The sequence below is a fragment of the Acartia tonsa genome, chromosome 10 (genome assembly GCF_053477335.1).
Source record: "Acartia tonsa isolate MP-2025a chromosome 10, ASM5347733v1, whole genome shotgun sequence".
NCBI lineage: Eukaryota > Metazoa > Arthropoda > Copepoda > Calanoida > Acartiidae > Acartia > Acartia tonsa.
Window position 1 is genome coordinate 49804162 of NC_137269.1, and position 144179 is coordinate 49948340.

The following is a 144179-nucleotide window of genomic DNA, read 5'->3' on the forward strand; positions in this document are numbered from 1 at the left end:
GAAAAGTGCCCTAAGTCCCAAGCAGTGAATTGTGCTAAGTGTTAGAACTCTAACATAAGGCCTAAGCTCAATTCATGCTAAGTACTAAGGGTCCTAAATTTAAACTACAATGCATGCCAAACAACTAAGTCATTACCTTTTAAAGCCAGAAGAGAAGTTGATGGTAGGAGAGTCAATAACTAACTAACTTATTTTAAGAGGTACATGCTATAACATCAGCTTTGAACCAGGATCTTAGTGTTTGTCTGTGCAATTAAATGTCTGTATGTTAATTTGTGACGTAAATCAGACATGGTTGTAGGCATACATATTTGTACTGATTGGTTACATGGTTACTTTAACAATAAACATAATGTCTTTAATAAACATATAATATTATCAAATCACATACAAATTACCATGAATAGGCTAGCATTACTCATATATGGTGTTATATAGGTAGAGATAGGCCTATGAATGCATAAAAGGATACAAATAATGCCTTGGGCCTATCTAAAGTAATTGTGTCTTGTGCCTGAATGCTACTTGATAATTGCAGGGGCACATCAATCAAATATTTAGATTCTACTCTATATAGTGTTAACTTTATATCAAGCATAGATAGATAGTCCGGATGCGAAGCATTTCTGTAAAAGTCTTATATGTACGTTCAAAGAATTTGAAAATTGAGGATCGCATCTCCATTACTCTACCTTAAGAGATATGACACTCTCTATTTCCTCTCAGAAACCTTTTTTTAATAAAAAGTGTAAACAAAATTAGTTGAAAACTTCTTTCTTATTGATATCTATACTCTGTGCATTTTTGTGGGCGTTATCCTCTTAGAAATTTTTTTTTCAATTTTTTTCAATTTTGTACCCCCCCCCCCCCCCCCGACTACCGACGAACAACTATTTTAGGTTAGGTTAGGTTTTAGGCTAGGGAGCCGAGCGCTGCGGCTAGGCAGGCAAGGGGGCCGAGCGCTGCGGCTAGGGAGCCGAGCGCTGCAGCCAGAGTTCATAGCTCGCTGTCGGGGGGGGGGGGGGGGGGGTACTCAAATTTCCAATATTGGAAAAAAAATTTCTAAGAGGATAATACCTTTTTGTGTTTTTTATATATTCATCTGAAAATAATATATTTACATTAGACAAATATTTTATTTACACTACAAGATAAATGATTTGTATTTCAAATTGGAAAACATCAAAATTACTTATGTAAAAAAAACATTTAAACAGCAAGTTGTAAGTGAAATAAAATGGAGACAGATTTAATGTGGAGATCCTGTAAAACCAAGTGTAAAGTAAGTATATCTAATTTAGAAACAAAATAAAAAAAATAAATATTCACATATTAATGGAAATAAACACAAAAGCTTGGACGTTGTTTTGATTTGTGACAAAAATTAATAAAATTTTTAAGATGAAAAATAAGATTTAGATTTTTATATGAATTGAGCATTAATCCTGTCTCTGTATATAAACATTTGTATCTTATGATAATTAAAGGTTTATATTTCTATTTTATGATGAACAATATCAATATCATCAATTGGTAGTGCGAATGGGGCGTTTGTCCAATAATATGGTATGGAGACCGCTCTTCTATGAGTACTACTAAAAACCTACTTTTACTGCAATACACATAAACATTCTCATCGTCGGTTCGTCTATTTAGAATGCTTATCCCTCTATTCCCACAAGTATAATACGAATTTGGTTGAGCTGGTGGAAGCTCAACAAAAGACCCACGAGAAGTATTATATTGCTTTAATCTAAGAATAAATGGTTGGTTTTGATATTCGATCGGAATTATATAAATATATTAAGTATTAAGGAAGGAAAATGTTTTTATAAAGTGTATTTATATTACAAGTGAATGAGTTAAGTATGAAAATATTTACAGGATAAGTGTTAAAATCATAAGTAGTGTAGGACAGAAAAGTGCCCCAAGTCCCAAGCATTGAATTGTGCTAAGTGTTAGGATTCTAACATTAGGCCTAAGCTCAATTCATGCTAAGTACTAAGGGTCCTAAATTTAAACTACAATGCATGCCAAACAACTAAGTCATTACCTTTTAAAGCCAGAAGAGAACTTGATGGTAGGAGAGTCAATAAATAACTAACTTATTTTAAGAGATACATGCTATAACATCAGCTTATAATAAGGATCTTAGTGTTTGTCTGTTCAATAAAGTGTCTGTATGTTAACTTGTGACGTAAATCAGGCATGGTTGTAGGCATACATACTTGTACTAATTGGTTACATGATTACTTTAACAATAAACTAAATGTCTTTAATAAACATATAATATTAAGGAATCACATTCAATTTACCATGAATAGGCTAGCGTTACCTATATATGGTGTTATATTGGTAAAGGTAGGCCTATGAATACATAAAAGGATACAAATAATGCCTTGGGCCTAGCTAAAGTAATTGTGTCTCGTGCCTGAATGTTACTTGATAATTACAGAGTAACGTCAATCAAATATTTAGATTCTACTCTTATATAGTGTTAACTTTATATTGAACATAGATAGATAATCTGGGTGCGAAGCATTTCTGTAAAAGTCTTATATGTACGTTCAAAGAATTTGAAAATTGGGGATCGCATCTCCACAATTCTATCTTTATCATAATTCTGTTGACAAGAAAGAGGATCTTCTATTTCATGTTTAATATTTTCTTTAATATTGTCAGCTCTCATCTGGATAGAGAGAGGATCTTCATCAAATATTTCTTCTTCTTTAATTTCTTCCTTGATAAAAACTTCTTCACATTTCATTAAACTTATAGATACAGAAGTTGGAACTGTATTAATACAGCTTTTCATCATTTCTAAACGTCCAGGGAATAACTTTTTATGAATTCTTTTATGTCTACTCAGACCACTATTCTGATAAAATGTCATTTCACATTGATCAGACGAATATGGTTTATCTCCAGTATGAATTCTTTTGTGTCTAATCAAAGCACTAGAAAGACTTTTCACATTGATCACATGAGTAAGGTTTCTCTCCAGTATGAATCCTTTTATGGACAGTCAAGTTACCGTTTTTTGTAAAAGTCTTTTCACATTGATCACAAGAGTATAGTTTCTCACCTGTATGGATTCTTTTGTGTTCAGTCAATGTACTACTAGTTGTAAATGTCTTCCCACATTAGTCACATGAGTATGGTGTCTCTCCTGAATGGATTCTTTCATGAAAGATCAACTTATCTTTCCGTGCAAATGTCTTTTCACATTGATCACATGAATATGGTTTCTCTCCAGTATGAACCCTCATGAACTACCAAGTTATGTCTCCTTGTAAAATTCTTGTAACAAATATCACATGTAATCATGCTGGTATTTCCTCTCTCAATCTCCTGAAATATTAGTTTTGTTAATAAAAACACAAAATTGGTTTTCCGATATTTTTAAATAAACACAGCATTCAGGTTCAAACTGAAACAAGGATGACAGCTTCCATAGAAGCAAAGCAAGAAAAAACAGCCTGTCAGACAACCAAAGATAATTATAAAAATTATATTCAAGCTAAATAATTTTATGTACAGACAAATGTAAGAAAGGTTGGCTATTAAAAATTGTAAAAAGAAAGTAATAAACAAGGATGACAACATTAATAAAAATGAAGCTGACAAACATACAGTGACAGCATTTATATAAATTGTGTACAGAAGTTAATATGGTTTTATAACCCAACCAACCCCGCCCCCTAGTTTTAGTTTTTATAATTGATGTTTATAATAATATTAAACAACCCCTCCTATTGTTCTAAAAAATCAATGAAAAATCTAGTTAGAATCTAATATTTTTAAAGTTTGGGGTAAGCACCCCTTTACCCTCATCCCTGGACGTGTATGATTTATTGCGGTAAATAAAAGTAATACATTCAAATAAAACTGGAAATAAATTTTGAATAAAAACAGTGATGACAACATCTAAAACAGCCAATCTTAAGGGATAAGACTAGACAATGGCCAATAAATTTATGTACATTCCCTATGATGATGCACATAATTACTCCTGTTGTAGATTAAAATTAGTGGTTGAAACGATTTAACACTCAACTTAATGTATCAACCAATCAAAATTCACCAGTGTCCCCAAAATTGTTAAGCAAACAAATAAGAAAACGTTATTATAAAACTTTGGGGACCTCAAAGAAAAATTTGCAATCTATCTTTGATAAAAGATGAGAAGATGCACATTTCTTATAAAAATTTGAATCATAGCAGTACATACAGACCATCACATCAAGTGATATATAATAGAGTAGGTGCGATATTCGGAAATGGCCAGCAAATTATTTACAAAATAAGGATGACAAAATTCATAAAAGCGAAGCTCTGAAACAATAGGACAAACGAATTGAATAACTAAAATATAAATGTTTAAGTCTAAAAAAAATTTATAAGTAAATTTGTTAAGAATTATAGGATACTGTTTTAAGGATATTCTTACATTTTTAGACCTTGATCATAGAGATGCTTCCTTAAAATATTGTACCTTGTTGTAATAGGACTAAGTATTCCAAAAATCAGATGAATAGAATAATTATAACACATAAAAAATTAGTTGTTAAAAAAGTTAAAAATCAACACAACTTAACTAAACGGACGGACATTCTAGAAACTATTATATAGTTGCTAAGCTTTCTAAATTGTACCTAACTGTTATAGGAATCATCATGCAATGTTTGAAAATTATAGGTCAATTCTAACATGTCCAAGTTTGTTAACGAAAAGAGCTGACTGTTACGGACGAACGGGTCGATTATAAATATAGATAAACCCTATTGCGACTTTCAATTAAGTCTTTGAATATTAGCCAATACCATCGGAAATAATAACACAGCTAAGTTGCTATAAAAGAGGAAATAGACATTTGCTATCAGAATAAATATGTCCCCACCACTTGAACCAGAAAGTTACCAGTTATACATCTTAACATATACATTTATTGATCAGATAACAATTCTTAGCCTAACTATATTTGTAGGGAAGAACAAAAAATACCTTATAATATAACGTAGTTCTGTATAATGGATTTCTCTCTGTGATCACTATGAATGTTAGTTACTGACTGACAATGATACAATTATCAACCTAAATCATAAACAATAGTTATATTTATTAAAATTAAAGCGCAACAAAATCTCCGCCTATTTACATAATTCTGATGCTCATCAAGGCTCCTCCTACTTATAATCAGAAGATGAGGTAGGAAATGTTTCTGTAAAGGAGGATCATACTGAATACAGATTCTGGCGGGAATTATCATCATATTGTAAATCTGTCCACGTCGTTTTTTCATGTAAAACAAAAAACCGTTAGTAAAAGTTGATTTATCTTATATGCCTGTCTTGTTTTTACAAAATCAGTTTAACAACCAATTTAGCCTAATTGTTTGACATTTATTATAATTCAAAATTATGATGCAATCATTTTCTGAACACAAATTAGACGTAAAACAAAATCTGCCTAATAAAAGGTTATTTTTTTTTGTTTATCTTCGCGGCTAACCACTATTTGACATATTTGAGAAGAAAAAAACTGTAAAGGTTCACTACTCCAAGTAAAATTCGGCATATGCACTTCATGCAACTATCTCTTTGAAAAAAAACTTTTAAAAGAGAAAATTGTGACTACAATCATATTGTGCACAGAGGTTCAAATGGCTTATACATACAACCTCCAACGCTTTAAATTAAATAGATACCCAAGGACGTCCAGGGGGGGGGGAGTTGTGATTACCCCCCGCAAACGAATTTGGGGGCACCCCCAAAATTATTTTTATTTTACCCCCACCCCCCATGTAAAATTTACCCCTTTCTTACCCCAACCATTTAAACAATTTTTTTTTGGGGGGGGGGGTAAATACCACCCCCCAAAATAAATAATCCTTAACAAAAAATTTTTGGCGCGCTTCACACGCATTTTTACTACTAAATATTTAATAGTTTTTCATAATTAGGTAGGTACCTTTTTACATTATTAAATTACCCCCCCAAAAAACTTTAACCCGGAGGTAAATAATTTTTTTTTTGGTGGGGGGGAATTTACCCCTGCCAACAGATTTCAGGTAGGGGTAATTACCCCCCCCAAGCAAATTTAACCCCCAGGGGGGATAAAAAAAAATGCGCCATTTTACCCCCCCCCCACCAAAAAAAAAAAACAAATTACCCCCCTTGCTTGGACGCCCCTGTAGATACCTTGTGATACAAAGTAGATCTGTTTAATGGATTTCTCTCTGTTTGCTGACTGACAATGATTCAATTATTAACCTAAAACATAAACAATAGTTAACTCACAGAAAATAGTAGTAAAACCACAGAAAATAAAAAAAGGGATCAATGTTTTCCGCGTATTTTTCGTAAAGTTGTATGCTCTAAGACTTTAAAACAGGAGTAAAACTATAAAATTTTGGCATGACAGTTGCTCTAATATTGTACAATAAAGAACTGTGAAGACGCCTCCGAAAACCGGTATATCACGCAATTTAGATTTTTCTCGACAAATAAAAAAAAATTGAATTATAAAAGACAATCATACTATTTTCTAATAAAGTTGACCTTTTATTTGCTCTGGACACTTTTTTGGATTTTAATATTAAAAAACATGTCACAACTCTACCAAAAAATGTAAGGTGAAAATATTATATGGATGCTTGTCTCAAATGATAACAAATTTGGCGGTTTTTTTTCACCCCATTAAAGCAACTGCCATGCCAAATTTTAGAGTTCTACTCCTATTTTAAAGTCTTAAATCACTCGCCTTAATGGAAAATACGCGAAAATAATGACCTCCTTTGTTATGATAATGTATATTAATATAATATATCATCTCCAACAGGATGAGTGTAAACTTAGTTTGAAAACCAATGCAAACAATGAAATTAAAGTACCTTTCATGAGTTTATTCCACAATCAAAATTCCTTTGCAGATTTCTCTTTGTTCACTGTAAATGTTCGTTGCTGACATTAATACAATTATCAACCTAAAATACAAACAATATTTTAACTCTTGTTTCTGAATATTTAGCTAAACAAAATCTCCCATTTACTCAACGCGGACGTCTCCTACTAATACCTAATCAGAAATTTATTCTGGCGGGAAATTATTTTTTATCTTTATGAAAAAACATAGAATACAAAAAGACCATATCTATCGTACCTACATACTTAAGTTGGGTTAGGTAATGTTAAGTAGCCCCGCAGGGTTAGGGCCTCGCGATTTATAGATGCTGTTATCCTTGAATTTATTCTATATTTAATTTAGGCCTTTTGTAGGATTAGGTCTTTTGTAAAATTAGGTCTTTTGTGGTGTCAGTATATTTTAGCAACTTTGCAACAAATACAATTTTGTTAACACTTATACTATAAATATTCTGCTTATTAAGTTCTTACAAGTGTTAATGTTAATTTGTACAATTAACTGATTTTAGAACTTTGTTTTATGGATGTTTTCAGCCTTGTTATATGATGTTTACAATAAAAGAAAGAATATTAAAAAAGATTGTCACATTATTTACATGGATACTAATATCCATTTGTCACATTACTAGAACCAGCCATTTAAATCCTATGAGGAGGAGCCTTCAGTATAAATAATTAATAACCTGTGTATTTAGAAACCATATTAATAGGAAACTTGTTTTCTTTGTAACATTGCTATATATACTTGGTGCATTTTTATATATTATAAATATTTATCTGAAAATAATATATTTACATTTGATAAATATTCTATTCACACAGAAACCAATAAATTAATGATTGTCATTATGCTTAAAAACATCAAAATTATTTAAAGAAAATTAAAGTAAAATAAATCATTGTAAAAAGTAAGTTGTAAGCAAAATAAGAAGGAAGATTAAGAGCTTATGTAAGCGAATTCACATATCAATGGAAATTAAAACAAAACTCAGATTTTTTATATATTTGTCCAAAAGTTATTTGTCTTTGAACAGCATTTGATAAATGATAACAGTTTTAACAGTAAGATTATATAATAGAGCATTAAGGATGTCTATCTTGATAAACATTTTGCATCCTATGACAATTAAATGTTTATATTTCTATTTTATGATGAACAATATCAATAGTATCAATTCTATCTTCATCATAATTCTGTTGACAAGAAAGAGGATCTTCTATTTCTTGTTTAATATTTTCCTCAATATTGTCAGCTCTCATCTGGATAGAGAGAGGATCTTCTACAAATACTTCTTCTTTAATTTCTTCCTTGATATAAACTTCTTCACATTCAATGAAATTGATTGATACAGAAGTTGGAACTGTATTAATACGTCTTTTTATCATTTTTAAATGTTTAACAGATTTTTTGTGTTTTGATAAATCTGAACTAGAGGTATAATGTTTGTCACAAAGTTCACATGAGTATGGTTTCTCACTTGTATGAACTCTTTTATGGAGAGTTAATTCACCACTTTGTTTGAATGTCTTTTCACATTGATCACATGAGAAAGGCTTCTCACCTGTATGGACTCTTTTATGTTTAGTCAAATCACTATTACTAGAAAATGTCTTTCCACATTGATCACATGAGTATGGCTTCTCACCAGTATGAATTCTCTTGTGATAGATCAAAGAAGTATTCTGAGAAAAATATTTTTCACATTGATCACATTTGTATGGTTTCTCTCCTGAATGGATTCTTTTGTGCATAGTCAAACTACTACTAGTTGTAAATGTCTTTTCACATTGATCACATGAGAAAGGCTTTTCACCTGTATGGACTCTTTTATGTTTAGTCAAATCACTATTACTAGAAAATGTCTTTTCACATTGATCACAAGAGTATGGTTTCTCTCCTGTATGAACCCTCCTATGAACAACCAAAGAAGAATTCTGTGTAAAATTCTTGTTACAAATATCACAGGTCTTCATGGTGGTATATCCTCTCTCAATCTCCTGAAATATTATTTTTATTAATAAAAACACAAAATATTGCTTTTCCAATATTTTCAAATAATCACAACATTCAGGAAAAAACTGAAACAAGGATAACATCTTCCATAGAAGCAAAGCAAGAAAAAACAGCCTGTCAAACAAGCAATAAAAAAATTGTAAAAGTTATATTCAAGTTGTTTTCAATAAAGCTAAACAATTTTGAAAGGACAAACTACCTTTCTAGCAACAATTTTACAGATACTTTACTTTCTTAGTTGTACCCTAGTGTTAAAGGAATCATCAAGACAATTGTGACATGCCTAAATTTATAATAAGAGCTACTGTTATATGTATATACAGACAAATGTAAGAAAGCTTTGCTTTTAAAATTGTAGAAAAAAAAGTAATAAACACGAATAATAACATTTATAAATTACAAAGCTGACAAACATGGAATTTATATTTGTGTACAGAGTTCACAGTTTTAGTTTTTATAATTATTTTTTAAAATATTTAGCAACTCCTTCTACTTTTATTGTTCTGATTCAATGATAAATGGGCGGAGTTAGAATTTAATATTTGAGGCAGGGGAGTAAAATGGGAGATTTCAAAGTTTGAGGTCTATGATTTAAGACGTCTATGATTTAAGGCGGTAAATATAAATAAATACATTAACACAGAACTAAAAAAAATTTATACAAGAAAAACATTGATGACAACATCTATAAAAGCAAAGCTCAAATTAACTAGACTAGCAGAAAAATCCAGGAATCTAAAGGGATAAGACAATAGCCAATAAATTGATGTACATTCCCTTTGATGATGCACATAATTACCCGTTCAGTGGATTAAAATTAGTGGTTGAAGCAATTGAACACTTAACTTAACCCTTAACGGTCGGGGGGGGGGGGGCGTTCGCCCCCCCATCCGGTTTTTTCTATCTCATTTTCTGTGTGTGAAAGATAATGAGCCCAAACTGCTTGACTTTTTAAGTGATGAAATGAGACATAACAGAGAGTTGAAATTTTTTGAATATCTCCATCTTGGCGGGCACAGGATGCCAGCAAACCTGTCATGGTCATCCAGGTAAAGAGCAAAAATATTTTTTTGACTAAAACAAAGCATTTTATCTTACCAAAATACTAAAATATCCTCTAGTAGTACATCCTCATATTAAATACAGGTGTTCAAGTCAATTTTAGGTTCCAGGTATGATCCTGCAGGTCCTAATCCTCCAGGTCTCCAGAAATCTTTAAAAGGCTCCTGTGGCCGCAATTTTTGACTTAGAGACTTCAAATTTCAAACTTAAGCTTTTCTTATATGTCTACATAGCGTAATAAAATTTCATAAAGATCCGCCGCCGTTTTCCCGCCGACCGCCGACTGCGGCGGCTGGCAGCTGCCAAGTACAGCTGCGGCCGCTGAAATTTATATTTTGATATTTCAAATATAAAATTTACATAAAGATAAACATTTTCTGCAAAAAAAATTTTATTCTAGCTTCAAAAATCAAAAACTACAGCCGTTTGAAATTTTTAAGTAAAAAAGGACCTAAAAACAAAGGTTGTTAAATAAAAGGGTGAAGGAAGCGAAAATTGACCTTGACTTACTTAAGGTCGGAAAGGCCCCCCCCCCCCCCGACTGATTAAGGTGCGGCAAGGGGCCCGACTGTAAGGGGTTAATAAATCAACCAATCAAAATTTACTAGTGTCCCCAAAGTTGTTAAGCAAACGAATAAGAAAACGTAAATTATAAAACTTTGGGGACCTCTGAGAAAAATCTGCAATCTATCTTTGATAAGAGCTAAGGATAGGTATATTTCTTATAAAAATTTAAAACAGAGTAGTACAGACGAATACAGACCAATACATCAAGTGATATATAGAGTAGGTGCTAAATTAGGAAATTGACAGCAAGTTATTTACAAAACAAGTATGACAACATCAATAAAAGCGAAGCTCTTAAACGGTAGGACAAATGCACTTTAACACATTAAGAATGTAAGAATATAAATGTATAAGTCTAAACAAAATTGTAATTAAATTTGTTACAAAGCAGCATAATTACAAGATAAGAACTTGATACTAGAGATGATTCTAAAATGACAATATGAATGAAAAGAGCAAACCATGGACTGGCCCTATCTATAGAAAAGCTTCGCTTCTAAGAATCAGCATTGAATTGCATAAGAGAATGGGTTTGAGATAGATGCTCAAACTTGATTATAGAGATACTTCGCTCATAATATTGTAATTTGTTGTCCTAGGAATCAGTATTCCAAAATTCAGATGTATACAACATAAATTTTTTATGTCAGAAAGATTAAAATCATAATGTTTTAAATGGACGTACAGACATTCTGGTAATGATTATACAGTTGCTACGCTACAGGAATACCCATACAATGTTTGAAATTAAAGGGCAATTTTAACGTGTAGAAATTAACGAAAAAAGCTGATCGTTACGGATGGACGGGCCGACCATAAATATAGAAAATCTTCGCAGTTAAATAATAAATATATAAATACCTTATAATAAAAATAAGATCTGTAAAATGGTTTCTCTCTGTTCACAGTGAAAGTTAGTTGCTGACTGACAATGATACTTTTGTCAACCTAAATCATAAACATTATCTAACCCTTGTTATATTATACTAAATCTCCGCCCATTTACTCAAATATGATGCTCAATGCGCGAACTCCTCCCACTTCACATGAGAAACTGGACAAGCAATTATTTTTGTTAAAAGGTTGTAATGTTATCTTATAATGATTAAAGATTCTGGCGGCAAATTATTATCTATCATGCATTATTTGATGATATACATTTTTAAAATATAAATATGTTATTTTGTCAACATGTAATATAAATGTAATTTAGTGGCTCAAACAGAATAAATGTGATCTTAATACGGACAGACGGTCAAAATTGGAGAAAGGCCTTGCACATAAAATATGATATGAAATTAAATTACCTTTCATGAGCTTATTCCAGAATCAAAATTCCTCTGTGGATTTTACTCTGTTTTCTGGAAATGTTAGTTGCTGACTGACATTTATTCAATTATAAACCTAAATCATAAACAATAAATCTCCGCCCATTTACTTAATCAAGATGCTCAACGCGGACTCCTTCCTTTTTCAATCAGAAACTGTACTAGCAAATGTTTTTTTTATAAAGGGTGTGGAGTTATTTTAAAGAAAATTCGGGCGGCAAATTATTGTTTAGATAAATGAGAAACTTGAAAAGATTTGGATTAATAAAAGTGAAATGAAAAATTGTCATCTAAATTGAATGGATATTATAAGTAAGTTTGTTAAGAAGTAAACCCCCCCCCCCCCCAAAAAAAAAGGACTTTATAATGTTTGGAATTAGATTTTATTAACCCTCCCCAAACTAAACCCTTTATAACCCCTAAAACCTCTTCTCACTATGGTTTAAAGCCCTTGGTTTTACAAATAAGGTACAGCTTACCCGAGGGGTAAAACTTTTTGATGCGTCATTTAACCAAATAATGATAACCTCCCCCCACCAAAAAAAAGGCTTGGAGCTCATATTCCTTATAAATATATTTATACTCAAAGATCTTGCAAACAGCTACAATAATCAGAAAAATTTAGCGTTGGCCACAAATAAGAAAATAACACTTTTAAGGGAGTTGTTACTCTACCTAGGAGATATGACCATCTTTATTTTCTCTCGGGGTAAAGCCTTTAGTAATAATAAAGTGAATAACCTATGTGTTTGTAAACAAAATTTGTAGAAAACTTCTTTCCTATTGACATCTATACTCTGTGCATTTTTATTTGTTATAAATTAATCTGAAAATAATATATTTACATTAGACAATCATTTTATTTACACTACAAGATAAATAAACAAATTAATTATTTTCTTTATACTGGAAAACAATAATATCATTCATGTAAAGAATCATTTATAAACATTAAAATATAATGGAGACAGGATTAATGTGGAGATACTGTAAATTAAAGTGTGAAGTAATACATTTTGAAAAATTAATAAAAAGTGCAACAAATAAAGATAAAATGCAGATTTTTAAGGTGAAAAGTAAGATTTATATTTTTATATGAATTGAGCGTTAATCTTGTCTCTTGTATTCTATAACAATCAAAGGTTCATACAGGGTGCGCCACATAAATCCGGACTTTTTCTTATTTTTAAACAAATGAACATAAAATCGTCAATTTTTTAGATTTTATTGAATTTTAAAAACTGGAAAGCAAACTAGGTATATGACTATAAGATTATTCAATAAAATCGCCGCCAGCCTCAATCATCGCCTCTACCCGCCCCCTGAACCGCCCGCCGACCCTGGTCACCATGTCCCTGTTCAAGCAGGCGAAGTTCTCCATGGTAGGAGCAGTAAGGTAGGTCTTCTTGGTATGGGCGCGTCTATTGGTTCATGCTTTAATGACGCTCTAGGCTCAAAAGTCCCTTGGATTAAGATCGGGGCTGCTGGGAGGCCACATATCCTTAAGGAGTGAGTAACAGCAAGATCCAAATTAACCCATCTTTAAAGCTACTCTTTGACACGGCGGCTCTCATTTGGGCCACAGTTAAGCTAGAACAACGTTTTATACCTTTTTAAAAATGGCATGAAGATTAAGATAGGGTTATCAGCGCAATAAATAGTCTAAAACGAGTTTCAAGGTTCCATATGGGCCCCTGAAGTCAAGAACCGAGAAATTTTCAAGATTTTTGACGTTTTTGACATCTTAAAATCTATCACGATCCACTTTGTCGGAGTACTACAGCTAATTCAGCTGGGATAGAGGGCTCTAGTCTTTTCTAGTGTTTTCACTAGGTATCTGATAGTATCTCCAGCAAGTTTCATTAGTCCATCTCACCTACAGATGGGCTGAGGTCAGATTTAGTAGGCCCAAGTCATAAATCCACGGTAATTTATCTGCGCAATTCGAATCTGCCTTGTTGAATATGTGCGCGACCAGCTCGGCGTTCACGTCCTCCATCGTCCAAAGATTTTCATGGGCAAAAATGTCATTACCTAAGCTTTTTATAGTGGGGTCAAACGTCCTGATTGGTCAAGTAGTTTTGGCTCTATGGCCGTTTTAAAAAAGTCCGGATTTATGTGGCGCACCCTGTATTTCTATTTTATGATGAACAAAATCAATAGTATCAATTCTATCTTCATCATAATTCTGTTCACAAGAAAGAGGATCTTCTATTTCATGTTTAATATTTTCATCAATATTGTCCGCTCTCATCTGGATAGAGAGAGGATCTTTATCAAATATTTCTTCTTCTTTAATTTCTTCCTTGATATAAACTTCTTCACATTTAATGAAACTAATAGATACAGACGGTTGAACTGTATTATTACAGCTATTCATCATTACTAAATGTCCAGGAGATTTTTTATGTTTTGATAACTGTGAACTAGAGATATAATGTTTGTCACAAAGTTTACATGAGTATGGCTTCTCACCAGTATGGAATCTTTTGTGTAAAGTCAAGTGACTACCAGTTGCAAAGGTCTTTTCACATTGATCACATGAGAATGGCTTCTCACCCGAATGGGCCCTTTTGTGCGGAGTCAAATGGCTAGTTTGAGAAAATGTCTTTTCATATTTCTCTCCTGTATGAACCCTCATATGAACAACCAAGTTAGAGTTCTGTTTAAAATTATTGTTGCAAATGTCACATTGATAAAAGCGAAGCTTATAAACATGGAGATTCAGTATTTATATTGTGTACAGAGGTTGATATGGTTTTATAACCAAACCATCCCCCCACCCCGGTTTAATTATTATAATTATTTTTTATAATATTTAGCAACTCCTCCTACTATTATTGTTCTAATTCAATGGTAAATGGGCGGAGTTAGAATTTAATATTTGAGGCATTGGACTAAAATGATAGATTTCAAAGTTTGGGGTAAGCACCCCTTTACCCCCATCCCAGGACGTATATGATTAAGTATATATGTTAGGGCGGTAAATATAAATAATACATTTACATGGAACTGGAAATAAATTGATATTATACAAAAAAAACATTGATGCCAACATCTACAAAAGCCAAGCTCAAATAAACCAGACTAGCATAAAAATCCAGGAATCTAAAGGGATAAGACAATGGCCAATAAATTGATGTGCATTCTATTATGCACATAATTACCCCTTCTGTAGATCAAAATTAGTGGTTGAAACGATTGAACACTCAACTTAATTAATCAATCAATAAAAATTAACTATTGTCCCCAAAGTTGTTAAGCAAACAAATAAGAAAACGTTCTTATAATGTTTGTGGACCCCTGAAAAAAACCGGCAATCTATTTTTAATAAAAGCTGAGGAAAGGTATATTCCTTATAAAAATTTGAAACAGGGCAGTACAGACAGACCAACACATCAAGTTATATATAAAGTAGGTGCGATATTCGGAAATGGTCGGCAAATCATTTACAAAATAAGGATGATAACATTCATAACGGCGAAGCTCTGAAATGAACATTAACACATTAAGAATGAGACGCTTTCTTCTAACACTGTACTTAGTTGTAATAGGAATCAGTATTCCAAAAATCAGATGTATAGGATAATTATAACACATAAATCTTTTAAATGATTATATAGTTGCTATGCTTTCTGAATCGTACCTCGTACAGGAATATCCATACCAAGTTTGAAATTAAAAGGACTATTCTAACATGACTAAATTGACGAAAACAGCTTACCATTCCGGGCAGAGGTATGGACGGACCGACCCTAATTATAGAAAAGCTTCGCTTTTAAACATCAGCATTGAATAAGTCTTGAATAATGAAAAAGCACAAAATTATAAATATAAATATAAAAGTCGATCTGTATAATGGATTTCTCTCTGTTCACTGTAAAAAATAGTTGCTGACTGACAATGATACTTTTGTAAACCTAAATCATAAACAATAGTTAACTCTTGCTCTATAAATAATAAAGCCTCACAAAATCTCCGCCCATTTACCTAAATATGATGCTCAATGCGCGGACTCCTCCCACTTTTTATCAGAAACTGAACAAGAAAATATGATGTGATGTTATTTTAAATAAAGATAATGTCGGGAAAAGGGAGGGAAGAGACATTGAGCTGGTTATTACGATAGTCCTCAAAGTTTTATAATTACGTTTTCTTATGCTTTTGACCAAAAACTTTGGGGACTATAAATGCATTCCGATTGGTGTGTATAAAAGTTGAGTGTCCGAACGTTTTAACCAAAAATTGATATCTAAAGAAGGGGTAATTTTGTGTATTAACATTTGGGATGTACATCAAATTATCGCACAAAGGTTATTAGAAGTGTATAAACTGACAGATAACAATATTGTAGATTTGCTTCGCACATAAAATATGATATGAAATGAAAGCAAGATACCTTTACATGAATTTATAAAGCTATTTTATAACAAGGATGACAAAATCAATAAAAGCGAAACTATGAAACGTTGGACAAACCAAATTGAGTAACAGAAAAAAAATGTATAAAAGTCGAAACAAAAATATATAAGTTAGTAAAACCTTGTATAAGAGCAGTTTGACCGCCTTGGATATTTTATACTTAATTAAGCTTCATATTGATGGGAATGTTGACAAGAAGTTTCAGCCTTTATAGGAGACAAGAAATTCACGTTTCCTCAAAACGCTTCAGACGGACATACGGACAATTCGAATTATAATTAATGATTTGTCTTTATACTGGATAACAATACAATCATTTATCTAAACATCAAGTTGTAATTCAAATTAAATGGAGACAGGATTAATGTGGAGATCCTGTAAAACCAAGAGTAAAGTAAGTATACTTAGAATTTAGAAACAGCTTAGAAAAATTAAATATTAACATATTAATTGAAATAAACAAAAAGCTTGAAAGTTGATTAGATGTTTGACAAAAATCATCAAAATAAAGATTCAGTATCAATTCTATCTTCATCATAATTTTATTCACAAGAAAGAGGATCTTCTATTTCATGTTTAATATTTTCTTAAATATTGTCAGCTCTCATCTGGATAGAGAGAGGATCTTCATCAAATATTTCTTCTTTAACATCAACTTCTTCACATTTAATTAAACTAATAGATACAGAGGATGGAACTGTATTATTACAGCTTTTCATCACTTCTAAATGTCCAGGAGATTTATTATGTCTTGTTAACAAAGAACTAGAGCGATAATGTTTGTCACAAAGTTCACATGAGTATGGTTTCACACAAGTATGAATTCTTTTATGGGCAGTCAAAGTACTAATTTGAGAAAATGTCTTTTCACATTCATCACATGAGTATGGTTTCTCACCTGAATGGATCCTTTTGTGTACAGTTAATTCACTACTTTGTCTGAATGCCTTTTCACATTGATCACATGAGAAAGGCTTCTCACCAGTATGGATCCTTTTGTGTTGAATAAAAGCACTTTTATCAGAGAAAGTCTTTCCACATAGATCACATGAGAATGGTTTCTCTCCAGTATGAGTTCTTTTATGATTAGTCAAAATACTATTCTGAGCAAATGTCTTTTCACATTGATCACATGAGTAAGGTTTCTCGCCAGTGTGGGTTCGTTTGTGTCTATTCAAAACACCATTCTCAGAGAAAGACTTTTCACATTGATCACATGAGTATGGCTTCTCTCTCGTATGAACCCTCATATGAACAACCAATTTAGATTTCTGTTTAAAATTCGTGTTACAAATATCACAGGTATTCATCCTGGTATATCCTCTCTCAATCTCCTAAATAAATTGAGATATTGAAACAAATAAAAATTGTAGCAATCAAAAACTACAACAAAGATAATAATTTCATAGAAGCAAAGCAAGAAAAAAAATAGACGGCCAAACAAACAATAAAAAGTGTAAAAGTCATATCTAATTCTGATATGCCTTAATTTACTATAAGAGCTATTGTTATAGACATACAGACAAAAGTAGAAGGAAAGTAATAAACAAGGATGTTAACATTTATAAAAGCAAAGCTGACAAACAGAGGTTGATTGGTCTTATTATCCCCCCCCCCCCATCTTTAGGTTATACAACTTAACCTCTCCCCCCATCCCCCAGTTTTCATTTATACTGTTTAAAGGACATACTTACAATTTTAGGACTTGATTATAGAGATTCTTCCTTATAACATTGTACTTTGTTGTAATAGGAATCAGTATTCCAAAAATTCAGATGTATAGGACAATCATATCACATAAAAATATGTTTTGAAAAAGGTTAAAAATGAACTTGTGGAAATTCTGGTATCGATTATATTATCATTATCTGGTTATTATTGCTATGCTTTCTAAATTGTACCTAACTACTAAGGTATCACCATGAATAGTTTGAATTCTATAGGACAATTCTAACATTACTAAATTATAGAAAAGAATTGAATAGCATTAGAAAGTGAATTTTAAGATATATTGTCTATCGCCACAAAAAAAATCTGCAATAAATTTATCTTTTAGAAATTTAGAATACCCCAGAGCATTACCAACAGACCAAAGGGCCATGTAAATTATATATTTGATGCTCATTGAAACAGGGAATCATTCTTTACAAAAACAACAGTCTATATTGAATTGTATCTGAGAAATTCACATTTCCCCCCACTCCATTTTTATCTAACAGAAAGATGGACGAAAAGACGTTGAAATTAAGTTATTGAGTAATTAGCTTGGTAGACTAAAAATCAAATAAGGCATAAATTGTTAAAAAGGGATATATTTTTTGCAATATTTGATAATAGTTTAACTAATGCAGAGTTTCATATAAAATAGTAAAAGAATAGAGGGGGCAAGGGTTAAATAAATATAAGTTTTATTTTTAGGGCGGGAACCCATGCTGACTCTCAATTGGGACTTTAAAAATGAATCTGAAATCTGAAAACAGCTAAGTCGCCACAAAAGAGGAGAAATCAATTTGCTATCAGAATAAAGAGGTGCCAACCAATGGGTTATACATCTATACTTATATACAATTGAAGATCAGATAACAGATCTAACTCTAACTATTTTTGAAGTAAAGCAATATATAAATACCTTATAATATAAAGTAGATCTGTAAGATGGATTTCTCTCTGGTCAATGTTAATGTTAGTTACTGACTGACAATGATACTTATGTCAACCTAAATCATAAAAAATAGTTAACTCATGTTTTGATAAAATCAAAGTGCAACACAATTTCCGCCTATTTATTTAAAAATGATGCTCAACATGGAATCCTCCCACTTTTAATCAAAAACTGGACAAGCTATTTTTTTGTTAAAAGGTTGTTATGTAATTTAAAAATGAATAAAGATTCTGGCGACAAATTATTATTGATTATTCAGTATTACATGAAGCTACTCTATAATTCCAAATGTCCGTCTGTTTAGATAGAAAATTGGCAAGAAACATATGTAAAATTATGAAGGTATAAATGCTTGTGTTAGATGTATTTATGGCAGTTACTTTAAGCATGACTGTATTTTTTGGCATAAATTTTAACATTTTGACAAAAAAAAACCATCTAGCTGTATTTTACTGGTTGTAGAAGCGACATCATATAAGATTTGTGAAAGGTGGTGGCTCAAACAGGACAAATGTAACGTAGTCTGTACGTACAAACTAACGGACAACAATATTGTAGATTTGCTTTGCAATTAAAACTTAGTAAAAGAAATTAAAGTACCTTTCATGAGTTTATTCCACAATCAAAATTCCTCTGCAGATTTCTCTCTGTTCACTGTGAATGATAATTGCTAACTGACATTGATTCTATTATCAACCTAAAAAATAAACAATAGTAAGCTCTCGTTTTATAGAAATAATGCAAAACTAAATCTCCGCCAATTTACTTAAATATGATGCTCAACATAGACTCCTCCTACTTATGATTAGAAGCTGAGCTAGGAAATGTTTCATTGAAGGGGGATTATAATAAATAAATTCTGGCGGCAATTATTATCATATTATAGATCTGTATATTTGTTAGATAAGTTCTACCAAATGTTGTAAATAATTCTGTAAAACCCCTCCCCCCCCTCAGCTCTACCTAAAAGGCTTTGCTTACGTCCCTCTTATTTTTTCATCATTTGGAACCATTAAATTCAGTGATCCTCCTTCATTACTAAATGTTGGAACAAAGTCTTTTTTTTATGGGTCAATAAAGAAATTGAAACAAAAAAAGGAAGCCGCCTGACTGCCGGCAAAAAAAATCCACCCGAAAGATAAAAATTAAAAAAGAATAACAGGGTCTCAAATGCTTCCAGGCCAATTCGACTATTTCAGCGAGAGTAGCAAAATTAGTTTCCCAATTACCTCTAAAATTAAGGGAGCAGCATCACAAATAAAATTGCTGGTATATCATGTTAGTAAACATAAAATTCTCTCTCTCTTATTATTTGTATAATGAATATAAAGCAGACAGCCATACTTGAGTATATTTGACCAGTCTGTAAAGAGTTTGTTTGTATAAGAAAACAGGATTGACGGATAGAACCTAGTAGTAGAGTATATACGCTTATAAAAACAAAAACCTTTAATTCTTAATTTGAATTGAAAACCTCTTCATCATTGAAATCTATACTGTGTTCATTTTCTTGTTAAATAATATTCTGAAAATAAAATATTTACATTGGGCAGATAATTTTATTTACACAAACAAAATAATGTTAAAGTATGAACAAAAATTAATTGAGGCCATGAAAAATAACATGATATAAGTATTTGTATCCTATGACAATTAAATGTTTATATTTCTATTTTATGATGAAGAATATCAATATCATCAATTATATCTTCATCATAATTCTGTTGACAAGAAAGAGGATCTTCTATTTCTTGTTTAATATTTTCTTCAATATTGTCAGCTCTCGTCTGGATAGAGAGAGGATCCTCTTCAAATATTTCTTCTTCTTTAATTTCTTCCTTGATATAAACTTCTTCACATTTAATGAAACTAATAGATACAGAAGGTGGGACTGTATCATTACAGCTATTCATCATTTCTAAATGTTTAACAGATTTTTTATGTTTTGATAACTCTGAACTAGAGGTATAATGTTTGTCACAGTGTTTACATGAGTATGGCTTCTCACCTGTATGGATCCTTTCATGGACAGCCAATTCCCAACCAGATTTAAATGTCTTTTCACATTGATCACATGAGTATGGCTTTTCGCCAATATGGAATCTTTTGTGTCGAGTCAATTTACTACTAGTTGCAAAGGTCTTTCCACATTCATCACATGAGTATGGCTTCTCTCCAGTATGATGGATCCTTTTGTGTTTAGTCAATTCATTACTTTGTCTGAATGTCTTTTCACATTGATTACATGAGTATGGCTTCTCGCCAGTATGAATTCTTTTATGAACAGTCAAATCATTACTTTGTCTGAATGTCTTTTCACATTGATCACATGAGTATGGCTTCTCGCCAGTATGAATTCTTTTATGAACAGTCAAATCACTATTTAGAGAAAATGATTTTTCACATTGATCACACGAGTATGGCTTCTCACCAGTATGGGTCCTTTTGTGTTTATTCAAATTACTACCTTCTTTGAATGTCTTTTCACATTGATCACATGAGAATGGCTTTTCACCTGTATGAATTCTTTTGTGTACAGTCAAACTACTACTATTGGTGAAAGACTTTCCACATTGATCACATGAGTATGGTTTATCACCAGTATGGATCCTTTTGTGTCTAGTCAAATTACTATTATTAGTGAAAAACTTTTCACATTGATCACATGAGAATGGCCTTTCTCCCGTATGAACCCTCATATGAACAACCAATTTAGATTTCTGTGTAAAATTCTTGTTACAAATATCACAGGTATTAATGATGATATATCCTCTTTCAATCTCCTGAAATATCATTTTTATTAATAAAAACACAAAATTTTGTTTTTCCAATATTTTCAAATAAACAGAACATTCAGGTAAAACTGAAACAAGAAGAAAGCAAGAAAAATTGTAAATAATGAATCATAGGAACAATTCTGATATGCCTAAATTTACGATAAGAGCTATTGTTATAGACGTACAGATAAATGTAAGAAAGCTTTGCTTTTAAAAAGAGAAAATTGTAGAAATAAATTATCAAACAAGGATGACAACATTTATAAAAGCAAAGCTGACAAACATGGAATGACAGCATTTATATTGTGTGCAGAGGTTGGTATGTTTTATAACACAACCATCCCACCATCCCAGTTTTAGTTTATTATTCATAGAATATTTATCAACTCCTCCTACTTAAATTGTTCTTAATTAATGATAAATGGGCGGAGCAATAATAATATTTGAGGCAGGGGGGGAGTAAAATGAGGGATTTCAAAGTTTGGGGTAAACACCCCTTTACCCCCATCCCAGGACGTATATGAGTAAGGGCGGTAACCTAGAACGTCTTTGATTTAAGGCGGTAAATATAAATAATACATTTACATAGAACTGGAAAAAAAAATTCATACAATAAAAATATTGTTAACAAGCTCAAATAAACCAGACTAGCAGAAAAATATCCAGGTATCTAAAGGGATAAGACAATGGCCAATAAATTGATGTACATTCCCTATGATGATGCACGTAATTACCCACTCTGTAGATCAAAATTAGTGGTTGAAACGATTGAACACTCAACTTAATGAATCAACCAATCAAAATTCACTAATGTCCCCAAAGTTGTTAAGCAAACGAATAAGAAAACGTTATTATAAAACTTTAGGGATCACTGAGAAAAATCTGCAAACTATTTTTGATAAAAGCTGAGGAAAGGCATATTTCTTATAAAAATTTTAAACAGAGCAGTAAAGACAGACCAACACATCAAGTGAAATATATTGAGTAGGTGCGAAATTAGGAAATTGACAGCAAATTTTTACAAACATTAATAAAACAAAAATGACAACATTCATAACAGCAAACCTCTTAAAATGGTAGATCAAATGATCATTAACATTTGTAGAGTGTCAGAACTGAATAAGCTGATTATAAAAGTATGTGTCTAAACAAAATTGTAATTAAATTTGTTGCAAACGCTGCTTAATAAGATAAAAATTTAATTATAGAAATGATGCCTTGTAAATGTATACCTTAATGTAATAGGAATAAGTATTAAAAAAATGAGATGAATATGATAATTATAACACATAAAAAATTTTTGTCAGAGGGTTAAAGATCAACATGTTTCAAATGGACGTACAGAAATTCTGGTAATGATTATACAGTTACTACGCTTTACCTAACTACTACTGGAATAACAATATAAGTTTGAGATTGAAAGGACAATTCTAACATGACTAAAATAATGAAAAGATCTTACAATTTTGGACAGAGGTACGGACGGACTGACCTTAAACATAAGCATTGAATAGCATAAGAGAATGAGTCTGGAGTTATAACATAAATAATATATAAATACCTTATAATAGAAATTGATTTCTCTCTGTTCACTATGAATGTTAGTTGTTTACTGACTATGATTCAATTATCAACCTAAATCATAAACAATAGTTATATTTATAAAAATTAGCTAAATCTCCGCCCATTTACTTAAATATGATGCTCAATGCGCGGACTCCTCCCACTTTTAATTAGAAACTGAACAAGCAAATATGATATGATGTTATTTTAAATAAAGATAATTGCGGGAAAAGGGAGGGAGGAGACATTGAGCTGATTATTACACCAGTCCTAGAGGTTTTATAATTATGTTTTATTATTCGTTTGACCAACAACTTTGGGGACTATAAATGCATTCCAATTGGTTGGTATTCTAAGTTGAGTGTCCAAACGTTTCAACCAAAAATTTATATCTACAGAAGGAGTAATTTTGTGTATTAATTTTATACATGTACATTTTTATCGGACATTGTTTTATCCTTTTAGATCCCTGATTTGAAATGTATAAACTGACAGATAGCAAAATTGTAGATTTGCTTTCCATATAAAATATGATATTAAATTAAAACAAGATACCCTTACATAAATTTTCGAGGTAAGGTACATGAATTTATAAAAAGGATGACAACATCCATGAAAGCGAAGCTCTGAAATGGAAGGACAAACGAACATTAATCAGTATTCTAAAAATCCAATCGGATAAGGGGGGGGGGTTAATGCAACCATCTCGTAATCAGTGATTAAATGGCACTTAGAATTCGAATTTCGATCTGAAATTTTGCATGAGTAATCCTTGGAAGGTCTATTTTCCCTAAATCGAACAAAAAGGTGGAAAAGTAACGGCTGGCAGCTCAGCCGTTTAGCCATTTTTTGCCTATTTTCAGGGTAAATTCATCATTAATTACGTAGGAATCAACTTTTAAAAACATATTTTGGGTTTAATTCATGGTAAATAATAGCAATAATTTTTTTTTAAAAATTTCTAGTACCAGCTGCTAAACGGCTAGAACCTGCTGAAAACGGCTGGGAGCTGCCAAGAGTATGAAGGGTAGATATGAGTTGTGAGGTGTCTAGGGGTAGGTTTTTATGGCTGCTGAGCTCAAAAATACTTCCAAAAATATTGGCGGCCCATCCATATGGGAGCTGGGTAACAGCTGCAGCTCAGCTGGGAGCAGCCAAGAGTAGAATGAGTAGATAGGGCTTGTGACGTGTCTAGGGGTAGGTTTTTAAGGTGCTCAGCTCAAAAATACTACCAAAAATAGTGGCGGCCCATCCATATGGCAGCTGGGTAACAGCTGCAGCTCAGCTGGGAGCGGCCAAGAGTAGAATGAGTAGATAGGGCTTGTGACGTGTCTAGGGGAAGGTTTTTGTGGGTGATAAGCTCAAAAATACTACCAAAAATAGTGGCGGCCCATCCATATGGCAACTGGGTAACAGCCAGCCGCTACTTTTCCAACTTTTTGTTCGATTTAGGGAAAATAGACCTACCAAGGATTACTCATGCAAAATTTCAGATCGAAATTCGAATTCTAAGTGCCACTTAATCACTGATTACGAGATGGTTGCATTAAACCCCCCCCCCTTTATATCACATACAATTTTGTTGTTAAAAAAATTTAAAAATCAACACATGTTTGAAATGGAGTACATTCTGGTAACAATTATAGAGTTGCTACGCTTTCTAAATCGTACCAGGAATCACCATGCAAAATTTTAAATCGATTGTAAAATTCTAACTTATTTAAATTTAAAAAAAGAGGTAACTGTTTGGGATGGACGGACGGACAGACTCTAATTATAAAAAGCTTGTATTTTAGTTATATAATGACGACACAATTTTATAAAATTTATTTTTTACTTTAATGTGTTGTTCTATAGGTATATAAGTGCCCATAAAATATAAAATAGCCTAAAAAGTTCCATAGACTATAAATAAACATTTAGCCAATTTCTAACCCATTAACTTAAGAGTGTCCAAATACCTGTTTTTATTTGTGATATTCTTATTATTCCATGGTATCTTTCATTTTCATGTTCTGAAAATAAATAATAATCAAGAAATAAAAAACTAACAAGAATTACAGATTTACACAGAGAGATAACTTTAAAATTCTTATAAAATCAATTAAAAAATGTAGAAGAAATAGAATGAAAAAAGTTCTTGTTTACATAAAAAAGTAAAAAATAAATTAGTAGGTAGGTAATATCATCTTTTTATATACAGCTATTTAATTTAGGTACTGAAAATTGAGCTTTCTTTTTTTAGATAAAAATATTATTATCTTAGAGTTAAGCATATTCAATTTAATCTTTCACAATGTCAATAGTCTTTATATAATTCTCAAAAGAACTCTGATCACAAGAAAGAGAATTATTATCCTGACTTTCTTCTTCTTCTATTTCCTGTTTTATAGTTTCTTCAATATTCTCAGCCTCCATATTGATAAAGAGAGGATCCTCATCAAGAGTTTCTTCTTCTTTTATCTCTAGTTTAATATCAGCTTCGCCACAATCAACAAAACTGGTAGAAGCAGAAAGTGAATCTGTATTCTTAGTAGATTCTAACTTCTTGAGATGTCCAGCGGATTTATAATGATTTGTTAAGCTTGAATTGAAGGAAAAAGATTTTAGGCATAATTCACAAGAGTATGGCTTCTCTCCTGTGTGGATTCTCTTATGATCAGCTAATGAACTTTGTTGTGAGAATGCCTTCTGAATGGCTTCTGACCAGTATGGATCCTTTTGTGCTTAGTCAAAGCACTATTGTCAGAAAAAACCTTTTCACATTGATCACATGAGTATGGCTTCTCGCCTGTATGAACTCTTTTACGTTTAGTCAAGTGACTGCTAGTTGTAAATGTCTTTTCACATTGATCACATGAGTATGGCTTCTCACCAATATGTACCCTCCTATGAACCAGCAAATTAGATTTCTGTGTAAAATTCTTGTTACAAATATCACAGGTATTCATGGTGGTATATCCTCTCTCAATCTACTAAAACACAAATTTTGTTTTTCCAATATTTTCCAATAAACACAACATTCAGGTTAAACCTGAAACAAGGATAACAACTTCCATATAAACAAACAAAGAGTCGTATCTGAATTGTTGTCAATAAAAAATAATTTTTAAAGAACAAACAACTTTTTTAGCAACAATTTTATTCATCCTTTACTTATTGTTAAAGGAATCATCAGAACAATTCTGACATGACTTTTCTCTTTAAAATTCTTATTACAAATATGACAGGTATTCATGCTGGTATATCCTCTCTCAATCTTCTAAAATATTATTTTTATTAATAAAAACACAAAATATTGTTTTTCCACAACACAACACTCAGGTTAAAACTGAAACAAGGATGACAACTTTCTTAGAAGCAAAGCAAGAAAAATTGTAAAAGTCGTATCCAAGATGTTGTCAATAAAGATAAATAATTTTTAAAGGACAAATGATCTTTCTAGCAACAATTTTACAGATCCTTTACTCATTGTTTAAAAAATCATCAGAACAATTCTGACATGCCTAAATTTACGATAAGAGCTCCTGTTATAGACGTACAGACAAATGTAAGAAGTTTTTTACTTTTAAAAAGAGAAAATTGTAGAAAGAAAGTAATAAACAAAAATGATAACATTTATTAAAGTGAAGCTAACAAACATGGAATGACAGCATTTATATTGTGTACAGAAGTTAATATGGTTTTATAACCCACACACCCCCTCCCCCCTTCCCAGATTTAGTTATTATAATTATTGTTTATAATAATTGTTCTAAATCAATGATAAATGGGCGGAGTTAGAATTTGATATTTGAGGCAGGGGAGTAAAATGAGGGATTTAAAAGTTTGGGGTAAGCACCTCTTTACCCCCATCCCAGGAAGTATATGAGTTAGAGTGGTAAATATAAATAATACATTCACATAAAACTGGAAATAAATTGTAATTATAGAAGAAAAACATTCATGACAATATCTTTAAAAGCCAAGCTCAAATAAACCAGACTAGCAGAAAAATCCAGGTTTCTAAAAGGATGAGACAATGTCCAATAAATTGATGTAAATTCCCTATGATGACGCACATATTCACCCCTTCTGTAGATTAAAATTTGTGGTTGAAACGGTTGAACACTTAACTTAATGAATCAGCCAACCAAAATTCAGTAGTGTCCCCAAAGTTGTTATGCAAACGAATAAGAAAACGTTATTATAAAACTTTGGGGACCACTGAAAAAAATCTGCAATCTATCTTTGATAAAAGCTGAGGAAAGGCTTATTTCTTATAAAATTTGAAGCAGGGCAGTACAGACAGACCAACATATCAAGTGATATATAGAGTAGGTGTGATATTCGGAAATTGAGTGAAATTTTTTTTTGAAAAACAAGAATGCCAACATTTATAATTCGAAGCTCTGGAACAGTAGGACAAACGAACTGAATAACTATAAATTTTTATGTCTAAGGAAAATTATATGTAAATTATAAGCTGCATAATTACAAGATAAGAACTTGATGATAGAGATGACTCCTTATAATATTGTACCTTAGTTGTAATAGGAATCAGTATTCCGAAAATCAGATGAATAAGATAATTATAACACATAAAATTTTTTTGTCAGAAAGGTTCAAATCTACATTTTTTAAATAGACGTACATACGCTCTGGAAATGACTATACAGTTGCTACGCTTCCTAAATTGTACCTAACTGTTATAGGAATCATCATGCAAAGTTTGAAATCGATAAGACAATCCTAACATGTCGAAATTAATGGAAAGAGTTGACCGTTACAGATGGTCAGACCGTAATAATAGAAAATCTTCGCAGTTAAATATATAAAATAAAGTAGATCTGTAAGATGGATTTTTCTCTGTTCACTGTGAATGTAAGTTGCTGACTGACATTGATTCTATTATCAATCTAACATTAAAACAATAGTTAACTTTTGTTTAATATTAAAACCTCACAAAATCTCCGCCCATTTACTTAATAAAGATGCTCAAATCAGACTCCTCCCTTTTTCAATCAGAAACTGGACAAACAAATGTTATTTATAAAGGATGTGGAGTTATTTTAAAGAAAATTCTGGCGGCAAATTATTGTTTAGATAAATGAGAAAAGATTTGGATTAATAAAAGTGATATTAAAATTGTCATCTAAATTGAATGGAAATTATAAGTATGTTTATTCAGGAGTAAAATGTATTAGCGCTTAACTTCTAACTATGGTTAAAAGCCCTTGGTTTTTACAAATAAGGTACAGCTTACCCGAGGGGTAAAACTTTCAGATGCGTCATTTAACCAAATAATGATAAAATAACCACCCCTCCGTCCAAAAAAAGGCTTGAAGCTCCTTGACAAGCATATCACTTTTTATTATCTGCGAATATTTACAGATCTTTCTTTATAAATATAAATATACTCAAAGATCTTGCAAACAGCTACAATTATCAGAAAATTTTTGCATTGGTCACAAATAAGAAAATAACACCATTAAGGGAGTTGTCACTCTACCTAAGAGATATGACCCTCTTTATTTCCTCTCGGGGTAAAACCTTTAGTAATAATAAAGTGAATAACCTGTGTGTTTATAAACAAAATTTGTATAAAACTTCTTTCTTATTGATATCTATACTCTGTGCATTTTTGTGTTTGTTATAAATTAATCTGAAAATAACATATTTACATTAGACAATTATTTTTTTTACACTACAAGATAAATGATAAATGATTTTCTTTATACTGGAAAACAACAAAATTACTTATGTAAAAAAAACATTTAAATAGCAAGTTGTAAGTGAAATAAAATGGAGACAGATTTAATGTGGAGATCCTGTAAAACCAAGTGTAAAGTAAGTATATTTAATTTAGAAACAAAATAGAAAAATTAAATATTCACATATTAATGTAAAACACAAAAGCTTGGACGTTGTTTCGATTTGTGACAAAAATTAATAAAATGCAGATTTTTAAGATGAAAAATAAGATTTAGATTTTTATATGAATTGAGCATTAATCCTGTCTCTGTATATAAACATTTGTATCTTATGACAATTAAAGGTTTATATTTCTATTTTATGATGAACAATATCAATATCATCAATTCTATCTTCATCATAATTCTGTTGACAAGAAAGAGGATCTTCTATTTCATGTTTTATATTTTCTTTAATATTGTCAGCTCTCATCTGGATAGAGAGAGGATCTTCATCAAATATTTCTTCTTCTTTAATTTCTTCCTTGATATAAACTTCTTCACATTTAATTAAACTAATAGATACAGAAGGTTGAACTGTATTATTACAGCTTTTCGTCATTTCTAAATGTCCTAGGGATTTTTTATGTTTTGATAACTGTGAACTAGAGATATAATGTTTGTCACAAAGTTTACATGAGAATGGTTTCTCATCAGTATGGATCCGTTTGTGTTTAGTTAAATCACCATTGTGAGAAAATGTCTTTTTACATTGATCACATGAGTATGGCTTCTCACCTGTATGGATCCTTTTATGGACAGTCAAGTTGCTACTAGTTGTAAAAGTCTTCCCACATTGGTCACATGAGTATGGTGTCTCTCCTGAATGGATTCTTTCATGAAAGATCAACTTATCTTTCCGTGCAAATGTCTTTTCACATTGATCACATGAATATGGTTTCTCTCCAGTATGAACCCTCATATGAACTACCAAGTTATGTCTCCTTGTAAAATTCTTGTAACAAATATCACATGTAATCATGCTGGTATTTCCTCTCTCAATCTCCTGAAATATTAGTTTTGTTAATAAAAACACAAAATTGGTTTTCCGATATTTTTAAATAAACACAGCATTCAGGTTCAAACTGAAACAAGGATGACAGCTTCCATAGAAGCAAAGCAAGAAAAAACAGCCTGTCAGACAACCAATGAAAATTATAAAAATTATATTCAAGCTAAATAATTCTATGTACAGACAAATGTAAGAAAGGTTGGCTATTAAAAATTGTAAAAAGAAAGTAATAAACAGGGATGAAAACATTTATAAAAATGAAGCTGACAAACATGGAGTGACAGCATTTATATAAATTGTGTACAGAAGTTTATATGGTTTTATAATCCAACCAACCCCGCTCCCTAGTTTTAGTTTTTATAATTGATGTTTATAATAATATTAAACAACCCCTCCTACTACTATTGTTCTAAAAAATCAATGAAAAATGGGCGGAGTTAGAATCTAATATTTTTAAAGTTTGGGGTAAGCACCCCTTTACCCCCATCCCTGGACGTGTATGAGTTATTTATTATTATTATAGCATTTCTCCGGTATGAATCATTTTATGTATTTTTAAATCACTATTTGTACGGAAAGCTTTCTCACATTTATCACAAGAGTATGACCTATGGGTCCTCTTATGACTAGTTAAAGCACTTTGTTTTGAGAAAGCCTTATTACATGTATTACAAGAGTATGGCTTCTCTCCCGTATGAATTCTCTTGTGTATTGTTAAGTCACCATTTTGTGTATATGTCTTTTCACATACATTACACTTATATGGCCTTTCACCTGTATGAATTCTTATGTGTCTTGTCAAATCGCTCTTTTGAGAGAATTCCTTGCAGCATATATGACACTTGTTCATGATGGATTCCTTAATTGTTCTTGCACCTGGAATATAAACAATATTTAATGTAATGGTTGAATAGAAATTATTGATTTTTGATCTTATTATTTCATTTTTAAAGCTACTCTATAATTAGGATTTCCGTACATCAGTCACTATGTAGGAATAATTATTAGATGTACTCTATATCCCTCTATCTCCTCTCTCTCTTTAATTATGTGGAAGCGCCCATTTATATGCAATATACATGACACACACAAAATAATATCTTAGCAATCCATATAAACTATGATAACAATCATGCTTTTAAAAATGTTTTTGCGTGTTGGGTTTTGTTATGGACAAAATTATCCTTGTACATGTTAAAAACTAACTTACTTTGATTCTGAACTCAAAATTTAAGTTTTATTTCTCTTTTTTTCAATTGACTTCAGCTTTGTAATCTACAGTCTTATCTATTATTCTGTCTGAAAAAAATTATATCATTATTATTTTACAAATTACACAAGTCTAATAAAGAAAGGGGTAGTTGTGAAAATAGTTGAATTTGTTATTTCTATCTAGGTAGCTAATCTGGAGATAAATAGACCAATATTCTACCTAAGTAAGAATCCATCCATAGACTAGATATAAGAAGAAAACGTTATAATAGACCAAGTAGAGAGGCCTCTTCTAGATGTTGTAATAGACCAAGAAATATATATCTAATGAAAATGATGTTGTCCAACTGGATGAATGATTACACTTGAATTTAGTGAACCACATATTTTTTCCCGTTTAATAGTTTACATTACATTTATATATATTTGAAAGGATTAAAATTTTCTACCCATATTCTACAAAAACATTTAAAAGATTCACTACTATAAGTAACGCATTTAATGCACTATGTGAAGAAAAGAACTTGTGAAATAAAAAAAAAAGAATTAAAGATGGTATATAAGAATTGTTGTCATCAAACTTAGAAATAAAATGTTTTTCTCAAAAAGTAGTCTTAGTATTTACAAAAATAGACTTGGTGAACAAAGTCATCTCATACCATTTTTTAAACAGTTAAATTAGGTAGTCACGGGATTCCTCCCCACGGAATTCCTCCCACTGGATTCCTCTCAATGGGATCCCTCCCACGGTATTCCTCCCAAAAGGGACTACTCCCACACGGGATTCCTCCCAACCGGGATCCCTCCCACGGGATTCCTCCCAAACGGGATACCTCCCACGGTATTCCTCCCACACGGGATCCCTCCCACGGTATTCCTCCCACACGTGATACCTCCCACGGTATTCCTCCCACACGGGATCCCTCCCACGGAATTCCTCCCACACGGGATACCTCCCACGGTATTCCTCCCACACGGGATACCTCCCACGGTATTCCTCCCACACGGGATCCCTCCCACGGAATTCCTCCCACACGGGATACCTCCCACGGTATTCCTCCCACACGGGATACCTCCCACGGTATTCCTCCCACACGGGATACCTCCCACGGTATTCCTCCCACGGTATTCCTCCCACACGGGATACCTCCCATGGTATTCCTCCCACACGGGATCCCTCTTATGGGCAGTTAACTCATATCTTCTCCTGAAAGCCTTATTACATGTATCACATTTGAATGGCTTCTCTCCTGTATGAATTCTCACATGTCTTGTCATGTCGCATCTTCTAGAGAATTTCTTATAGCAGATATGACACTTGTCATGTCAAATACTGATTTTAGTGTAAGGTACGTCTGTCCTTATGTAGGTAAACGTATTCCAGATGTACTTTATGAAAACTCTCCTCTGACATGTAATTCTAACCCCACTTTCTTTTCTATCCACACATATAAACATGACTATAGTATTAATACTTTTGATGTGTTATCAAATGTCCATCTTCAGCTTTTATTTATAATACATATTACAGAAAACAACAATCATAAACCCCAACTGTTTAAATAATAAGTTGATTACAGAAAACCAATTAACTTTTATGACGGACAGATAGACATTCTACATCTTTAATATTAATATTCTAAAGATTCTGCTACATAATATTTGTAATATAGAAAACTAACTTACTGCACTTTGTTAAACTCAAACTCTTCATATGCTTTTTCTTTTTATAATATTCAGTCTGAAAATAATTATAATAATCATTTTACAAGTAACACAATTCTATTAATGAGATTTGATTAATTGAATGTAAGAAAATGAGAAATAATAAAAATTAGAGAAGGTAGACATACCTTGCTCAATAGGATAGAAAAAAATGTATAAATAGAAACAATTTCTATACAATTTAGTTGATATTTCCTCAATTTTTAAATTTTATATTTATTAGTATTCCTCAAACTTAGGTTGGTTAAATTGGATATGTACAAGGTATTCCCAAAGGGTTAGAGCAACTCAGATTTATGTTTAAATAATAAACAATAAAGCTAACATAGTAGGTATATAAGATACTACCTATTTACACATTTATACAAATAACATTTTTTTCAAAGATTTATGATTTTTTCTTTAAAATTGATTTTAGAGAAGCAATATTATTTACACATATTATCAAATCTTAAATATGAACAAATATTTGATAAAGTACTTACTAAACGACGTTTACAACAAATTCGCAATTTAGGTTTATTAATTTATCAAACTTTTTTTTTCTACTTAAACAAATTCTTCACTCTCAATTCCTTCTTCCTCCTTTATTTCCTCTTTTATAATTACTTCCACACTCTCAGCCTCAATCTTTATAGATACAGGATCCTCATCAAGAGTTTCTTCTTCTTTTATATCAAGTTTTATATCAGCTTCCCCACAATCAACAAAACTGGTAGAAGCAGAAGGTGGAACTGAGTTTTTAGTAGTTACGAAGTTCTTGTGATGTCCAGCTGATTTGCTTTGCTGTGACAACTCTAAACTTGAGTAATAAGGTTTCTGGCATAAAACACTCCTTCTATGGTTAGATAAATAACCTCGTGTAGAGAAAGCCATGTCACATGTATCACAGGAGTATGGATTCTCTCCTGTATGGAATCTCTTATGTTCAGTTAATTCCGTTTGATATAGGAAAGATTTTTCACATGTATCACAAGAGTATGACTTCTCTCCTGTATGCATCCTTTTATGTAATGTAAAATCTTTACTGTCACGGAAAGTCTTTCCACACGTATCACAAGAGTATCGATTTTCCCCTTTATGGATATTCTTATGCTCAGTTAAATGACCTTGTTGAGAGAAAGTCTTGTCACATGTATCACATTTGAATGGCTTTTCTCTTGTATGGATTCTCTTATGTCTCGTTAAATTACTTTTGTCAAAGAATGCCTTTTCACAAATATCACATTTAAAAGGCTTCTCCTGTATGAATTCTCATATGTACTGTTAAATAGTCCTTTGTAGAGAATTTCTTGCAGCAGATATGACACTTGTTCATGATAGTTTATTAATTGTCCTTGCACCTGGAATAAATAATGTTTATTGTAAAACTAGTGTAGTTTTAAAGATAATAATTCCAATTATTTATCATTATTTTTGAAGCATTTCATTTTTATGAATTTAAGATTTATTTAACCATTACCGTTACCATTATTTCCGTACATCAAAAATTTAAAACATGTTGATTTTTAACTGTTCGTCTGATTTTTTTCTGATTCCTAGGACAACGAGGTAGATTGTTGTAAGCAAAGCATCCTAATTATCAAAGGGGCATCGTAGCTCAGTGGTAACGTTGGTGATGAGAGTTAAAGTTCTAGTCCCCGTGTGGCAACTCGAATTTCTCAGTTGAATACATTCACGCAACTTCCCCTGGTTGTGTAAGAAGGGGATTATTGAGTAAGTTTGGATACTCAATAGTCACGTACATAATATCAGTACTACCCTTATCCCAAGCTCCTCTGGGGAGAGCGTTATTCATTACGGTGACTTAATTTGGGACACCTGCCCTACTTGGAGAGGGTGAGGTAATAATGAGTAGCTCTCATGAGATAGCGGGTCAAGTCATAATATGCTTGAACGTGGAGCTTGATAGCCCTAGTGGCTATACAAAAGTGTCTCAGCCTACTCCATGACTACTTAGGTCCAAACCCTAAGAAACTATGGCTAATCAATCAATCAATTTTCAATACCTAAAAATGTAAACTGTATCATCTATTCAAGAAATTTTGCTTCAAATTTACAAACAATTTTGATTAGATGTGTAAATTTACATTCTGCTTAATAAGTTTTCACTCTCAACTGGTGTTAATGTTTTAATGTCCAACAATCTGATATTAAATTGAATAGCTTTTATGGATGTTTAAAAACTTGTTTTTATATACAGAGTGAGTCAAATAAAACTGAGTTTTCCAATTTTCAGAAACAACCAGAAGGAATACAGAAAAAATAATTATATGTCCTTCTTCTCTGTACAAAAGCACATCAAACTTGTAAAAGGTGTCTTTTATTATCTCTAAAAATGCGGCCTCTATGATAGGTGTATGGTGTCAAAAAATGCATTGTGTGAAAAATGTTTATTAAGAAAAATTAAAATAACTCATCTATTTTGTATAAAAAAGATCGTAGAATTTCAATATTAATTTCGAAAAAAGGTCTAAGAAAAGTACCTAAATGAGTTTTAATGGTGAAATGCTTTTTGGCTCCTTACAAAATCATTTTTAGAATACTGCAATTTGTCATTTTTTCACATTTCATTTTTGATGAAAATGTTTTTTTTTAAATACCCTATTTTGATTATTAAGTTATTATGACGGACTATAAAATATAAGCATAATTTGTCAAAAGGGGGCGGGAATTTGAAGATTAAATCAGGTCATCATCTGATAATCTGATTTATACTGTGAAAATTTTATTTAAATAAATTGTATTTTAAAGATGTTAAATATTTAGAATCTGTTGAATAAAAACTTTAATGAATAAAGAATATGTGTGGTCATCTGCAGACTGGCCAGCCAATTTTGAAAATAAAAAACGTACATAACGTACACAAAAAAAATACGTTACGTACATAAAAAAAAGTAAAAAAATGTACAAAAACGTACATTCCTAATAAAAATAAGTTAAATAATTTCCTAGTTACCTATTATCAATACATTTAAGTCTACTAGCAGCTACCTGTAAAGGAGAACCATAGCGAACTGACAGACACAAGATATCCTCTTACTCTATTTAAAAGAACTAGCGTCTACGCTCCTAAAGGCCTCTAGGGGCACTTGAGGAGGGGAGAGTTGAATTCAATAAAAAAAAACCTGGATGACAACATACATAAGTAGCGAAGCTCAAAAGTTATTTATAGACATCTGGAAAAAAATTAACTTAAAATCAGTGAGCAATTAAAATTCATTTTTGGGGGGAGGAGGTAGTTTTTTTTCTAAAGTCAATTTCTCTTGGGAGGGTGGATGGTGACACTCTTCCCCAAAATAGTTATAAAACTTCCAAAAACCTATGAGAAGCTATCCTGTTAAGGAGAACCATATCGGTTCTGTGGTTAGCGAGATTCTTTGGTACAAACAAACAGACATCCTGTTATTATGTACAAAGTATATCCTATTATAAGGACCAGCGACTACGCCCTTAGAGGCCTCTAGAGGAACTTGATTAGGGGGGGGGGAGTTGAATTAAAAACCCATTTTTTTTATTTAAAAATAAAAAGTAAAAAACAAGGATGACAACATCCTTAAGTAGCGAAGCTCAAAAGTTATGAATGGAAATCTGGGAACTATATAAACTATAGAGTAGTGTCGTAAAAAATAAGCATTTAACTTATTTAAATAAATCACAAAACCTTTTAAAAATATATAATAACGTGAAAATCTAGAAATAAATTCAGCCCCCCAACCAATAAGCAAATCTCAATGAAATTTAGTGGAAGTATTAAGAATAAAAACTAATACAATCCCTGAAAATTACAACCGTCTAACAGGAATATGAGTAGAGAAAATCACAAAAACCTATACATCTAGGAATCGATCTAGCACTGCAACAAATAGACAAAACTTAAAGAAACTTTTTGAAAATATGTAGAATGTGAATTTATTTATTCCCTGAAAATTTCAGCCGTCTATCTTGAATAGAAGTCGAAAAAACCATGAAAAAAAGAAAATCTAGGAATAGATCTTCTAGCACCCCAACCAAAAGGCAAATCTCAATGAAAATATGTAGAATGTGAACTTATTCAATCAAATAACAAGAGCCGAGAAAATCACGTTTCTCCGATAGCATAACGGACTGACAAAGTGATTATAGAGTAGCTTCGCTAATAAATTTTTTAGTGGGGGAGGGGGGAGTAGACCACCCCCATTTCTGATTTCAATTTTAAAAAGAAAGAGAAAATAGGGGAAGGGTGGTGATTTTTTTCTAAGAGTAATTTCTCTTGGGAGGGTGGTTGTACCCTCTCCCAGGACCTATGAGAAGCTACCCTGTAAAGGAGAACCATATCTGTTTAGCGGTTAGCGAGAACCTTCGGTACAAATAAACTGACAGAGAGACATACATCCTGTTATTACGTACTAAGTATATTCTATTAAATAAAGTAGTAAGTTTTTTGTCTGATGCTTAAGATTTTCATAACTACTTCATACAGTTACCGAGATGGTTTTAGGCTATTTTTCTACCATTTTGAATACAGGTTCTTGAAGGGATATGGAAGGACAGAGAAAATAGCCTACAACCTCACAATGATCATGTCGGTTCAGCAGTTAGCGAGATTCTTCGTTACAGAAAAAAAGGATTTATAGGATAAATATATAATAGGATATAGGGTTATTTTGTCTATTGCTAAAGATCTCAGAAAATACTAGTCTTTGATACAAAGTAAATCAGTGCCTGTCTGTCTAAAGCTTAAGATCTTGGTACCACTGAACAGATTGGGTTCTAATCATCAGGGAATATATCTACTGGTCCTGTGGTAGTTTTAGGCTATTTTCTTAGAGTGTGGGAAACCCACCCTCCAAAAAAAATCAACCACCCCTCAATTTATTTTTATAAACTAATGCAAATCAGCGGGGTGGGGGAACCCCCACCGCACCCTGGGGCGAAGACTAAATGAAAAAAATAATCACAATCTTTTTTTATATTTTTTTTTGGACAAATTTCCAATAAACGATTCTATAAAAGAGGGGACGAAGCCTCTAGAGGCTAGGGGCGACGCCTCTATTCCTAGTAGAAAGTAAAAAGCTTTAAGTGTCCCTCCCCCAAAGAAAAAAAAAGCAAAAAACCATCACAGGACTATTAGGTATATTCCATGAAGAGTAGAGCCCAATAGGTTCAGTGGTTACTGAGATATTAAGCTTCTGATATACAGACGGACAGACATCATTCTACTTTGTATTATAGATAATATACTATTTTTGTAATACTTTTTGTACAAATACAAATAAATATACAAATACTTTTATACTTATATTTGATTCTTATTCTTTAAAAACTGAAGATACCAAAAATTAAGACTTCTTAATCCTAAACTGAGCACCATATGATATCTCGGAAAATTTACCCAAGTATATAAAGAATTTGAAAAAAATTATCGTAAAATCTATTAAAGGGGTAGTTGCATGAAATGCATTTAAACTTGAATTTAGTCAACTGCATATCTCTTTCTGTTCAATAGTTTAAACTAAATCTATAGGACATATATTTTAAATCCATAAATTTAAACTGTAAGTTTTAATAACATATATGCATAATTTACCTACATATTTTTGTTCTATGAAAATTTAAGATAATATTGAATTTATTTAATATAATACACCTATAGTTTTTGTTAAAATTTTCGTACAAAACATACAAATTACTTTTCTGCTAATATTTGATTCTTATTATTTTTAAAAAAACGTAAAACGTACAAAAATACAAATTTCAAAATACGTTACGTACACATATCAAAATAACGTCCAGAACGTACACAGATTCGATGCGTAACGTACAAAACGTACAAAACGTACAAAACGTACACTCTGGCCAGTCTGCATCTGTTTAGAATGGCAGAAATATTTTATTAGAAATAAATCTACTCAAAAAATACAAAATAATAGACGAAAAAGTCATCACACACACTTTTTGAAATCTTTATGCTCTAAAAAGCGCCGTTGTTTTCAGAAATATTCAAAAACATCTTTTCTAAGTTTAATGTATATTTTTATAGAGAACAAGAACCTATAATTGTTTTTTCCATATTCCTATTGGTTGTATCAGAAAATCGGAAAACTCAGTTTTTCTGACTCACCCTGTATAAAAAACTAACTTACTTTCTTTATCTTTATGTTTCTTCTGACTTTAGTTTTATAATCTTGAGTTTTATTTCATTTTACATTCAGTCTGAAAATAAATTAAATGAGTTATATATTCTTTATTTATATGAAATAGTCAGTTTCGAAAACGCACAATTCAAAGGTTATTTGATGAGTATAAACTGACAGATAACAATATTGTAGATTTGCTTTGCACATAAAATATTATATGAAATTAAAACAAGATACAAATTACATGAATTTTCGAGGTAAGGTACATAAATTTATAAAGAAAAATAATAATAAGGATTACAACATCCATGAAAGCAAAGGTTTGAAATAGGAGGACAAACGAACATTAATCAGTATTCCAAAAATCCAATCGGATAATTATATCATGAATTGAGTACATTCTGGTAACAATTATAGAGTTGCTATGATTTCTAAATCACCATGCAAAATTTGAAATCGATAGTACAATTCTAACCTGTTTAAATCTTAAAAAAGAGGCAAATGTTTGGGATGGACGGACGGACAGACCCTAATCATAAAAAGCTTTGTTTTTAAAAAGAGATATATTTTATATTTTAGTTCGATAATAACAACACAATTTTATAAATTTTATTTTTCACTTTAAGGTGTTGTTCTTTAGGTATATAAGTGCCCAAAAAATATAAAATAGCCTAAAACCTTCCATAGACAATTAATAAACATTAAGCCAATTTGGCGTTATCCTCTTAGAAATTTTTTTTTCAAATTTAGGTTAGGTTAGATTTTAGGCTAGGGAGCCGAGCGCTGTGGCTAGGCAGGCAAGGGGGCCGGGCGCTGCGGATAGGCAAGCAAGGGGGCCGGGCGCTGCGGCTAGGCAGGCAAGGGGGCCGGGCGCTGCGGCTAGGCAGGCAAGGGGGCCGGGAGCTGCGGCTAGGCAGGCAAGGGGGCCGGGCGCTGCGGCTAGGCAGGCAAGGGGGCCGAGCGCTGCGGCTAGGCAGGCTAGGGATCCGAGCGCTGCGGCCAGAGTTCATAGTTCGCTGTCGGGAAAGGGGGGGGGGAGGGACTCAAATTTTCAAAATTGAAAAAAAAATTCTAAGAGGATAATACCACCAATTTCTAACCCATTAACTGAAGAGTGTCCAAATACCTGTTTTAATTGTGATATTTCTATTATTCCATGTAATCAATTTTCATTTTCATGTTCTGAAAATATGAAAAATAATCAAAAATAAAAGAATGATATGTACAGAAAACAATCAAGAATTACAAAACTGTGTAAAAAAAAGTGTAGAGTGACAAAAGTCTTGTTTATATAATAAAGAAAAAATAATATAGTAGGTATGTAATACATTGTCTTTATATACAGGGTGTTTTTTTTTAATAAGACAAAAGTATTGCTTAATATAACCCGCTTGTTATTGACAGAATTTATAATCTATATCTCAATTTCTTCATTGGGTTGGGGAGTTTTGTATAAGAAAAAAATACTTGGCGATTTTTAACAAATTATGCCTTAAAAACCGGTTTTTCCAAAGTATCTATTTTTGGTAGATTTTTGGATCATGACCAATTTAAAGGGTGTGCTAAAATGCGTATATTTTTTAAATTCAAATTGCGCGGCTTGTGTTAATAGTAGAAAAATGTTATGCATATCGTTAGAATCGTCATAAACTCTAGTTTTTGGGTGTTTAAAAAATATTCCTGTGCTACATATAGTTTTGGAGCTACGTGGTAAAATGTCCCAACTTACTTAAAACTTTTCAACCTTTCTCACATTTTCCAACGTAGCTTCTATACTACAAATAGCATGAATATGACAACTAGAGTTCATGACAATTCTAACGGTATGCGTAACATTTTTCTACTATTAAGATAAGCCGCGCAATTTGATTTTTAAAAATGCACACATGTTAGCACACCCTTTAAATTGGTCATGATCCAAAAATCTTCTAAAATTAGGTACTTTGGTAAAACCGGTTTTTAAGGCATAATTTGTTGAAAATCGCCAAGTATTTTTTTCTTATACAAAACTCCCCAACCCAATGAAGAAATTGAGATATAGATTATTAATTTCTGTCAATGGCAAGTGGGTTATATTAAGTAATACTTTTGTCTTATTAAAAAAAAACACCCTGTATATATCAATTTAATTTAATGAAAATTGATCTTTCTTATCAAATGATATTCTGTAAAAAATCAAAACATTCATAGAGTTAATCATATTCAATTATATTATTTACACAATCCTCATCAGGATTCTGTTCACAAAAAAGACTTTCTTCTTTTTCTATTTCCTGTTTTATAATTTCTTCAAGATTCTCAGTCTCCATGTTGACAGAGAGAGGATCCTCATCAAGAGTTTCTTCTTCTTTTATTTCTAGTTTTACATCAGATTCACCACAATCAACAAAACTGGTAGAGGCAGAAGGTGACACTGCATTCTTAGTAGATTCTACCTTTTGGAGATGTTCAGCTGATTTATTATGTGTTGCAAGGTTTGAACTAGAGTAAAAAGATTTCTGGCATAATTCACAAGAGTATGGTTTCTCTCCTGTATGGATTCTCTTATGATCAACTAATGAACTTTGTTGTGAGAAAGTCTTTTCACATGTATCACAAGAGTATGGCTTTTCACCTGTATGAATCCTCTTATGTTGAGCTAATGCGTCTTGTCGCGAGAATGCCTTATCACATGTATCACAAGAGTATGGTTTCTCTCCTGTATGGATCCTCTTGTGCACAGTTAAATGACCACTCGTAAGGAAAGCTTTTTCACATGTATCACAAGAGTATTGTTTATCGCCTGTATGACTCCTCTTATGTTCAGCCAAACCACTTTGTCGTGAGAAAGCCTTATTACATGTATCACAAGAGTATGGCTTTTCTCCTGTATGGATCCTCTTATGGACAATTAATTCACCTTTTGTACGGAAAGCTTTTATACATGTATCACAAGAGTATGGCTTCTCTCCAGTATGGATCATTCTGTGTCTTTTTAATTTACTACAGTCTGAAAATGCCTTTTCACAAAAATCACATTTGAATGGTCTCACACCATGTATTGTTTTATGTCGGTTAAAGCTATCAATTTGTGAGAATGTCATGGGACATGATTCACATTTGAATTGTTTTTCTTTTGTATGTTGAGTATCCATATTTATCAGTTGCACCTAAAACAAATCAAAATTATATACGGACAATAAAGGATTAAAAATATCCATTTATTTAAAATATAACATAAATCAATATGTGAGTCAAATTTTCATAAAATAATAAAAATTCCTGATAGGTTTACATGAAATAAAAAATAGTAAGCGATTAAAAAATTTATGATATAATGCGAGGAGTATCCCTATTAAAGGGCGAATATAGGTTCGATATGATATGAGCTTATATGAAAGGTGCCATTTCATACTTTTAGAATATCTATGCCAAATTTAAAAATTCAAAAAAATCCTTAAGTAGATTTTGCAATTTTCTGTTTCAATTGAACATATGATAAATGAGATTGCCGACAAACCGTTTATTTTAGCCCTTTACAAGACTTTTTTTTTGACTACTTTACTTATGTTCATTTAATTAATACATTTGCATGCATCTTTTAAGATCATAAAATCATTAATTTTCGTAATTTTAAATGTAATTATTTTAATTACAAATAAGCGTACGTAGGTGTGACGTCATTGACACGTCACACATTCCACTTTGATAAATATTCATTACTAAACGTATTTTTAATGCAATTATCTACCCCTGTGCGTATATGTCAGCTGATTTTAATAACAAACACCCTTTCTAAAGTACGTAGTATTTCATAACAAGTGGTTTCGGCAGGATATTGAACAATTATTTTGAAAATTATTTACTCTTTATTATTGAACTATTATGCTTTCATGATTACGTTTGGACCAGTAGGCTAAACTTTATAGATGTGTAGACTGTAGAATAACCATAATTATAGAAAAGCATTGTTTTTATTAACCTCATATTTCTATTTACATACCTTATTTTGAATCTACCTAAGTTTTTATTTTTACGGGAATTGTTGTGTAAGGAGCTTTACCACTTCAACCTCCCCTTTCTCTTTTTTGATTAACCTTCTCCCTGTCTCACTCTATTGTGGATTAGCTGTCTGGGATACATCTAATTTTTGCTACTCTCTTTTTGATAATTTTGTTCTAATCGTAGTATACTTTTTTATTATTTTTTACCAACTAAATATTTTTTCCAGCAATTTCATGTTCTTGTCAGTAAAACACACTCTGAATCTGACACCCGTCTACACCCTGCTCGATTTTGGTTTAAGGGGAATGACAAATGCTGTGCACGCAACTGAAAAAATGTTTCCTTTAAATATTACTCAATATGTTTGTCCATCTTATTTGATCTTTGCTTTCATGGATATTCTCATTCTTGTGAAGTTGGCTGAGACCTCAAAAGTTTAAAAGACTTAATTAAAGAATATTTTTTTTTAATTTCAGGTGAAAATGTTTAAAGTGGATGAAGTCTAAAAAACCAGATAAATAAAGTTCAACAATTTACAGATAAATACAGGTAAAAATAAGGGAGTTTTTTTTTGAGTAGCGAAGCTACTCTATGATTCACTTTGTCCATGCGTCAGTCTGAGACGCAATGAGGAAAATTTGATTTTTTCGGCTGCTATTTAAGCTATTCCTATTAGGGTTGGGCTGAATACTTTTTTGCTGGATACCGGATACCGGAAAACCGGTATCCGGATTGTTTCAATATCCGGTATCCAGCCGGATATCTGGCCAATGCTTGATATCCGGCTAATTACAAGACATCCGGCCGGATATCCGTTATCCGGATAGTTTCAATATCAGGTAACTGGCCGGATATCGAAAACGGCCGGATATCCGGCCCAACCCTAATTCCTATGTATGACAAAGGCACATCTAGTCTTAATTTTTTTGCCTGTCTGTCTGTCGGTCATGAATTAGAAGACATAAAACTTTTTAAAAGATAGACAGCTGAAATTTTCAGTGAAGATTCATATGACATGCAATTCTAGTCTTTACACAGACATAAACCTTATTTTTTAAAGGTTTCATGATATTCTTTTAATTTTAATATATTCTCTTTCTGTCCCTTTTTTCCCTTGCTATGGCATAATTTCGCTCGTAATTTCAAGAATTAAAGATAATTTGACTCTTAAGTATGTATGCTAGACGGTTGACATATAGGAAGGTGAATCCACCCCTCTGACAATAAACTAACACCACCATTGTTGCCTGTATTATACTTCACTCAATTTGGGTTTAAGGGGGTATCTGTGCATGTCACTAATTTTTTTATTTTGAAGAAATTTCATATTTTTCAGGAAAGTTATACCATGAAGTGTCACTGAAGAAATTTAGGAAGACAAACATACATACACAGATCCTGTTACTTTTGTATAATGATAAAAATAGTATAATAAGGGTAGAAATTCTCAATCCACAGTTTTTTTTAAAAGCAAAGCTTTCCTATAATTAGGGTAGGTCTGTCCGTCCGTGACGTATAGCTTTTTTCGTTAATTTAGGCACGTTAGAATTCTCCTATCGATTTCAAATTTGGCATGGTGATCCCTGTAGTAGTCAGATACTATCAGAAAGCGTGGCAACTCTATAATCATTACCAGAATGTCCGTACGTCCATTTTCAACATGTTCTTCTTTTCACTTTTTTAACAACAAATTTTTATATGATCTAATTATCCGATTGATCTGATTTTTGGTATACTGATTCCTGGGACAAGTACAATATTATATATAAGTTTATAATATTAATGAAGTCCTTAAAATGTAAGTATGTACTTAAACATTAGTTGCTTTTGTGGAGAGCAGTAAGGAGCTGCCTTTTCCCGCCGAAATTTTTTCCCCCTGTTCTTGCCATAATAGACAATTTTCAAACATCTGTTATAAAACTTTTTTTTCATAAAAATTTCCCTTATTTTTTCACTTGACACTTGTAAGATTTTACAATTGCAATTTTTAAAAGCGAAGCTTTTCTATAATTAGTGTCGGTCCGTCCGTCCGTCCGTCCGTAACGGATAGCTTTTTTCGTTAATTTAGGCATGTTAGAATTGTCCTATCGATTTCAAATTTTGCATGGTGATTCCTGTAGTAGTTAGGTACGATTTAAAAAGCATAGCAACTCTATAATCACTACCAAAATGTACGTACGTCCATTTTAAACAAGTTGATTTTTTTACTTTTTTAAAAAGCTTTTTTCGTTAATTTAGGCATGTTAGAATTGTCCTATCGATTTCAAATTTTGCACGGTGATTCCTTTAATTGTAAGGTACGAGTTAGAAAGCGTAGGAACTCTATAATCATTACCAAAATGTCCGTAAGTATATTTTAAACATGATGATTTTTTTACTTTTTTAACATCAAATTTTTATGTGATCTAATTATCCGATTGATCTGATTTTTGGTATATTGATTCCTGGGACAACAAAGTATAATGTAATAAACGAAGCAACTCTATAATCAAGTCCTTAAAATGTAAGTATGTCCATAAACATTATCCTGTTCAAGAAGTTTTTAACAAATTTACTCACAATTTTGCTTTGACTTTTATACATTTATATTAGGATTATTCTGTTCTGAAACTATACAAGTGTTAACGTCCGTTTGTCCTACCGTTTCAGTGCTTCGCTTTTATGGATGTTGTCATCCTTGTTTTAATATTGACATGTTTGAAATATTACCAGTGTCACGTAAAAATGTAAGGGAAATTTTTATGAGAAAAAAGTTTATCTCTGATGATCTAGAACTGTATAATTTGGCGAAAAAAGTAAAAAAATAATTCGGCGGGAAACGGGGGTTTTCAGCGGGAGCGGCTGTTCTGCCGCCGTTTCTTCACAGTTCCATATTGTTCTCACAAAAGCAACTGCTGTGCCGAATTTTAGAGATGTAACTCTTTTATGGGCTAAGATCATGTGCGTTTTACTTTTGGTTTCAAAAAGTGGCTCATCCGCCTACCCCCTTTACAATTTTGCTTCGATTCTTATACATTTATATTCTGATTATTCAGTTCTGACACTCTACAAGTGTTAATGCCCTTTTGTCCTACAGTTTCAGAGCTTCGCTTTTATGGATGTTGTTCTTTCTATTTTTATGTCGCTAGTTAATAGAATAAATATTATCCGTAAAATTTTTATTTTCTTTAAAAATAAGGCGGGGGGGGGGGGTTAATGACATTTAAACTTAAACTGTGAGCATAATTGTCTAAATATTGAGCTAGACACTTGAAAATGGTACATAAGCATAGTCCCATAGATACTACATCTAAATGAAAAAAAAATCATTTTTTTTTATTTTAAGGTTAGGTGTAATTTGATGTAAAAACTCACTTTTAATTTTTTTTCTTAAGTTTTTTCCTTAGAAACTTTTTGTCTATTCATAAGGACATTATTTAAGATGATTCAGCAAGTTTGGTACCAAAACTCAAAAAACCCAGATTTGATATATGACACACAAACTTTAGAAAAAATGCACTTTACTCCTTCGAGCCACTCACCTAGCCTATTGGGGTCGGTCCCCGACTTGCTGAATCATTTTAAATAATGTCCTTGTTTAATAGACATAGTGTATTCAAGGAAAAAACGTAATAAAAAAACAATTAAAGGTAAGTTTCTACATCAAAATAGACCAAAAATGGCCTAATAACACCATTTTCGCCCATTTCCGCAGGGTTTTTCTTACCTGACCTAACCTAAAATAAAAAAAATTTGAATTTTTTCGCCATTTAGATGTAGTACCTATAGGACTAGGCTTATGTACCAAGTTTCAAGTGTCTAGCTCAATATTTAGACCATTTTGCTCACGGTTTAAGTTTAAATTTCTTTACGCCCCCCACCCTTTATGGTGGTTGACAAACCTGACCCTCTCCTTCCTCAAGTGTGATGAATATGCATCTAGCGGTGAAGCAAGGGGAGGGTGGGTTAATGCAACCATCTCAAAGTCAATGTATAAATGGCACTTAGAATTCGAATTTCGATCTGAAATTTTGCATGAGTAATCCTTGGTAGGTCTATTTTCCCTAAATCGAATATAAAATTGGAAAAAGTATTGACTGGCGGCTCAGCCGTTAAGCCGGTTTTTGGCTTTTTTCAGGGCAAATCCATCATTAAATACGGAGGAATCAACTTTTTGAATTATAGTTTTACATTCTTCGGTCTAAAAATGGTACTCTTGGCATTTTATAGCTTCTACCAGCCCTTTTTAGTCGATTCTAGCAGTTAAACAGATGGTACTAGAAAATTTTAAAAAGTTTATTGGTGTTATTTTCAAAAATTTTGCCCTAAAAAAAACCTTAAAACGACTGAGCCGGCAGCCGTTAGCCATTACTTTTCCAATTTTTTGTTCGATTTAGGGAAATTAGACCTACCAAGGATTACTTTGCTTTTTACATTGTTATACTTTAATAATATTATTGTTAAATTAAAACTTTAGTACACATTCTATTATGTTATTGTTATGTTATGAAATAAACTAATAAATGCAAAACATTTCAAAACTTTTGTATTTTTTATTTTACTGAAAGGGGAAGGTGTTCTTCGTAATAGCGAAGCTACTCTATTATTTGAAATGTCAGTCTGTCCATATGAAAGTTTTTTTTATGAAACATGATTTTTTTGGCGCTTGTTTAAAGATAAACTGCTGAAAACTCCTGTCAACATTCCCATCATTAGGAAGCATAATTAACTAAAACATCCATAACAGTCGGACTGCTTTTCCCCCTACTTCAACTATGTGTGTCGCTGATAAGTTAGATTTAGAATTAAGAAATATAAAAGAAGTTAATACCTAACTACTTTTTATCAAAAAATGTGAAGAAAAAAAAACAAATAGAATGCTTAGATGAACAATTATAAAAGGAGAAGAAGTGAACACTTATTATTTAAAAAAATTTTTTTTAATTATGTAGCATCTAATCTTTAACGTATCTGTCCGCATAATTGTTAGACTATTTGTATATCTAACACTTAACTGTGGCGTAACACGTAGTGCATCCGCTCGTTGTCGGGAAGTGCTAGGTTTGAATCTCGGCCCTAAACCACATCATGAACTGAGATGTTACTGCTGCTATGTCTAGTGAGCGACAAAAAAAATAGAGAGTAGGGGGAATGCCTTGGCACAACATAGCCGCAACTCATTACCGTGCTTTTCTAGACAAAGGTCAAGCTATCAAAGAGTTGATTGTCTAATGGATGATCCCTTACTTGATATCCTTGGCATTTGAGGACGTTACATTACAACACAAATTCAGTGTACGTTCATGGTGGCGTGTAGCGGACTTGTACCCGAAGCATCACCGGGCCCCCAAAAGTTTATTATTCTTAATATCTTAAATAATCGAACACGCTTGTTCATATCAATCAACCGAAAAATTTACTTCTTTTCCCTTAATCGGCCATGGGTGTTTGTTATGCTTGGTTTCCAAAAGATTGTTGTAACCTACTTAAAAACGAAGAAGTAAGCACTCCCTCTTTCTTCGAATATAAGGAAAGGGTGAGTCTCAGAGGTAAAAATTAATCTTCTTATTATATAAAGTAGTAAGCGTTTTTTGTCTGTCCCGAAGGATCTCACTAACCGCTGAACCAATATTGTTCTCCTTTACAGGGAAGCTTCTTATAGGTTCTGGGAAGGTTTTAAACTATTTTTTGAGAGGGTGTCTTCACCCCCCTCCCCCCAAAAAATATTTTTTTTATTCTTTTGGAACTCAAATTTAATATGGGATGAGGCCGACTTTTCCCCCTCCTAAATTAAGTGCCCCTAGAGGCTTCTAGGGGCGTAGCCGCTAGTCCTAATATATAAAGTAATAAGCGTTTTTTTGTCTGTCCCGAAGGATCTCGCTAACCGCTGACCCGATATGGTTTTTCTTCACAGTGTAGCTTCTTCTAGGTACTGTGAAGGTTTTAAACTATTTTTGGGGATTGTGTCTTCTCCCCCCTACCCCCAAAAATATATTTTTTTACTCTTTTGAAAATCAAATTTTAAATGGGATGAGGTCGACTTTTCCTCCTCCTACCTTAACTGCCCCTAGTTTTAAATAAAGCACCACTTTTTCTTTACATATGTTTGTTTCTCATCCCTATACATGAAATTACACCCACACAATAATAAAGCCTCTCAATTTTAATATCTGAAACTGTTAAAAAAATAATGAATAAAGCTTTTAATAAAGGGGTATTTCCATGAAGCGCAATTCAAATGTGAAACATTGTGAAAATCAATGCTCAAAGTATTTGATATAAGATTACTTAGGTGCATCATTCACACTAATTAAATGCGAAGCTACTCCATATTTCTTTTACTGATTTTCATTTGCTTTGTCCATATGTCTGTCAAAGATTTTCAATAATAAAGTTTTTCACTTTTGGAATGTGGCTCTCATTTGTGTACAGTCCCCTTTTGTTACAGCTTAAAATAGATGAGCTTCTGTCCATGAAACTTTAGGTCGGGTCCAACAACCAAGGAGAGTCTATCCAGAGAGGGATTGGACAATAGGCTGTTTATTACACTAGTCCCCTGAGTTTTATGATAACGGTTTATTACTCATTGTACATTTCTTTATTGACCATTGTCTTATACCTGTAGATCCCTGGAGCCTAAGCTAACTCTCCTTTGCTATCCATACACCCTGATTATGATGCAAGTAACAGACAACGTACTCTTTGATTGCAGAACCTTTGTCTGCAAGTCTTAACTATGCATTATAAAGGTTAGCCTATTTTAAGGCATGGCATTCCCCCAACTCTAACTATTAAAGATGCGCTTTTGACATAGCAGCAGGAGGAAACATTTATGACATCTTTCATTAGAATCTCGGCCCGACATCATGTCATAACTAAATACGTTAATAGTTATTTCTCGTATCGTATTATAAACGGCTTTCCGCGGATATAGAATGTACAATTATAAGATTAAAACTAGTTTTTTTAGCCCCGTGGTGCCGAAGGCACCGGCTAAAAAAACTAGTTTTAATCTTATGATTGTACATTTCTATATTCGTAGAAAACTGTATATAATACGATGCTAGACATAGTTTTTTCGTATGGATGAGAACCGGTTCCTATCCACCGGATTCGAATGAATATGAGAAAATGGTTTCTACTGCTGCTATGTCAGGCACGCGACATAAATAGTTAAAGTCTCGGGAATGTCTTGGCCCAAAACAGGCGCAACTCATTACCATGCACTTAATACTTCTCAAAGGTAGTGCAATCAAAGGGTTGGTTGTCAGTAGCAAGATTTGGTTCAGAGATACACCAAAAAAAACACCTAATGTTGTATCCCATCCTCAAGAGTTTATCTAGGTTATCTGTATTGTATAATCAAGCTTAGATTTTATAGATGTTTTCATTCTTATGTTAAATGTTATTTTTGCTCGCATATTCTTTGTCGCTCTTATGGCTGTCATACTGGTTTCTGTCTAATATAAGTGAAACTAAAAGAAATGGTGGACTTTGATACCATTAGTATAGTAATAGAGCAGCTACAAGTTTACATATAAATAGAGCTAGATTAGTATTATATTATTATTTTATTGAAATTAAATATATTATTCTGGAAATCGAGTATAATGATGTATGAAGTATAGAGGTAGCAAGGATTGGCTATTGCTAACGTCACAGCTATCTTCAAGATATTGGCTTTGGATCATCTCAATCTAAATATAAAAATATTATGGATTTTGTGCAGCTCACAGTATAACAGGGGTGAATATTCTGCAAAATTGACCCTACTAAAAGAGGGGGTGGGGGGATAAAAAATATGTGGTTTGGAAAAAAAAATAAAAATTAAGAGAACTGAGAAAAAAAAATTTCCATTCTCCCCCCCCCTTTCCCTCCTTGGTGAAAAAAAATGTGTGGGGATAAATGAATAATATATACCTAGAGTTCTTTAAATATTTTTCCATCCCCCCCTCCCTCCTTGGTAAAAAAATATGTGGGGAGGGATTTTTAAAATTTGTGGCAGGGGAAAAAACAAATCTTGTGCAGAATATACACCCCTGTCGTAGAATGCTCCTGGCATCGATTATATCACCAAAAAAAATATTTATACTTTTAAGGCTACTAGCTGATTCATAATGGCCTTAAATAACTTAAAACTATGTACCTTTGAATGACAATGTAAATGCAATATATTATATGTTTTTTCTTCTTCATATTACTGTGCACGGAAAGCTGAAAAGTCGGACCCCCATACCCCTGTTGTCAATTCATTGTCCATTGTCTTGTCCCCTGTACATACCTTGGCAAGGGTGGCAAGATCCATGGTTAAACCATTCTTCTCTGTTTCCAGCACCTTCTTCATGGGCAGCTTGACTTTCTCATGCACCTCCAACTCTATCTTGCTGATAATAAGAGTGATTAGGTCCATAAGAAGCGCAGCAATAATAAGGATGAACGTTTTTTTTTACAAAAAAAAACCCTTTAGGTACTATAATACAATCATGGATGGACAAAAATTCGTTATATAGCAGATTTTCAGTAGTCCTAGAAAAATTAAGACACTTTGAAAATTTTGGTACCCATTATTCCTTCCCCCCCCCCCCCCCCCCAACACCCGAGAACAATATTTTTTTTATAATTAGGTTAGGTTATAGACTAGGGGGCTAAAAAAAAGTTTTTAATCTTATAATTGTACCTTTTTCATCCGTGGAAAGCTATTTATAATACGATGAAATAAATAACTATTATAGCATCTTATTATAGACAGCTTTACGTGGATATACAAATGAAAAATTAGATTAAAACAAGTTTTGTTAGTCCAGAGGGGCCGATGATTTTGTTTTAATATTCGTGGAAAATTTTGTAATACAAATGTGGCTGAGAATCTAGGGGTATAGTCCCTTTCGTGTTAACGGACCTTAAGGGGCGATTCTTCGTATTTTTCACAGTTGTTTTTCTCCTATTTCTAGCCCCTGCGGTGGGCTCTAACCTTGCGGAGTTAATTGCCTAACCCTGTGGGGCAATCACCGCTAACCCAATATAACCTAACCTAAAATGACCTATAAAAAGCTATTTAAAAAAACATGAATCGCCCCTTAAGAGGCGTTGCCACAAAAGGGACTATTCCCGAATATTAAATACCTAGCAAAGCACAACAATATTTAACTACTATAGATGTTCAACTTTCACTCCCGATTCATAAATTAAACATGAGTGGTCGTCGACAGCTCCTCCCTCCCTCTATTTTTATACATTTTTGCTTTGAATACAAGTTGCTAGTAGAAGATAACTTAAAGGCTTTTTTCTCGTGCTATTTCGGTTTAATAAACAAACTGTTGATATAAGTTTAAAAACAATTTTACCTGGAACTAGTGGTAAATTCTTCTACAGGTCAAGGTCTGAGACACCATGGAGGGTCCATTAACTGAAAAAAGGGCTTGAATGTTCTCTTTTCTGGCTAAAACCTCTCATATATACAAATTCCTATAAATAAATTAGTTTAGTTGTCAGCTTATTCGTTTAGATTATATCAATCCCATTCCACTAAATTCAAAAGGATAACAGATGAAAAGTAGGTAATAAAAGTTAGGTTTTGATGTTAATTTCACTTAGGAAACAAAATCTATTCTGCAGTTTAGTTGGGGCCAATAAATCGATTAATTTTATTTTTTTTTCAATTGTCCACAATAAAATACAATACATGATTTTTAGTCATGGGTTTGACTTTGAACTGGTTTCATTCCAGTGGAATTTAGTCATAATTGGAACTACCTGTATACGCTACATTTAAAAAAATAAATTATTACCTAATGATAAGTACAGCCAACTTGGCCTGACAACTTTGATTGTTTATGTTATGTATGTCGTCCCGTCTGCTATTTTAATCTCAACATGACTTTCATTTGCGTACGAGGGGGGGGGGGGGACAAATTTTCTCCGTAAATATTTTCCTAGTATTTAATATTAATATTTTCCTAAATAATCAGATTTTCAGTACTGTCTAGGAAGTTTTTTTCCAGAAACCTTTTTCTCATTTATTTGTACTGCAAAATAACAACACTATTTATGCAAACTCTACACGCATCCTGTTGTGAATATGGGTATTTGAATATTGTAGGGAACCACTCCTTTGACGTCATGAATTGGCCCAACTTGTCTAGGTTTTTAGCCATAACGGACTTATCCAATGGAATATCTTTATTTGCTTGAGTTATTCATAATGTATATAATTGCACCTTTGATATAAGCTCATATTATATCCAACCTATATTCGCCCTTTAACTATTAAACATATTCCAAAATAATTTATCCTACCACCATCCAAGTACCTTTAAAGTTCTTTCTTTTACTGGAGAACCCAGTCAATTTAGTCCTTAGTGCTTATTAATGCACATTCAAAAATACCATATTACTTAACTATTATAAAAGTAAATGAAAATATTTCGAAATTTACTTTTTCTAGGATAAGGGTGTGGGGGAGGGTAATGCAACCATCTCGTAATCAGTGTGTGAATTTCGTTATGAAACTAGGCATGATTAATCCTTGGCAGGTATACTTTCCATAAATCGAACAAAACTTGGAAAAGTAATAGTTAACAGCTCAGCCGTTTAGCCGTTTTAAAAATAAATAAACCAATAATAACCATTTTGCATTATTACTATATGCTTTCCCTCTGAAATAGCCTAAAACCGTTCCTAGACCATTAAGAAATCTTTAGACGTTTACAAGATCTTATTGGGCACAAAAATACAACTTTTTTTATACAAATTTACATCCTAAACACATCCCTAAATACACCTCTAATAACCTATGGCCTCAATTCATTGCCTAACTCAATGCCTGCAGAGTGTTAAATACCTGTTTATATTTCTGATATTTTTATTATTCCATGTAATTAAATTTCATTTTCATGTTCTGAAAATATAAAAAAAAATAAGAAATAAAATAAATGTACAGAAAACAAACAAGAAATACAGATTTATACACAGAGAGATAACTTTAAAATCCTTACTTAATCAATTAAAAAATATAAAAGAAAATAAATAGAGTGAAAAGTTCTTGTTTATATAACAAAGAAAAAAATAACTTGGTAGGTAAGTAATATATTGTCTTTTTATATACAACAATTTAATTGATTGAAAATTGATCTTTCTTATCTAGTGATATTATATCATTTAGTTAATCATATTCAATTTTATGTTCGACTATGTCAATATTGTCTATCATTTTCTCATCAGAATTCTGTTCCCAAGAAAGAGATACTTTATCCTGAATTTCTTCTTCTATTTCTTGTTTTATAGTTTTTTCAACATTCTCATCCTCCATGTTGATAGAGAGAGGATCCTCATCAAGAGATTCTTCTTCTTTTATTTCTAGTTTAATATTAGCTTCACTACAATCAACAAAACTGGTAGAAGCAGAAGGTGAAACTTTATTCTTAGAAGATTCTAACTTCTTCAGGTGTCCAGCTGATTTTTTATGTGTTGACAGGTTTGAACTTGTGTAATAATATTTCTGGCATAATGCACAAAAGTATGTTTTCTCTCCAGTATGGATCCTCTTGTGGACAGTTAATTGACATTGTCGTGCAAAAGTCTTTTCACATGTATCACAAGAGTATGGCTTCTCTCCTGTATGGATCCTCAAATGATCATTTAAATGACTTTGACGTGCAAAAGTCTTTTCACATGTATCACAAGAGTATGGTTTCTCACCTGTATGAATTCTCTTATGGTCATTTAAATTACTTTGCTGTGTAAAACCTTTTTCACATGTATCACAAGAGTATGGCTTCTCTCCTGTATGGATCCTCAAATGATCATTTAAATGACTTTGACGTGCAAAAGTCTTTTCACATGTATCACAAGAGTATGGTTTCTCACCTGTATGAATTCTCTTATGGTCAATTAAATTACTTTGCTGTGTAAAACCTTTTTCACATGTATCACAAGATTATGGTTTCTCTCCTGTATGGATCATTTTATGAAGCGTTAGCTGAGGATTTGTACAGAAAGCCTTTCCACATGTAACACAAGAGAAAGGTTTCTCACCTGTGTGCATGTGGGTCATCTTATGAACAGTTAAATTACTAATTGTACGAAATTCTTTCCCACATGCATCACAAGAGTATGGCTTTTCTCCTGTATGGATACTCTTGTGCACTATCAATGCACTTGGTTGTGAGAAAGCCTTTTCACATGTATCACATTTAAATGGCTTTTCACCTGTATGAATTCTCTTATGATTAACTAGCGCATTTTTGAGTGAGAACGCTTTATCACATAAATCACATTTGAATGGCTTCTCGCCTGTATGAACTCTCATATGCACTGTTAAATTACTCTTGTGAGAGAATTCCTTGGAGCAGATATAACACTTGTTCATGATGAATTCTTTATTGTTCTTGCACCTGGAATAAATAAATTTTAATGTAATACTTGTGTGAATTAAAAATAATAAATTCAAATTTTTATTGTATATTCTGAATAGAAAATAATTATTCTTTGCTTACATTATTTTATTAGCTGTGTTTTAGTGAATTGTGGGTGTTGAGGAGGAGGACGTTTAACCAACAACATTATTTCTCTTTTTAGTGCTTTACCTTAATGTGCCTAGCGAGCATAAGCAACCACAAACCCTTGTTTTTAACAAATAAAATAAGTTGAAAATAGGGAATACTTTCTTTAAGCACCTCTCGTCCTGGAGCCCTACCCTGCAAGACCTATACCTGTAGCGTACTGGCGCTGCAATACAACCCAATATAACTTACTTAACCTGGACTTAAGTAAAACACAAAAGCACGAACGAATTCTTCCCAATATAGGGGGGGGGGGGGATTTCTGAGCTTTACTAGGGAAATCATTATTATTTCAAATGAAAAAAAGGTAATTTTTTCAGTGGCCTTTTACTATTATAGGTTTGTACTACACTGTGTGTTATTATTGTACTACACTCCAACAAAGTTTAAAAACTATACCTATACTATACTATATTTAATCATTTCAGTAGTAAGCGAAGTCTCTTTTTGAGGACAGACAGACATTTAATTACTTTAATTTGCTAAAATAAAACATACCCATGCTTTTTTCCTTTAAATATTTCAATAAAATTCAGTTTTATAACATTTAGTCTTATTTCATTTTATATTTTGTCTGAAAAAAAAATCACTATTTTACAAGTAACATTTAGTTATAAGAACTAATTAAAGATGATAAAATGATAAATATAAATTGGTTTACAAAAATTAAAGTAGATATTTTGGCATTCAAGAGAAGAACAGAAAAAATAGAAACCGTATCTACATGAATTTTCAAATTAAATAAATTTTAAAAATTTACAGGGTGGTATGCAAGGTTAGGACAACATGGGTTTACGTTTTTGATTAAAAAAAAATTTCAATTTTCTACCATGTAGTTTTTAAAATATTATGATTCATATTTTTCTGATATCTGCAACATAGATGCTTGTATTTTTTTTCAAAAAAAATAACACGACAACCATTTTAGTGCTTAATTATAAATAACATTTTTTCAGAGTAACATGATTTTTTCTTTAGTATTGATTTTGGAGAAGCAATATGATTTACACATTTATCAAATATTAAATAGGAACATAAATATATAATAAAGCACTTACTAAAAGATGCTTACAACATATTCGCAATTAGGTTCATTCATAAATCAAACATTTTTATTTCTATCTACTTAAACAAATTTTTCACTCTCAATTCCTTCTTCCTCCTTTATTTCCTCTTTTATAATTACTTCCACACTCTCAGCCTCAATCTTTATACATATAGGATCCTCATCAAGAGTTTCTTCTTCTTTTATTTCCATCTTTATATTAGCTTCGCCACAATCAACAAAACTGGTAGAAGCAGAAGGTGTAACAATATTCCAACTGGATTTATGGCTCCTCTTATGCATAGTTAAATGACCTGGATGATAGAAAGCCCTGTCACATGTATCACAGGCGTATGGCGTCTCTCCTGTATGGATCCTATTGTGTATATTTAATTCACTTTGTGTCTTGAAAGTCTTTTTACATGTACCACAAGAGTATGGCTTCTCTCCTGTATGGCTCCTCTTATGGTTAGCTAAATTACCTGGTCGAGAGAAAGCCTTTTCACATGTATCACAAGAGTATGGCTTCTCTCCTGTATGGATCCTATTGTGGACAGTTAAACTACTACTTGTAAGGAAAGCTTTATCACATGTGTCACATTTGAATGGCTTCACTCCTGTGTGAGTTATCATGTGTTTTGTTAAACCACCATTTGTAGAGAATTCCTTGGAGCAGATATGACACTTGTTCATGATGGATTATTAATTGTTTTTGCACCTGATATAAAAAAAATTGAATTGATAAATAAGTTAAATTCAAAAAAATTATTTCAAGTCCTTATGTAAATTTAACTATTATCATTTTAAATACTGATATTATTGTAACATAGACTCTATACTTAAGATGTTACTATGTAGGCAAAAGTATTCTAGATGTACTATATAAAAACTTTTCCCCTTTCATTCATATCTTATGTAGCAGGTTGTGTCTGTAGATATGCTGTGCTGTTTAATTTAATGTCATGTACTACTTGTTAAAAGCTAACTTACTTTCTTCTCAACTCAAATTTGACGTTTTATTTCTCCTTACGTAATCTTAAATCTTATTGGAGACCACTGTTTTGGAGGTAAATATGAGGGTAAATGAATGAAAAGTGAGCATTCATAAAGTTGGTAAAAAAGACACTTCTCAGCATTTTAAAGTACTAATATACCTGATTTTATCTTGGCAGTTGGTTTCTAAGAAGGCTTAAAGAATTACTCTTTTTTTCATATCATTTCAATTCATTTATTTATCTGAAAAATAATGAGTATAATGCAAGAAATATTTTAAGTTGAATATAATATAGAAAGGTTTCCACAAATTAAGTGCCTAGAGAGCATAAGCAACAGTCCTCCTCCCTACTTATTAAGAAACAAATTAGGTGAGTTTTTTTTTCTTTATGCCTATCCACTCCTGGAGCCCTACCCTTTAGGGCTTATTCAGCGGTGCTACCCTGAACCTAATTTAACCTAAAATAAAACACATAAAAAACTACTACACAACATAGAAGGGGGGGAGGGGGGTTTCTGAGCTCAACTAGACACTTTGTGGAAACCTTTCTTATCTTTAAAAAAAAGATAAAAGAATTTAAATATTCCTTGTGGCCTTTTTCTACACTACACTCCAACAAAGAAGCAAACAAAACAAACATAGACTTATATCAAGATTTCTTAAAGAGAACTCAGTCATTTCAGTGGTAACCGAAGTCTCTTTGTGAAGACAGAGAGACATTTACTTACTTTAATTAGATAAAATAAAACACACCTATATTTTTTTTCTTTTTGTGTTTCAATAAAATTCAGTTTTATAACATTTTTTCTTATTGTAAAATGACTTCTATGGGGTCCTAACGATTGACCCGATTAAGAGAGAAAATGAAACATTTTATCATTATTAACGTAATACTTTAGATACGCATATAGATTAGTTTTTTACTGATTTATTGAGCTTGAACAATTAAAACTATGTTCCCGGCACTAAACGAATGCTCATTATCACAGATATATTGACAATCTAAGGTTGTTCTAAATTTTACTACGAAAATCTCTGAAAAAAGATAAACTTATTAAATAAAATATTCTCGTAAAATTATAACAACCATTTAAAATACATTAAAATTAATATTAACGTAAATCACACAAACAATTATATTAACCTCTCACAACCAAAAAATGTGCTAAACTGAATATGTTTGCTGTCACAGAATAGCATGATGAAATATTTAAACAACAACAAACGCGGCATATCCAAGAAACTGCGCTTCAAATGTCGTCGTTGTTCCAAGAATAAAACAACGAACGCGGCATCACCAATAAACTGCGCTTCAAATGTCGTCGTTGTTCTAAGAATAAATATTGTCTTTAGTTTGAAGCGAAATTATTATAAGTTTTACAACATTCCCGCCAAGGGAAGAGCTTCAAACCAGCTTCTGCAACAATTAGAAGATAGAAACTTCATACATCACTCAAATTGAAACTTGAATCTCAACACCTTGAGGTATTAAACCAGGACTTAAGGAGTCCTCAAAATATAAACTGATCAACAAACACATAGAATTAAGGTATGTAACCAGAACTAATGGAGTTCTCATTAGGTGTGCGTTAAAGAAACAAATACAACCCACCTTTAACAATGTCTTCTGGAGGAACTCTTGTGAGATCTTCTTCTTAGAACTTCCTCATTGCCATTCAGCTGATCTCTCAGATCCCTTGGGAACTTATTAGGATTCCTCTGGGATAACACATGTCTAGCATCATTGTGCTGCAATCTCTTTAGACCTCTAGTATAGTCTCTTACAATTCTATTACTAGAAGTAGAACTGGAAGGTGTAGGCTCTGTCTCATTGTCCTTCTGTCTCACCCCAACAGTAACAGACACATCTCTCAAAACTCTTAGCTGCTTCATTTTCCTGAACTCTCTATTATTTAGAGCATCAGGATTATACCTCTTAAAAGTATTCATCCTAGCCTTTCTCTCCAATGCCCATTGCCTATTTCTCTCAGTATTCTTACCAGGCATAGCTTCATACACAGATTGGGCTAAACCCACTCTGTCCTCAGACTCATAAAAAACCTTATCATTCAAGAAATTCATTCTTCTCTTGGGTAGAATCCCAGATACAGAATCCTCAATCCTCTTTAACTGTGCTCTGGTATTATCTTCTCTCTTTGTTAAGACCAGATCCAAAATTCTAACACATGTCTTCTTTTCTCTCAATCTGAGTAGGCAGCCTCTCATGTAATCATATGCTCTGATGTGCTGAACCCAAAATTCACCAGCTTCCTTAGTATCCAGAGTAGACAGTTTAGACAGAAGAGAGTAGATATTAGCCGGATCAAGTCTTCCCCATTCACACAATGCTGGAATGATTTCACGACCATTTTGAGGTCTAGGAGACTTAATCTCATTCTTCAAAGCAATATCCACACTGAACTCATAAACAGAAGTGGAAAACTGGGGGCTTGGCTGAAGATCAATCTGTAGACATGGCTCACCAGAATCATCAATTACATATTCCCTCTTGAACAACAGATCATATCTATTGGCTAGCAAGTCTGGCCTTGGAGTTGGCTGTTCACACATAAAGTCAGGCAGGTGGACTCTCTCTAACACAGCAAACTGATTGAAAAATACATGTCTGGCATGATGCAGATATCTTTCACCACCACATTGGGGTACAGGAATATTAGAATACAAATCAGCTAGATTCTCAAGAAGAGGGTTAAATCCAACTTTGATTGATCTCAGCAAATCTGCTCTAGTCTTAGCATTACATATTGCATCAGTGTCATCAATGCAAGTATTAATCAGAGCTTTAGCTACAAAGTAAGAGAACCAACAGTTGAATGAATCCTGAGTCATTCTCAAGGAGTATAAAGTCAAATCAGGATCAGGAAAGAGATTTCTAATCAGGGTGCCCATCAGAACCTGGTAAATTTCAACCATACTTCTAAGCCTTGCTTCTAGGTAATACCAGATAAATAAAGGTTGCTCACAACCAGCCCATGCCCATCTTTGATCCATGAATTCAATACCAACTGGAAAGGGACTTCCATTGCAGACTACAGACAGCGAGAAAATATCAAAGCTGTCCATTCTGCATCCTGCAGCAACAGCTAGACTTCCCAGGTCAAAGGCCTTGAAATTGATACTAACTCCATAGAAATCTTCAAGAAAAGAGGTTAGTAATTTGACTTGATGATCTGCATTATCCATGTACACAACAGGCCTAGCTTTCAGGAACTCAAGAACTTCATTAGGCATATCACTGAATGTAAAGGTAAATGATTGGCACTTCGGGACATACTGATCATGGGTATCCTCTGGTACCCTGTCCCAGGGAAATTTTATGGTAAGGGTGGTTGTGTAACCATCAGAAAAGGTTATTCCAACAGGCACTTCAACTAATGTTTTGTCATCAGCATTGACTTCAACAGTATGACACTCCTTCCCATCTTTCTTGGCTGACAGAAGATCAAAATAGGCTTGTCTTGGTATTTTCACTGTTTGAATGAAGCATGGAGCATTGAGTGTATGGAAAAATGATCTTGACTGAGCATTGAGTGCATTATTCAGCCTGGACAGTGCAGAGGACAACTCCCTCTTACTGTAATCACCCATCAGGATCAGCATATGAGTCATTTTGTCTGGTACTAGTTGTTTGTTCATAACAGGCTGATTCCATGATCTAGTGTAATATTGATCAGTGTAGAGTGAGGTATTTAGTGGTGAACCTCTAGGTAGGATATCAGAGATGTTCCAGTTATCTTTGATTTTCAGATGTTGCTCATAGATTCTTAAACAGGAGTATGCACTGGACTCCTCACTCTCATCCTTAAAGATGTCAGACTCATCATAGAGTACATTTTCATATTTTTCTGATTTTTCAGAAAACAATTTTCTTTGGTAGGATTCAGTCAGAAAAAGCTCTTCTCCACCTAAATCCTTTGGGTCTCTGCTTTTCAATCTTTCATCCAAATACTTTCGCTTTGAAATTGGATCTGGTGCAGACATTATAAATCTATTAAACAATCACATAATTATATTTAAAATAGAAATATTTGGTGTGCCGGGAATTAAACATAAAATTAACTATCTATCTTAATGATAAAAACAATAAAATGAATTTTATTTACATAGTATAAAATATTTTTATAAAATTACACATTCAAAAGGTGATTAAAAGATAGTAGAGATGAATAAATACAAAAAAAAACATCCAGATTTACTTAACAGTATTGATACTTTGAAAGAATTCTTTAGAATTGAGGTTAAGATCTGTCACAGATGAAATAACACACACATCTCTTGGTGATCTCTCAACAAACCGGATAACGCACTTCTTTCCAGAAGTGTTTGGATAGGAAATAAGGACTCCTCTTCCATTTTTGATGATATCTACAACCTTGCCTAACTTCCACTTCTCTAACTTATTATTGATGTTATCAAGAAATCGAAAAACAACAATATCCTCCATCTTCACTTCATCAGTATGGCTCATTTTGATAGGTTTAGGAATGAGATGGTGCATACGATCTAGAAGAAGTTGGTACCAATATGACTGAATAGATTCCAGGCATTTTAAGAGATGAGTGGGGCATGATGATTCTATCAGATGCATCGGTCCTTCAATAACTCTATTGTGTGATCTACCAAGTTTAAATCGGTTTGGTGTAAGTATATCCCACCCAAAGTCAGCTGAATTAGATTGGTCAGCTCTTGCCAGGGGTATATCATCTATCTCTGATGCCATCTTGCTGAAGATTGTTTCCCATTGTATGGGGGTAAGAGCAATATCTGTGTTGATAGCTGATTTATTAAGCATGTCCCTGAGGGTTCTAATTTTTCTTACAACTCTTCCTCTTTCCATATGGCTTTTAGAAGTGGATGGATAAACTTCTATGCCAAGGGACTCCTGTAATTGATGATTAGCATCACGCAAAGTGAATTCTACTTTATCCAAGCTTGTCAACTGTGTGCCCTGGTCGACAAATAGGCATGAGGGTACTCCATGTCTGCCAGAATGCCTTTCAAGAGCCATTACAACATCTTGGGTTTCTAATCCTTCTAGTACTAGGATACTAGTTGCAGATGACAAGAGACATACTATGACTAAAGCATAAATTTTCACTTCAGGTTGAGACCTTGTAGACCCGGAGTTTCTGAAAGGCTTTGATTTAAAGCCATATACTATGTCACACATAGAGTGGTAGAAAGCAGGTACTATTTGATATCTAGATTGAGGATGGTTACCCATTTCTAATTCAAGCGTTTTCTTCAACAGCATACGGCAGCGAGGGCAATTCCTGCGAACTTCTTGAATAATCCTCCTTGGATTATTGATGGGAAATACATACTTCATTAGCTCATTTAACGTGGCTTCATTTCCAGCATGCTTCCTGGTCTTGTGGTGAATTTCCATCAATAATGAAAAGAACAAGTCAGAATCAGCTGATACAATAGGTAACACACCTTTTATCATATTTCCATCAAAAAATACTTTGAAGTTTAGGTCTTTCTGGATTACCTCGGCATCTGCTGGGATTCTTCCATGAGCGTAGAATATACCATCTTTCTCTTCGTAATCCTGCAATTTAACCTTATTTAGTTTTGACAGCAAGATACAAGTTTCAATACGGAGAAAATGATTAAAAGATTCAATGCTGAGAATCTTAAAGTACTCAGGAGGAACACCATTAGAAGCTGCTATAGCAGAGCACTTTTTACAATCCTGGGACTGATGGAGTCCCCTGCTCTGATGGGCTTTGTGTTTGACTGACCAGATGAAGTCAAGTACTTTAGTCATAATTCTTATTGATTTAGAGAATCCATTCTTAATTACATCAATAGGTGATGTAGAAACCCTGCCGGCTTTAGCAACGAAAGAATGGAAATTGGTATTACATGAACATTCTAGACAATGTTGAACTACATTTGATATGCCAAAGCATTGCTCTATTAGAATCTGGCCATTATGTTGAGGGCAACCACTACAATGCATTGAGGTAGGAAAAAATTGTAGTGAAGCAGAGGAAACTTGTGCCGAAGGAAGTGGAACTTCAGGAAAGCATTCCTCATTAAGAAGTTGGCTCTGTGTAGCAGAGAGTTGTATGTCCAGGAATGTAGTTTTAGGCATTGATTTCTTTGGCAACTTCATCCATGGATAACCTGATACCCACAAGGAACCACTTGAGAGGTCTGATGGTTTTAACGAAGATGGTTTTGTAATCATGTCTGCTGGATTCAAAGAACCATCAATATGATATAAAGGTATAGATTCCTTTGTTCCTACAACTGCTTCAATTAACCTTCTGATTTCCATGACTCGATTCAGACAAAAGAGTCTAAGCCTCTTGTTTGTATTGTGGCACCAGGCCATAGCTATAGAACTATCTGTGAAGTAAAGAACTTCAGTGACTAAATCTCCAAGTGATAGCTTGATATCATAGGCAAGAGCTGCAGTGATTCTGATAGCCTCCAGCTCGTTGCGAGGCACAGAGTTCTTCATCAATCTGCTCTTAGATGCCATTAGTTGACAGCTGTAATTACCATTTTCTAATTCTACTCCAGCATAAACAGCGCCACCGCCAGCAAATTCAGCTGCATCACTTATACATAGGAGTCTTATAGACTTAGGAGCAGTGTTTGCTGGAAAGAGATATCGGGGAATACTAAGACTGGGAATTTCTAGAAACTCTGCAAACCTATCTCTCCAATACTTTTGTAAATCTTGGGATAGCGGTTTGTCCCAATCCAGGCCTGAGAGAGCCTGACAGTCAAGCTTTAATTGAAGCTTGTATGGCTCCCACCATCCACTGGTGTCCCAAAACTCACAAACTCTTGAAATAACCATTCTTCTAGTAATTTCAGTTGATTCAAGAAGTAGAGATACATCAGCTGGATTTTGGACTGGAAATGGGTTTGGAGATTTAATTCCCCTCTTCTTAATGTTGAAGTTTAGCTCTGTGAAACCAGGAGAGAATGTGTCCTGAGACACGTTCCATTTGTAACCTAGGACTTTTAAGGAGTCCTCAAGCTCTGGGTGACCAGATAAGATCACAAATTTTGCAGAAAAGCCACCTGCTTCTAAGACTTTAAGGACTTGTTCAATTTGTTCCAGGCATTTTTCTTTTGTATGGTCTCCACCAATCATGTCATCCACATATGTGTCAAGGATGATGACAATGTAAGCCAAAGGATACTGGTCTTTGAGGAGTGTTGCAAGTTTTTCTAAAGCATATGTAGCCTGATTGGCACTGCTTGATACTCCATACCATGCTACTAGCATGACATACACATCAGGTGGTTTACTGGGGTCCAAGTCCCCAAATAAGAAAAGTTGATATCTATAAGAGCTTGGTTTTAAGTGGAGCCTATTGTAAAGCTTTGATATATCACTTGTCCAAATAAATTTCTTTGTCCTTGCCCGGTTAAGGATGTCCTGGATTTTCTTCATCTTGTTCTCACCCTTGGCTAGACATTCATTTAATCCTGACATTGAAGGATCAACCACCAGTTGCACTGGTGTGCTGGCTGAATCCTTCAGGACATATCTCCATGGCATATAATGCCTAAATGCACCATTATTTATCAACTCCTGATGTTGTTGGGGGAGATCCTCCAGTTTCTTAAGAAAACCTTTACTAACTAGGTCTTTATGAGCTTCCTTGACCCTTGCTTTGATATCATCAGATGCTTTGCATTGGGACTTATATACCTTTTCAGCTTGTTTATAATTATCATTACCCCCATGCTTATCAGATAGGAATTGATCTGCAGGCTTGACAAACGGCAGGTCAACATAAACTCTTTTCTCATCAAGATTAACAGAGACACTCTCCTCAATCATTTGTTGCTCAATTCTTTCATTCAGCGACATCATTTTAGTACGGTTAGAGACCGAGCATTTACAAAGCTTACACTTTTCACACCTGAAGTTGACTGTGTCGTCTTTATCTTGCTCATCCAAGAATGATCTGAGTTTTCTTAATGGGACCTTGGCCTTAAATGCCGTAACACTGAAACACTGGCAATGAAGGCTAGAGCACAATTCATAATCAGGTAAACATTCATCAAAGACTTCTTGACCCAATTCATTGAAACTCTTACTGTCGACTGGGGTAGGAAAAATGGTTTCCCCTGATAGAGTCGTGTAGCTGTACGACAGTGATGGAGTTTTGAACTCTGATAGTGCACATTCAGAATCAACTATATCTGGCTTAAGGGCATACATTAATGATGGATATAAAGAATTACGATACTGGTTAACCACTTCAGAGAAGTAGATATTGAAGTGGTTTACATTGCCATGAAATTTATGATTTGCCTCAGAGAAGGAGGAGTGGGGGCCACCATAGCAGTAATATGAACCAAAAATGTCTTTAAATGGGGCTTTGTACAGACCTATCCCTGACGGAAGACTGAGGACACATTCTGGTTCAAGCTCAGGTGATTTTAACCCAATTAACAATCCAATTCTATCCTTACCAATGTACTGTGGTAGTGGAGTGTTGAGAGGGAGATTAGAATGTTGACGAGCTTCTTCATTAACTGCTGTTAGATCATACCAGGGAATCTTACTAGTTATGGTTTGCATTCCCTGAGCTTCTAGTTCATGATATTTACCAGATGGAGTGGGGCCAAGTATCATTTGATAGGTTCCATACTCTGTCCATATTTTTCCACCAGAAACAACGCCTATAGCACTTGGTTCTGTTCCTGTGACTTTCATCCCTATTTCTTCTGCTAGCTTTCCCTCGACTAGGTGCTGGTTAGCACCTCGGTCGTAAAGGCACAAAATAGATTTGCCATTAATATTAAGGAACTGCATGACTCCAATAGAATCATGCTTTACTTCATTAATGATATCCTCAGGACTAGGTTTTTCCTCTTTACCTGTCGAAGTATTAAATACAGGTGTAGGGTCTAGCAGGTTAGGTTTCTTGGAGCGAGATAGATCTTTGCTTTTAGGTTTCAGCCCAGTAAGAACTTGAAAGTGAGATGCCATATTTATTGGGGCTTTCAGATTGTCAACATCAAACCCAGGAATGTACTTCTCAATAGCTTTAAGGATCTCAACATTGGAGGGCTTAGTATGTTGGGGGTTGAAACAAAATAGCACAGAATATGGTGATCTTCTTGGATTTGATTTAGAGGCCTTTTTACACTCTTTACAAATCAATTCAAAGGGAACTTGATCCATATTACTACACCCTTTAGAACTGCAGTTGTCAGATGACTGCAAGCATACTAGGCAATGACGATATGGAAATTTCCTGCGATCTTCAATCCTCTCCTTTGGGCTTCTGAAGAAAAACTCCCTGCATTCATTTAGCTGGTGCTTGTGACCATCAAGTATACAAGGAAACTTTAATTGGGAAGCTGGTTTACTGCTAGAAGCTTTATTTTGAAAATTAACAGAACCTGCAAGGGGTTCTCTATCATTATCTGCATCAGAATCAGTAATATTTCTTTCAGATGAAACAGCATGAGCCCTTACTGTCTTTGACCTCTCAACTCGTACTTTATTTAGCTCACTGTTTGGTGGAGCCTCTGTACGTGCTGCAGTATCATGGGACTGGTATGATTGATAAACAGCATTTATCAATAGTTTAAATGCAGTTTTACCGCAAATTCTTACAGTATCTTCATCCATCATCTGCATTTTATCGACAAATTTTGATTTGGCATCATAAGGAACATATGATAGTAATAAATGGAGGAAATCAATTGAGAAAATGTATTCCTTTGCCTCATCTGAAGGGATGTCTTCAGAAACAAGAAGTTTGTTGATTCTTTGAAAGGCTGAATTAAGAGTCCTGTAATACTCAAAGCTTGTATTAGGATCATGGTGTGAATTAGGTTTACTTAGTTTGCTGACAGGAAGCAAGATATCTGTAGTCAATGTTTTTAAATCACCATACCTGTGTATAAGGACTCTTTTTATGGATTCATAATCATTTTTGAATTCCGAAACCTCATCCTGAATGCTAGATGATAGGAATTTGTTGTACAGCAGTTCTGCCTTTTCCTCTGAAATGTCAAAATCTTCAGTATAAGCAGCAAAGCGCCTAAAGAATTCAAATACAGTTATTTCTGAATGTTTGGAGAATTTTGGCAGGCTGTCATACAGTTTGCTGGCTTGGGAACGCTGGTGAATACCAAGACTGTGATAAAGGTTTCTTACTTGAGCTGACCAGTCAATTGCCCTTTCAATGGTGACAGTTACCTCCTCGCAAAGCATAATATCATGATTAGAGTTTTTCATATAATAATGAAGTGATCTTTGAATTTCCCTACTCTGTGAGTCAACAGCTGGCAACTGATTCCTGTAAATGTCAGAGAGTGTACATTTTGACATTTTTGCAGGGTCGGGAGATATTAACCTCTTTAATCCAGCAATATTGGATTTTATAAGTTTTCCCTGTAGGTTTAGAGCATTGCTGACATTATCACTATTGTTACTTTGGATTGAGGCATTATCATCATTGCTCATTGGATTAGGTATATCACACATTGCCTTCTTGTTTATAGTAGGTTGAAGACCAGTATTGACTTCAGGAATAAGTTGAGCATTATGAGGTGCTGCTAATTGTTGATATGGGTTAGACTTACGCTGAGATTCACTCCAGGATGTAACATGCTGTGAATTAGGATCAATTGGTACTGATGGAGTACCCTTAAGATTAGGGGCATGGCTCACTTCATTAGGAGCTGTTAATTGTTGAAGTGGGTAAGACTTACGCTGGGATTCAACCCAAGATGTAACACGCTGTGAATTATGATTGGATAGTACTGGGGGAGTACCCTTAAGATTGGAGGCATAACTCACTTCATTCGCAATGTATGCAGTCTGCTCTTGGGTTGTTGGAAATGGAATGTTTTTACTATTGCTTTGACGTATATATTCCAATTCAACAGCAGTGTTAGTCTTGAACGTATTAAGCTCCCTGAGCAAAGCCCTTTGAGAGGTATTCAACTTTTCATTTACCTCAGTAATATTTTTTATAGCCAGATCAGTATTTGCACATTTTTGAACCAGTTCATTGGAACTGGTAAGTAGTGAATTAAGTGCATCACTCGATGGAAGTTGCTTCAAAGTATTTTCCAAGGAGATTAGTCTTGCATTCATATCTAGCGTTTCATTGGCTTCAAGTACTGCTACTCTTTCAGCTAGACGAGGTTGGTGAGCTTTCAGTGAATTTAATGCCGGTATGACTGCCTCAAGAGCAGTGAGACGATTAAGAATTTCCATGGTTGTTGATGATGATTGTCCAATTTGTTTTATACCACGGGGAGCTATTTGGTCAGAAGAATTTTCAACCAGAGAAGGGAATCCATGGAAGCTGCTTAGGTTGGATTCAGATGTACACTTCAAGCTCCACTTTAGCTTATGCTCATCAAGAAGAGTTGCTAGCTCCGAACACCTTTCTAAGACATGATCAAGTTCACGCTCAAGTGCAATCATTCTTACTTTACTCAAGCTGGATGATAACGATATATATTTTGAGTGAAATTTGGATTTCCAATTCTGATCAACGCATGTATTTGTACCATAATGATTTATATGGACTGTGACTGAATCCAGAAATGTGTTTATGTCTGATAAAGAGCAGTCATTATTGATTGGAGGAAGTGAGTCCGGGTTTGATATCAGTGCAGTACCTGCACTAGCAGCAAAGGGAGTAGAGATGAATGTGGAGGTATCATCATTATTGACCTTTGGGGTGTTATTATCTTCTCCACTAGAATGATTTGGACTGCATAATGGCGTACTGGTACTAATCCCAATGGTAGGTGACAATGCTCGCTTCTTATCTATAATGGCTGACCGCTGGGATTTCCTGATAGTCAGCAAGGGATTATCTTTCTCACTGCATTCTGTTAATCCAGACTTAGCTGATTGTGAGCGTGTTTGAGCTCCTATAACAGTTATTGATCTTCCTCTTGATACAGGCACACCCCTCTTAAGAGAACTTGACCTTCCTCGACAGGGGGATGACACATCTTTGGGGGTGATTTGATCTCTAATCCTATCAGTGGAGCTTTCTCTCGAGCCTGGTGGTAAATTCATTTCTATAATTATTTAGCTAGCTCTAGAGGAGAGCCCTGCTTAGAAAATATACTCTAAGATTATATCCTTATTCTTGATAGTATTTATATAAAAAGGAATATGAGGAACTTTATATTATAACTGGCAGCAAGGTCATTTAGGAAAAAAAAAAATTAATATAACATGACGTTGCATGTCTTTGATACCTTGTAATTAATCGGCTAGCTCTAGAGGAGAGCCCTGCTCAGAATTATCCAGTAAACTGTATCTTTTTAACAGTATTTATGAAAAAGACAAATGTTATGGGTTAAAATACCCATAAACTATGAATTACAGGTTCAGTATCACTATTAAGTTTAAAGGAGATAATAGACATTCTGTGGAGTATTACTCAAGTTTACATGAATTATCACTTTTATTTCTGCAGGATTTTGCATCTAATTAATTCACAGAGTAATTTGTCAATAATAATTAGATCTGACAAAAGTGCTTATATCAGCACACACAAAAAAGAAAGGTTAAGTGCTGAGACAGAGGTTACTAGGGTGTTATTAATAACTTAAATAGTGACTTTATTTAACTTTCCACGGGATTTAAATCTAATTATATTACAGAAAGTTGACAACAGATTATTCTGCAGAAAGATCACTTTTATTAACAATAATTTCTGTATTATTTCAATTGAATAAACTGCCGAGAATCGCGGCAAATTCGATTAAAATGCGCGGAAAATTAGATGAAAATTATTGTGTTATTTTACTAAAAATCCGCCGGAATCTTTAACACACAGTAGGATAGTGTATAATTGTACTATAATAATAACTTGGTATTTCCGCGGGAATGTCAACAATAGATTCGATATATTATCACTATATTCACCCTTTAATCTCGCGCGATTTAGTTTGAGAAAATTGTTGTGTTCTATTACTTAAAATCCGCGGGAAATTTCGTATTAACACAGTAGAATAGTGTGTTATTGTTTAGTGCTAATAACTCAGTATTTCCGCAGAAGATTCACCGACAGATGCAATATCATCACTTAATTTCGCGGGATTTATTTGTTATTAAAAAAAAACACTAATAAAAGATCGCGGCAGATTGGATTGAAATCCGCGGGAAAATTAGACGAAAATTACAGAGTATTATACTTAAAATCCGCGGGAATTTCATTTGAGAACACAGAATAATAATGTGCAGTTGTTTTGTAACATTAAATTAATATTTCCGCGGGAAAATCAATGTTAGAAGCGATATATTATCACTATATTCGCCCTTTGGTTTCGCGCGATTTTATTTGATACAAAATTGTTCTACAACACACTTTTTGATATAAAAAAAGTATAAAATGCTTTTATAATACTCATTAAAATTTAGAACTGTAAAATGACTTCTATGGGGTCCTAACGATTGACCCGATTAAGAGAGAAAATGAAACATTTTATCATTATTAACGTAATACTTTAGATACGCATATAGATTAGTTTTTTACTGATTTATTGAGCTTGAACAATTAAAACTATGTTCCCGGCACTAAACGAATGCTCATTATCACAGATATATTGACAATCTAAGGTTGTTCTAAATTTTACTACGAAAATCTCTGAAAAAAGATAAACTTATTAAATAAAATATTCTCGTAAAATTATAACAACCATTTAAAATACATTAAAATTAATATTAACGTAAATCACACAAACAATTATATTAACCTCTCACAACCAAAAAACGTGCTAAACTGAATATGTTTGCTGTCACAGAATAGCATGATGAAATATTTAAACAACAACAAACGCGGCATATCCAAGAAACTGCGCTTCAAATGTCGTCGTTGTTCCAAGAATAAAACAACGAACACGGCATCACCAATAAACTGCGCTTCAAATGTCGTCGTTGTTCTAAGAATAAATATTGTCTTTAGTTTGAAGCGAAATTATTATAAGTTTTACAACACTTATTTCATTTTATATTCTGTCTGAAAATAAACATACAATTATTATTTTACAAGTAACACAATTTTAATTATGAAAACTAATCAAATATGAGGAAATAAGCATATATTGGTTTACAAAAATCAAAGTAATTATTTTGGCATTCAAGAGAGGTACAGAAAAAATGTAGTTTTTTAAGATATTATGATGATATTTTTCTGTTATCTGCTTAATAGATGCTTGTATTTTTTTCTAAAAAAATAACATGTCAACCATTTTAGTGCTTAATTATAAATATCCACCAAGGAAACAAGATATATTCAAAACTACCTAAGTATTTAAAATGTATATAATTATAAATAAAAATTTTTCAGAGTAACATGATTTTTTCTTTAGTATTGATTTTGGAGAAGCAGTATGATTTACACATTTATCAAATATTTATCAATATTAATAGATCCTTACAACATATTCACAATCTAGGTCCTTTCATATAACAAACATTTTTATTTCTATCTACTTTAACAAATTTTTCACTCTCAATTCCTTCTTCCTCCTTTATTTCCTCTTTTATAATTACTTCCAAACTATCAGCCTCTATCTGTATAGATATAGGATCCTCATTAAGAGTTTCTTCTTCTTTTATCTCTAGTTTTACATTAGCTTCACCACAATTAACAAAACTGGTAGAAGCAGATGGTGGAACTGTATTCTTAGTTGATTCTAACTTCTTTATATGTCTAGCTGATTTATTATGTCTAGAAAAATCTGAACTATAAGAAAAAGATTTCTGGCATAATACACATGAGTATGGCTTCTCACCTGTGTGGATTCTCTTATGTCGAATTAAGCCGCTTTGTTTTGTGAACGACTTATCACATGTATCACAAGAGTAAGGCATCTCTCCTGCATGAATCCTCTCATGTTCAGTTAATATACTTTTTTGTGTGAAAACCTTATTACATGTATCACAAGAGTATGGCTTCTCTCCTGTATGGATCCTCTTATGTAATGTTAAATTACTTTGTTGTGAGAAATATTTTTCACATGTATTACATTTGAATGGCTTCTCTCCTGTATGAATTCTCATGTGTTTTGTAAAATCGCTCTTGTGAGAGAATTCCTTGCAGCAGATATGACAATGGTTCATGATGGATTATTAGTTGTTCTTGCACCTGGAAAAAATAATATTTATTGTAATACTAGTGTATATTTAAAGATAATAATTCCAATTATTTATCATTATTTTTGAGGCATTTCATTTTTATGAATTTAAGATTTATCTAAGATCATGTCCAAAGGCCTTTCAACACATAGAAAATAGCATTCTATGAAAACTTTCTCCTTATATTAATATCTTAACTAGCATAGCAACTCTATAATCATTTCCGTACATCAAAAATAATAAAAATAATAAAAATTTAAAATATGTTGATTTTTAACTACTCTACAACGAGGTAGATTGTTGTAAGCAATGCAGCCCTATTATCAAGTCCTAAAAAGTCAGTTTATTCTTAAAACTGTTTCATCTATTCAAGAAATTTTACTTCAAATTTACACATAATGTTGTTTAGACGTGTAAATTTACATTCTGCTTACTAAGTTTTCACTCTCAACTGGTGTTAATGTTTGTATGTCCACAATCTGATATTAAATTGCATTGTTTGTTTATGTTTATGTTGATAATACTCTTGAGAGCCCAAACATAGGGCTATAATAAGAGGTTTACTGGGCAGCAGTCATCAGTTTTGGTTGGCTAAATATTCAGCAACTCTTTTCTTGAATTATGACAGTTTAGGCAGCATTTTTATATCATTTGGCAGTTCGTTCCATTTCTTTGCAGCTCTGGTACTGTAAAAGTTATTTCCAAGCTCAGTCCTCCTGTGTTCTATGTGTAAAGAGTTCACGTTGTTTATATTTCTGGTGGTGGGTCGGGAAGGGTCAACATATTTAAACCAGGTGGCCGGGTCTACTTTGTCCAGGCCATTTAAAATTTTGTAAGTTTGAACAAGATCAGCTTTAACTCTTCTGTCCTGTAGGCTGAGAAGCTTTAACTCCTTTAGTTTTCCTTCATATGAATTTGCAGATAGACCTGAAATCATAGATACAGCTTTTTGTTGGACTTTTTCAAGGCAGTTAATGTCTCCTATTTGCCATGGGTTCCAGGCTGGGGTGGCAAATTCCATATGAACACGAACATAACGTTTATAGAGATTTAAAAATGTTACTTTGTCTCTATAGTGAAATGCTTGGCAAATTTGTTTTAAAACACCATTAGCGATGCGTGCAGCTTCTTTACATTGTAAACCTGGCTTCAAATTTTTATCAAATAAAACTCCAACATCTTTTTCACTTATAGCTTTTAACAGAGTTTGACCATTTATGGTGTAATCAAATTTTTTATTTGTTCTTCCAACATGCATTATTTTACACTTGTCCACATTAAATGGCATTCCCCAGGATACTGACCAGTCAAAAAGAGCGTCTAATTGAGACTGTAACAATTTTCTATCATCATCATTTTTGACAGGATGGCCAAGTTTGGTATCGTCGGCAAACTTTCTCAATATTGCAATCAGAATAGCATTTTCATCAATATCATCTATAAATAATAAAAACAGGAGCGGGCCAAGCACTGAGCCCTGTGGGACTCCTGATTTCACCTCAATCCAGTCAGATTCCTTGCCATTTATAACAACTCTTTGTTTTCTTCCAGTTAGCCAATTTTGTATCCAGGTAAATATTTCCCCTTGAATTCCAAAACTTAAGACTTTTTTCATGAGTTTGGTTCTTGAGACTTTATCGAATGCTTTGGCAAAGTCAAGGTAAACAACATCTACAGGTATGCTCTCATCCAGGCTTTTCATAATGTGCTCCGTGAATTCTAGAAGGTTGGTGGTGCATGATTTGCCTTTCAGGAATCCATGTTGGCTGCTTTTCATCAGGTTGTATCTAATAATATGGTCATTAATAGCATCTTTAATTATGGACTCCAGTAATTTACAAACAATACTAGTTAAAGATATTGGTCTATAGTTACAAGATTTTCCTTTGCTGCCTTTTTTAAAAATGGGTGTTATATTCGCATCTTTCCAATCAGAAGGTACAGTGCCAGATCTTAAGGATTTGTTGAATAAAACTGCCAATGGACCAGTTATATAATCCTTAAATTTTTTCAATATTGGTGTGGGAATATTGTCAGGTCCGCAACTGTTGGTGTTCTTCAAATTGTCAATTTTCTCAGCAATCATCAATTTTGTAACAATAATAAGATTCAACGGAATTTCATAATCTTTTTCAGTGGTGGGAGGTGTATTTCCATTAGCATCATCAGAAACGAACACAGAAGCAAAATAGGAATTAAGGATGTCAGACATCTCCTTGGCATCTGTAACAACTTTTTTGTCACTTATGAGAGGACCAACACTAGTTTTTGTTTTAGTTTTTGATTTGAGGTAGGAATTGAATTGCTTTTTATTTGAACTGCTGGCTATTTTTCTTTCAAATTTGCGTTTTGCATTCCTAACTGCTTTCCTGCAATTTTTTTCAACCTTTTTGTAAATCTTCAGGTTTTCTTCTGTTCTGTCATGGCAATAAATAGCAAACCTTCTACTTTTTTGTCTGCTAAGGCTTATCACTTTTTTTGTAATCCAGGCAGGTCTTTTTAAATTATCACTTCTTTTTTTCAGCGGGACATATTTTTTTATACCATCTAACATCACTGATTTAAAATATTCCCATCCATTTTCTGTATCTAAATTTTTGATGTTGTTTTCAAGCTTACTGTTCATTATATGTTCACAAAATTCTGCATACTTCAAATTGTTCCAATCAGGTATGTCATTAGATGACTCGTTGGTTTTTAGGTCACATAAAATATCTATGCTGATGATGGCATGGTCAATATTGGCTAAATTTCCAATGTTCTCTATATTAAGAACTCTATTTGGAACATTAGTAAACACGAGATCTAAAATATTACCTCTATTATGAGTAGGAAAATTTACAAGTTGTTCCATTGATTTTTCACAAGTTGTATCAACAAATCTTTGGTATTTATTGCAGGAGTTCAGAGTTTGCCAGTTTATGTCAGTCATATTAAAATCACCAATAATGAAGTGATTTTCGTCTTCACTTATTGCACTAAAATGCTCACATAAATTGTCAAGGTTTTCTTGGTTGGAGTTTGGAGATCTATAAATTAGAGTCACAACAAAATCCGTTGTCTGGTCATCATTTAAAACTTTGAAACTACACAATTGATTAAAATTTGAGTCTATGTCACAGGATAAAATTTTGAGTCCATTTCTCACATAAATTAGTAGACCACCTCCAATTCCATTGAGTGTGTCATTACGGTCAACACGTAGTTTTTCATCAATAAAATAGCCTGGAATATTTAACACATTATTTGAAGTTTCACTGTAACACCATGATTCAGTTATAAGTATTATATCAGGGTTTTTTTTCACTTAAAATAACCTCTAAGTCTTTAACTTTGCTCACAATACTGCGTGCATTACAATACAAAACATTTAGCACCGTTTTTTGACTCTGGGCCTTTCCTCCCTTGTTTCCAGGAGGTCGTCGTCCTCCTCCATCTCCTCCCTGGTCCTTCTCGTGCTGTTGGTCCTGGTTCGGTAGTCCAGACGTGTTGTAGCCTCCCTTATCCTTTCTTTTCTCATTTGCCGTTGACCTTTTATTCCCACCAGCTTCCAAACAAAGTTTTTTGCTTCTTCTGTTGAAAGAGAATCATTTTTTGCTTCTACTTCTTCACGGAGCTTTTTGTCATTTGCCAACTGTATTTTAGTGAGATCTGGGGAAATAGATATTTGCCTATTTGTTCTGCTTTTACCTAATTTCCATGCTGAAGAGAGCACTTTATCACGTGTATTTGTTTCTCTAAATCCAATAGTGATTGGTCTAGTTTTGTTATTTTTGAACTCACCAACTCTAGCAAGAAACTTCACATAATTTTTCATATCTATTTTGACAGAGATATCAGTGAAGATTTCAGAGACAAGGGATGAATCTTTACTTTTTTTAACACTTGGCTGCTCATTCTCGTCTTGTTCAGGTACACCATACATGATAATGTTGAACTTTTTGTGCTCTCTAAGATCAAGTTCAGAATAAACTGTCTCGTTGCTTCCACCACCACTATTCTTCAGTTCACCAACATCGTCTGTAAGTAACTTGATATCTTTCTTGGCCTGCGCTATATCAGCAGTTTGTGATTTGTCTGAGGTTTCAAGACTATCAACTCTTAATTTCAAAGAGTCTATTTCCACTTTATTTGAAGTAACCATCTGCTGTAATTTAGAAAGGCCCCTGGAACATCCATCACAAGACCAGAAATGTGAACCCTTTTTCTGAAAAATCTTGTCTATCAGTTTGTATTCATCATCATCTAGACCACAATCTTTATGTAACCAACGATCACATATGGAACAGGATACAGAATATTGCTTGCCAGTGACTTTTTCTTTGCATTCAATACAAAGAGCATCCTCCTTTTTCTTAGACATATTGATGAAAATCTCGTAAGTTGTAGATGAGAAAAGGTCCAAAATCAGACACAGCTAGTTTTGTCTGATTCACTCCACAATAACTCCCAACATAAACATACAATATATTCCACTCTCTCCCCTACCCTACCGAGATGTGATAGGTACGGGGCACCCTCGGGGATGTGTAAGAGAGAATATATAAATAAAATCACAATTTAAATTACAAAATATTACAGAGTTTGGGTGTCCGTTCCTCTTTTTTTTGGTTAGGTAATATTTTATTTGTTTACTTTTTGGTACTATTTTTTGGCATCTTTTTTTTTTCTTTTTTTTTGTGTGCCTTTTTATATTTGTTTATTTAACAGTTTTTTTTTAACTTTTTTTTTTCCAACTATTTTTTTAAAACTTTTTATTCAACTTTTTTTTTCAACTTTTTTTTTTCAACTTTTTTTTCAACTTTTTTTTAAAACTTTTTTTTTAACTTTTTTTTTCAACTTTTTTTTTCTGTTTTTTTTAAGTACCTATTTATTAATTGGACCGGACAATCTTTTTATTGCTACAAATGCAATGCTCTGTAATATTAGGGTTAAGGTTGTTAGTCAGGAATACATATATCCTGTGGTTATGTTATATGTGTTAGTCGTGTTAGGTTAAGTCTCTTGTAGAAGTGAATCAAGCAATATTAGCCCGGTCGTTTTAATAACCGTAAAAACAATATATGATTATATAATGTTATTTCGTTGCAAACGCTAAGACTAAAAACTCAAATCATGACTTCATTACATTTTTAAATTAATAATCATTACAAATTTTGTACATATTTTGCAAATAAATCACAAAAATTGCCATAAAATTGATCATTTGTTATGAAAAAAAAAAAAAAAAAAAAAAACTTGTTTTTTATATAAAAAAACTAACTTACTTTGATTTTATTAAACACAATTTACTGGTCTTTTCTTTATCTTTATGTTTCTTTCTTCTAATTTTGAGTCTTATTTCATTTTACATTCAGTCTGAAAATAAATAAAATGAGTCATGAACTAACAATTTACCATAAATGGATATTTACATCCCAAGATATTACATGATCAAGAAATAGATCATCATAAATACTGAGGACATTTTTTCAGCATGGGTTAGAAGGATCTTAAGCATTATACAGACAGATGGACAGACATTGTTCTACTTTGGATTAAAGATTAGCTTACTATTTTCAGAAAATTTGACATAAATAACTACACTTCAACTACTTCAACAAATTCTTCACTCTTAATTCCTTCTTCCTCTTTTATAATTACTTCCACACTCTCAGCTTCAATCTTTATAAATATAGGATCCTCATCAAGATTTTCTTCCTCTTTTATCTCTAGTTTTATATCAGTTTCACCACAATCAACAAAACTGGTAGAAGTAGATGCTGAAACTATATTCTGAGTTGATTCTAACTTCTTGAGATGTCCAGATGATTTATTATGCATTCTCAAGTTTGAACTAGAGGAATAAAATTTCTGGCATAAAACACAAAAGTATGGATTCTCCCCTGTATGAATCCTCTTATGGTCAATTAAACTACTTTGTCGTGAGAAAGATTTTTTACATGTATCACAAAAGTATGGCTTCTCTCCTGAATGGATCTTCTTATGTTCATTTAAATGACCTTGTTGTAAGAAAGCCTTTTCACATGTATCACAAGAGTAAGGCTTTTCACCTATGAGGATTTTAATTTGTCTTGTTAAGGAACTTGTGTCTGAAAATGCCTTTTCACAAAACACACATTTAAATGACTTTTCTCCTGTATGGATCATCTTGTGTCTTGTCAATTTACTTTCATGTTTGAATGACTTTTCACATGTATCACAAGAGTATTTCTTCACATTCATTATGTGATATTTTTTATGTCTCTTCAAAATATCTCTCTGTAAAAAATACAGATTACCAATTTCACATCTAAATTACTTTACTTCTGAATGTTGAGTATTCATTCTGATTCAACCTAAAAATATTTAAAATTAAATTCAGTTATTTGTAAGGTAAATATATATATCTAAATTTCTGTTTTTAAAAGAAAAGTTAAAAATGAAACAGACACACCCCATCCGAAGGAAGAATAGCTTTAACAAAACCAAACATGAAAACTGTGATCAAGGTGGGTATTGAGAACCTAGTAAGCTCACAAAACAAGCAATCCCAACATCTTGCTAATCTTAGAGATTACTATCCTTCTGTGAAAAGCCAAACAAACCCAGGTAATATTTTCTGAAATTTATAACAAGCTAAACAAGTTTGATATCGATATAAAGCAACCTTACCCTCTATAGTGACATAAAATCTATAAAAAAAATCTTCTCTGATTGACGTTTGTAGTAAGATAATAGACTTGTACAGACTGACATACTAACAGAAGGACTACTAATAAAAAAAAACCGCCAATAACCAGTTAAGAAATCATCCCTGTATCAGTGCTCAAAAATGGTACTTTTATTTATATTTCTACCAAATAAATTTATATATCTGTGCCTAGCTACTTGTGGATGTTGTCATCCTTGGTAAAAAAAAAACTAATTTTGTTGGCGAACTTACTTCTATTTGCTAATCTGAAATTACTCGTGTCTTCTTTCTTATATAATCTCAAGTCTTCTTTCATTTTATATTCTGTCTGAAAATAAATATAATTATTATTTTACAAGTTTGATAATGAGATCTAAATCAATTTTTAAATATTTTGCTGAATAAAACATTATAGAGGTAAAATTAGCTTTGTTTTTCTTAGAGCTTATAATGATGCAATTGATCTAATATTAAGATAAAAGGCAGTGGTTAAAAATAAATCATTCTTGTGATAAAATTCTGTCTTTAGTAAGAATATGAGGGGTAGAAAAGGTTTGTAGATTTATGAATATTAAATTGTTAATTGTAGCTATAGTAACATCCAGGAAAATAAAAAAAAATAATATCTAAACATTTATCAATTCATAATAGTGAGTTAAAGTTTGAAAGATTTTTAAACCATTAATAACTCAAAGATGTCAGGTCATACCTATTTGATTTAAACACTAAAAGTATAAAAATGTTTTGGTTTTCACACAAAAAGAAAATAAGATATTATACAGAAACTATTTACATGATTTACTTGAAATAACATTAAATAAATATAAGAAATCATTGGAAATAAATTGAGTAAAAGAAATTGTACTATTCTTCTATACTAGGTTAGGTTAAGTTAAACTAGGTACTAGGTAGCAACTAGGTAGTAACTTCATGTATGGGGCATTGTAAGTACTATTTCTAGTAACAAGAAAATTTACATATTTTAGTTAAAAATTAATTAAATACATTATGAAGTCAATGTTAAATCTCCTCTGAGAAAATATACATTATATCTCAATCTTATTCTCCACAATATCAATTGTGGTAATTATATCCTTATCAGGATTCTGTTTACTTGAGAGAGAATCTTTATTCTGAATTTCTTCTTCAATCTCCTGTTTTATAGTTTCTTCCACACTCTCAGCCTCCATCTTTATAAAGAGAGGATCCTCATCAAGAGTTTCTTCTTTTATTTCTAGTTTAATATCAGCTTCACCACAATCAACAAAACTGGTAAAAGCAGAAGTAGAAGGTGTGACTGTATTCTTAATAGTTTCTAACTTTTTCAGATGTCCAGCTGATTTCTTATGGTTTGTCATACTAAAACTTTTGTAATATGATATCTGGCATAATTCACAAGAGTATGGCTTCTCACCAGTATGGATCCTCTTATGTACAATTAAATGACTTTGTTGTGAGAAAGCCTTTTCACATGTATCACAAGAGTATGGCTTCTCACATTTATTGTTTCTTATGTGTCTTGTTAAGGCACTCCTGAAGGTAAATGTCTTTTTACATGTATAACATTTGAATGGTTTCTCTTCTGTGTGGATCCCCTTATGGTCATTTAAATGACTTTGTCGTGAAAAAGCCTTTTCACATGTATCACAAGAATATGGTTTCTCTCCTGTGTGAATCCTCTTATGTTGAGCTAATTGGCCTAGTTGTGAGAAAGTCTATTCACATGTATCACAAGAGTATGGTTTCTCTCCTGTATGAATTCTCTTATAAACTGTTAAATCAGTATTTGTACGGAAAGCTTTTTCACATGTATCACATGAGTATGATTTCTCTCCTTTATGGATCCTCATATGGTCAGTTAAATGATTTTGTTGTGTGAAAGCTTTTACACATGTATTACATTTGAATGGTTTCTCACCTGTATGGATCCTCTTATGTCTTTTTAGAGCACTAATTGTATAGAAATTTTTTTCACATGTATTACATGAGTATGGCTTCTCACCTGTATGAATTCTTATGTGTACTGTCAAATTACTCTTAGTAGAGAATTCCTTGCAGCAGATATGACACTTGTTCATGATGAATTCTTAATTGTTTTTACACCTGAAATTAATAATATTTGACATCATTCCTGAGTAGAAAAGACAATAATAATTTTTTGCCATGCATTATTATTTTATTCTTTACTGTGCTTAAAAGTGAGATGGGGGGGGGGGTCAAGTAATAATATTAATTAGAAAGCAAAGACCACCCCCCCCCTCAACACCAACCTCCTTTTTTTAGAAAATAAGTTTGCTTTTCTTTATACCTAACTACTGAACTATATACCCGTGTTGTACTAGCCCTGTGTTGCTACTCTTACCCTAAATCACCTAACCTAATCTGAACTAAATAAAGCACAAACATACGAAAGATTACCCCCTTTATAGAAGTTCTGAGTTTGACTAAGCACTTTGAGAGAAACGATTCTTATTTTAAATGAAAGCCCATTATAGGATTGTACTACACTCTAACAAAAAAAACATACCTAGACTCACATCAAGATTCCTTAAAAAGAGAACTGAATCATTTCAGTTGTAAAGACAGACAGACATTTACTTACTATAAATTGCTCCATAAAAACTTAACTACGTTTTTCTCTTCTATTGACTTCAGGTTTATAATCTTGAGTCTTATTTCATTTTATATTCTGTCTGAAAATAAACATAAGTTATTATTTTAAATATATACAGGGTGCGCCACATAAATCCGGCCTTTTTATAAACGGCCATAGCGCCAAAACTACTTGAACAATCAGGATGTTTGACCCCACTTTAAAAAGCTTAGGTAATGACCTTTTTGCCCATGAAAATCTTAAGACTATGGAGGACGTGTACGCCGAGCTAGCCGCGCATATGTTCAACAAGGCAGATTCGAATTGCGCAGATAGTTTACCGTGGATTTATGACTTGTAAATCTAACCTCAGCCCATCTGTAGATGAGATGGACTAATGAAACTTGCTGGAGATATAATCAGATACCTAGTGAAAACACTAGAAAAGACTAGAGCTCTCTATCTAACAAAGTGGATCGTGGTAGATTTTAAGATGTCAAAAGCGTCAAAAATCTTGAAAATTTCTCGGTTCTTGACTTCAGGGGCCCATATGGAACCTTGAAACTCGTTTTAGACTATGTATAGATTTTAAAAAGGTATAAAACGTTGTTATAGCTTAACTGTGGCCCAAATGAGAGCCGCCGTGTCAAAGGGTAGTTTTAAAGATGGGTTAATTTGGATCCTGCGGTTACTCACGTCCTTAAGGAGATGTGGCCTCCCAACAGCCCCGATCTTAATCCAATGGACTTTTGGGCCTGGAGCAAGGACATGGTGACCGGGGTCGGTGGGCGGTTTAGGGGGCGGGTAGAGGCGGTGATTGAGGCTGGCGGCGATTTTATTAAATAATCTAATAGTCATATACCTAGGTTGCTTCCCAGTTTTTAAAATTCAATAAAATCTTTAAAATTGACGAATTTATGTTTATTTGTTTAAAAATAAGAAAAAGTCCGGATTTATGTGGTGCACCCTGTATATTGGTTAACAAAAATTAGAGTAGGTAATTTGGCATTTTTGAAGAAGCAATATTATTTACACATATTATCAAATCTTAAATACAAACATAAATAAACATAATTAAGCACTTTTTAGAAGACATTTACAACAAATTTGCAATAGAGTTTCATTCATTTATCAAACACTTTCATTTATATCTACTTAAACAAATTCTTCACTCTCAATTCCTTCTTCCTCCTTTATTTCCTCTTTTATAATTACTTCCACACTCTCAGCCTCCATAAAGATAGGATCTTCATCAAGAGTTCCTTCTTCTTTTATTTCTAGTTTAACATTTGTTTCACCACAATCAACAAAACTGGTAGAAGCAGAATGTGGAACTGTATTCTTGGTAGATTCTAAATTCTTACGATGTCCAGCAGATTTATTATGTTTAGACAGTTCTGAGCTAGAGGAATAAGATTTCTAAGATTTCTGGCAGAATTCACAAGAGTATGGCTTCTCTCCTGTCCTCTTGTGAACAGTTAACTCACTACTTGTACGAAAAGCTTTTTCACATGTACCACAAGAGTATGCCTTTTCACCTGTATGAATCCTCTTGTGCTTTGTTAAGTCACTATTGTGCGAAAATGCCCTCTCACAAAAATTACATTTGAATGGCTTCTCTCCTGTATGGATCGTCTTGTGACGAGCTAATACACTTTGTTGTGAGAAAGTCTTTTCGCAAGAATCACATTTGAATGGCCTTTCACCTGTATGAATTGCCATATGTCTTGTCAAATTACTCTTTAAAGAAAATTCCTTGCTACAGATATGACACTTGTTCATGATGGATTCTTAATTGTTCTTACACCTGGAATAAATAATATTTAATGTAATGCGTTTGTAGAATTGGAATAATAATTCCTATCTTATTATTTTTTTGTATTTGTATGACTTTCTTATTAGAGCTTCTCTTTATTTAAGGTTGTTTCCATAGGTCTGTCACTATTTATTTTATGAAAACTCTCCTCCTTACATCCATATCTTATTTATATAGCTTCTCTATAGGGTGTGTCCGTCACTATGTACAACAAAGTATAGTATTTTGATAATAAATAATCTATTTCAACTATGACTTAGATTTTTCTTTAAAATGTTGTTAGTTTTTTTTCTGAGCTACTTATAAATAAAATCATCATTGTACTTGTTATAAACTAACTTACTTTTTTCCTGAACTTAAAATCGAAGTTTTATTTTTCCTTATGTTTCAATTGACTTCAGCTTTGTAATCTTAAGTCTTATTTCATTTTATATTCTGTCTGAAAAAAAGTGTATTTGAGGCTAGTGACTTGATGAATTGACTGGAAGATATCCTTCTTGCTCATTCACCCCTCAGCTGCTTCTACATACCCTTGGTTGATACTCAATATGCATTTTAAAATATATTAATACAACTCTTGGCCTAAGCTTCTCTGCAAAAATTGTCATTTGTTAGTGATTTAATTTGAGACACCTGCCATACTCATACAGGTGAGGTAATAATGAGGATCTCCTGTTAGACAACATATCAAGAACTAATGTGAATAAACTTTGAGCTTGAGCTAGTCAAAAGAATAAAACTAAATGAAAACTATAGTGTACTAGAGTCTTAGGGTTACCTAGGTAGCTAATAATTATATCAAAATAATATTAGCTAGTCAAAAGTATAAAACTAAATGAAAACTATAGTGTACTAGTGTCTTAGGGTTACCTAGGTAGCTAATAATTATATTAAAATTGAGTCTTGAGTGGTGTCTATATAGGTACCTAAGTAATAATACCTTAGAAATATGGTTTGAGAGGTTAAATATAAAAAGAGTTCCTATCTAATAATACATTTGAGAATGTTGATGAGCAGGCTTGGTGGATAACCCACTGACTTATTCAATTTGTGTTCAATACTCCTCACAGACAACATGAATGAATATTCATTTTAATATGTAAATAATAGTTCCATGCAAGCTTCTATATGATGTATGTAAGTTTTTAAGTTTTCGGGTCAGTCTGAAATTAGCATGCAACATCTGTGCCTTAGGCTTGCCAATATTACTGTGTATCTTAATCCTAACATAAGAGAATCTAGGTTTTAGAAACCTAAAAATATCTTATAAATCTACACCATCACCTCTATGTCTGTTTTACACCCCTATGGCTCACACCCTCCAATCAACAGTTGCCATTTAACTAATTCCATCAGGGATAATTGCATTGTTGTGCATTCAATGAGTTGTGTACCTTAAAATGGTGTTGTAGAATATGATAATTTTAGGTAAGCAATAAAAATATTACAGAGAAAAATTTACTTTCACGTTTTTTTGGTAATACACTTTAAAAACTAGTTTGTGGTTGTTTAGGTTACTATTTTAGAAAAAAATTGCAAGCATAAATCACCAGAATACTGTTACACTTTAGTATTTCATTGGAAAGAAAACAATGAGAAAAAAAAATATTGGGCCACTAACAGGTTTGTCAAGCTGTTTTGAGCCAAATGTTACACATTTAAAATATGCATATATAACATGGTAAAAATTTTAATTAACTCATTTATATACTTTATAAACACACAAGAAATAGAGAGAAATATTGGGTTCACTAATCTATATCCAAATGTAATTATTGTAACTGCCCCTTTGGAGAACAAGAAAATATTTAGGTATCTTATATTAAGTATCTGTAAACTCTTGTAAATGTTAAAGTTTCTTGCATCTATAAGTTTAGCTTCATATTAAAAATTAAAATGAATATAAAATTAAATATTTATAAATTAATTATGATAATATATTAAAAATTATAAATTGTGATGTAAAATATAATTTGCATTCAAGTATTTCTTCTTAATTTAATGCCAATAACCATAAATCGTAATTTATTCCTGATAAAATTAAAAAATTATTCAGATGGATAACTGTTTTGTTATTTGAATTGTTTTAAAAATGCTCTGTTTATTTACTTCGTACAAATGCCGCACTAATTGTTTATTACTAAATGTCGTCTTTTTAAAAAGTTTGGTCGAAATATACTAGAAATTATTTTCCCACAAAACATGATTTATTTTTTGATAAATATTTCAATAATTTCTGTATAAAAAAAATAATTTTATTGACTTTATATAGTGAAAATAAAATTTAGAATTCAAACTATAAATTTTATTTCAATTTGTAACCTTTTTATTTAAAAAAATTCATAGGGAATTTTACACATTAATTTTTATATAATAAATGACGACATTTTAAAGTCCGCTTAAAGGGCGGCATTTGCGCATTGTTTATAAACAACTATTTTTAAATAAATCCTTGTTACTGTTTACTTTTATTCTTCACAAAAATATAATTAATAAAAGTTATAAATATGAACCATATATGTAAACATAAATTAAAAGCTGCAAAAAGATAAATAATTGTTTTATAGATATAGTGATATTTTATATAGTTCTAGAGAACAGAAATAATTTGTATCTTTTCAATACTTTAATTTATACTATTTGACTTTAAGAAACATCAATCAATTTAAGTTTATAATTTTTTGAAACCTTTTTTTTAAATTGGAAACTTATAGAGAACAGTATATTAAGTTAAGATAATACAGATGCTATTTAAAATGAAAGGTTAAAATTTACAATTATATGATACATATGATTTTTTGCAATTGTGTTAAACATCCAGACATTTCTATAATCAGCACTTATATTGTAGTGGGTTAACTTGAGAATGCTTAATACAATTAATGCAGTATTACGTTTTGAGACGAAGCCTTCACCTTCCGCCTGGTGAAGTTGTTCAACCCTTTAAAAAAAAAAGACAAGAGCTATTGTACCGCGACAATATATATAATTTAGTTTTGGAAGAATTATCTGAATTTTATGAAACAAAGCATATGTTTTACCAAAAATTGGTATGCAGGCAAAACAACTTGTTAAGTTGGGTGCACAGGTTTTTGCCAGTCTAATATCTCAATCTTGGGTGTGTTATAATCATTTGGGGGGAGGGGGTGTAATACTGACATGCCGTTCAGGGGAGGGGGGAGGTGTAAAACACTAAATCCTGTATGCTAATAAAATAGAAATGATAATAAAAAAGTTTAACCAACTTCTATACATTCTCAGAAGTTTAATTAGTTAGGTACCTACACCCCTTTTGCATACAGCAAATATTATATGTATATTATCTAGCTGGGTAGTCAGAACAAGTATTTTAAGGAAAAAGATCAAAAATATTGTTAGGAGAGTGTACCTTCTTTTTAGTTTAGGGAAGTGTGGATGTAGGGGCAAGATGAAAACATCCTATGTTTTCCTTCTCTTGCCAGTTAAAAATCTCAAAGTCATTTTCAATAAGTCCTTTGAGAATAGGTAGGTACGTTTTCTTTTTATCAAAATATAAATAGTGCAGCTAATCCAATTGTCATGCCGTTTTCCTTTAATTATTCAGTAGTAAGTTTTTTTTTGTCTAATTCTAAATATCCTGGAAATTAATGATCTGAATGATTGAACTTTTCAGTGAAGCTGTAAAAATCTCAAGGTGACATCAGGCTATTTTTCTAATGGTATAATAAATTGCAATTTATATTCACAACCACATTTTTATCTCTACTTTTCCCAGCCAGCTTCTAAAAGTAATTTCAATTATTGCAATAGTAAATATTCAAATATTGACATGTTTGAAACATTACAAGTGTTAAGTACTATTATGGAAATTCTTATGAAAACCAAAGTTTAGCCCAGATGATTGAAAATTGTCTAATTTGGCGAGAAAAGGCAAACAAAATTCAGCTGGAAACGGCGGTTTTTGGCGGGAGCGGCGGTGGTTTCGCTGCCATTTCTACACAATTCTATATTGTACCTCTTTAAAGTAATTGACATGCCTAATCTCAGAGCTGTAACTCTTTATTTAGTGAGTTCCTTTGACTTTTACTTTTGGATTCAAGGTACGTTTTTTAGTCAAAAATTACAAAAAATAGTCATCTTGTGTTTGAACATTCAGACACTATAATTCTGTAACGTTGCTTTTTCAATTTTTCATTAGGTACCTCTGAATACACAACAGCTGCAGTCTTCGCCAGCTTGTTATTTTTAGGCAGCTAAAGCTTGATAAGCAGACCAAATCTTTAAATCTTCAGGTTTAGTATTTGGACGGGTTTTAATCCAGGATATTATCATATAAAGGAATTTTATAAACACATTTGAGAGGTGTGAAACAATTCAAATTTGGTTTATGTTTAAAGACTTTTGGTGTTTGTAGCCACATTATTATAAAAAAGCAGATCCATACAGGTTTGTAGCTATTCTAATGTTATTATGTCACATTTTCTTAAAATAGGAAGCTAATCTTTAATCCAAAGTAGAACAATGTCTGTCCATCTGTCTGTCTAATGCTTAAGATCCTTCTAACCCATGCCAAAAAAATGTCCTCAGTATTTTTGATGATCAATCTCTAAATCATTTAATATCTTGGGTTGTAAATATCCATTTATGGTAAAAATTGTGTTAGTTAATAACTTATTTTATTTATTTTCAGACTGAATGTAAAATGAAATAAGATCCAAGATTATAAACTAAAGTCAGTAGAAACATAAAGATAAAGAAAAGACAAGTTAATTGGGTTTAGCAAATCAAAGTAAGTAAGTTTTTTATATATAAAAACAAGTTTAAAACATCCATAAAAGCAATGCAACTTAAAATTGTATGTAAATTTGAAGCAAAATTGCTTGAATACAGGATAATGTTTTAAGGATATTCTTACGATTTTAGGACTAGAGTTTATTAGTTTACCTTGTTGTCCTAGGAACTTTTATTTAAAAGATCCGCATTTTTAAATGGACATACAAACATTCCGTTAAAGATTATAAAGTTTCTAGGTACACTTTCTAAAACGTAATTAAATGTTCCAAAGTTTGAAATTAATAGAACAATTCTAACATGCCTTAATTACTATAAAAACTATAGATTAGATAGAGTTTATGTTAAGTATACCTATAATGTGACAGACACACCCTACATATAGAAGATTGCTATTCTGAATAAGACATGGATGTAATGAGATAGTTTTTATAGTGACAGACATACAAGAATACCTTGATTATAAAGTAACTTAAATTAATATTTTTAATTCTACACAAGTATTACATCAACTATTTTTTTATTTCAGGAGCAAGAAAAATTAAGAATCCAACATGAAAAAGTGTCATATCTGCTGCAAGGAATTCTCTACAAAGGGTAGTTTAACAAGACATATGAGAACTCATACAGGAGAGAAATGTAAATTTTGTGAAAAAGCATTTACACTACAACAACAGTTGGTAAGTCATATGAGGATCCATACAGGAGAAAAGCCATTCTCTTGTGATACTTGTGAAAAAGCTTTCTGTACAAATTATGAGTTAACTGTCCACAAGAGGATTCATACAGGAGAGAAGCCATACTCCTGTGATACATGTCAAAAGACTTTCTCAGTACAAACTAAATTAACTGAACATAAGAGGATTCATACAGGAGAGAAGCCATACTCTTGTGATACATGTCAAAAAGCTTTCCGTAAAAAAAGTGTCCTAAATGTCCACAAGAGGATTCATACAGGAGAGAAGCCATACTCCTGTGATACATGTCAAAAAGCTTTCCTTACAAGTAGTAAGTTAACTGTCCACAAGAGGATTCATACAGGAGAGAAGCCATACTCCTGTGATACATGTGGAAAGACTTTCTCACTACAAACTACTTTAACTGAACATAAGATGAGACATACAGGAAAGAAGCCATACTTTTGTGATACATGTGGAAAGACTTTCTCACTACAAACTAATTTAACTAAACATAAGAGGATTCATACAGGAGAGAAGCCATACTCTTGTGATACATGTCAAAAAGCTTTCCGTACAAGTAAAGAGCTAACTGTCCACAAGAGGATCCTTACAGGAGAAAAGTCATACTCCTGTGATACATGTGATAAGACTTTCTCACAACAATACAATTTAACTGTGCATAAGATGACCCACACTGGTGAGAAGCCATTCTCATGTTTGTTATGCCAGAAATCTTATTACTCTAGTTCAAACCTGACAACACATAATAAATCAACTAGACACATAAAGAATTTAGAATCTCCTAAGACTAAAGTTAAAAAAACTCATACTGGGGAGAAGACATACTGTTGTGATCTATGCCAGATGTATTTCAAAACAAGATACTCACTGTCATGCCATAATGTAACAGCTCGACATTTGAAGAAGATAGTACCTGCTAAGAATACAGTTCCATCTTCTGCTTCTACCAGTTTTGTTGATTGTGATGAAGCTGATATTAAACAAGAAATAAAAGAAGAAGAAACTCATGATGAGGATCCTCTCTCTATCAACATGGAGGCTGAGAATGTTGAAGAAACTTTAAAACAGGAAATAGAGGAAGAAAGTCAGGATAAAGATTCTCTTTCTTGTGAACAGAATCCTGATGAGGATAAAATTACCATTGACATTGTTGAACACAAGATTGAAGTATGATAATCAAATTGCTAATATGAAAGTATTAAGTCTTAGTAGATTAAATGTCTATAACAAATATTTTGAACTAATGATTTCATGTATATCTGACTCACCCTGTATCAAATGTTCTATATGTTGTAATAATTACTTTTCAATATTCAATGGAAATTATTCCAGAACTATTTCAATTATATGAGTTTTTGTGTTTTATTTTGCTTTGGTACAATTTCTATAAAATCAAACTTGTTATCAATGCTTGTTATTTTACTATTTTGATTCTTCCCTTATTAAATGGGAAAAATAATTACATCTTAAATTGTGTTTCACATTGTACTTACCTTTTATTTTTCAGATATAACAAATGAACTGAAAAAAGTAGAATTCTTGTAATCTTCATTGAACCAATAAATAAGAAAAAATCAGGTAAACTAGTTTGTCTGTTATAATCTTGCTAATCAGTGAACCAATTGATTAATATACTTAGTTTAGGTCCTTGGATGGTTTTCGGCTAAATTGTTTTTGGATTTAAGTTTCTTCCCTCCTATTTCGAATGCAGAGCCCATTACAAGCTATATGTGTAGTCACATGTTAAAATATTTCTCCACTTACTGTGTTTTACTTAGAAAAATTTTCATCCTATAAGGTGTAGTTAGAAACACAATTTTTATTTTACTTTTTTATTTATGGAATACTCTAATTTGTTTAAGATATCAAAACTAATTTTAAATTTAGCGAGAAAAAACAAACAAAATCGCGGGATCTTGTGGTTTTCAGGAGCGGTTTCAACCCATTAATTCACGGTTCCATATTATAACCCAATAAAACAGCTGCTGCCATGCAAACTTTCAGCGAACTACTCCTTTTCTTAAGTCTTACTTTTACGAAAATAAGCAGAACAAAAAGACCCATTTGTAAACTATTCTATTTTGTGGAAATACCCCCTTTCATCTAGTATATAAGTTGCTTTGTCTGTTAGTCTGTCAACAAAAAATAAAAAAATTATTTTATGAAAGTTTCATGGATGCCTATCATACATTTTCTACCTCTCCTATTTTATGACTGCTAAATATTTGCTTAATCACTTTGCCCGTTTGTCCTCCCATAATTTTTTGTGCGACGCTACTAATGGATGTTGTCATCTCTGCTTTCATGCTATTTGTAATTTTAAAAAGCAAAAGATTAAATTGAACACACAATACATCTGGAATACTTTTACCTCCATAGTAATGGACACACCCTTCATATATAGTAGCTATAGTTACAGACGTACGGGCACACCTTATACTTAAAGTAACTGGAATTATTATTTTAAACTCTATTACATTAAATATTATTTATTCCAGGTGCAAGAACAACTAAGAATCCATCATGAACAAGTGTCATATCTGCTTCAAGGAATTCTCTATAAAGAGAGACTTAACAGTGCATATGAGAATTCATACAGGAGAGAAGCCATTCAAATGTGATTCCTGTGAAAAAGCTTTCCGTACAAAAAGTGTGTTAACTGTCCATAAGAGGATCCATACAGATGAGAAGCCATTCAAATGTTATTCGTGTAAAAAAGCTTTCCGCACAAGTAATCAGCTAACTGTCCATGAGAGGACCCACACTGGTGAGAAGTCATACTCTTGTGATACATGTGAAAAGTCTTTCTCAAGACAAAGTTATTTAATTGAACATAAAAGGATCCATACTGGTCAGAAGCCATTCAAATGTGATACATGTGAAAAGGCATTCTCACAACAAAGTTCATTAAATGATCATAAGAGAATCCATACAGATGAGAAGCCATTCAAATGTTATTCGTGTAAAAAAGCTTTCCGCACGAGTAATCAATTAACTCTACATATGAGGACCCACACTGGTGAGAAGCCATACTCTTGTGTGTTATGCCAGAAATCCTTTAAAACTACTTCAAACATGATAACACATAATAAAACAGCAAGACATCTCAAGAAGTTAGAATCAACTAAGAATGCAGATTCACCCTCTGCTTCTACCAGTTTTGTTGATTGTAGTGAAGGTGAAGTAAAATTAGAGATAAAAGAAGAAGAAACTCTTGATGAAGATCCTCTCTCTATCAACATGGAGGCTGAGAGTGTTGAAGAAACTATCAAACAGGAAATAAAAGAGGATGAAGGAATTGATAGTGAAGAATTTGTTTAAGTTTAAGTTTAAGATGTTTGATAAATTAATGAACCTAAATTGTGAATTTGTTTTAAATGTCTTTTAGCTTTATTATATATTTATGTTTGTATTTAAGATTTGATAGTAAGTGTATATAATATTGCTTCTCCAAAAATAATCTTAAAGAAAAAAATGTTATTAGTAAAAATGTGTAAATAGGTAGTATCTTATATACTTTGTTTGCTTTATTGTTTAAACATAAATATGCGTTGCTCTAACCCTGCGGGGCTACCTTTTACTTACCAAATTTATACAAATCTAAGTTTTAGGAATGCTAATTGATATATTATTGTAAAAATTAATTATATTTCAACTAAATCATGTAGATACTGTTTCTGTTTATACATTCTTTCTGTTCTTTTGTGCAAAAGTTTGTCTACCTCCTCTAATTTTTAAATTTTTTTCATTTTCATTTAATTAGTTTTCATAGTTAGAATTGTGTTGTAATATTACAATTATATTTTTTTCAGACTGAATATAAAATGAATTGAGACTCTACAATTATAAAAAGAAAGAACAAACAATTAATTTGAGTTTAGTAAAGTAAGTTAGGTTTCTATATAATAAATATTATGTAGCAGAATCTTAATATCTGTCTGTAATAAAAGTGAATTAGCTTTCTACCTATAGTTTTTAAAAAAAGTTTTCATAAAAAATTTCAGCTCAATATCTTTAAGTTTTATTTTATTGTATTTATATAAGACAATATATTACCTAAGTAGATATTGTTTATCATTTTTATGAATGAGAACATTTTTGCTCTATTTGCAATTTTGTTAGATATTTAATAGAGGTCGACAATTACAATCTTTGCAACAGCTGTAGAAGCTTTAAATTCAAGAATTTAACATGACATTAACAACTAAATATTTTTGATTGAACAAACATATTACTAATGACAGATAAAACTATAATGTTGCTCAATCTTTGTAAATATATGATACTGATTTTCGCCGAAGACATCCTCTATAAATATTTAATTCATAACAATTTAGCTTGTTAATAATTTTTATCCTGAATATTAATATTTTCTATTTCAGGTGCACACAAGAACACATAATAATCTAGAATGAGCAAGTGTGGTCTCTGCAAGAAGAAAATCTCTTCCAACTCGACATTACATATGAGAATTCTAGAAGGTGAAGAACTATCCATATGTGATTTATGTGAAAAGACTTTCTCACAGATAGATTGTGCTCCAATAAGAAAAAATACATATAAGAAAACATTCAAATGTGAAATATGTGAAAAGAGTTTCTCACTACAAGGTGATTTAAGAAAACACATGAGAATTCAGACAGGTGAAAAGCCATACTCTTGTGATACATGTGATAAGGCTTTCTTACAACAAAGTTCATTAACTGTACACACGAGGATCCATACAGAAGAGAAGCCATTCTCTTGTGATACATGTAAAAAAGCTTTCCGTACAAGTAGTGAGCTAACTGTCCTTAAGAATATTCATACACGAATACTTTTTACAGACACAATACTGTTCATGGTTTAAAGCCATACAAATGTGATACATGTGGAAAGGCATTTTCAGACAGTAGTGCCTTAACAAGACACAATAGAATTCATACAGGAGAGAAACCATACTCTTGTGATACTTGTAAAAAAGCTTTAGCACAACAAAGTAATTTAACTGACCATAAGAGGATCCATACAGGAGAGAAGCCATACTCTTGTAATGCATGTGAAAAGGCTTCCTCACAAAAACATCATTTAACTGATCATAAGAGGACCCACCCTGGATTACGCCAGAAATCTTATTACTCCAGTTCTAATCTGTCACAACATTATAAATCAGCTGGACATCTTCTCAACTTAGAATTAAAGAATACAGTTCCACCTTCGACTGTTTCTACCAGTTTTGTTGATTGTGGTGAAGCTGATGTAAAACTAGAGATAAAAGAAGAAGAAACTCTTGACGAGGATCCTCTGTCTATCAACATGGAGGTTGAGAATGTTGATGAAACCATAAAACAGGAAAAAGAAGATGAAAGAATTCAGGATAAAGATTCTCTTTCTTGTCAACAGAATTCTGATGAGAAAATGATAGACAATATTGACATAGTTGAACATAAAATTGAATATGTTTAACTAAATGATATAATGTCAGTTGATAAGAAAGATCAATTTTCAGTAAATTTAATTGTTGTATATAAAAAGACAATATATTAATTACCTACTAAATTAATTTTGCCTTTGTTATATAAACAAAAACTTTTTCTCCTACATTTTCAAAATGAATGAATAAGGATTTTAAAGTTATCTCTGTGTGTAAATCTGTAGTTCTTCTTTGTTTTCTGTACACATTTTTAGTAGCGAAGCTACTCTATAATTTGAAATGTCCGTCTGTATGTATGTATGTCTGAAACGTTTTGGGGGAAACGTGATTTTCTCAGCTCCTGCAAAAGATAGAAGGCTGAAATTTTTTGTCAACATTCCCATCATTATGGAGCATAATCAAGTAAAAAACATTGTTAGCGTTCGGACTGCTTTTAAGCAGCTTTTTAGCCGCTTTTATTTTTCAATACTGATTTTCTTGGCTCCTTTAAATGAGAGAAGGCTGAAACTTCTTGTCAACATTTCCATCAACATTCAGCATAATTATGTATAAAACATCAATAGCGGTTGGACTGCTTTTAAGCAGCTTTTTGGCTGCTTTTATTTTTCAAAACTGATTTGGTCGGCACCTGTAATAGAGAGAATGCTGAAACTTCTTGTCAACAATCTTATTGATATGAAGCATTACAAAGTATAAAACATCAATAGCGGTCAGACTGCTTTAAAGCAGCTTTTTAGCCGCTTTTATTATTCAAAACTGATTTGCTCGGCTCCTGTAAAAGATATAAGACTGAAACTTTTTGTCAACATTCCTATCAATATGGAGCATACTTAAGTATGAAACATCAATAGCGGTCGGACTGCTTTTAAGCAGCTTAGAGCCTCTTTTATTTTTTAAAACTGATTTTCTCGGCTCCTATAAAAGATAGAAGGCTGAAACTTCCTGTCAACATTCCCAACAATATGAAGCATAATTAAGTATTCTTCATCAATAGCGGCCAGACTGCTTCTAAACAGCTCTTTGACCGCTTTTACTTTTTGCAACAGATTTTCTCGGCTCCTACAAAAAATACACTACTGAAACTTGCCAATATTACTGATTTTATGCCCCATACTTAGGTATGAAAAATCTTTGGTAGTCTGATTGCTTTTAAGCTGCTTTTCTTTTTAAAACTTTCAGATATAAACCTTAATTTTTCAAAGTTTCATGATTTTAAGTTTTTTCATATTTATTTGCATATATACCTCTTTCTTTTCTTTGTTATGGAAACAGTTAATCAGCTCTATAAATTATTTTGTCTGTTTGTCTATTTTATTATAGATTTTGTGCTTCGCTACTTATGGATGTTGTCATCCTTGTTAATATCTTGATTGTTTTTTATATTTTCAGAACACGAAAATGAAATTAGATTACATGGAATAATAAAAACATCACAAATAAAAACAGGTATTTGGACAGGTTATTAAGTTAGGCATTAAAGTGAGGCCTTAGGTTATTAGAGATTACAGGTTTCTCTAAGAATGGCTCTATTAAAGGTTTATAAAAGGTTCTTACGGTTTTAGAATCCTCTAACCAATTAATATAATGCACTAATGACATCCGTCAGAGGCATATAAAAAGTAATTTGATTATTCTAATTTTGTTCCATCTTTGTAGATATCAAACTGTTTCGGGCTGTGGACATGCTCTAAAAAGTTTTAACTAATAACAAGTCATCATATACATATTTATACCTATTATATAGGTAATTTATAATAATTTTTAATAATTTGGTTTATTTACTATGATATATGTAAATGGTAGTATTCTGATTTCAATACATTAAGGAGATTATTTTTACCTGTTCTAATCCGTACTTTACAAAAATGTTAAATTCTAAAAAGTTATAATCCGAATGAATCGAATTTTTATTTTAGTTTTTTGTAATATAGAAAATCAATTTTTCTGAATATTTTTTTTTTCAGGTGCAAGAACAAAAAAAAACCACAATGGACAAGTGTGGTCTCTGCAAGAAGAAAATCTCTTTTAAGGGGAACTTGACATTACATATGAGAAGTTTTGAAGGAGAAAAACTGTTCATTTGTGATTTATGTGAAAAGACTTTCTCTCAGACAGATCACTTGAAAGTTCCAAACACAGATGAGAAAATATTTAAATGTGGAATATGTAAAGAAACTTTCCAAACAAATTGTGAGATGACTCTCCATAATTCAGTCCATACAGGAGTAAAACCATATTCTTGTGATACATGCGAAAAGGCTTTCAATTACAAAAGTGAATTAACTAGACATAAGAGAATCCATACAGGAGAGAAATCATACTCTTGTGAAACATGTGAAAAAGCTTTCTCACAGCAAAGTCATTTAAATGACCATAAGAGGATTCATTCAGGAGAGAAGCCATACTCTTGTGACATGTGCCAGAAATATTATAAATCAAAATCACAATTTTTCATACATAATAAATCAGTTGGACACCATAAGAAGTTAGAATCTACTAAGAATACAGTAACACCTTCTACTTCTACCAGTTTTGTTGATTGTGGTGATGCTGATATAAAACTAGAGATAAAAGAAGAAACTCTTGATGAGGATCCTCTCTCTATCAACATGGAGGCTGATAATATTGAAGAAACTATAAAACAGGAAATAAAGGAGGAAGAAGGAATTGAGAGTGAAGAATTTATTTAGGTAAATAAAAATAAAAATGTTTGATAAATGTATGGTCCTAAATTGCGAATTGGTTGTAAATGTCATTAAGCATGTGCTACAATATATAGTAATGCTTGTATTTAAGATTTGATAATATGTGTAAATAATATTACTTCTCCAAAAATAATTTTAAAGAAAAAATCATGACTCTTTGAAAAAAAATGTTATTTGTAAAAATGTGTAAATAGGTAGTATCTTATATACTTTGTTTGCTTTATTGTTTAAACATCTGTGTCGTCCTAACCTTACAGGGCTACCTTGTACATAACCAATTTACCCTAACCTAAGTTTCTAAGTTTGAGGAATACTTGATGTAAAATTCAAATTATTTCAACTAAATCGTGTAGATACTGTTTCTGTTTAGACATTTTTTTCTGTCCTTAGGTGCAAAAGTTTGTCTACCTTCTTTAATTCAATGAGATCTACTTATTAAATGATAATTTTTTCTTTTTTCAGACAAAAAATAAAATAAAATAAGGTTTAAAATGGAGTCAACATAAAGAGAAATAAACCAGGCATAGTCTCAGTTCAGAAAATTAAAATAAGTTAGTTTTGAACAAGTACAAGAATACATTTGTCTATAACATGGAATAAAACATCACAGCATATTTGGAATACTTTTACTTACATATTGATGGACACACCCAACATATAGAGTAGCTTTACTAAATAAGATAAAGATGGCGAGTTTTCATAGAATACTTTATTATGTATTAACAGGCCTTCGGACACAACCTTAAATATAGAGTAGCTCTTACAATAAACTTATAAAGACATACAATGAAATGATTCATGAAATACTAAATGCTTGAAATCATTATTTTCAATTCGAAACAGGTATTCATTAAATAATGTTTATCCCAGGTGCAAGAACAATTAACAATTCGTCATGAACATTTACAAGTGTCGCATCTACTGGAAGAGATTCTCTAGTAGGAGCAGTTTAACAACACATAAGAGAATTCATACAAGAGAGAGACCATACAAATGTGACACTTGTGAAATGGCGTTTTCAAACAGTAGTATATTAAAAAATCACAGAAGAATCCATACAGGTGAGAAGCCATACTCTTGTGATTCTTGTGAAAAGGCATTTACACAAAGTGGTGACCTAACAAAACACAAGAGAATTCATACAGGTGAGAAGCCATACTCTTGTGGTACATGTGAAAAAGCTTTCCGTACAAGTAGTGACTTAACAAAGCACAAGTGGATCCATACAGGAGAAAAGCCATACTCTTGTGTATTATGCCAGAAATCTTATTCCTCTAGCTCAGAACTGTCAAAACATAATAAATCTGCTGGACATCTGAATAAGTTAGAATCTACTAAGAATACAGTTCAACCTTCTGCTTCTACCAGTTTTGTTGATTGTGGTGATGCTAATACTAAACTTGAAATAAAAGAAGAAACTCTTGATGAGGATCCTTTGTCTATCAACATGGAGGCTGAGAAGGTTGAAGAAACAATATAACAGGAAATAGAAGGAGAAGAAATTGAAGATAAAGATTCTAGTGATATCATAGTATATAAAATTTAAATATGATAAACAATTGTTTTTCTTTATGAAGTATCAAATTTTGTAAATATTGTATTATTTTTTTATGTAAGTACTAAAGTGAGTGGTTGGATTGGGGTTACTCGGGCATTTTTAGGCAATACATTAATGTTAGACTATAGGTTATTTGTGATAAAACTTTACTTTATGTCATATTGTCAAACATTAATACCTAGCCTAATAATCACCCAGTAAGTGAAAGTGGCAAAACTCCCCCCCACCCCCCTTACTTTATTTTTTATAAAATATGTATATAATATTATTTTTCTACTTTTGCTGTTTATTTTAGATTATTTGGTTTAAAATATTTTTCTCTATTTTGCAAATTAAAACTTATCATTTTTTTGTAACTTTTGATTTTTTTCAGATAATGAATATTTTGAAAAAAAAGTAGAATTTTTCCATCTATATTTGAATAAATAGCTAAGATAAATCAGGTAAATGTGATTACTTTCATTAACCTTTAACAGTCGGGCCCCTTGCCGCACCTTTATCGGTCGGTGGCGGGGGGGGGGGGCATACAACGCTCCTACCCCTATTATATCAGTTCCGATTAGATCTAGAAGGCTAAAAATTGTGACTGTCCCCTGTTTGATGAATTTCCAAATGTAAGTGAGTCAAAGTCAATTTTCGCTTCCTGCACCCTCTTATTTAGCAACATTTGTTTTTAGATCCTTTTTTACTTAAACATGAAATCTTGCATAAATTCTGTCATAGTAGAAAATAAAAAAAAACTATTATGGTAAAATCAATCTCTCTCTCTTTCTAGAATATAAATCTTTGTTATTAATATATTATATCTAACTACTAGCAGCTACTCCCACAGAGGCCTCTAGGGACACGTAAAATTGTTCCTTTTCAATCTTTACTAAAATAAGCTGTTTACCTACCAAAAATATTTATTTTGCCAATATATGGTGTTATAGTTATGTTTTAGGCTAATTATTAAAAATATCTGCAGGCCGGCGGTTTTTTTTTTACAATTTCTCTGGGGAGGATGGTTGTACCCTCTTTCAAATTAGCTATAAACCTTCCCAGGACCTATGACAAGCTACCCTGTAAAGGAGAATCACATCGGTTCAGCGGTTAGCGAGATCCTTTGGAATAGAGAGACAAATAGACATCCTGTTACTTTATTATAAGGATGTAAGGGTATCTTGTTTTAATTTGATATTATATTTTATGTGCAAAGTAAATCTACAATATTGTTGTCTGTCAGTTTATACACTTCAAATAATCTTTGAATTGTGCTCTTTCTAAACAGACTATTTCATATAAATAAAGAATATTTTCCCCATTTTAAAGTTATTATATTTTTCTTCCTAATTTCCCGCAGGAATATAAAGGGATAAGACAATGGCCGATAATTTGATGTACATCCCAAATTTTTATATATAAAATTACCCCCTTCTGTAGGTAAGGTATAGATTTTTGGTTGAAACGTTTGAACTCTCAACTTAATATACCCACTAATCAAAATGCATTTATAGTCCTTAAAGTTGTTGGCCAAACGAATAAGAAAAGGTAATTATAAATATAAAACCATGGGGACTAGTGTAATAATCATCTCAATGTCTCCTCCCTCCCTGAATTTGCCGCCATTATATTTATTAAATCATATTGGTTTGTCCAGTTTCTGATAAAAAGTGGGAGGAGTCCACATTGAGCATCATATATAAGTAAATGGGCGGAGATTTAGTTTATGTAGATATAACTACTGTTTATGATTTAGGTTTATAAGTAAATCAATGTCAGTCAGCAACTAACATTCACAGTGAACAGAGAGAAATACAATTACAGATCTACTTTTTATAATTATAAGGTATTTCTATTTCAATGTTATTATAAAATTACAACACAAATTGATATGTATACAGCATGACCATTAATAAATTGTTTTAATGATTACCAGATAATAATACTTATTTTTAAAAGCAGCATATGTCCTTGTTCTCTATACATTTCCATACCAGAAAATAAAAAAAAATTTCTACACCAATTAACAATGGAGATTTTTAGAGTCAGAGTTTTGAAAGGAAAAAATAACTTTTTGAGCAAAATGATTTTAGTCTGAAATTCTGATACTTTTATAAAACTTTTATCAAAATGTTTCCCATAACTTTTTCACTTGTTACAAAGGCGAAAATTTATTGGTTTAAATTTGCGCCTTTATGATCATTTATTGAAAATTGGGGAGGGGGAGATATGACATAAGTGAATTATTGAGCACTTTTTCTAAACTTTGGCCTTAAAAATCTCCTCTGTTATTTTTTTATATACTGTAAATATAAAGGTAACTATGCACCTTAAATAAAGGCTATATATTTTAAAACTTATTTCAAATATATTTCAAATATTGAAAATAACACCATATCACATTTCATTTAAGCTTCTGTTTCTTATTAAAAGTAGGAGGAGTCTGCATTGAGTATTATATTAATTTAATGAATGGGCGGAGATTTCTTTATTTTACATAAAATAAGAATAAACTATTGTTTATGATTTAGGTTGATAATTGAATCAACGTCAGTCAGCAACTAAAATTCACAGGGAACAGAGAGAAATCCATTATACAGATCTACTTTATATTACAAGGTATTTATATTATTTTTGAACAGGAAGTTTTTCAATATTTACGGTCGGCCCGTCCGTCCGTAATGGTCAGCTCTTTTCCTTAATTTCGACATTTTAGAAATGTCTAATAATTTCAAACTTTGTATGATGATTCCTGTAACAGTTAGGTACAATTTAGAAAGCGTAGCAACTGTATAATCTTTACCATAACGTCTGTGCGTCCATTTAATGTTCATTTTTATCCTTTCTGACAACAAATTATACATGTGTTATAATTATCTTATTTATCTGGTTTTTTTTTAAATACTGATTCCTATTATAACAAGGTACAATTGAATAAGGAGGCATCTCTATAATCTAGTTCTTAAAATGTAAGTGTGTACTGTAATTAAGCAGTTTTGCTACAAATTTACTTTAAATCTTCCCTAGACATAAACATTTATATTCTGCTCTTTTAATTCTGACAGTCTTAATGTGTAATGTCATTTGTTTCAGAGCTTCGCTTTTATGAATGTTGTCATTCTTGTTTTTCAAAAAAAAATTCCGTAAATTTTCAAATATCGCACCTACTCTATATATCACTTGATGTGTTGGTCTGTCTGTACTGCTCTGTTACAAATTTTAATAAAAAATATGCCTTTCCTCAGCTTTTATCAGAGATATATTGCAGATTTTTCTCGGAGGTCCCCAAAGTTTTATAGTAACGTTTTCTTATTCGTTTGCTTAACAACTTTGGGGACACTAGTGAATTTTGATTGGTTGATTCATTAAGTTGAGTGTTCAATAGTTTCAACCACTAATTTTAATCTACAGAAGGGGTAATTATGTGCATTATCATAGGGATTCACTAACTTATCCCTTTATATCCCTGGATTTTTCTGCTAGTCTGGTTTTTTTGAGCTTGGCTTTTATAGATGTTGTCATCAATGTTTTTCTTCAGTTCTATATGAATGTATTATTTATATTTACCGCCCTAACTCATATACGTGTCGTCCACTCCACCCATTTATCATTACTTTAGAACAATTTATTTTACCTTTTTTTCTCGATTTGTGTAAATAATTTTTTACCTAGAAATATCTGTACAACAATATTTTATGTTTTAATACTGATCCATAAAAATATTTTAGGATATTGAGAGAGGATAAACCAGCATGAATACCTGTGATATTTGTTACAAGAATTTTACACTGAGAGGTAATTTGGTTGTCCATAAAAGAGTTCATACTGGTGAAAAACCATTCTCATGTGATCAATGTGAAAAGTCATTTACGAATAGCAGTCACTTGAACAGACATAAAATAATTCATACTAGTGAGAAGCCATACTCGTGTGATCAGTGTGAAAAGACATTTAAATCTGGTTGGGAATTGGCTCTCCATGAAAGGGTTCATACAGGTGAGAATCCATACTCATGTGATCAATGTGATAAAAGATTTCTTCGGAATAGTGATTTGTCGGTCCATAAAAGGATCCACACTGGAGAGAAACCATACTCATGTGATCAATGTGAAAAATCATTTAAAACAAGTAGCCAATTGACTGTTCACAAAAGATTTCATACAGGTGAGAAGCCATACTCATGTGATCAATGTGGAAAGACCTTTGCAACTAGTGGTAAATTGACTCTCCATGAAAGAGTTCATACTGGAGAGAAACCATACCCATGTAAACTTTGTGACAAACATTATGTCTCTAGTTCAGATTTATCAAAACACAAAAAATCTGTTAAACATTTAAAAATGATAAAAAGACGTATTAATACAGCTACAACTTCTGTATCAATCAATTTCATTGAATGTGAAGAAGTTTATATCAAAGAAGAAATTAAAGAAGAAGAAATACTTGAAGAGGATCCTCTCTCTATCCAGATGAGAGCTGACAATATTGATCCTCTCTCTATTTAAATGTAAATGAATGAGAGTGTTGTAAATAGTTTTATCAGTGAATTATAAATATTATTTTACTTTCTGATATAAATATCCCAACATATAATATAATTTACTATCCAATTTCAATTAATATCCGTAAAATCTCTAATTCGTCATATTACTAAATACATCGCCCCTTGATTATAGCCTTTCTTATTAAAGTATTGACAATGCATTCATGAAGATTTCCTATTAGTGCATATAATATAAAAGAGAGGGATAGGTTTTTAGTAAAATCCGTAAAGGTTATGTGTTAAGTTAAAAACAGTAGTAGAACGATAAATATTTATGTTTACTTTCTAAAAAAAATGTTGTCTATAGTTCTTTTCAATAAGAAATACACATATTTAGTGAATAGGTATTATCCTCTTAGGAAATATTTCTCAAAATTTGACAATTTATACTCCCCCCCCCCCTCCCCCCCAGAAAAACGGCCTCCTGGCCTGACTAGCCACAGGCGCTCGGCCCCCTAGCCTGCCTAGCCGCGGGCACTCGGCCCCTTAGTTATATAACCTAACCTAGCCTAACCTAACCCAGTCATTTAGTCGGGGGGGATTCTACCAGAAACCTATCTCTCTCTTTGTATTTAGTATTAATTTATTGATAATGACAAATATTTTGTTTTTATTATGACAACATGTTTCCATGTAGAATAAATAATGTAAAATTAACTAAACAATATTTTTATTGTTTTTAGTATAAAGACACATAATTAATTTGTTTTTTTATCTTGTACCTAGTATAAATAAAATAATTGTCTGATGTAAAAATATTATTTTCAGATTAATTTATAACAAATAAAAATGCACGGAGTATAGAATCAATGAGAAAGAAGTTTTCTACTAATTTTGTGGACAAAAACGTGATATTGACATGTAATTACCTTGACATATAATTAATCTGACACCTTGTCTAACCTCAGCTAATCATTATAAATCTGTAAATAAACAGAACAATATTTAAAGCAAATAATCTTAACCCTGAATGGTTCTACACTAGAGATAATAATCTGTAAGTAATAAAGGACGTCTAAGCTCATATTAAACGATAGCGAATAAATACAAAGCATAACAACATTCAATAGGATTTATTAACATGATAAATATATAAATAAATAATCTTCTTCAAAGCACACATAACTAAAACAAACAAATTATCATTAATAAAACACATAATAAATAAATGACATTAATTATTATTATTTCTTTCGTTTTCTTTTCTTCACTCCTTCCTTCTCTTCTTCTCGTCCTTCTTCTTCTCGGCCTCCACCCACCGTTCCCATACCCCCAATTGAATTTCAAGGACCGTGTACCTCTCCTTCTCCCTCTGTAGGTTCTTCTTGGCCTCCTCCAAGTCCTTCATCGTCTCCTCCTGCTCCCACTTGAGGTCGAATACCTCCTTCTCCAGCGCCTCCCTCTCATTGCGCCAATCCATCATATCGGAATATGAATCTTCATCCAACTTCCTATACTTACGGGACGTGCGTCGGCTCTCCTCTCTGTACCTGTCCCTCTCCGCCTTGGCAGTCTTCAAATCTCCCTTGAGATCCTTGACCTCCCCCAACAACTTGGTCACGTACCTCTCAGTGTCGTCAAGGCCACTCTGGAGCAGCTTCAAGTCCTTCCTCAACTCCATATTCTCCCGGAAGGTCCTCTTGAAGGTCCCCTCGTCTATGCTGATCACGGATATGGGCTTGGGCGCTAGGTAGCTAACCACCCCGGTCTTACCCCCAGTTGACACCTCCCCCTTGGACTTCTCCCCCTTGGGCTTCCTTCCCCCTCTCTTGTTGGCGGGCCTCGGCTTAACCTCATACCCTAAACCCTGGAGAATTTCAGCTGTTTCTGGCTTCTCAGCATATCTCCACGTCTCGGCCAAGGGCAATGGCACCACCGGGGAAGACACCTGGCAGGGAGGTTCCGCATGCCTCAGACTAGCGTGGAATCGCAGAATGCGACTCGCATAGCGATATTTCGCATTAACAGTAAGGGATTGCCCCAAACCGTTGTCCGTCACGAACTCCAGAAAACAGTCAAAGCTGACCACCCACTTATACTTCTGCCTTGTGAGAAAGCTTTTGTGTAAAAGCAGAATAGGCAAAGCCATTTCTACCAACTTCTTAAACACAAAAGCATTGAACTTCTCCACCTCCCCCCAAATCGGGAAACTCTGGGGAATGTATAAGGCCGTGGGAATGCTCACTACATGGCATGAGCCACGTACGGCCTCAATGATGTTCTCCACCCCACTAATCAACTCACCAATCCTCACGACACCCAAGAAGTGCTGTAACACAGGCAGGGTAACACTGACCGGGGACTCGTTCTCTAGGAGGGCCATCACCTTCTCGGTCAGCAGGTCCATGTCTTGCGTCTCTATCGTCACCCATTGGATCTGCTCCGGACAAATCATCGGCGGTCCATCTCAGACAGGACATAGTGGTTGGTGTTCGCCTCCAACTGGGCAACTAGGTTGGCTAGGGCAACATCAGATTTGGGATACATCACACTAGACAAAGAAATAAAGCTTTAAAAATTATTCCTAAGTCACATTAACAAGTTTTAAGTCTTGTAGTTTTCTTTCCAAAAAAAAAAAATGAATTATTTATAGACGAGAAAATAGTCAATGAAATGAATTTTTCCCGTGTGAAGAAAAGATAATATGTGTATAAAAAAACGTCATATTTTTGAGCTCAAACGTTGTTCATATTTAAAGAACCGAATAGAACCAAATTTTTACGTTAAGATTTAAAACATTTATTATAATAGCCTATGTTAAAAGCTAAATCATACTAAAGTAAAGAGTTTATTGATCATTATTAAAGACCAAAAACAACTTTATGCGTATGAAACTATATCAACAATTGTATAAAATTGATTGTTTTTTGATAAAACAATATTGTTTCCAAAAAAAAACATGTAAAACTGATAAAATTAGTAAACTATACGACTTAAGCAGAAATTAAATCACTTTTGAACTTAAAAACATACGAAAAATGTGTGAATAATAACAGGCTACTTTTAAAACAATTTTTAGCAATACATAATAAGTTATGAAAGTGTGTTTACCTTTTATATAAATTCGAGTTTAATCCGAAATTGATAAAAGACAAAACTGTAATGCTAAAACTGATTTAAAACCAATAAAAAGTAAAGTTTTCCTGTATTATACACATTTTTATCACATTTTTCATAAAATTAAATTTCCGCTAATTCATAAAACATTTTGTCGCCATTTTTATTGTGTATACAACCGCGCATATATGCCGCGTAACATTTTTCTTGAATTTAGGAACAGTGTTGTCAACCATTATTTTTATCACGAAACTCATATTATACTTGAAGAATGAAAGTTGTCACCATATACTTGGTGGGCTACATTTTCTCAAAATGGATCAAAACCTTGAGATATAGGATGTGATACTTTTTGTAAATATTTCTGTAACCAGATTTAAATATGGTGAAAGATTGCATAAAATAGTTGAACTTTAATTACTTAAATCTAAAAAAAATACAGTAAATACAATAGAATATTTACAAAAATTGTTAGCCTTGTTATTAGGCTTTGATCTCATCCAAGATCTCTTTGGGAATCTTGCCCTGCTGCATGACGTTGCTTAGTGCATCGCCACTAGCCCCAAGTTTGGTCAAAGGGTCTGCTAGCTGGAACTGTCCACGCGCCCATATTAGCTGTTCTAGCTCCTTGTCCTTCAGCATCTGCTTGACTACTCCAATCTCCCTGCGCAGCTTTCTTTCTGCAACATCTGTGGTGGAGTGGACAATCTCATAAGTATCCTTGTTGTCAATGATAGCTCTGACAGGAAGATTTCCTTCTTCTCCTAGTAGCTGCTGCAAAGTCCACTTGAAGGCTATTGCCGCGTCTAGACCTTTTGTTAGACTAACAGCTTCAGCAGCTAGAGTAGATGTCACCACTCTATCAATCTTATTGGCTCTCCAATCAATGGGAGCACAGCTTCCATCTTCTGGTCTCACTAAGAACAACACATATCCCTGTGTACTGTCGGTACCTCCATTCAAATTGCCATAGGAGGCATCTGTGAACAGCCAGATCTCTGCTTTCTTAAGATCTCTCAAATTGGAAAATCTTAGCACTGCTTTGTTGTCTTTAAGGTTCTGTAGTGTCTTCCTTGCGTATTTCAAATCCGCAATGGTTCCACCTTTGAAGTGTGTTGAACATGCGATCATACTGAATGATAGTTCAGGTCTGGTTGACCTTACTGTCCAATTCAATTGACCAGTCATCTTTCTGAGCATTGACAACTCCTCAAACGTCATCTCTTCATTCGATTGTCTGAGTCTTACTTTATCAATCTCAGGTACCACTATGGTCTCCACATAGTCTGACTGATCCAATGTAACTCCATTCTTGTCCTGGTTCAACTGGAACCCAGTGTACATAAAGCTGCCTCGCTCTGATTTCCCTACCTTGAAGGTATTCAAAATCTGTGGAAGAATGACTGAGTGAAAGTATTCATCCCCCGCATTCAGGAAATCATCCACGTGTAAGCCTACCAAAGCTTCCAGGTTACCGTTGACCTTCAGGTAGAACAATCCTGAGTCATAGGTACACTTTTGAAATCCAAGCTTCTCTAAGACACTTTCCACTTTCGTATACCATTGTCTGCTTGCATCTCTCAAACCATACAAACATTTGTTCAGAAGCCACAGACTATTTAAAGCATTTGCCTCTTTGGGAGGTCTCACATAGACTTTCCTCTTAAGGGTAGTCCCCTGGAGAAATGCACTCTTAACATCTACAGTCTCTATGGCCCATCCTTTGGCTGAAGCAATTGTCAGCAGTGTGCGCAAAGAGTATTTCTGCAGTGTTGGTGACTCCTTTGGGTGTTCGTCCTCCTCCTGAAATCCTCTGGCTGTCAGTCTTGCTTTGATTTCATTACCTTTTTGAGTAAGAACCCAGGTAGTTGTTATAAATGGCTGTCCCACATCATCTACTACATTGTAGGTATCAAAGTCTTTCAGTTTCTGTAACTCTAATTCTTTAGCTGCATCACACTCTGGAGTGTTTCTCTTTTCTTTTGGCAACATAACTGCCAAAATTTCCTCATGAAGCCAAGTTGCCAAAGCTTGATCATCATCCAGAACAATCAAGTTTTCCTCGTCTCTGATGGTGATTACTTTGCCAGTGTCAAGCCTAATATCTACACCCTCAGTGAGCAGGATCTCATTCTCGTCTTGTGCATGTTGTTCTGTTGTGGATTCCTTCCTAACTTCTTGTTGGGCAAAGTCAGCTGAGAACTTTTTGCCACTGTCCAATTGCACATTGTACCAGTGCTTGTACTTGCCAACTTTCTTGCCTGCTTGTCCAAGCACAACTCCTCTTTCCCATCTTCCATTGTCTTTGAGTTCAATTCGTTGGTGTTTACAAAATTTCTCAGGACTCTTTCTTGTTACTTCCACAGGTTTCTCAGCATTGCCTGTTACTTCTTCTTGCACATTCTCAGCATTGCTTGTTTCTTCATCTTGCACATTTTCAGCACTATCATCTGTTATTTCTCCTGTCTCTGGATTTGTGACTTCCTCATTTGCTTCATGGAAGTCATCTTCATCTTCTGTGTCAATTTCCATCTTGACAGCTTTCTCATCTTTCTTGGCTTCCTTTGATTTTATAGGAGACCCCTTCTTCATCTCTTCCAGCTGTACTTCTTCATCTCGAAGTCTCTCTGAAAGTGTTTGACCAGCAGGCCATAATCTATTAGCACTCACTCTTACATATCCTGAACTAGTGCGTATTCCAATAACTTTGCTGTCCTGGAATATCACTTTGGCTGGTCCTAGCCACTTATCATCTTTGTCTCTCTTGTAGTAGACAAGATCTCCCGGATTGTAGTCTCTGTTGACTGCTCTCATCTTTCTGTTGAGTGCCAGCTTGAGTTTCACACACTTTTCAGCTTTTGCAAAAGCCTCCCTTGTGCCATAGAGAGTTTCTAGATTCTTTACTAGCTCTTGGCTCCTAGGCTCAATCTGTGAAGCTGGTATTGGGTCTGTCATGATGTTTGGCAGCCTTGGTGCTCTCCCAAACGTTAATTCAAAGGATGAGTAACCATAAACATTTGTTACCGAGTTCTTTACTGCACATGACCAAGCTACAGCTTGTTCTAATGACATCTTTGGGTAATCTCTCCTCAGACATCCTATTACACAATCACATAAGGCATGGTGTTTTTCACATGTCCCATTTTGCCAAGGACTATTGGCGGCAGTTGTGATGTGAAAGACATTTAGGATGCTGCAAACTTCTTTCATTGATTCATTGATAAATTCACCTCCATTGTCTGTTAGGATCATGTCTGGTACAGTAAAATATCTGATCCAATTGTCAAACAGTTTTGCAACAATGGTCTCAGGTTTCTTATCTTGAATGACAACTCCGACTGTATACTTTGTGAACATATCAACAAAGTATAGGATGTAGTTCTTGTCATCCCATTTCTTTAGGTCCATTGCCAGTATGTGGTTGAAGTCCTTTGCCATGGGTAAAGCCACTGCTGGTCTATCTGGGCTGCGTTTTCTCAGAATACAACCCTCACAACCATCTATAATCTGATCAATCATCTTGCTGAATTTTGGATCCCACTGTTCAGCAGACTTAATGAGTTCAACAAACACTCGCTTAGGTCTATGCCCGAATTGTTTGTGAAGTTTGTGCAATAATTGCATTTGGACTTCTTCACTCTCCTTTAACATATTCACTGCACATATCTCCTGCATCAGCATTGTATCTTGACGCTCATTATCCCCAAAAAGGTTGAGAATAAAATGTCCAGCACTAGTTGTATCTACTCTGATCAATTTTCCATTGATGGATGCAGTATCATCAGCCATATTTAGAGTGATGCCAATTTGCTTCATATGAGATTTGGACATTAAGAGTGGAATATCCGACTCTATAATGTCAACCTCTATGAGATGTTGTTTACCGGCAACTACTATGGGGATGGTATATGCTTCCATTGTTGGTAATATTCCCTGGTTCCCGAATTGGAATGTTTTCTTGCTTTTGTATGGTCCTTTTACATATTTCTGAAGCTCACTGGGAACTGATGACAGGAATATATTCATCCATTTGTGTCCAGCCACCGAGGAAGTGCAACAGGAATCAAGTGCTGCACAGTTGATAGATTCCGCCGTGAACTTACTCAACTCTTCTTTGTTAGAGGTAAAAAGTACCTTTTCTACTTTGTCCTCTTCTTTGTCCTCTTTGTTTTCCTCTGCTCCATACTCTCCCCTTTCAAACTGAGACAGCAAAGCATCCTCCTCATCTGAGTTTTGGGTTTGAATCATAAAGATTTTTCCTCTTCTTTTTGATGAATTTTGTGCGCCGCCGTTGTTATTATTACTGTTCTTGTTGTATGGGCAATCTCTATTGAAGTGTCTGAATGATCCACATGTTTTGCATTTATAGGGTCTTCTAGTAATTGGGTCGATCGGGTTCATAGGGCTGGCATCCCTGTTCTTAGGAACAGAGCGAGCGCCATTCGACGAATTGTTGGAATACGACTTTCTACTATTATTATTATTATAATTAGCCGTATAGTTCCTTTTATATGAATTATTCTTTTGCCAAGTAGCGAAAGCTTCCTGATTCTTGGCAATAAAGGCTTCGGCGCTAGTTAAATTTGCGTCTGATGAAACGATGTTGCCTAATGAATCGGATAGCATGTCTTTTAATTTTCGCTTAACGGCTCCATACGTCTTTCCCGTTTCTTTTTCAAGATCGATTACTCCCTTTACTAGTTCTGCTTGTGTATTATTAAGCTTCGCCCCTAGCATAACTATAAACGCACTACACGTATCTGTGAATGTTATCCCCAATTGCTTGCATTTGTTGTAGTGTCTCTCATGTTCTTTAAGGTATTCTAAGATAGACTGTTCTTGTGTCCGTCTGTATGACCATATTTTCTCAAAAGCTTCCAACTCTGTGATCCTAGCTTCTTTGCCTATGTGACTATCCAAGAAATTAAGTACTTTATTTACCCCATCAGGGTCATTTAAAAGCTCCGAAACGGGGTGAACGTTAAAGAAATCTTTCTGGATATAGTCGCCGAACTCTACTGATTTGTTTGGCAAAGCATATGCTAACATGGAACCTAGGCGTTCTTTCTTGTAGTCCGTGAAACCGGCCCATAGTTTGACATTGTTCTTAAAATCTTCGTAGGAATCAAAATTGTTTAAATTAGGGGCATCCCCCCCTATCTTACAGTTCGAATTTTCCGTCATGATGTCCACCAATCAGGGTTGACACCCTAAAGCTAGATTAAATTGCTTTGTACAATTCTTACTGTTAACACCACTTTTGAATGTGGCTACGCTACTTATGGATATATCACCCTCTAAGGGCTAGAATAAAATAACACTCTATTTATTTTTAACACCGATTATAAGTTTTCTTTTTATTAGAAAATATATGTGGTTATAGAGGTAAATTTTTAGCTTTATAATCTTTGTACTTTTAATTTAAAGATCATTGTTCTACATTCTTCTTTCCGGTAGCGGCTGCGGTTCTCCATTTTTGAACATTTTTCACCTATTCAGGTTCAGCAAGAATTTCTGTTAAACAACACTATTTATTTTTAAAAGAAATAGCTCAGATTATAAATAATTAACTGAAAGTAGACACAAGGTTAAGGAATTACATATGTCAATTCACAGAGTGCCGCAGATCTTTAAACTATGTTTCCTTCTTTAAATAGGAAAGTAAAGCTTGTAGCTCAGCTACCACTGATATTGACATGTAATTACCTTGACATATAATTAATCTGACACCTTGTCTAACCTCAGCTAATCATTATAAATCTGTAAATAAACAGAACAATATTTAAAGCAAATAATCTTAACCCTGAATGGTTCTACACTAGAGATAATAATCTGTAAGTAATAAAGGACGTCTAAGCTCATATTAAACGATAGCGAATAAATACAAAGCATAACAACATTCAATAGGATTTATTAACATGATAAATATATAAATAAATAATCTTCTTCAAAGCACACATAACTAAAACAAACAAATTATCATTAATAAAACACATAATAAATAAATGACAAAACTTTACTTTATTATCAAATATTTCTATAATTAGGGTCGGCCAGTCTGTACCTCAGTCCGTCCGTCCGTAATGGCAAACTCTTTAAAATAGACATGTCCTTTTAACTTTGCATGATGATTCCTTTAACAGCTAGGTAAGATTTAGGAAGCATAGTAACTCTATAATTGTTACAAGAAAGTCCCTGCATCCAATGAAAAGTTAATTAATTTTTCACAACAAATTTTTGTATGATTTTTTAATGTATTCTTTTTGGAAGAATGATTCTTAGGACAACAAAATACTTTATTGCAAGCAAGGTATCTTTTTAATTAAATCCAAAATTTAAAAATAAGTCCTCTACTGTATCCTGTATTTAAGCAATTTTGCAACAAAATTAATGTTCTCACACTCAACAAAAGATATTGCTTGTTTGTCCTTTCTTTTGAATTTAGAGCTTTGCTTTTATGGATGTTATGATCCTTATTTTATTACTAAAGGTTATATCCCAATATAGAGGGCCATATCTCTTAGGTAGAGTAACAACCCCCCTTCACCTTCCTAGGAGCTTAAAAAAAGTTTTTTAAAATCTAATATAATTCCAAACATTATACAGAGCTTTTGGGGGGGGGGAGGAGGGTTGGGTGGGGGGAATATCACTCCTTAACAAACTTACCTATAATATCCATTCAATTTAGATGACAATTTTTCATGTCACTTTTATTAATCCAAAACTTTTCTTGCACCTATTCAAGTTTTCATTTATCTAAACAATAATTTGCCGCCAGAATTTCCTTTAAAATAACTCCACACCCTTTATAAAAAATATTTGCTTGTCCAGTTTCTGATTGAATAGGGGAAGGAGTCTGCGTTGAGCACCTTGATTAAGTAAATGGGCGGAGATTTTGTGAGGTTTTATTATTAAACAAAAGTTAACTATTAATGTTTTTATTTTAGATTGATAATTGAATCAATGTCAGTTAGTAACTAACATTTCCAGAAAACAGAGAGGAATTTTGATTGTGGAATAAACTCATGAAAGGTACTTTATTTTCTTATAAGGTATTGTATGTGTCCAGTTTACATTAATCCTGTTGGAGATGCTACATTATATTAAAATACATATATGAGGTCAAAGTATTTTCCGTAAAGGTAGGTGTTTTAAGACTTTAAAAAATGAATAGAGGAGTACAATTTGGCGCTTTCATGGGGTATAACATGTATTTGTGAAAAATTGTGGCCGAACCGCCGCTCCTGCCTAAAACAGCCAAATTTTGAATTATATGTGAACTTGATTAGAAAATTTTGTTTTTAATAATTTAAATTTATGTAATTTAGCGAGAAAAAAAAGGAAAAATAATAGCGGGATATACCGGTTTTCGGCGGCAGCGGCGGTTTTTACCGCCGTTCTATATTATACCTGTGTCCTGTTTATTAACAAATTAATATTTATACATAATGAAAATTTATATTACCATTACCTTGTAAGGGCAGGATTCTCCTTTGACTTAAGTGATCATAGAGAGAATCCAGAGCATCATCCACGTGTAATGGGATCTGAGAAGTCCTAACTGTGCATGGTAGTGAGTTGCGCCTGTTTATGAGCCAAGATATTTCTCCTACTCTTACTATTTATTTATTATAAACAATAATTTGCCGCCAGAATCTTTATTCATTTTTAGATAACATAACAACCTTTTAACAAAAACTAGCTTGTCCAGTTTCTGATTAAAAGTGGAAGGAGTCCGCGCATTGAGCATCATATTTTAGTAAATGGGCGGAGATTTAGTTTGACTTTCACAGTTAGGTACAATTAGAAAGCTTAGAAACTCTATAATCGTTACCAGAATGTTCATTTAAAATATGTTACTTTTTGACAACAAATTTCTATGTGTTTGTTTATCCTTTTCATATGATTTTTGGGATACTGATTCTTACTACAACTAATAACAATATTATTAGCGAAGCATCTCTATAATCAAGTCCTAAAAATGTAAGTATGTCCTTTAAACAGTATCCTGTATTAAACAGTTTTGCTTTTATGGATGTTTTCATCCTTTTTTTGTGTGTTTATGTTCCTTTTTACAAAAAAAGTTAGAATTAGATCTTTTATGTGACCAAATAATGTATAAGTACATGTGAATAACCCAGACAACTATCTCTCCTCTTTTATAACAACTGTGTTAATATTTCCGAAACTCTGCATTAGTTGAACTAATCAGACAAATAATATTTTACCGATTTTCTAAAATTATGCCTTATGACAATTCTAACAGTATGCGTAACATTTTTCTGCTGTACACATTAGCCGCCCAACTTGAATTTAAAAAATTTTGAAGACAAAGAAAGTGTCTATAAAAAAATTCTGACGTCATAAAAATGAGGGATGAGGAGAGGAGGAATGGGAAAGAAAACCCCTAAAAAAGATATGTATAATCCCTCGTTTTTATGACGTAAAATGCTGATTTAGGGCCTTTGGAAAAACAGGTTTTTAAGTTGTAATTTGTTGAAATAATCCTTTTTAAATATTTAAACATAAATGTACTAGAACAGGTTATCCAATGATAAACCTTTCATATAATTAATTTTTTTCAATGCATAATTAAGTTTAAAAAAAAAACATTTTTCCTGGATTTTTTTGTGATGATAAGGAATCTATTTAAACTTACTCTGTTATAAGGAACAATCTCTATAAACAAGTTCTAAAAATGTAAGTATGTCCTTAATTAGTATCTTGTAATTATGCAACAAATTTACATACAATTTTGTAGATTCTGTGGAAGTTTTACTTTTTACCTTTTGTAAAAAAAAAAATTTATTTTTTATTGTAATACTAATTCATAAAAATAATTTCAGGAGATTCGAGAGGATATACAGCATGAATGCCTATGATATTTGTAAAAAGAATTTTAAAGAGAAATCTAAATTGGATGTTCATAGGAGGGTTCATATGGGAGAGAAACCTTACTCATGTGATCAATGTCAAAAGACATTCAAACATAATAGTACATTGACCATTCATAGAAGGATTCATAGTGGCTAAAAACAAATTCTCATGTGATCAATGTGAAAAGACCTTTATAACTGGCAGTCACTTGACTAACCACAAAAGTATCCATACAGGTGAGAAACCATACTCATGTGATCAATGTAAAGAGACATTTACAACTAGTGGTAAATTGACTGTCCATAAAACGATTCATAATGATGAGAAACCATACTCTTGTGATCAATGTGAAAAATATTTTTCTTAGAAAAGTAATTTGACCTATCAACAAAGAATTCACAATGGTGAGAAACCATTCTCATGCGATGAGTGTGAAAAATATTTGCACGGAAAGATGATTTGACTAGACATAGAAAAATTCATAACGGTGAGAAACCATACACATGTGATCAATGTGGAAAGTCTTTCTCTCGTAATAGTGATATGACTAATCACAAACGACTTCATACAGGTGAGAAGCCATACTCTTGTGATCAATATGAAAAAGCATTTTCAGTGAAATATAAATTGACCCTTCATAAAAGAATTCATGATGGTGAGAAGCCATACTCATGTAAACTTTGTGACAAACATTATGCCTCTAGTTCAAATTTATTAAAACATAAAAAAAATCTCCTGGACATTTAGTAATTATGAAAAGCTGTAATAATACAGTTCCAACTTCTGTATCTATTAGTTTAATTAAATGTGAAGAAGTTTATATGAAGGAAGAAATTAAAGAAGAAGAAATATTTGAAGAGGACCCTCTCTCTTCTATCCAGATGAGAGCTGACAATATTGATCCTCTCTCTATTGAAATGTAGATGATTGAGAGTGTTGTAAATAATTTCATCAGAGAATTATGAATATTATTTTACTTTCCAATATAAATATCCAAATATACAACAAAAATTATCTAATCAAATAATATCCATAACAACTCTACTTTATCATATTACTAAAAGCACTGCCCCTTGCCTATAAGGGATTTTTTTCTGAGTTTAGTATCCTCCTAAATTAGTGGTCAGTTTATCCGGCCGTTTATAAGATAGTATTGACAATACATACATACATCCTATCAGTTTATAATATAAAATTTTTATTTATTTATTGCAAATGATAATTATTTTGTTTATATTTTGACAACATGTTTTTATAATATACAATAAAAATTGTAAAATTAACTAAACATTTGTTATTCTTTTCAAAGCTTTTCTATAACTAGGTTCTGTACGTCCGTACGCACGTCACAGTTAGCTCTTTTCAATATTTAGGCATTTTAAAATTGTCTTGTAGAGTTTTACTTTAGATAATGATCACTGTAACTTTAGGTAAGCTTTATAAAACGCAGCAACTCTAAAAGCGTTAAAAGAAAGTGCTTACGTCCATTTTTAACCTTTTCTGACAACAACTTTTTATTCAACAAAGTAAAATATTTTAAGCGAAACAATTATATAAGTCTTAAAATTGTAAGTGTGTTCTTAAACAGAATCCTTTATAAATGCAGATTTGCATCAAGTATATATGCAATGCTACAAGTCTCTTGGGAGCTTATATTTAAATAATAATTTTTAGTGGGTTACGAGTTTTTATTGAAACTAATAAAATCCATCACTGTTTTAAAAGAGAGCTAAATCGTTCCATCAGTTCTTGAGATCTTTCAGTACAAAACTACGTTATAAGTTGCTAGATAATATAAAGATCATAATGACGCCCCTTTATTTTTTTTTTTGGGAAGGGGGGTAGGTGGTTTTGTTTCCTGGGGCTATTTCTCGTCGGTTGGTGATGGTACCCTTCTCCAAATTAGTTTTAAACTTGAGAAGCTGCTTTGTAAAGGAGATCCATATCGGTCCAGTGGTAAAGCAAGATCCTTTGAAACTAACAGACAAACTAACACAAGGTTACTATATAATATACAGATCATAATGACGCCCCTCAATAACGAAAGTAAAGAAACAGTTTTTAAAAAAATAAATATTAATAATAACATGTCGTGGAGGTGTCGGGTTCAAGACTGAACAGCAAAATACTAAAAACATTAAAAATGTATAGTTCGTGAATGTGATGGCTTGAAAACAGTTATTACCATGCACAGTTAGGACCTCCAGACAAAGGTGGTACAATCAAAGGGTTGGTTGTCAAGGAAAAAACAGAAATATATCTATAATACAAAGTAGCTTGATGTCTGTCCGTCTGTCTGTCCCTTAAGATCTCGGTAACCACTGAACCGATTGGATTCTACTCTTCAGGGTATATACCTATTGGTCCTTTGGTGGTTTTTAACTATTTTCTTGGGGGGTGGGACACCCCCAACCCCCCCAAAAACAAAAAAAATCCCCCCCATTTTTTTTTTTTTTTTTTTTGTAGAAGATTTCCTTTGTGGAATATTTTTTTTTACAAATTTCACCTTACACTTTTTTTACCATCTCTTGAGGCAAAGCCCCTAGAGGCTAGGGGCGAAGCCGCTAGTAACATATAAAGTAAATGCTAGTAAACAATAAAATATCTATTAAATAACTATTTTAAGATGGTATCAACTGCTTAATACAGAATAATGTTTAAGTAAAAACTTAATTAATAGGATAATTGTATCACAATTTGTAGTCAAAAAAGTTAAAAATTATTATTTGTATTTTAAAGGGACATTCTAGTAATGATCATATAGTTGCCAAGTTTTATAAATTGTAAAACACTCATAATAGGAATCATCATGCAAAGTTGAAATCGATAGCACAATTTTGAAATGTCTAAATTAAAGCCAACCATTTTGGACTGACGGACGGACTGATTATAATGTAATCTATTGAAGCCGAAGGGGTAATTAAGTTTATCATTTTTTGGAATAAGTATTTAAATCTATCTTTTGTTTTATCCTTTAGATTAAGTAACAATATCTAGGTTCTGTGAAAAGTATTGATTATTTAAAAGATCTTACTAACACACAACTGTGTATTGAGTTATAAGCTCATGGATATAATTCTCCTTGCTATGATAAAAAAAAGTTCCTTTAAATGTTGACGAACTTGTTATTGCTCGGCTAATAATTGACTTAATTGTTCTTGTTTTTATAAAATTTTGTCAACTTATGTTGCTTTGCTACTTATGGACATTAAAGTTTATCGTGTAATTGATAATACACTACTTTTAAGTTTCCACCGTTAATTTTAATTAGTCAGCACCAATGAAGCACAAGATCTCAAAAACAGCATTTTGAGTAAAAACTTGTGAACCAAAAAGATATGCAAATCTAAAACAAATCAATGGAAAAACGATTTTTTTGCACTTTTCTCGTGTATTAAAGATTGATTCGGATAAATTAACAATTTTTTAAGGGATTTATGCATTAATTATTACAAAATGAAGTATAAGATAGAAATTAATGATTTTTTAAAATAAGAAATATTAGAAGAAAAAAATTCGACCCCTATCACTATAGAGGACAGTCTGACCTCCAGTCTTATGAATGAAGCTAAATACATGTTAAAGATAAAAATTACTCCCAAAAGTATACAAAAATGATTTTCAATGTGTTAAAAAAAATAAATTTTAAAATCTTGATTTTGATGATGATGGCTTTTAAGATGCTCCTACGGGTAGTGATGGTGAGCCAAATGTTATCAAAGTGCATGACCATGATGACAACTTATATATTGAACTATGGTCCAATTTTTGTATTCATAGCAATCTCCAATGGAGCCTGCCGACAAGAAATATAAACATCTTCTAAAAATGACAGTATTTACCTTATGAATTGGAGTAATTAAAATTACAATTTTTTTCTTTTTTAAAACTGCTTGGCTGGAGGCTGCCATGAATACAAAAAATGGTTCATAGGTTGATAGACAAGTTGTTGTAATGGGCATGTACTTAGATAACATTTGGCTTACCATCATCACCAATAGGACCATTTGAAAGGTCATCATCCTCAAAATCAAGATTTTAAAATGTTATTTTTTAACGCATTAAAAAGCATTTTTGTATACTTTTCAGGTTAATTTTTATTTTTAACATGTATTAGGCTACATCCATTAGACTGGAGGCCAGCAGCTGACCTCTAAAGTGATAGGGGTCAAATTTCTTTTTTTATTAATATTTCTTATTTTAAAAAATCATTACTTTCTACCTTATACTATATCTTATAATAATTAATGCATAAATTCCTTAAAAAATTGTTAATTTACCATAATCAATATTTAAAACAGGAGAAAAGTGCAAAAAAATCGTTTTTTCATTGATTTGTTTTGGATTTGCATATCTTTTTGGTTCACCAGTTTTTACTCAAAATGCTGTTTTTGAGATCTTGTGCTTCATTGGTGCTGACTAATAAAAAAATAAAGGTGGAAACTTGTAACCAAAAGCTGCATCTACATTTTATATTTACAGTAAAATCATCCTAAATGAAAATCAAAGCTGCTATTCTGCAAATTCAGATTTCCCTATTTTTTTGGTTCACAGTTTATTTTCTTGTTTTTTTAAATACCATCTATGGCTAGACTACTTTTTTACATAAATGTGTTTTTAAAATCTAACACCTTCTTGTTGCTTCACTTAGTGACAGATTTGTCCTTGTTTCTGTAAAATTTTGTTTATTTATTTATTTTGTGTTTTATGACCTATGGATATTATTGTACTTGTTTTATTATTAAATTTGCCTTGATATTAAATCTATTAAAATTAATGACTAAATTTTGTTTGAACCTTATCAATTCTGCCTAATTTCCTGTCCTCAATATTCAATTGAATTACTCAATATTAAATTTTAAGAAAAGATAGTTATTTTGGGGTGAGGTTGAGTTCAGGGAGGGAGAGAACATTGGGTTGCTTATTACACTAGTCCCCAAAGTTTTATAACAACTCTTTTTTACTCTTTGGCTTACCAACTTTGGGGACTTTGAATTTGACTTGTTGGTTTTAGAGTCCAAATGGTTCAACCACTAATTGTAATCTACAGAAGGGGTAATTTTTGTTTTATAATTGGGGATGTACATCAATTTATCGGCCATTTTCTAATCCCTTTAGATCCCTAGGATGAGTTATACCCAACTGAATATTTATATCCAAAATTAGAGAGTTAATTTTTTTATGGGGGGGGGGGGGGGCCGGGGGGTGTAAATTTTGATAGTGGAGTCAATTAATTCTTTTTTTGGTGGGGGAGTTGATAATAATTATTTTGATTATTAGCTTCTCCTTGGACGGCCTTGACTATTGTTGTAAAGGAAGTGAATATTGTTATCAAAGTTAAAGCTGAAGTACTTATAATATTTCAATAACTAATTAGTTGATATCAAACTATACACTACTACAAAGCAGAAACAAAAGATAAGTAGAATACAATATAGTAGTAATTATGTATATAGCCAATATCCAGGGAGGGAGAGGACAATGAGCTGTTTATTACACCAGAACCAAAAGTTTTGAATTAACGTTTTCTTACTTGTTGGCTTAACAATTTTGTGGACTTTTATTGAATTTTAATTAATTGGTTGAGTATCCAAATGTTTCAACCATTCATTTAAATCTACAGAAGGGGTAATTTTGTGTATCATCATTGGGGATGTATATTAATTTATGGCCATTGTCTTATCCCTTTAAATCTCTGAGTCATATCTATCTTATATATACCCACCAATCATAATATTTAATGTGAAGAAGGGTGGGATTGATAGGTGTATTTAGTGGTAAAGGAAGGGAAAGATATGGGTTCAGGGATATATCATTGGAGAAAAATAATTTTTAGAATATAAGGAAGGGATAGGGAGTGAATGGATATATTTTTGGGGAAAGGTGAGAAGATGTATTATGATAAAAAAAGAAAAAAAAGGAGGGGAAAATAACATTTAGGATGGGGAAAATAAAATAGAACAAGTTGATGAATTGGCTTGGTAAATAACAATATACTTGGCATTTTTAGATTTTTTTATTTTCCAAAGATGAGAGGGGTGTTCTTATTATTTGGAGCATTTCTGTTCTGCAGCTCGGCATCTGCTGTCAAAGTTGGGCCATGTTTTGTAAAGATGGAGAATAGGCAATTTTGAACTTTATTTTATTGAAATATTTTAAAAAAGTGTGATTTTCTTGTTTAATTTGTTTGTATAGATTCTTTTATATCATGCATATTTAAAACAAAGAAATTATTAAAATTGAAGTGTTCATGTACCTATAAGGAATCTTTAATTTAAAATTACCTACTCTTCAAGGAGATTTCCCTTTATGGAGGGAACAGTAGGGCCTCTGTATACCACTGAGACAGCAGAGGAGTGTGAGAACATTTGCATAGGAATGCTCAAGTGTATGGCATACACTTATGAGGTTGTACCATAATATTAATCCTTACATAAAAGTAACAGGATCCATGTCTGTTTGTCTGTGTGTACCAAAAGATCTCACTAACTTCTGAACTGATATGATTCTACTTTAGATTATTTTATAACTTTTTTAGGAGGATAACATCACAAGAAATCCTCCCCCCCCCCCCCTTAAAAAGAATATTTTACTTTTCCCCTTATAAAACTAAAATTGTTATGCAGGCTAACTTCCCTCCCACCATACCTCAATTGAACCTAGAGGCCTCTTGGGGCATAGGTTCTAGTATACTATTGATGTAACATTTTTTAACATTATATGATAATAAATGATAGGAAGAAGCTATGTAATTCCAGAATTGTTACCTCTTAGTGCCATGTATTATTTTTCTAATTTTAGTTTAGTTCAAAGAAGTGTTTCATCTACCACTTTTACCCTGACATTGGAAATAATGAAAAAGAAATTGATTGTAAGGTATTTTAGGCTGTGTTGTATCAAATATTACTTTTGCTATTACTTGATAATGCTTTTAAAAATTGAAATTTAAAAGTAAAAGTATCCTTTTAATTATTTCTGCAATAGTGTGAACTATATTTTTAAAAATATTTATAATTTTTTTTCTTATTAGGAACCTTGTGTCACTTATTACATTGGCCTCCCCACCTTCTGTTACAACATATCAACAGATTATATTTTCTAGTAAGTACCAAAGAACCACTTTTTTATCATTCTAATTTACATTCAAAAGGCTTTACTACATTAAAACAAAGTATTCTGTTTTTCATTCTCTCAATCTGAAAAAAGTAGTAAAAAGAAATTCTTAGAACTAAGATTAGAATTTGATTATTACTCCTCTATTTAACCTCAAAAAAATTTTTGTTTTCTTTTCCTCTTATTTAAAAATTTATATTTTTGTTATAGTCGTGCCTACCTCACCAGACTTGACGACTGTAATACCTACTCAACTTTGTGTAAAAGTATTCATGTTCTAGAGGTAAATAATTCAATTAACAACATTCACTAATAAAAAATATAATTAGAATAGAATGAAAATATAAGCACATTATTGACAAATTATAATCTTAAATAATGTGGTGACAAAATGTTCATTCACTAGGCTGAAGCAAACTCCTCCAAAGATGTTATGGAAAAGATGAAGACTGTATATGAGGATAATAGCAGATTATTTTTTTTCTCATCTGAACAAAGTTAATCTATAACTTTAACATGTCTGTAACTCAATCAACCAATAAATATCACTAAAAAATGACTATTAATGCTCTAGTTTATTATAGGTGACTTTTTTTACTCACCAAAGGTTTGCTTGTAATGCTCTGGAGACAAATGAAAAGCTATATATTAAAAATATTATGCAAATTTATGTTATTTTATAATTAGAAACTTGATTTTTAAAAATTCATCTGCTGATCAATTCAATTGAACATATACTCTATAACTCCCTTGGTTTAATTGTCTATCTTTAACTATTTTTGAGTTTTTTATTCAGTAAAGCATTTTTTATATATTAGCCTAGCTTCTTAAAATGTTGCCATACTTGTTTTAGTTTCTGTGAAATTAAAAACAATTTCAGAATCAAATCAAAATTATCTTTCAAAACAGTTATTTTATTTAAAAGTCTATAGACAAATAAAAAAAGAAATTAGTATATCTATACCAAGACATGATTTAAATATCTATTTGTCATTTTCTTACAGGCCATGTTGTTTGTTACTACTTATATCTTTTCAACAATGTTTAGTATTTTTGTAACCAAGTCTCAATGAAATATCTACTTTAGTCCAAACTGAATGTGCAAGAGAAAAAGATCACTGAGATGGAAAATTCACAGAATGCTTTAAAGGTGTGTTTCTTTTATTCTATACCAGACAGATGGACAGATGGATAGACTTGTTCTACTTTGTATTATAGATCTATTTGTGTTTTCTCTTATATTTAAATGCTGTAATGATTTTTTACATACAGGGCACATCCACCCCCTCCAAAAAAATAGTTTCTGTAAGCAATAATTAAATGTACAGCATCCTGTCAATAAAATAATATTTCCAATATTAATCTAATATCTACCAACAGCTAGTAACAATTAGCTAGAGATATAAAAAAATATAAATCCAAAAAATTTCCATTTGGCAAACAGTTTATTCTCTAAAGATTAATGTGGCAAAACAATCAAGAACTTTTAGATTAGACAGTAAATTATTTTTAAAATTCTAGACTGAATTAGGTGGAACAATACAGTTACAACAAGATATCATAAATACTTTAAAGGTAAATTTGATTAGATGAAATTACAATGCATTAAAAGATAATATACACCATTATAATATTTTCAGAACAAATATAATCTTTATGAACAACTGGTAACAAATAGAGTTTTAAAAGTTTTAAAAGGTTTACAGTAAATTCTGCAAAACATTTGAAGAAGTTTTTTATCTTCATTGTTAAATCTTAACAATGAATTATTTCTGACTAATATTTTTATTTCAGACTGAATTAGAAGAATTACAACAGCTACAACAAGAAATTATAAATACTTTAAAGGTGAACTTTTATTGATTGAATTATCATAAAGTAATAGATAATAAATTCAATCTTTACTATCAGCTGGTAACAAATAGAGTTTTAAAAGTTTCCCTTTGGCAAACTATTATTTCCCTTTAGGTTAATGTAGTAAAACAAACAAGAACTTCTTTTGTATTGTTAAATTTAACTTTATATTACTAATTAAAAATTCTAGACTGAATTAAGTGAAACAATACAGACACAACAAGATGGTATGAATACTTTGAAGGTGAATTAAAATTACCATAATATAATGAATAATACATACAATATAAAATAATATTTCAAAACTAAATTAAATCTTCACCAGCTTCTGAGGCAAAGAGCAAATTCCATTTAGGTCAATTTTCAAAAAACATTTTTTTATTGTTAAATAGGACAGTATTTTTTAAAATTCTAGAGTGAATTAAGTGGAATAATGCAGTCACAACAAGATATCATAAATACTTTGAAGGTAAATTTGATTTGATATGATTACCATACAGTAATAGGTAATATACACCATTATAATATCTTTACTAACAGCTGGTAACAAAAAAAGATTTTGAAACATTTTCTTTGGCAAACTACTCTTTCTATATGTGTATAGTAAATTTTGCATTACACATGAGGAACTTCTTATCTTCATCATTAAATGTTAACAATGAATTATTTCTGACTAATGTTTTTATTTCAGACTGATTTAGATGGAAAACAACAGTCACAACAAGATATCATAGATACATTGAAGGTGGATATGTATTGTTTAAATTAAAATAACCAACATAATACATTTCAAAACTAATTTTTATATTAATAGTTGTTTATTTTTAAACTTAATTTATATCTGTACCAAAAGATGATACTACTGATAGATTTTAAAGTTTTCCTATTAGCAAATGGCTCTTTTAGGCCATATTAGTTAATGTGGTCAAAAAGAATTATTAACAGTTGTAAACATATAGAGATTTGAAAGTTTTTGTTGACAAACTACTAATTGCCTGTAAGTTATGGAACTATACTATATTTAATTTTTTACCAACAGCTAGTAACGAATACTGATAAATCTATTTATTGTCTACCAACATTTGATTTAAATATCTTTTATCATCTTTTACTGTCCATGTTGTTTGTTGCTACTTATATTTTTTCAACAATGTTTAGTATTTTTTTGTATCTAAATCACAATGAAATATTTACTTTAGTTCAAACTGGATGTACAAGAGGAAAAGTTCATTGAAATCGAAAATTCACAGAATGCTTTAAAGGTGTGTTTCTTTTATTTTATACCAGACAGATGGACAGATGGTTCAACTTGTTCTAATTTGTATTATAGATTTACTAGTGTTTTCTCTTATATTTAAATGCTGTAACTATTTTCTACATACAGGGGACAACCCATCCCCCCTTCCAAAAAATATTTTTCTTTAAGCAATAATTGAATGTATAGCATCCTGTCAATAATATAATATTTTTTAAATGAATTTAATGTTTACCAACAGCTAGTATTAATTAGAGATATAAAAAAATACAAATATAAAAAATTTCCATTTGGTGAACAGTTTAATCCCTAAAGGTTAATGTGGCATAACAATCAAGAACTTCTTTTTCAATGCATTAGTAAATTATTACCTTGCAGAATCTAAAATGTATTTTTAATAACAATGTAATTTTAGCTATGATAGTACTATCTCTGATATTGTAATGGCAAAAAGTTACTAGTTAAACTAAAGTTAATTTAATCTTAATCAAGAGGACATTATCCTCCCTCATCCCTCCTGCCAAAGAATAGTTAGTAAATAATCTTTACCAACAGTTGTTAATAAATATAAATCTAAAAGTTTCCCTTTAGCAAACTACTTCCATATCTTTACAATAATTTGGTAAAACATGTCAGGAACTTCTTATTGTCATTGTTAGATGTTAAGAATGGATTATTTCTGTCTAATGTTTTAATTTCAGGCTGAATTAGTTGGAAAACAACAGTCACAACAAGATATCATAATTACATTGAAGGTGGATATATATTGTTAAAGTTAAGATATCTAACATAAAATATTTCAAAAATATTTTTATGGTAATAATTGTTTGTTTGTAAACTTAATTCCTATCTGTACCAAAAGATGTTACTACTCATAAATTTTAAAGTTTTCCTTTTAGCAAATAGCTATTTTTGGCTATATAAGTTAATGTGATTTAAATAAATTTATACATAATCTTAACCAAACAGCTAGTAACAAAAAGAGTTGAATCAATTTATTTTCTACCAAAACTCGATTTAATTATCTTTTTATCATTTTATAATGTATTTTGTTGCTACTTATATTTTTTCAATTATACACCAATTCAAAAAGAAATGTATATATCTATTGTTTTCCAAGACTTCCTTACAACATTTTTTACTAGTCATGTGGTCTGTTGCTATTAATGTTATATGTATGCCTGCAACAATCATTAGTAATTCTTTGTACTCAAATCACAATGAACTATTTACTTTAGACCACACTGGATGTGCAAAAGAAAAAGAACATTGAGATGGAAAATTTACAGAATGCTTTAAAGGTGTGTTGTTTTTATTCTATACCAGACAGATGGACATTAGGGCGGGGTCATAACGGAATTAGACAAAGAGGGGATGTGCAACATATAAACCTTACTTAGATAAAATTTCTGACCAAAAAAGAATTTTAAAATACGACCACTTAAAAATGTATTTCATTAATAAAAGATATGCAAAGACGACATCCAAGACCTCCCCTATTATCATATCAGTTGCTATAAGTGCTATAGGGCTAAATATTTTTGTGCATTTCCCCAGTTATATAATCAAAGTCATATTTTGCTTCCTTACCCTTGCTATTTGCTATTTGTCAATGAGAGTAAAAATTTTATTGAATCAGACCTATGGCTTCATGGTGCTCCCAGGAAAGGCCTTGAGGAATAGAATCAGGAACTTATGTTTGTTTCAAAATATCTCGTTCCTAGCATAAGAAATGACTAAAAAACCACCATTTTTAAAGGTTTATTGAGAATTGTCCAATTTGCAGAGGTTTTTTGAGAATTTCTCAGGCTAGGAATGAGATTTTTTGAAACGGTCAAAAGTTCCTGATTCTTCTAATCAATGTCTTTCCTGGGAGCACCATGAAGCCATAGTTCTGATTCGATAAATTTTTGACACCCATCTACAAATAGCTATACAATTAAATGTTGTCAGTGGTTTTAAGACTTAAGATAAATTTTAAATCATCCAGAGGTGTATTATACTCATAAAAATTATTTGCAAATCCCCGATTTGGTCTCAGAATAAAATAAATATACTAGTGTTTTCTCTTATATTTCAATGCTGTATTCATTACTAAATTATTACTTTACAGAATCTGAAATATATTGTTGACAATAGTGTAATTTTTAGCTATGTTATTGCTATCTCTAATATTGTAATGATAAATCTTGCCATGTATAGCATATAAATTAAAGTTACTATATTCTGCATAAAGGGTATTCTTTAAGCAAATATTAAATGTAGAGCATCCTGTCAATGTTATAATATTTCCAAATTAAATTTGATTTTTACCAACAGCTAGTAACAAGTCAAAATAATTTCCATTTGGCAAACAGTTTATTTCCTAAAGAATTATGTGGCAAAACTTTTAAGGTGAATTTATATTGTTCAAATGACCATAATATAATGAAAGATACAAACTATTATAATATAATATTACAAAACTAAATTAAATCTTCACCAGCATCTGTTGAATATTACAAATTTTAAAACTCAGGCAAAAAGCTAATTACATATATTTTTTATAGTAATAACTATATGTTTGTAATCTGGATCTAATTCTGTATCAAAAGATCTGAGTAAAACATTACTAATTAATATTGTTGTTTTAGAATGAAATCAATGAAATGAAAAGAACATCACAGTTACAACAAGATGTTACCATTCCTCTCCAGGTGAATTAATATTAAAAATATTGATAAACAGATAAGAATCATTTTATTCAAGTGATCTTTTCATAATAAAATCTATCTTTATCATAAATATTAATTCATTTTACCATAGTGGTGTCTAGACAAAAACAATGAAAGAATTATAGCAATCATGCAACATTATTTCCTATTTTTCCATAACTAACAATTAACATAGAACTAATAAATATTTTGCATTTTAGTCCACTTCAATCAAGCCATACAGCAATGGATGTCAATCAAATGGATTTGATTATGACATGGGAACAGGTCAAATACATTTAGATCCAAGATTACTAATTTTTGTAACAAGGTTGTCCAAGTAACAGGATGTCCGTCTGTCTGTACCAAAGAATCTCAGTAACTGGTGAACTGATTTGGTTATCCTTTACAGGAAAGCTTCTCATATGTCCTGGGAATTTTTATAATTTGGGTGAGGCTTACACAACCCTCCCAAGAGAAATCACAAAAAAATTTTTAAAAAACTTAACTGACCCCATCTAGCAGCCTAAAAAATATTAGAAAAAGAGCTGATTAAATTTTTTTCTTAAATTTATGTTCTGAAAGTCGCCTCTATGGGCAAATCCTCTAGCACACAATATATAATCAAATAACGTAAATTCATTGTCTATTATTTTTTGGCTTAATATCTTTATTAAGTTTTCCAAAATTATAATATTTTGATCAACAATATATTTTACACTGAATGGGTGTATAATTTGGTATATCATTACTTGGAATGTTCATCAATTTATTGTCCATATTCTAATATTATTAGATTAGTCCTACAAAATCCTGTTATTACAATAAAAAAAGATGACTACATCTATAAAAGCAAAGCCAGATAAATCCTAATTACAATTTTCACAGTTGTAGAGTAACAAAACATTTGTACATTAAGTTTCAAAGAAAATTCTTAAATACAATATTCTTAATATGGACATGTTTTTAAGAATTTATTATTAAGATGCCTATGTTTTAACAATGTACCTAATTGTCCTAGAAATTAATATTCAAAATTAAATGAAGAACACAATAAAAATAATTATCTTAAAACAAAAAAAGATTAAGTTTTAAATTTATGTAAGCAGTTTTTAACCTTATTTCTATTAAAGTGTTCACGAAGCTGGGAAAAAGTTGATATATGTCACTGATTAATGTTTTTTAAGAGTACTATTTTGAGAATTAAGTCTTAATTACTTCCCATTTTAAAATAAATCAAACTTTAAAAAAACGAATTTATTCCCTTGAAAACATTGATGTATTTTGTGTTTTATTATACATATCTTAAAACCTATCAAAATCGACAAATAACAATCTTTTTGTTAAGGTTTACTTGCAAATTTAGAGTAGAATAAATTCTTTTGTTAACATACATATCAAACTAACCAAAAAGGTTTATAATTTCTTTTTACGGGGAGATTAAACGATTTTTACGGATAATCAAAAAGATATTACCAAATATGGATATAAGGTCAGCTGATTTATAGTTGTCAATTGTAACATAGCATCCTCATCCTATCTCAATAATTACTACTTGCTAAAAAAGCTTCAAACTTCCATAAAAAATTTAAATTTTAAAAATTAAAATTTTTAATGTATAATGTATAAATCGTTTTGGAGGGTGGTGGTATTCTCCTCCAAAATAGTTATAAACATTTCAAGAACTTATGATGAGCTACCCTGTAAAGGAGAACCATACTGGTTCAGCTGTTAGCAAGATCCTTTAGAACAGACAAACATACAGACATCCTGTTACATTATTTTAACAATTTATATTTAGGATGTGTGTATTACTTAAATATAATTTATTAACTTAAACAGAAAGAGGGCTACTTATAGTAGATATTCAAAATAAGCTTTAAAACACAAAATAATTTATAAGTTTTAGGTCATGGAAAGGAAACAAGTTTGCAGGTTTTGTTGTATTTGTATCCTTTCCATGAACCAAAGTTTTTATTATAAGTGTTTTCTAAGATAGGCATTTGTTGAGTATAACCTCTCTCTCTCTCTCTCTCTCTCTCTCTCTCTCTCTCTCTCTCTCTCTCTCTCTCTCTCTCTCTCTCTCTCCCTCTCTCTCTGTTTTTCTTTCTCACACATTCAGGTTTTTACCTGGGGGGTTAGTTGTTAAATAAATATTATTTAATGTATAAAAAGAAACCAAATATGAATTTATATTTTTCTATAAAAGGGCAGAAAAATAGCTTAAAACCAACAAACGACTTTTTCAATAAAAATAAAATAGCCTAAAACCTTTCCCAAAAACTATAAGAAGCTTCACTGTAAAAGTGAACCATATCGTTTCAGCGGTCCCTTCTCTACAGATAAAAAAGCTTACAACTTTATAAATTAGGATATTGTTAAATCTTTTCATTTAAAACTACCCTTCTGTACAACCCTTCTGTACGTAATTGTATGCAGGGAGGAAATGGATATTTGGCTTTTTATTACATTAGTTCCCAAAGTTAATGACATTTTGTTAGTTGGCTAATTAACTTCGGGGACTTTCATAGAATTTTAATTGGTTGGTTTATTACTTTGAGTGTCCAAATGTTTAAACCACCAAATATTGTTTACAAAATGGGTAATTTTGTGTATATTTTCATTGAAAATATCCATTAATTTATCGGCCATTGTCTTATGCCTCTAATTCCCTGGTTATTTATGTAGCAAGTGGGTTCGTGGGTGGGGCGTTAAGTGTGTGTGTGTGTTATACTACGATAGTGTGTGTGTGCGTGTGTGTGGCAAGATAGGTAAGGTATGTGTGTGTGTGTGTGCGTGTGTGTGTGTGTATGTGTGTGTGTGTGCGTGTGTGTGTGTGTGTGCGTGTGTGTGTGTGTGTATGTGTGTGTGTGTGTGACAAATTACAATAACTTTTCATTGGAACAAAAAAAATAATGTTTGTTTTTATGGAAAAACTTTAATAAAATGATTGAATTTTTTGCTGAAGTATATAGCAAATATAATACATTTTTACTTTTTAAACAATTTAATTCTTAAATATCATTCTTTCTATAGATTTAAACACTTTTTCTATAGTCTTTATACCAGCTCAAGCATACCAAAATTCGGTTAGTGATTTTATGAAATAAACCAAACTTTTTCATTACATTTTAAAGAAAGTTCGAAGACAAATATTATTAGAGATGTATTATAAAAATATTTCCTAAGTATTGTTTTTTTTGTTTTTATCTGTGAGCGAAGAAATAGCTTATTATTTCATAATTTAATTCTTGCACAGATTTTAACATTATTTTCATGTGGAAATACTCTTTGCATTTTAAACTGATTTTTTTCTAACTTAGTTGAACTTTTAAGGCATTATACTTTGAAAATTACTTTAAAAATACGAAAAGGTAAACGAAAATGCATTTTGAAAAATTAAATTCGCGATCACTTTAAGGAATTTGCTACAAATTAATTGAAGAACGTCTTACTTGGGATGCTGCCAGAGAAAAATGTCATGGGTGGAATGCTGAACTAATAAGCATCCACTCACAGCAAGAAAATGATCTTGTACACAGTAAGATAATTTTAAGGATTAGAAATTCATAAAATAATGGAATACACATAGACTTTGAGTATTTGAAAAAAAATCGTTTTTTAATTTTTGTAGTGCTTATTTCTAAAATGCCAAACCCAACAAGGATAACAACTTCCCTAAGCTGAATGGTCAAATAACAATGAAAAAAAGCTCACTACCTTATTATAAACAGAGGAATACAAATACATAGTACACAATTACATATACAACCAAAAGTATATAACAAACATTTATCCAGCATATTATGTTTTATTAAAAGAAAGTTATTAAAATTTGATATGGTAAACATTTTACATATTTTCAATCAAAATTTGGGGGTCATATGTCATGGTAAAAACTCATTAGAAATGAACAGCATAATGTTTAAACGTAGTAAATGAAAAGAATAGAAAAGATTTTAATTATGATTAATATTTACACTAATCAAGGGGATGATTATGTCATTATCTTTATGTTTAAGTAATTGCATGATCGAAATAAGAAGATTATAAGCAATTCCATCTGAAATAGCTGGAATACTTTAATTCTGCTTTATAGTGATCCATTCTGTATGTCTGTGGCTTTTATTCTCATTATTAAAAGTACCTAAAAGCTATTGGTAGATTTTTATATTATATTTCTTAAAATCTATTTAGGCATCGCTAAATCATTAAGTTTTGAAATCTGGATTGGCTTAAATGATCAAGCCCAGGAGGGGTCTTTTGTATGGGCCGATGAATCCTCAGGTAAAGTTTACACATTTTATATCTTTAAAACATAATACAGTACATAAAATTTTATATAAAGGTAAAACTTAACCCATCAGATAAACAGACCTACAAACCTTAACAAATGTAGAGCAACAATGCAATTAATATTCACCATTAGTTAGAAGTTTGAATAAAAATTCCTTACAAATCTATCCCAAAATTATTTAAATACAGGATGCCTTATAATGGACAAACTTACAATTTACAACTTGATTATAGAGATGCTCTGCTTATAACATTAAAGCTAATTATAAATAAAATATATATTCTAAAAGTAACAATCATATAGAAAGGGGGATAGGAGGGAAGTTGGTGGTTTAAGGTATACCAACAAAGTAGATAAAAATCTTTCCACGACCTATAAGACTCTACAATGTAAATTATGGCCATATTGGTCCAGCAGGTTGCAAGACAAAAGATAGGCTGACAAAAGCACATAGTGCCTCTACTTTAGTAAAAATCTTTAGGATTAAGTAGAAGTTATGAGTTATTTTATATTCACATATTTAACATATTTTGTAAAGGAACTTTGTTACTATTGGTCATAATTATCCTTGCACATATTATAGTTGGATACAAAAATTGGGATAGTGATGAACCAAATGGAGGTAGAAGTGAAAACTGTGTTATTGTAAGTTTATTTCTTATTCTTATTAGGAAATCAAACTAAAGATCAAAAATTAATTCTCATCATTTCTTGTTTAAGTTTATGTAGAGTTGTAGAGTCATATATATTAGAAAATATTTCGGATCATGGAAAGAAAATAAAGTAATGGGTTTTGTCCTATTTTCACAGTAGCTTTTGATAGGTTATTTTAGGTTAGGTAAATGTTAATGATTCACCTATAGGGTTAGGAAATTAGCCCTGCAGGGAGAAATAGGAGAAATTCTAGTGTGAAAATAGCAAACAAACCCTTCACTTTGTATTCTTTCCATCCTTCAAATAAAGTAGTAAGCGTTTTTTGTCTGTCCCCAAGGATCTCGCTAACCGCTGAACCAATATTCTTCTCTTTTGCAGTGAAGCTTCTCATAGGTCCTAGGAAGGTTTTAAACTATTTTTGGGGAGTGTGTCTTCACCCCACCCTCCTCCAAAAAAATATTTTTTTTACTCTTTTGAAACTCAAATTTAAAATGGGATGAGGTCGACTTAAGTTCCCCTAGAGGCTTCCAGGCGCATAGCCGCTAGTGATTCTATATTTCTATAAAACCTATAAAAATGGGATTTTTAACCTTAATGAAATTAAATGGAAATCTCAGTGGTACACTTTAATATCAAATAAATTTACCGGCCTAACTAAATATCTATAATACAAAGTAGCTTGATGTCTGTCCGTGTGTCTGTCTGTCTGTCCCTTAACTTAACCACTGAACCGATCGGATTCTACTCCTCAGGGAATATACCTACTGGTCCTGTGGTGGTTTTAGGCTATTTTCTTGGGGAGTGGGACACCCCCAACCCCCCAAAAAATAAAAAAAAATTGAAATTTTTGTGCAAAAAGGGCACAACCTGGGTTTAATTTTACCACAGAGTAATTAACCCTTACAGATCGGGCCCCAATTCCCACCTTAATAGATCGGGGGAGGGGGGGGGGGGAAGGCTCAAAGAGCCCCCCCCCCCTCTATCTCGGCTCCTGGTACAGATAAAAACGTAAATTTTTTTTCTGGTGGTTCATGTGTATTTTTAGAGAAAATTACTTTTTTTAGTCATAGCAGTCAGACCGCTCCTTAGCCGCTTTTTAGCGACCAGCCGCTAAATTTTAAAACAGCTGTAGAGCGGCCAATTTGCAGCTAGGATGACCATATTTTAGGACGAACTTTTATTTTTCATAACATAAAAAATACTTTTTCTGATCATCGCCGAAAAACGGCAAATAACGGAAACCGCCATTTTCGGCGGTTACGGCGGTAAAACGGCGGTTGGCGGCGCAAATTAATAGTTTTATCTGTTGATTATTGCTCAAGGATTTACCAAAAAAATTATAGGTCTCTAGCTGTAATAGAAGCCATGATATTCATGATATATGTCTGTAGTAAAAGCCGGACAAAAATCGGTCATAAAGTCGGTCAGGGAGCGGTCAAACGGTCATAACACCACTTTTCTCAGATGGTCATTGATATCTAAGTTTTCACCAAAAAAAATTTAGGTTTCTACCTTATACACAAAAGTCATAATGTAGAAATTAAGATTTATTTAGAATTTTTTCTAATTTTTTTTGCTACCCAACCGACTTTGACCGGACACCACGACTGACACAGACCAGATATCCTAATAAAATCAACTCTTGCCGACGTATATTTACTAAACTTAAAAAGTCATGAAGTTACAGCTCTCCATCTTACCTACAAAAAAAATGAGATTGAAAAAACTAGAAGGGGGGGCTCTTTTTTGAGCCCCCCCTCCCCGATCTGTAAGGTTTAAACAAAGAATATTTTTTTAAATATTTCTATTAAGGAGGGTTTACTTCCCATAACTATATAGTGTGAAGCCCCTAGAGGCTAGGGGCGAAGCCGCTAGTATAATATAATGTAAGTGATTTATATAACAAATGTATTTATTTAAAATGGTGAATTTGATTGATATTGTTGTTAAAGTTATAACTAAAATATAGCATAACTATTGTAAACTAAAATTTACCATATGATAATCATATTTTAATATTAATATTAAAAAACTAATCTTATGTTGCTAAAGTAACAGTATGGGAGTTGAACAAAGTTTTTATAATACAAACATTAGATTTAGAATATGTGTTATGTGTATTTGTAGGTATGGTATATTGACGGCACATGGTGGGATTATGGATGCAATTACAAAAAACCATCTGTATGTAAATTGTAATTACAGATATTATGTTGCTTCTTATGAATAAAAGCTTGAATAATAAATCATTATTGATATTAATTGGTTAAGTTTTAATACTTTTTTTGTGTTATGTCTGGTTTAGAAACAAAATATTCCCTGTTATCTCCTAATTATTGGTATGTGCCTAACAAAATAGCAGTAAAAAGTAAACAAAATAGCAGTAAAAAGTAATCAAATAATAAAAAATTTAAATGACTTGACAAGATACTCTATAAATAAGTTGTGTCTGAAATCATTGTAAAGAAATAATATCAACATATTTTTCAGTATCTAATGTGTTACAGTTTCTATATCTTAATCTGTCTCTGTTCATATTAATAAAGGGGAGAGTTTAATCAATATTTTACTGATCAAAAAATAAAAATAATAAGAAATAGAAAAATATGAAAATTAAATAAAAATACTATTAATGTAATTTGACATTTATTAACATACAGAAGCCTTATCATCAGCTGCGTTCCTGTAGAAACCAACAAATTGGGCTCAGCCACAGTCATTTCGATAAGCTGCTTTTTACAGCTGAAGATTTTGAAATATTCATTCAAACAGCTTAGGCAAAACTGAAATAGCATACACAACAAACAGCATGGATTGGATGAAATTTGGTAGCTTTGAAAAAGAAACAGATATCCCCCTTCAATACAATGGTTTTCAGCAACAGCCATCAAATTTTAAAATTTAAATGTGTAATATCTCTATAATTATGTATCAAAATATAAATATGCCTATATAAACATCTTACTTTAAGTATACATCCAGTGAAGGAAGGAACATTTGAATGTAAACTATACTGGTATTCAAAGTTTAAAAAACTTTGGGTACATTACTAAATCTTAATTGGTTGGTTCAAATTAGCAGAGACAAACTTTTTACATGATAGTTAAATCTGTAATGTGGTAATTAATTTTATCAAAATTACAACATTATTGTCTTATCCCTTCAGATCCTATCTGCTGTAAACAAAAAAATGTTGTTTTGATCTCTAAAAAAATTCTTTTGTTTCAATATTGAAAGTGCTGTGACTCTATATTCATCAGGGATCTTAATGGATAAGGCAAATGGTCTAATTTTTAATTTTCTGCAAAAGTCCCTGAATAAAATTCTATCTTTGAAAATGTTAAAAAATGTTAGTAGAATTTTCTACTTACTCCCTGAAATTCATATTTTTGCAGGAATTCAAATGGATAAGACAATGGCCAATAAATTGGTGTAAATCCCCAATGATGGTAAACAAAATAACTCCTTTGTAGATTACAATTAGTGGTTGAAATGTTTTGACTCTTGAAGGACCAATCATAATTGAATAAAAGTTGTTCAGCCAACAATTAAGAAAACAATATTATAAAATTTTAGGGACCAGTGTAATATACAGCCTAATGTCCCCTCCCTCCCTGGGTTTGTCGGCAAAATTATCTATTTCGAAATTGAATTAATCAATATTAATTATCCATTCCCGTCAAATCTAACAGACGAAATACAACCTTTCCCCCGTATTTCCTTATTTTCAATAAATTTAAATAATTTAAGGAGGGGGTTCGTAGTGCTTACTAGGGGTCTTTATGGTCAATCATTTAGTTATTTTAAAAACAGATCTATAGTATAGATGTATATACAGATAACTACCTGTATTCTATTTTCAAAGACCCAATTGAGAGTCAGAACAAGGTCATTGGGATGGGTGGATACTGTTATTTAACCCCTTCCCCTCTAGTGTTTCACTCTAATATTATGATTATAAGAGCTCCCTAGGGAAAGACAAATTTTATATTATTGATGGGGGGGGGGGGGGGGGTGAAGGATGTCCAATGGATTGTTAAGTTATTCTACCGACAAATTTATTTGCTCTCAATGTTTGTTTTAGTGAGATAACATTGTAACACTAAATACTGAATTTTATTCATAATTTCTAAAAATTGATTAGCGAAGCTACTTTATATGAGTGATCAGTTTTGTCCTACTTTCCTTACTTATGTGTGGGTAACGATAATTTATATATAAGTTCCTCTCTCTCTCTCTCTCTCTCTCTCTCTCTCTCTCTCTCTCTCTCTCTCTCTCTCTCTCTTTCTTTCTTTCTCTCTCACTCTCTCTCTATCTCTCTCTCTCTCTCTCTCTCTCTTTCTTTCTCTCTCACTCTCTCTCTATCTCTCTCTCTCTCTCTCTCTCTCTCTCCCTTTCTCTCTCTCTAGTATATTGTCAATGAAATACACCTTTTAAAGGCAAAGCTTTTCTATAAATAGGGTTGGTCCGAACTTCCAAACTGCTTATTTTGTTAATTTTAGATATGTAAATTTTGTCCTATTAATTTCAAACTTTGCATGTTATGTTCATGTAGTAGTTTGGTAAGAAAGCGTAGCAACTCTGTTATCATTGCCAGAATTACCGTATCTGTACGTCATATTTAAACATGTTGTTTTTAACTTTTTTAACAAAAATTTTTGTAACTTAGCACTAGGGAAGATAATGGGGTCTAAAACTTTCTAATGACTTAACTTTGAAATGGTACTCTAACCTAAAAATAGATATAATTCTTCCCTTGACCTATGTGAAGCTTTACTGCTAAGCTAAAATATGAATGTATTTTTTTACATATAAGAAATGCTTTTGCTAATAACAGGTGCAACAAATTGGACATCTAAAGAGTTGGTTGTCTATTAATGGTTGATTACTTTATAAGATGGCCCTACCATAGGTCATTTGGAGACAAACGCCTGTAAACAAATCCTTTTAAACCTCACATACTGTAAGGATCTGAAGCACCAATTGTTCCTCAATGTTATGGAAAATATGTCTAAAGTAGGTTTTTGGCTATTTTAATAAGATAGGCATGCATATATAGGCTAGGGCATAGAGTAATAGATTTAAAAGTTAGCTGTAAATAGTTTTTAGTAAAAAGCTTTTTTATTTGGTAAGATTATTGTGTCTGATTTACCATCTACTTATTAATATATTTACCCCACATTAGTAATAGTTATTCATTGCATTGTATTATAGACAGGTTTCTGCAGATAGTAATATGAAAAATTTTAAAATTAAGTTTTGTTGGCCCCGCTAGGCCGAAGGACCAGGCTACTTAAATTGGTATTGATTTGTGATTTTTTTATTCCAATACTCGCAGAAAATTGTCTATGATACATTACAATACATTATTTAATTATTTATTCTAATCCAGCGGATGTTAATCGGTTTAGAAGCCATACTGAAAAAATATTTGTTGTCTATAATACAAAGTAGAACGATGTCTGTCTGTTGGTTTGTCTGTGTGTCTGTTTGTTTGTTTGTTTGTAGCAAAGGATCTCGCTAACCGCTGAACCGATCGGGTTCTCCTTTACAGGGTAGCTTCTTATAGGTCCCGGGAAGGTTTATAACTATTTTCTTGGGGGGTGGGACACCCCCAACCCCCCAAAAAAATTAAAAATACCCCCCTAAAAAAAATTTTTATTTTAAATTTATTTTTTAAAATCTAAATTACGAAAAATTGGTTTGATCATACCTCTTGGGGCAAAGCGCCTAGAGGCTAGGGGCGAAGCCGCTTGTCTTTAATAAAACAGAAATCAATTTTGTGGGGGGCAAATCCGCATGTTTCTATGCATTTTACTATTATATTTTGTAACAATCATGCTTTTCCTTCATGAGAAAGATAAAATATTTCATGGGACATAATATCAAAACAAGGATAACAACATCCATAGGTAGCAACGCAAATGTGATAACTATTATCATTTGAAAAAATCATCATACAGTTAGTTCTGATTCCTGGAACAAATGGGCATAAATTTTTGTTTAGGATTCTAAATACTATATTGAATACACTTTTAACTTGTCTGTCTTATTTGATAAGCTTCGCTTTTTTAGATCAGCTCCAAATGGATTTCCTATTCGAGCCCTAGTTTCCTAAAGTGTACAGCAGATAACCCAATTATTGCAGACCCTATTTTCAGCTACTCCGGAAATTTGTGAGAACAAAGCGATTTATAAATTATACATTCAAAGTTTTAATGTTTAAAATTTTAATATTTTTTTGGAAGTTTGAAGCTTTTTCAGCTAGTAGCAAATTTCGAGATAGGACGCGGACGCTAGGTACACTTTCGGAAACTAAATTGGAGTTCATCCTTTTTCATGCTTTGTTTAACTTTAAGTAATGGATTTATAATTACTTGGATCTTACACCAGATTTTCATGTTCTTTAATTAGGTGAACTCTTTAGCGGGCCAAAATAATGATCTTCCAATCCCCTCCCCTCCGACCAATTTATCGGCCATTGTCTTATCCCTTTAGATCCCTGTACTCTGTGTCTCATGGTGTTTTCACATTGTCGCACCACCCTCAATTTTAATTCATTGTCATTTTAATAGTCCCCCCTCTTCCCAAATTAATTTTTTGTTGCTTAAAAAAAGGGGTTGATTTTATAATCTCCCCCCCCCTTAATCCTTACCCTCTTTCATGACCTACAAACACGCACACAAACAGTCAACCTACTACTTTACAGAATATGATTGTTTGTATTGACAATCTGGCTGAAAAGGCCCAAAGAGCAGCTGACTTTGGTAACATGAAAACAGTATACAACATAACCAAGCAATTAAGTGGCAAATATAGCAAAAAGAGTGGTGAAACTATCAGGGCTAAAGATGGTAAATTACTCACTACAGAAAAAGAAGTTGCTGAAAGGTGGAAATCACATTTTGAAGAAGTGTTGAACAGACCTGAACCAGAAATTACTGCTGAACCAGAACCAGGACATGAAATAGACATAGACACACGACCACCAACTATTCAAGAAGTTAAAGCTGCTATACATAGTCTGAAGAATGACAAAGCACCAGGACCTGACTTGATAACTGCCGAAATGCTTAAGGCAGACATAGAGCTTTCGGTACTTGCTTACATGTGGTAGACTGGAGCACCGAAAACCCCCCCCCCCGCTTATTTTTGACAAAAATCAAAAATAAGGGGGGGGTAGTTTTTTAATGTCTGGAAAACGGCAAGGAGGAAAAAAGCACGGCAAGGCAAAGAATTAACCCCCCGCTTATTTTTGACAAAAATCAAAAATAAGGGGGGGGTAGTTTTTTCACTGTACAACACGCCAGAAAGTTGAGTGAGGTAAATCAAGTAAATCCAGTATGCCAGAGGGGAAACCTTATTACGAGATATTCATGTTTTGGGGCATAATTTCCTTATTTATTGACTGATTTTAGTAATTGATGTATCCCTGAACAGGTAGTCTTAAGGAGAATATATCAGAAGTGTTTTCATGGGGACTGTCCCCATGAAAACACTTCTGATATATTCTCCTTAAGACTACCTGTTCAGGGATACATCAATTACTAAAATCAGTCAATAAATAAGGAAATTATGCTCCAAAACATGAATATCCCTGTTATAAGGTTTCCCCTCTGGTATACTGGATTTACTTGATTTACCTCACTCAACTTTCTGGCGTGTTGTGCAGTGAAAAAACTACCCCCCCCTTATTTTTGATTTTTGTCAAAAATAAGCGGGGGGTTAATTCTTTGCCTTGCCGTGCTTTTTTCCTCCTTGCCGTTTTCCAGACATTAAAAAACTACCCCCCCCTTATTTTTGATTTTTGTCAAAAATAAGCGGGGGGGGGGGTTTTCGGTGCTCCGGTCTTCACATGTAAGCAAGCACCGAGCTTTCTGCTAGGACTCTAACTGATCTCTTTGATAAAATTTGGAGGCAAGAAAAGATACCAACGGACTGGTCTAAAGGTATAATCATAAAACTACCTAAGAAGGGAGATTTGAACAATTGTGATAATTGGAGAGGAATTATGCTGCTTTCTATCCCAAGCAAGGTCTTATGTAAAGTTATTTTAAACAGAATTGATGAAAAAATTGACAATAAACTAAGAGAAGAACAAGCTGGATTCCGTGCTGGAAAGGGCTGTGTTGACCAAATTTTCACCCTTAGGACGGTTATTGAACAATGTGTTGAATTTAACAAGCCACTCCATGTAAATTTTGTTGATTTCTCTAAGGCCTTTGACTCCATACACAGACAAACACTTTGGAAAATACTAAGAAGTTATGGTATACCTGAAAAGATGATAATTATGATAACTAAATTCTATGACAACTTCCAAGCCTGTGTTTCAGTTGGAAACAATAAGACATCTGATTTCTTTAGAATAAGCACTGGAGTTAGACAGGGATGCATTTTATCACCTATTCTATTTATATTGGTCATTGACTGGGTGATGAAGAAAACCACAGAGGACAAAAAACGTGGTCTCCAGCTGGGCATACTAGGACACCTAGAGGATCTGGACTTTGCTGATGACCTGGCACTGATTTCAGAAACAATCAAACATCTACAAGCTAAAACAGATAGACTAGTCAAATATGCAGGACAAGTCGGGCTCTTTGTCAATGTCAAGAAGACCGAAATTATGAATATACCTACAAACCCTGATCAAAATATAACAATAAATGGTGAACAATTGAAACAAAGCAACAAATTCACTTATCTGGGGAGTGTTATCAGCAGCGAAAATGGCTCAAAAGCTGATATTAAGACCAGGATTGATAAGGCTAGGGTTGCTTTCAACAGTCTACACAACGTTTGGAATTCAAAGAAACTTGCTATGAAAACAAAAATCAGACTTTACAACAGTAATGTGAAATCAGTTCTTCTTTATGGAGCTGAATGCTGGAGAACTGTGAAAACTGAAACAAATCAACTTAATGCATTTCACAATAGCTGCCTAAGAAGAATTTGCAAAATATTCTGGCCAAACAAAATATCAAACATTGAGCTGCATGCTAAGACGAAGTGCAATAGTATTGAAGCAGAAGTGAAATATAAAAGACTAAGGTGGCTAGGACATGTGCTCAGAATGGAACAAAATAGGTTTCCAAAAAAGTGCTTAAAATGGAACCCCACCACTGGTAAACGTAAACGGGGACAACCAAAAATGACCTGGAGGCGGAGCACTGAAAAGGACCTCTTTGATTTGGAATTAACATGGGGAGAAGCTGAAGCACTTGCCAAAAAAAGAAATTCATGGAGGAACAAGGTGTCCGTATTCTCTGGACTCAACAGTCAAAAAGAGAGATGCGCCTGATGATGATATGACCTAGTTTAATTGTTTTCTTTCCCAAAAGTTTGATAAGTATGCTTCCTTAATAGCCGGCTTGCTACTTTTATTGAATCTTGATAAATTATTTCAAACTCGTAGTGTCCAAACTTTTAATGACATAAGAGACACTCTAATTTAAGTAGATACACATAGATTTATTGTCAATAGATGTAAAGATCTGTATCTATGTCATAAAAAAATAATATAATATCAAAACAAAACTTTTTTTTACGGTTTTGTTGAATATATAATAAATGCTTATCACACTGTTATTAGTCTTTATCATTTTGTCATACAGAAAGGCCACGCATTATAGTTGCAAGGTATACATAAACTTTTTGATTAAATATTATTTCAATTTTATTTTAAATTTTGGTAATAGATCCTTTCGTGCCAACGCCCCTTAAGGGCCGATTCTTTGTATTTTCAAAATTGCTTTTGATTTTAATCTTCACAGAACAAGGAATAGAATAATAGATAAAAAAGATTGCAACAAATCTGTTATAGAATTCTCTCTTTGGTAGTCTATAATTATAGGGATAAACAAGGATGACAACATCCATAAAAGCGAAGCACTGAAACGGTAGGACAAACGGACATTAACGCTTGTATAGTGTCTGAACTGAATAATCAGAATATAGAAGTATAAGAGTCGAAGGAAAATTATAAGTAAATTTGTTGAAAAACTGCTTGATACAGGATAATGTTTATGGATATACTTACATTTTTAGGACTTGATTATAGAGTTGCTTCACTTATAATATTGTCCTTTGTTGTTCCAGGAATAAATATACAAAAAATCAGATCAAACAGATAATTAGATCACATCAAAATTTGTTGTTAAAAAAGTAGAAAAATCAACCTGTTTGAAATGGACGTATCGACATTCTGGTAATGATTATAGAGTTGCTACGCTTTCTAAACTACTACAGGAATAATCATGCAAAGTTTGAAATTGATAGGACAATTCTAACATGCCTAAATTAACGAATATCTCGGATGGACAGACGGACAGACATACGGACGGACGGACGGACGGATGGACCGACCCTAATTGTAGAAAATCTTCGCTTTTAAAAAAAACCTGTAGAATCATTTAATTGTCATTGGCATCTCCCCCCCCCTGATATACATAAAACTGTGATGGAGACAGCGTAAAAAGGCTGACGTCAAACGATAAAATAACCAATGAGAGGCCAGTATAAATTTTACCATTGGTCAATTACAGTGTTAACTGGCCTCTCATTGATCAACTTTATTTTATTACGCCACTTTACGCTATCTCACTGTGAGATAATGTAAAATTGCAATTCAATGTTTAATTCTTTTCAGGAAAGTTTGTACTAGATAGTACAGCCAGCTTATACCAACAGCAAAATTTAATTTGAAAAAAAATCACGAAACCTATTCGTTGCTGGGGGGCAACACAAAGTAAAATTGACAACCTTTACATCTGCCCCCCACATACTTTTTAGATTTATTTTGCTTCTTGG

General features: G+C 32.3%; 11 protein-coding genes, 9 long non-coding RNA genes and 1 pseudogene across 24 annotated transcripts in view; 10 read left to right on the top strand and 11 right to left on the bottom strand.

Moving 5' to 3' along the window:
• Positions 1–3000: 3000 nt before the first annotated feature.
• On the bottom strand, positions 3001–6987 carry LOC145330303 (uncharacterized). The gene is made up of 4 exons (XR_013883360.1): positions 6893–6987; positions 6201–6272; positions 5005–5094; positions 3001–3351 (listed from the first exon to the last, which is right to left on the bottom strand). It is a non-coding gene; the product is annotated as an uncharacterized LOC145330303 (long non-coding RNA).
• A 714-nt stretch (positions 6988–7701) lies between these two features.
• On the bottom strand, positions 7702–20505 carry LOC145330302 (uncharacterized). 2 transcript variants are annotated; one of them, XM_080174947.1, is made up of 4 exons: positions 20426–20505; positions 19579–19675; positions 11428–11514; positions 7702–8921 (listed from the first exon to the last, which is right to left on the bottom strand). In XM_080174947.1, exon 4 carries the CDS (start codon positions 8895–8897, stop codon positions 8058–8060), a length of 840 nt encoding a protein of 279 aa, XP_080031073.1. In that variant the 5' UTR covers positions 8898–8921; positions 11428–11514; positions 19579–19675; positions 20426–20505; the 3' UTR covers positions 7702–8057. The 2 variants fall into 2 exon arrangements, with proteins under 2 accessions (XP_080031073.1, XP_080031071.1); XM_080174945.1 differs by lacking the exons at positions 19579–19675; positions 20426–20505 and adding an exon at positions 11874–11972.
• Positions 20506–20598: 93 nt separating this feature from the next.
• On the bottom strand, positions 20599–25335 carry LOC145330304 (uncharacterized). Its single transcript, XM_080174948.1, has 3 exons — positions 25280–25335; positions 23317–23390; positions 20599–21761 (listed from the first exon to the last, which is right to left on the bottom strand). Exon 3 carries the CDS (start codon positions 21675–21677, stop codon positions 20640–20642), a length of 1038 nt encoding a protein of 345 aa, XP_080031074.1. The 5' UTR covers positions 21678–21761; positions 23317–23390; positions 25280–25335; the 3' UTR covers positions 20599–20639.
• Positions 25336–33014: 7679 nt separating this feature from the next.
• LOC145329293 (uncharacterized) lies at positions 33015–39196 on the bottom strand. Its single transcript, XM_080173352.1, has 2 exons — positions 39125–39196; positions 33015–34342 (listed from the first exon to the last, which is right to left on the bottom strand). Exon 2 carries the CDS (start codon positions 33999–34001, stop codon positions 33549–33551), a length of 453 nt encoding a protein of 150 aa, XP_080029478.1. The 5' UTR covers positions 34002–34342; positions 39125–39196; the 3' UTR covers positions 33015–33548.
• A 2052-nt stretch (positions 39197–41248) lies between these two features.
• On the bottom strand, positions 41249–53980 carry LOC145330313 (uncharacterized). The gene is made up of 2 exons (XM_080174955.1): positions 53922–53980; positions 41249–42267 (listed from the first exon to the last, which is right to left on the bottom strand). The coding sequence occupies exon 2, from the start codon at positions 42250–42252 to the stop codon at positions 41311–41313; it is 942 nt and encodes a 313-aa protein (XP_080031081.1). The 5' UTR covers positions 42253–42267; positions 53922–53980; the 3' UTR covers positions 41249–41310.
• LOC145330315 (uncharacterized) lies at positions 43125–44553 on the top strand. Its single transcript, XR_013883366.1, has 2 exons — positions 43125–43651; positions 44439–44553. It is a non-coding gene; the product is annotated as an uncharacterized LOC145330315 (long non-coding RNA).
• On the top strand, positions 45916–47622 carry LOC145330314 (uncharacterized). Its single transcript, XR_013883365.1, has 2 exons — positions 45916–47130; positions 47498–47622. It is a non-coding gene; the product is annotated as an uncharacterized LOC145330314 (long non-coding RNA).
• On the bottom strand, positions 50634–52945 carry LOC145330305 (uncharacterized). Of its 3 annotated transcripts, none has more exons than XR_013883361.1 (4): positions 52870–52945; positions 52426–52546; positions 51363–51465; positions 50634–50778 (listed from the first exon to the last, which is right to left on the bottom strand). It is a non-coding gene; the product is annotated as an uncharacterized LOC145330305 (long non-coding RNA). The 3 variants fall into 3 exon arrangements; XR_013883362.1 differs by having other exon boundaries at positions 52426–52487; positions 52870–52901; XR_013883363.1 differs by having other exon boundaries at positions 51363–51461; positions 52870–52901.
• A 55-nt stretch (positions 53981–54035) lies between the features above and the next one.
• Positions 54036–55469, bottom strand: LOC145330306 (uncharacterized; annotated as a pseudogene).
• A 767-nt stretch (positions 55470–56236) lies between these two features.
• On the bottom strand, positions 56237–57924 carry LOC145330307 (uncharacterized). Of its 2 annotated transcripts, none has more exons than XM_080174949.1 (2): positions 57841–57924; positions 56237–57404 (listed from the first exon to the last, which is right to left on the bottom strand). In XM_080174949.1, exon 2 carries the CDS (start codon positions 57377–57379, stop codon positions 56768–56770), a length of 612 nt encoding a protein of 203 aa, XP_080031075.1. In that variant the 5' UTR covers positions 57380–57404; positions 57841–57924; the 3' UTR covers positions 56237–56767. The 2 variants fall into 2 exon arrangements, with proteins under 2 accessions (XP_080031075.1, XP_080031076.1); XM_080174950.1 differs by lacking the exon at positions 57841–57924 and adding an exon at positions 57677–57711.
• A 20246-nt stretch (positions 57925–78170) lies between these two features.
• Positions 78171–79816, bottom strand: LOC145330310 (uncharacterized). The gene is made up of 2 exons (XR_013883364.1): positions 79739–79816; positions 78171–79151 (listed from the first exon to the last, which is right to left on the bottom strand). It is a non-coding gene; the product is annotated as an uncharacterized LOC145330310 (long non-coding RNA).
• Positions 79817–79829: 13 nt separating this feature from the next.
• On the bottom strand, positions 79830–82181 carry LOC145330309 (uncharacterized). The gene is made up of 2 exons (XM_080174951.1): positions 82089–82181; positions 79830–81589 (listed from the first exon to the last, which is right to left on the bottom strand). Exon 2 carries the CDS (start codon positions 80842–80844, stop codon positions 80533–80535), a length of 312 nt encoding a protein of 103 aa, XP_080031077.1. The 5' UTR covers positions 80845–81589; positions 82089–82181; the 3' UTR covers positions 79830–80532.
• Positions 82182–89200: 7019 nt separating this feature from the next.
• Positions 89201–90842, top strand: LOC145330311 (uncharacterized). The gene has a single exon (XM_080174952.1). It carries the CDS (start codon positions 89220–89222, stop codon positions 90537–90539), a length of 1320 nt encoding a protein of 439 aa, XP_080031078.1. The 5' UTR covers positions 89201–89219; the 3' UTR covers positions 90540–90842.
• Positions 90843–90871: 29 nt separating this feature from the next.
• Positions 90872–93086, top strand: LOC145330312 (uncharacterized). Its single transcript, XM_080174954.1, has 2 exons — positions 90872–90944; positions 91865–93086. Exon 2 carries the CDS (start codon positions 91890–91892, stop codon positions 92685–92687), a length of 798 nt encoding a protein of 265 aa, XP_080031080.1. The 5' UTR covers positions 90872–90944; positions 91865–91889; the 3' UTR covers positions 92688–93086.
• Positions 93087–100736: 7650 nt separating this feature from the next.
• LOC145330316 (uncharacterized) lies at positions 100737–104315 on the top strand. The gene is made up of 3 exons (XR_013883367.1): positions 100737–100870; positions 101556–101643; positions 102753–104315. It is a non-coding gene; the product is annotated as an uncharacterized LOC145330316 (long non-coding RNA).
• Positions 104316–107107: 2792 nt separating this feature from the next.
• Positions 107108–111250, bottom strand: LOC145330861 (uncharacterized). Its single transcript, XM_080175523.1, has one exon. It carries the CDS (start codon positions 111248–111250, stop codon positions 107108–107110), a length of 4143 nt encoding a protein of 1380 aa, XP_080031649.1.
• A 10551-nt stretch (positions 111251–121801) lies between these two features.
• On the top strand, positions 121802–123131 carry LOC145330317 (uncharacterized). Its single transcript, XM_080174956.1, has 5 exons — positions 121802–121909; positions 122303–122377; positions 122532–122602; positions 122825–122897; positions 123021–123131. The coding sequence occupies exons 1-5, from the start codon at positions 121811–121813 to the stop codon at positions 123114–123116; spliced, it is 414 nt and encodes a 137-aa protein (XP_080031082.1). The 5' UTR covers positions 121802–121810; the 3' UTR covers positions 123117–123131.
• A 480-nt stretch (positions 123132–123611) lies between these two features.
• Positions 123612–124721, top strand: LOC145330862 (uncharacterized). Its single transcript, XR_013883566.1, has 4 exons — positions 123612–123764; positions 124136–124189; positions 124409–124462; positions 124659–124721. It is a non-coding gene; the product is annotated as an uncharacterized LOC145330862 (long non-coding RNA).
• Positions 124722–124881: 160 nt separating this feature from the next.
• Positions 124882–125731, top strand: LOC145330318 (uncharacterized). The gene is made up of 3 exons (XR_013883368.1): positions 124882–124937; positions 125160–125213; positions 125668–125731. It is a non-coding gene; the product is annotated as an uncharacterized LOC145330318 (long non-coding RNA).
• A 95-nt stretch (positions 125732–125826) lies between these two features.
• Positions 125827–135613, top strand: LOC145330863 (alpha-N-acetylgalactosamine-specific lectin-like). Its single transcript, XM_080175524.1, has 10 exons — positions 125827–125831; positions 126139–126163; positions 126425–126478; positions 126962–127024; positions 128357–128419; positions 128638–128704; positions 131838–131957; positions 132614–132703; positions 133297–133358; positions 135495–135613. The coding sequence occupies exons 1-10, from the start codon at positions 125827–125829 to the stop codon at positions 135564–135566; spliced, it is 621 nt and encodes a 206-aa protein (XP_080031650.1). The 3' UTR covers positions 135567–135613.
• Positions 135614–142960: 7347 nt separating this feature from the next.
• The window catches only part of LOC145329294 (uncharacterized), a 2275-nt gene continuing 1056 nt past the window's right edge, over positions 142961–144179 (top strand). The window contains exons 1-2 of the long non-coding RNA XR_013882855.1: positions 142961–143009; positions 144019–144179. The exon at positions 144019–144179 is cut by the window's right edge and continues 25 nt beyond it. This is a non-coding gene — a long non-coding RNA (uncharacterized LOC145329294). The remainder of the gene's footprint in view (positions 143010–144018) is intronic.

Coding starts and splice junctions, on each gene's coding strand:
- LOC145330302 (XM_080174947.1), bottom strand. CDS start 8,897: ATGAAGACCTGTGATATTTGTAACAAGAATTTTACACAGAATTCTTCT.
- LOC145330304 (XM_080174948.1), bottom strand. CDS start 21,677: ATGAGGGTTCATACGGGAGAAAGGCCATTCTCATGTGATCAATGTGAA.
- LOC145329293 (XM_080173352.1), bottom strand. CDS start 34,001: ATGCATACAGGAGAGAAGTCATACTCTTGTGATACATGTGAAAAATCT.
- LOC145330313 (XM_080174955.1), bottom strand. CDS start 42,252: ATGGATACTCAACATACAAAAGAAAAACAATTCAAATGTGAATCATGT.
- LOC145330307 (XM_080174949.1), bottom strand. CDS start 57,379: ATGAACAAGTGTCATATCTGCTCCAAGGAATTCTCTACAAATGGTGGT.
- LOC145330309 (XM_080174951.1), bottom strand. CDS start 80,844: ATGACAAACCATAAGAAATCAGCTGGACATCTGAAAAAGTTAGAAACT.
- LOC145330311 (XM_080174952.1), top strand. CDS start 89,220: ATGAAAAAGTGTCATATCTGCTGCAAGGAATTCTCTACAAAGGGTAGT.
- LOC145330312 (XM_080174954.1), top strand. CDS start 91,890: ATGAACAAGTGTCATATCTGCTTCAAGGAATTCTCTATAAAGAGAGAC.
- LOC145330861 (XM_080175523.1), bottom strand. CDS start 111,250: ATGCTATCCGATTCATTAGGCAACATCGTTTCATCAGACGCAAATTTA.
- LOC145330317 (XM_080174956.1), top strand. CDS start 121,811: ATGGAGGGAACAGTAGGGCCTCTGTATACCACTGAGACAGCAGAGGAG. Junction 121,910..122,302: donor GTATGGCATACACTTATGAG/GTTGTACCATAA, acceptor TTCTAATTTTAG/TTTAGTTCAAAGAAGTGTTT. Junction 122,603..122,824: donor TCAACAGATTATATTTTCTA/GTAAGTACCAAA, acceptor TTTTTGTTATAG/TCGTGCCTACCTCACCAGAC.
- LOC145330863 (XM_080175524.1), top strand. Junction 127,025..128,356: donor ATTTACAGAATGCTTTAAAG/GTGTGTTGTTTT, acceptor TTGTTGTTTTAG/AATGAAATCAATGAAATGAA. Junction 131,958..132,613: donor AGAAAATGATCTTGTACACA/GTAAGATAATTT, acceptor AAATCTATTTAG/GCATCGCTAAATCATTAAGT.